General features: G+C 41.2%; 1 protein-coding gene across 1 annotated transcript; it reads right to left on the bottom strand.

Moving 5' to 3' along the window:
• Window positions 1–29,390: 29,390 nt before the first annotated feature.
• Window positions 29,391–136,916, bottom strand: PITPNA (phosphatidylinositol transfer protein alpha). The gene is made up of 12 exons (XM_089657899.1): window positions 136,757–136,916; window positions 121,254–121,284; window positions 90,226–90,371; window positions 82,350–82,441; window positions 81,797–81,804; window positions 79,349–79,423; window positions 68,559–68,642; window positions 66,764–66,841; window positions 63,330–63,440; window positions 43,090–43,212; window positions 40,069–40,135; window positions 29,391–38,425 (listed from the first exon to the last, which is right to left on the bottom strand). Exons 1-11 carry the CDS (start codon window positions 136,774–136,776, stop codon window positions 40,088–40,090), a joined length of 816 nt encoding a protein of 271 aa, XP_089514025.1. The 5' UTR covers window positions 136,777–136,916; the 3' UTR covers window positions 29,391–38,425; window positions 40,069–40,087.
• Window positions 136,917–144,179: the final 7,263 nt, after the last annotated feature.

Here is a 144,179-nt window from a genome sequence, read left to right as displayed (position 1 = left end):
TTACATTTCTAGCACATGAGATTTAACATACAGAGATTTAGCCAAAAGATTAGAAGGGGTAACACCAGATTAAAATTCTGCACCAAGATTTCTTTTTACATAAACAGTTCTATTCTCTGCACATAAACCACACTGGATCAACAGTAAGTGGCTTAGAGCTTAGCATGCTCGAGGCAACTGTCTTAAAGAGCTGCCCTATAACTACAGGAGAAAACAGTATAATATCCAACTATACGAAAGAAAGCCCAGTAAATTCTATCCCTTGTGAAAAGAAACTGCCATCAACTATTTCCCAGCAATAAAACGTGTCATGTACCAATCACCTTGTTTGATGGAACTGTGCATATATAACACAGATGAAAATAAATCAATGTTAAACTTGCCATTCCTTAGATAGTTCAAGACCCAAATCTGAAACTACAAATTTAATTTCTGTTTGTAGATAATAAACTGGTGACACTGAGAAACTTTTAAATGTCTTATTTAAGATAACGTCTGCCTTTGGTTGAATTATGAAATCTGCATTCAACAATTTAACACATTGAAAAATCAAAGGCTCCATGTTGTTATCCCCTGACAGATCTCTAGAACTTACCTTTTGAATACTTTGGATTTTCTCAAAATTACACTTTTGGAATCAAACCCCAATTTCTTGAACTATAGAACTACACCACCAGCACCTGATAGGGTGGAACACTCATTCACTATAATTAAAAAAAAAAAAAAGAAACATCTACACTTACTTACTAGGCTTATTACATGTACCCTTGTAAGTGTCATGGTCAGGCTCAGAGACCAGTAGCTATAGCAGTAGAAAGGTTTCCACCAACCAGCTGGTTACGTGCAGCAGGTGGTGGATGACTCCAGTCCACCCAAGGCGTGGAGTCTATGCACTAACCAGGGGCGGACTGACATCTCATGGGGCCCCCTGGCAATAGGGGATCATGGGGCCCGTGTCCTTGCCCAAATCCAAAAAAGCCTATGAAAAAGGTACCAGGGGCATCTCATGGGGCCCCCTACTGACCCTGGGCCCTCGGGCAGTGCCGAGTTTCCAAATGGTCAGTCCGCCCCTGGCACTAACCAGTGTTCAACAGAGCTCCTGATAGTGATGAAAATGGGTTTTACTGCATGTTAGAACCAGGTTGCGGGTCCTCAGGTTCGCCCCACCAGGAGGTGAGCAAGGAGAGGTCCAGCAGTAGATATAGCAGGTAGGGATCGAGCAGAAGCATAGTCAGTATACAAAGCAAAGGTCAATAACAAGTGGTTGCAGGTTGTGATCAAGCAGAAGCGTAGTCCAGAAACAAGTCAAAATTCGGTAATGAGTAGAAGTTGGTATACGGACAGCAGGAGTGACAGGAGCGAGATATTGGCTGGAGAGAGCATAATCTGGCAAATAGGCAGTGCAAAGGCATGGCTGAAATAGAAATGTCATGGGAGGACTAAAGGATTCAATGTTCAAGAGAAACAAGGTCCAAGGCAAGATCATTCAAGGAAATGTCCCGGGAACTGTCCAGCATCCCAGGTAGCTCAGCAAGAAGAGACCTCGTCTCAGAGGAAACAGGTTCAGACCTGGGTCCTGGTTATTTGCTTGCTACATGTACACTTGTCTTTTAAACTAAAAGTGGGACTATGCTCACCTACTCTCTAATGATGTGACTTTTCCGAGCTCCCTTGTTGACAGCTTCTTTCAGAATTGTGACCTTTGGCCATGTTGATTTGCCAAACTGTGATGTTCTAACTCTAGATTTCCCTAATCCCAGCACATGCACCACTACTGTGCAGTTCAAGAAGAACAGCAAGAATTCTTTATTGCTGAAGATACATACCATGTCTCTTCTGCAACAAAAAAAAGCATTCCTTCTCACAATTTGTACATTTAGTCCTCATGCACACTGGACGTTTTTACAGCTGCTGTTTTTGGCTTTTGATGATTTTTTTTTCTACAGCCAGTAAACCCCCCCAGCATGTTATCCTATGTGTTCATGCATACATAGACTAATCAACGTTTTTTGGCAAGGACGTTTTTTGGCTGGAAAAAACCCTAGGACTAGTGGGTTTCTAGAGGAGTTTTTTAGCTGTAAAAACACTCTAAACACGGTAAACCGCTGCAAACTGGCATTTTTGGAATTTTGTTTATCAAAAAATAATTTTTTTTGGTAAAAAAAAACGCTAAAACAAATGTGGGAAAACTCTGCTAAACGCTAATGCAAAAACACTAAAAAAATCTGAAAAACTCAAATTTTTTAATGTGACTTTACACAACTAATGTTACCAGCATCATCAAAACACCCAGTGTGCATGGTGCCTTACACTAAAGTTCCACTTAAACTAGTTGCCGACCGCAGATAGCCAAATGACGGCTTCACTGCGGCCGGCCAGTTCTGGGTGGACGTCATATGACGTCCCCCCAGAACGCGCTCTCCTGTCCAATGACACGCTGATCACAGGGAAATGCAAGTGCCGGTTCTCGGCTGCACTTTCCTCACGCTGTCAGATCGTGAGGAAAGTACTGCTGAGAACCGGCAGTTGTCAGAGCGAGGATCGGCACCGATCATCAGGGCACTGATGATCAGTGCCCTGATGATCGGTGCCCAGCAGTGCCACCCACAAGTTCCGCCCACCTGTGCCCAGCAGTGCACCCACTAGCTCCGCCCACCTGTGCCCAGCAGTGCACCCACCTGTGCCCAGCAGTGCACCCACCTGTGCCCAGCAGTGCACCCACCTGTGCCACTCTGCAGTGTCACACACCTGTGCCCAGAAGTGCCACCTACCTGTGCCCAGCAGTGCCACCCACCTGTGCCCACCCACCAGTGCCCGCCCACCAGTGCTGCCAGTCAGTGCCACCAGTCAGTGCCCAGCGGTTGTGCCAGTCAGTTCCCAGCAGTGATGCCAGTTAGTGCCATCTATCAGTACCCATCATCAGTGTCACCTATCAGTGCCGCCTATCAGTGCTGCCTATCCGTGCCACCTCATTAGTGCTGTCTATCAGTGCCGCCTATCCGTGCCACCTCATTAGTACTGCCTATCAGTGCCCTTTAGTGCTGCCTAGTGCACAGCGCTGAAAGCTGAAAATTGGCCTGGTAAGGAAGGGGGTATAAGTGCCCGGTAGGCAAGTGGTTAAGAGCTCTCCTCTCTTCACATAGCATTTTTGTTGTTCCTGAAGTTGGGGAAACTCGCCTATAAACCTAAAAAACAAATGTTCTACCATAAGTTGGGTGACTTCTCAAAATGTTTGAGGCCCAGGAGATGCAGCATATCCCAATAAATGTAGGCAAACTCACCACACTTGCTCCTTACCCTGCCATCCACTTTCTGAGCACTTGTGTAGACTATTGCCCAAATATCAATGAAAATCCAAAACAACTACTTTACCTATCAATACTTATGATACAAATATAAATTAGTATGAAGATGAGGTCTTTTGACACTTCTCTCGCTCTCTTTTTCTGCACACTGGTTCCAGATCACTGATTAAGAAGTATTGAAGCCCTGTAGGTCAGCATAATACAGCCAGGCATTTTCAAAAACATGTCAACTATGGGGACCTCCAGGTTTCTAGAATGATAGCTTTACTTGAAAAATTCAAATCCCCCCCAATTATAAATAACGTTTTGGAACCTAGATTTTCTTCTGGCTGTAGAGGCTAAACATTTCACCTGGTTGGCAAGAAAGGGTTCAGACTGAGCAAGATTTTAGAAAAAGAGAAAATGTGGTCTAGAAAAAACCTTTTGTAAACATTTTACAGGACCTTCATCAAAATATTCTATCTGTATCAGATCTTTCACCAAAAGTTTCACCTGGTTTGCTAGGAAGGGCCCAGACTCCGCAACATTTTAGAAAGAGAGTAATACTATGATCTAAAGAAAACATCTGTAAAAAATACTGCCAGTAAAAAAGGGACCAACTGAATCAGGTTTTTCACTTTCTAAAAGTCTTCTTAAGGCCTCTTGCACACAGTACTGATGTTTGAGCATCAGCATTTTTGGATTGTGTGGTGTTTGTTAGACGTTTTTGCGCATATTGGTGTAAAATACTGCCTGTGAACTCAGATTTTTGCATCATTTTTTTACTTGTAAGTACTCAGTGCTTGGTTACTCACCTGTGTGTACATTTTAGTTCAGTAGAGGACAAAAAAAAAAAAAGCTGTGTGCCTGAAAACTGACTGTTTTCAGGCTGCAGTGTGCAAAAGGCCTTATAGATCAAAAAAGCAAAACCAACGACCTCTGAAAAAAAAAAAAAATGTCCAATTCTTCCTGACTTGGAGACTTATTTTAAATCCCTGGTCATACCGATGTGATTTGAGAATTGAAATCACACCTGAAACCGCATCTAATGAATGTGAATGTCAGTGTCTTAACATATGCGATTTGCTGCAGCGTGATTTCTAAAGTATTTCTTGCATTACTATTTCTGCAGTTTTGTTTTTGCAATTTCACATACATAGAATACAATGGAAATCGCACTGCAAATTGCAAGAAATCGCATAAAATCTTCAAAAGTTGCAATAAAGTCTTCAGAAATCACACCTGAAATTGTGCTGAAATTGCACACAACTCACGCGATTTTAAATCGCAGCGGTGTGACTGAAGTGTAAGAATGTATTCTAAAATGAATCGTGACCTGCAAATTTTTTTTAAATGAAAGCAACATTAAACCCAAAAGCAAACATTTATTATATTGCAGCTTAACAATTCTTAGATGCAATGGCTGCATTAGTTTTCTTTTTTAGGCTCTTTGCTTTATTTTCACCTTGTGATCCAGCCAGTAAGTCTGCTCTCTTGCAGATGTATCAGTTACAGGAATGAGACAAACCATTTACCACTGACTGAGATGCTTACAATGATCAGCTTTTATCGACTTATTTATGTAAAATCTTTATTCCCCCCCCAAAAAAAGGGTAATTTATTGCTTTTTTGTGCCCTAAAATTAACTAACTTGTATTTTTACTGAAATTTTGCAGTAATATCATACAACAAAATTGGAACTACCACTATTTTATTCTCTACAGTCTTTGATTTCAGAAAATATATCATGTTTGGGGGTTTTGTGTAATCTTCAGGCCTAAATTTATTTTTTTTTAATCTTGTGCAAAAAATGCAAAAACAGCTCTGGCAGTGAAAGGGATAAAGGACAAGCCCTGACCCACCCTTTCCTGACGAGCAGCCAATCAGTGCTCATTACACTGCAAGGTCTCTCTTCTCCCTGCTAGTCCCCGGGTGCGGTGCTGGAGACAAGCAGGGAGGGGAGGAGGAGATAAACAGCGCAATGTTAAAAATATTAAACGTTTAAGTCGCCATAAAACCCATTTTGTTTTTAAAATTCCTATTATCACCTTCGATTTAAATACAGTTTTGGTTAATCTTGACAAGTAGATTGTCATGAGGGATAAGTAGATTGGGGCCCCAATTGAGTCCCTTGGACAAGAATTTTTTTTTTATAAAATATCCACACCCCTGTGGTGTCAGGAAAACTTGTCAAAAGTAACTCCTGCTGATAGCAGAGAAACAAAGCAGCTGATAGAAGTGCCACTTAGTGCTCTTGATTGAGACAAGTACACACTATAGAGGGATATGCTTTGTTCATATTTCATGTCTGAGGTTTACAAACAGTTAAAATTTGGATTGGCAGCTGCTAAGTATAATAAAATGTCAGCGTTCAATGGCTAGAAGTATTTTTTATGGATTATGTAAATACTTGGGTATTAGACAATACCAAGAAAACATTATACAAAGTAACTACAGGAAGTTGAAACATCGAGTTCTATAAACACGGGTATATACATTGCTGTCATACATATCAGTCCACATTTATTAATAAAAATTCTTATTACCTCACTAGAACACACAGCTCATCACCACCATGAACGTCATGACATGGCCTCTCTAGGGTGACTCACAGTGACTCAAATTTCTGCAGGCTTAGGAACTGCACATGAGAAGCTCTGCACTTGTAAAACAGCGCTGTATATGTTGAAATATATTGTAACTATTGAAAGGCATTAACCCTTTCACTGCCAAAGCCATTTCCTTTTTTTTTTTGCACATATGTTAAATGCACATTTTAGGCCTGAAGATTATGTAACACCTCCCCCCTCCCGATATACTGTATATTTTCTGAATACAGTTTTAGATTTTCTGCACAGAAATGCAATATATTACTCAATTTTGGGTAAAATATAAAGGATTGGATTTTGTTGAGTAAATGGATATCAAACATGTCAAGTCTTAACCACTTCAATACCGGGCACTTTTACCCCCTTCCTGCCCAGGCCAATTTTCAGGTTTCAGCACTCTCACACTTTGAATGACAATTGCGCGGTCATGCAACACTGTACCAAAACTAAAATTGTACCATTTTATTCACACAACTAGAGCTTTCTTTTGGTGGTATTTAATCGCCACAGGGGTTTTTATTTTTTGCTAAATTAACAAAAAAATACCGAAAAGTTAGAAAAAAAAAACCAGACACGTTTTTCTTTGTTTCTGTTATAAAAGTTGGCAAATAATTGTTCTTCATAAATGTAGGCCAATATTTATTCTGCTACATTTCTTTGGTGAAAATAACCCAAATCAGTATTTATTTATTATTTAGTCTGTTGGAAAGTTAGAGTTCACAAACTATGGTATATATCTGAAAATTGATCAATCCTGAAGTACTGACAGCCAATCTAATTTCTTGAGGTCCAAGAATGTCAGAACAGTACAGATATCCCCCAAATGACCCCTTTTTGCAAAGTAGATAGTTCAACCTATTTCATAAAAGGCATGGCGAGTTTTTTTAAGTTGTAATTTTTTTGTAAATTTTTTGGAAAATTAAGAAATTGAAAAAAATATTTTCACAATTTTTTTTTTTTTACATACTGTCAACAGTGCAGTACAGCGTCAGCATATAACTGGTGTGGTGGTGATCAGGGACACTGACTGGTGACCGTACAAAAAAAATAAATAGATTTTTTTTTTTTTCAATTTTTTTATAGCAAAGAATGTCTTTGCTATAAGCAAGCATTTAACTGAATTAAATCAATTAATTCAGGTTTTTTTGTTGCGATTAGCTGTGATTGGCCACGACCAATGAAATGTCACAGATGGGCTGTGATTGTCCCAGCCTGTGCATGTGATCGCTGTGACCATTCACAGCTAGACACACTTGTATACAATGGATGGCATGAAAGGAAGCCATACGTTGTATACAACTGTCATCTGACCTGCTGTGATTGGTCACAGCAGGTCACATGTTACTGGCAGCAGGGCCGGTACACAGATCTGTCATCGGCCGTGTCCGAGGTACATGGCCGGTGACAGATCTCACAATTACACGGCCCTGTGGGCACACGCAAAGCATGATCCGGAAAGGACGCCACTGGAGGGCCGAAGTGATTACCCGGCCGCCATTTGGCCATAGGCCGGGCGGCAATTAGTTAAAACTGTGTGTGCCTCTGAAACGGAGACAAACTTTGGTACCCAAAATTGCCAATAGGTGACAATACAAAAGCCCTACATAGGTCACTAGTTCAGAATTAAAGTAGATCTAAAGTCACTATACTCAGCTCCCCTCTATTGTCCCAAGTACAGTACATGGGCTTCCCTCTCCGGCATCTCCATTGGCTGGTGCAAGATGTTGTAACTCCTGCGCATGCGTCGGTCATCTTGGCACACCAGGACCATGCATGCGATGTAAGCTGCCCTACCCATGAGCAGCTCAGTTTACATGCTGCAGAAGTCTGCACTCAGGTAGGTTAGTGTATTTTATTGCACGTCTCTTCTGCAATAAACAGCCTGCCTGCAATTTTTAGGAACTGCCTTTTTAACTGTAAATAATGGCCTCAGAATTATCAGTCTTGCTTGGACGATCACTGCAATACCCAATACAGTGGGGCAAAAAAGTATTTAGTCAGCCACCAATTGTGCAAGTTCTCCCACTTAAAAAGATGAGAGAGGCCTGTAATTGGCATCATAGGTAGACCTCAACTATGAGAGACAAAATGAGAAAAAAAATCCAGACAATCACATTGGCTGATTTGGAAAGAATATATTTGCAAATTATGGTGGAAAATAACCTCCTCCCCCACCCACTTATAATAGGAGACCTACTGGTCATATAGTCTAAAGCAGAAAAATACTTACCTTACACTTAGAACTGTTTTGGTGACAACTGTTAAAAGGTGGGGCTCCTCGTCACTTTGAGAAGACACTTACTAATTTTCATCAAAGCAAACTGCTGCAGATCAATACCAGACCGGACCCGGCGTACAGGATGTGAGGTGTCTGCAAACAGCTCAAATGTCTCTCAGCATGTGCAGTGATTACGCCAGCATAGCCTCCATATTGACAGGGAAAGCCGCTTTTTAGATTCTGGCCTCAGCTAACTGCTCAATCTATTTTTAGATTCTGGCCTCAGCTATCTGCTCAATCTATTTTTACATTCTGGCCTCAGCTATCTGCTCAATCTATTTTTACATTCTGGCCTCAGCTAACTGCTCAATCTATTTTTACGTTCTGGCCTCAGCTAACTGCTCAATTTATTTTTAAATCCAAGCCTTAGCTAACTGTTTAATCTATTGTTAAATCCTGGCCTAAACTAACTATTCAATCTATTTTTAGATCCTGGCCTTTGCTACCTGATTATAGGCCTTCTACACGCTATACAAAAGCGGGACTTAAAGCAGAGTTCCACCCAAAAGTGGAAGCTCCGCTTATTTGCCTCCTCCCCCCCTCCACTGCCATATCTGGCATCTTTTGGATGGGGGAGCAGATACCTGGTTTTGACAGGTACCAGCTCCCACTTCCGGCTCAGTTCGTGGTGGAGAAGTGAGCTGGAAGTTCAGCCCCCTCCTTCCTCCCAGTTTCCTGAGAACCTTCTCAGGTCTCAGAAGACTGCAGGACCAATTAGGATGCGCAGCGCAACTTGCGCATGCGCAGTTGACACCTGGCTGTGAAGCCTGTAGCCCACAGCTGTGATGCTGTCACCGGGCAGAGAAGAGGCAGAGAAGGGACAGCGCAGGTGACCACATTGCTGGATCCTATAACAGGTGAGTGTGTGTCTATTAAAAGTCAGAAGCTACAGTTTTTTTTAGCTGCTGACTTTTAATAAACACAGAAACAGCTGGAACTCCGCTTTAACCACTTGCCCTCCAGAGGATTTACCCCCCTTCGTGACCAGGCCATTGTTTGCTGTTCGGCACTGCACTATTTCAACTGGTAATTGCGTGGTCATGCAATGCTGTACCCAAAATGAAATTTATGTCTTTTTTTCACACAAATAGAGCTTTCTTTTGGTGGTATTTGATCACACCTCTGCAGATTTTACTTTTTGCGCTATAAACAATAAATGACCAAAATTTTTTTCTTATTTTTAAAAACCCAGTATTTTTCACTTTTGGTTATAAAAAATATCAAACTTAATCATAAATTTAGGCCAAAAAATATATTCTGCTACATGTCTTTGGTAAAAAAAAACAAATTTCATTACATTATATTAATTGGTTTGTGTGAAAGTTATAGCGTCTACAAACTATGGTATATATATCGTAATTTACGTAGCTTTTACTTTCTGACTGCCTATCACCTTTCTTGAAAAAATTCAAAAGATATGCATATCTAACAAATTATGCACTGATTTGCATGTTCATGAGGGAAAGAAGTATTTGATCCCCTTCACAAAACATGACTTAGTACTTGGTGGCAATCACAGAGGTCAGACGTTTCCTGTAGTTGGCCCCCAGGTTTGCACACATCTCAGGAGAGATTTTGGCCCACTCCTCTTGGCAGTTCCTCTCCAAGTCATTAGGGTTTGGTGGCTGACGTTTGGCAATTCAAACTTTCAGCTCCCCCCCCCCCAGATTTTCAATCAGATTAAGGTCTGGAGACTGGCTAGGCCACTCCAGGACCTTAATGTGCTTCTTCTTGAGCCACTCCTTGGCTGTGTGTGTTTTGGGTCATTGTCATGCTGGAACACCCATCCACGACCAATTTTCAATGCCCTGGCTGAGGGAAGAAGGTTCTCACCCAAGATTTGACGGTAAACTGCCCTGTCCATCATCCCTTTGATGTGGTGCAGTTGTCCTGTCCCCTTAGCAGAAAAACACCCCCAAAGCAGAATGTTTCGGCCACCATGTTTGACCGTTGGGATGGTATTCTTGGGGTCATAGGCAGCATTCCTCCTCCTCCAAACTTGCGAGTTGAGTTGATGCCAAAGAGCTGGATTTTGGTCTCATCTAACCACAACACTTTCAACCAGTTCGCCTCTGCATCATTCAGATATTCAGTGGCAAACTTCAAACGGGCCTGGACATGTGCTTTCTTGAGCAGAGGGACCTTGCGGGCACTGCAGGATTTCAAACCTTGTCGGCGTAGTGTGTTTTCTTGGTAACTGTGGTCCCAGCTGCCTGGAGATCATTGACAAGATCCTCACGTGTAGTTCTGGGATGATTCCTCACTGTTCTCATGATCATTGACACTCAACGAAGTGAGATCTTGCATGGTGTACCAGACCTAGGGAGACTGACAGTTGTTTTGTGTTTCTTCCATTTGCGAATGATTGCAGCAACTGTTGTCACCTTCTCACCAAGCTGCTTGGCGATAGTTTTGTAGCCCAGTCCAGCCTTGTGTAGGTCTACAATCTTGTCCCGGACATCCTTGGGCAGCGCCATGGTGGAGAGTTTGGAATCTGATTGCTTGATTGCTCCTGTGGACAGGTGTCCTTTATACAGGTAACAAAATTAGATTAGCAGCACTCCCTTTAAGAGACTGCTTCTAGTCTCAGCTTATTACCTGGTAGCCAGAAATCCTGCTGAATGATAGGGGATCAAATACTTATTTCCCTCATGAACATGCAAATCAGTGCATAATTTATTAGACATGCATTTCTTTTGAATATTTTGTTGCTATTCTGTCTCTCCGTGTTACAATACACCTACCATTCGATTTTTAGACTGATCATTTCTTTGTGAGTGGGCAAACATTCAACATCAGCAAGGGATCAAATACTTATTTCCTTCACTGTATATGTAACAGCAGAGAACATGGGCATATGATGAATTGGCTCTGTGGATCAATATGACTGCAATTCATTCTTTTTTGTAATGTCCATGTTGAGGGTTAGGCCCAAAAAAGTTTCAAATTCAGAAACCGTGACAAGTTTCTATATGAATTGTCTGGAAAGAGCTGAATATGGGTGGGCAGCAATGTATTGTTGTGCATATAAATTGCTTTGAAATAGCGGAAGGGCTAAACACTAGTGCTGGATGCAAATGGGGCTGATCCTGCTAACACTGCATTTTTGGGGACACTATACTAAGCAGGCACTAGTATAGTTCTGTTCATGATCATTTTATTGATCTGTACAAACACTATACTAGTAATGGCGGTGATCAGCGTCCTATAGTGAGAGTGTGATAGTGTGCAGGCAATCTAATGCTAACTGACCCTGACGTTATCTGATGTTGCTAGTGACATGAATGCAGTGATGAGTGAAAAATGTTATATACGGACACTGTACTAATGGCATTGGCTAGGTGACCAAAGGGTTAATAGGGGTGATCAAAGGGTTAAATGTGCTCATCTAACGTGTGTGTGTGTGTGTGTGTAAAATGTAGTGCTTTTACTTGGTGCCGTGTTCTCTCTTCTCTCCCTGGACCGACTGGGGGAACAGTGGGGGGCACAAGCACGTTCACACACCAAAACAGGTAGCGACGCAAGATTACCTCGCTTGCCAAGAGTTGCCGCTCGCCCGGGTAAGCAATCGGCAAGTAGTTAAAAAAAAAAAAAAAGAACCTTAAATTTGCTTTTAAACAATTCTCAATATGGTATTTTTTATATTAACTTTTTTTTCTTTAAAACTTTTATCAGAATAGTACAATGTTACCATAGTAACATTGTACTATGGGGGTGATCAGGTTTTTTTTTTTTCACTTTGCTTTGCAGGAGAAATAAAGATTGCATAGCGATCACATGATCGCCGGGGGATTTTCATTCCGCTGTGTCCGCCAGACACAACAGTCGTGGGTATTAGTACAGCCAGAGCGACATACGGGTACGTTGCTTTGCCTGTAGCTGCCGCAGTACATTGCGTGTGGGCGAGAAGCGGTTAAAAATGGCATACAAAAACAAACAAAATTCAAGAACAAAAATACTATACAGTTCAATTGATTCTAGGCCTTCTACACTCTTCACAAAAAAGGACTTAATGGTAAAAAAACAAACAACATTCAAGAAAAAAAATCGTATACAGTTCAACTGCATACAGGGTTGTATGTCCAACTAATTGTCAAACTATCACAGCACTAAAAACTGACACGTCCTGGTAATGACGGCGTATGTATACAGGCTGGTACACAAGTGGTTAAACCCAAAGACCGCTCCTTTATATACCGACTGATGAATTCATGTTCATATCCTGGACATGTTGTATTCTACATGGAGTAACAAAGGTTCATTTACACCACAATCTCTGCATTCACTGTGTGTTTCTGCACGTACATTTACATGCATTTTGTGTTTTTTGTTTCTTTTTATTTTAATTTCTTCAGTTATTTCACTTTTTCTTTTTTTACCAAGTTGTGTTTATATGTGTGATGTAAACTAGCCTCATAGGAATGCATTCATTTTTCTTGCACATGCATTCACACTGTGCTTAGGCCCCGTTCACATCTGTGCGTGTTTACTGCACTAGAACGCACCTTCCCAGCGCATCAAAAACACATGAAAAATAATCCTCTGTAATCCTATCTAACCGTTCACTTTTTTTTTTTTGCAAGCGCACTGTGCTTTTGAAAAAATCCTTCTTGCTGAATGTACAGTTCCATATTTGAAAAACGCACCTTCCATTATAGGCAATGCAAGCACACCAACATTGCACCAAAAAGGAACCATGCGTTTGGTGCAATGAAACACAGAATGGGTTGCATTGTATTTTAATCACTTCCCATGTATATAAACGGCCAGATGGTGGCAGTGCAGGAGCAGGTTGCCGTTCATAAACGACGCCCGCCATTTTGGACTGTGTGCGCTCGGCACCACGATCCGGTGCCCACTGTGTCTTCCGGACACAGCCAAAAACACTGATCGCTGTATGGGACCTCTGTGTGAGGCCAATCAGTGATCACATTTATTTCAGGTACTTATATAGCGCCGTCAATTTACGCAGCACTTTACATATATATTATACATTCACATCAGTCCCTAACCCTCAACAGGCGTACAATCTAAGGTCCCTAACTCACATTCATACATACACATATTAGGGCCAATTTAGACAGGAGCCAATTAACCTACCAACATGTCTTTGGAGTGTGGGAGGAAACCGGAGTACCCGGAGGAAACCCATGCAGGCACAGGGAGAACATGCAAACTCCAGGCAGGTGGTGCCATGGTTGGGATTCGAACCAACGACCATAGCAAAGCCAGGCGGAAGTGCTAACCATTTAGCCACTGTGCCTGCCCTATCACATGAATAGTAGTAAGAAAGATGTCACTTCTGACATCATTGCTTACTACGTGTGAAATATCACAGAGATCACATGGTACAAGGCTATTCACAACAGCCTTGTACCATGTGACAAGCTGTGACCAATCACAGCTCACACAGTATTTCTCAATGGCTGCAAGAGTGCAGCCAGAGAGAAGTAGAAATGATTGCTTTTACAGCCTTTGTGGGTGTAAACGCAAGCAGTGTAAAAAAAATAAAATAATCTTCATAACCCTCCACAAGTAGTAAAGTGTCACTATGGTGACACTGTACTGCTAGGGTGACAGTATGTTAAAAAAAATTAAATAAATAAAAAAATAAAATAAAAATGTAAAAAAAGGTTTTGAAAAATTATACATTTTTGGTTATAAACTAATTTGGGTTTTTTTTTTTTTACTAAAAAGACAACTGAATACATTTCGGCAAAGATTTATGAAGAAAGATTATTTACAAAATTTTATAAGAAAAACACTTTCTTCACAATTTTTGGACTTTTTCATTTATATAGCAAAAATCCCTGTGGTGAATAAATACCACCAAAATAAAGTTTTATCTAAAAAAAATGCTAAAAATTTCATATGGGTACAGCGTTGCATGACCGCGCAATTGTCATTAAAGTGTGACAGCGCTGAAAGCTGAAAATTTGGCCTGGAGAGGAAGGGGGTGAAAGTGTCCGGACTTGAAGTGGTTGACGATTCACTGAAAACTAAGTTTAAAAACACACGTGACTGTCCGTGGTGGAAATGAGCCCACTACATGGAATCCACCGCTCACCAGCCATGTGGATGATGCTGCTGATCCGTGTGTGTGATCCAACAACCAGCAGCAGTGCCAGCTCCCCGCACATCACATGTTCTACAACAACACATCACACACTGACAGCTCGATGTGTCATCGCACAGCACCGTCTACACTGCTGGATCCAAACACACCGGTCACCACATCTACAACAGGGACTCGCACCGCACACCCGACCATCAGCAGCTCCCATACACCGCTGAAGGACTGATTACAGTTCTCCGCTCCGCCCCCGGCACCCCCACGTTCCGCACTACTTTATCCCTGCTTGTTTTGGTCTGCCTCCAAACTCTCTTCCGCGGGCGTGGCCACAGCTGTGTGCAAGAGTCATGTGACTGATGCTCAGAGAGACACAGCACACGGCTCCATCATGATTGGGTCAATTGTGCCGCGATCCAATGATTGGCTGTCATCCAATCCAGGATTCAGCGGCTCAGCGGCCATCTTTAGTGATGGTAAGATGATTTTTTTTCCCTTTTCTATGACTGTCAGTTGCTAAATCGATGATTATTTCTTTGTTGATTTGTGGTTTATTTTTCTTCTTGGTAGTTTTGAGGGATATTGAGTTGAGTTATATAGATGTGTCACTATTTTTTTTCAAGTCCGGACACTTTTACCCCCTTGTCTGTCCAGGCCAATTTTCAGCTTTCAGCACTATCACACTTTAATGGCAATTGCGCGGTCATGCAAAACTGTACCCATATTAATTTTTTAGCATTTTTATTTACTGTTTACAAACAGTTAAAATTTGGATTGGCAGCTGCTAAGTATAATAAAATGTCAGCGTTCAATGGCTAGAAGTATTTTTTTTATGGATTATGTAAATACTTGGGTATTAGACAATACCAAGAAAACATTATACAAAGTAACTACAGGAAGTTGAAACATCGAGTTCTATAAACACGGGTATATACATTGCTGTCATACGTATCAGTCCACATTTATTAATAAAAATTCTTATTACCTCACTAGAACACACAGCTCATCACCACCATGAACGTCATGACATGGCCTCTCTAGGGTAACTCACAGTGACTCAAATTTCTGCAGGCTTAAGAATTGCACATGAGAAGCTCTGCACTTGTAAAACAGCGCTAACTTTTTCACTGTCAAAGCCATTCCCCCCCGCTTTTTTTTTTTTTTGCACATATGTTAAATGCACATTTTAGGCCTGAAGATTATGTAACACCTCCCCCCTCCGGATGTACTGTATATTTTCTGAATACAGTTTTAGATTTTCTGCACAGAAATGCAATATATTACTTAATTTTGGGTAAAATATAAAGGATTGGATTTTGTTCAGTAAATGGATATCAAACATGTCAAGTCTTAACCACTTCAATACTGGGCACTTTTACCCCCTTCCTGCCCTGCCGAATTTTCAGCTTTCAGCGCTATCACACTTTAATGGCAATTGCACGGTCATGCAACACTGTACCTATATTCATTTTTTAGCATTTTTTTCTAGATAGATAAAGCTTTATTTTGGTTTCACCACTGGGTTTTTAATTTTTTTGCTATAGAAATGAAAAAGTCCAAAAATTTTGAAAAAAGTGTTTTTCTTATAAATGTTTGCACATAAATAATATTTCATCATAAATCTTGGCCAAAATTTATTAAGTTATCTTTTTCGTAAAAAAAACCCAAAAAAACCCAAATTATTGAGCGACCAGTCACCCAGTATCAAGCTGGAACTACAGTGCCCAAAATATAGGTGAGAGGTAGCTCTGCCTAACCTTTGGGTATATTACTTATCGGCCAAACTACAGCATATGTGTATCAGCTTGCAGGATCTTTCAGTGGCCCCTCACTCCTCTAAGGTCTCCCCGCTGTCCATGATTCTGCATTTTACCAACTCACATTACCTTCCTAGTGGGCTGAAATCCCTTCATTTTAGTAAATCCAATAAACTATACACAATGTATATCTTAATGCACAAGGTATGAAGTAAAGCCAAACAACTACAGCAGATGAAAAGTTTTACTCACTACGCCCCTATTTGGTGGAATGACGCCCAACATGAGTCGGTTAAATTGCAGTACGCCTCCAAATGGCAGATGTGGGTACTTACTTACCTGCAGCAGATTTTTAAGTATGGTTGATCTCTCTTTTAGAATTATAATCTAGGCTCCACCTCCTGCATTCCATGCTCTTTTATTAGCTACAACTTAAACACCCAGTGGCAGCACAGGGACCCTCCTGGGACTGGTGTCTATATCCCCGACCCCATCTTTAACTCTATACAAATTTCCACTGCAACCACGAGCTTTATCTAATGCTGCTATGCAATGCCCCTATCATCCTATTTATAAGATTACCCATGTGAGATATTGGAAATGTGGAAGAGGGATGTGGGTACCTTTTGAATAGGATCAATAGGAATGTGCATTGAAACCTGTCAAACTAAGTTCTTTGAACATAACGCAAAGACTTACCCAGCTATACATTTTTCTCTGGGTCCATTATTCTCCTACTAAACTACAAACGATGGGACTTCTGTAGACCCCTGTTTGTAGTGACACAGAAACCATGGGGACCTCATTCACATGGTCTAGCGCTGCCCAAAATTTCATAGGTACTAAGTCAGTGTCACAGAAATCATAAATTCAGTCTCCAAAAAGTTAAGTAGACCCTAAATCTTGTCGATTAGAAATCCTAGCTCAATACTTAAGTCATACAGCCTACGATACTGAATATATCACACAATTCTATCTAGCACAAGGTCAAGAGTTGACAAACATCTAACAGAGAACACTAGGGCAGCTCTCTCCAGAGCCTTGTTTCAGGCCAGGAAGCTTATTTTAGAAGTCTGAACAACCACCCACCCATCAGGAATGGGTTCAATATATGGGACACATACTGCCCCTTGAGCATATTATCTTTCAACATAGAGAGTGCCCAGCTAAATTTTAAAAGGTGTGGGATAACTGGCTGGCCACGCTTGGTTTGTCACCTCTTGACCTTGTGCTAGATAGAATTGTGTGATATATTCAGTATCGTAGGGTGTATGAGTTCAGTTGATATTTATTCATATTGAATTTTCCCAATGCCTTTGTGTTATTTGAACTACATACACAAAAGTTAAGTATTTAACCACATTTTTTTGGAAAGCTGAGTTAGCCCTCATGCACAATAGACGTTTTGATGACGCTGGTAACGTTAGCTGTGTAAAGTCACAACATGAGTTTTTCAGCTTTTTTTTAGCATTTTTGCATTAGCGTTTAGCGCGGTTTTAACACGATTAGCTGCGTTTTTGCAGCATTAGAGTGTTTTTACAGCTAGAAAATCTCCTCTAGAAACCCAGTAGTCCTGTGTTTTTATTTCCAGCCAAAAAACATTGATTACAGTCTGTGTGCATGGACACATAGGATAACATACTGGGGGGTTTACTGGCTGTAGAAAAAAATCGCCAAAAGCTGTAAAAACGTTAAGTGTGCATGAAGACTTAAATTTCACTTGCCACACCCAGGTCTGACTACTGCCACATCTGTGAAATCAACTAATCACTTATAGAAGCTGTCAAAGTGAAGAATGCTAAAAAAATATGAAAAAGCAACACATCATGCTACGATCTAAAGAAATTCAAGAACAGATGAGAAACAAAGTAATTGACATGTATCAGTCTGGAAAGGGTTACAAAGCCATTTCTACGGCTTTGGGACTCCAACAAACCACGGTGAGAAACGCTTATGTTTATGGTCATATGCACGTGAATGTGGGGAACGTGTGACTTTAATTTTTTTTTTTTTATTATTATTGTGTAATTTTTTACAGTTTTTTTCAATTAACTTTATTGCCATTACATAGGGGGCTAATAGCTTGCATGTGGTAGCATAATTGAAATAACAGGTCTTCTTGAGACAACAACAGGGACAGCCAGGGAATGACAGTGCCAAACCCAGTGATGCAGTCCTCGTTGCTTCCCTGTTCATTCACTGGAGGGGAGAAAAGCAAGCAAATGTTTTCTAATCTTCCTCAAATCCACCTACTATACTAGTCCTAAGTGCACAGGAGGGACTGCTCAGGATATATGGCGGGTTAGTACATTCAGAGGTGTGTGAAACTGGCACTGTACTGCTGCCCAAATTGCTTCAAGCAGAAAGCCAACAGTCAATGAGTGTAAAAGCCCAAACTGCTGCCAATGTATGACATGCGTCGGTGGGTATGAAGCGGTTAAAATTTCATATGACGCCCTTGCTATAGTGGTGCAAATGCTCCCAGTGCTTCCCTTGCTGCTTTCAGTTCTAGGTGATTTGAAAAATAGGGAATGGAATTACCCTGTCTGCCCTGAGTGTACTTGTCAATGTGCTCCCCATCCCATTTGGCTGGAATTGTTGGTGTAATCACCTCATTAATGTTAAAGGTCAAACCCATGATTCAGTATGACATGCCTTGTCGACCATGTTAAGGATTGTTTGATGAATAGGGGAAGGTAGATCATCTGGCTCAACGAATGACAATCCCACTGCTGAAGAACCGCAAACTGAGGGTGTCTCCCAATTACCAATGAGCCCATCTACAGTTGGAATCAAAGAAATCATCAGGCCTATAACCGTCTTACCTTTCCTCGCCGAGTTCTCAATATTAATGGGGAGATTGTCTTCTTGGAAAGAAATGCCCTCCCCTGTGTTATGTCCATTGAACAATCAAAGAGAATAAATGATTCTTCAAATCTGCTAGCAGAAGAACATCATCAAAGTAATGGATGATTCTAAAGCTGTCTAATTGAAGGAGGGGTCCCATGGCCAGAAGAATATTCATGATAGTTAATGGGGATGAGCTGAGATTGAACAGGGACATAAAAACTTGGTAGTGGGCATCCCAAACTGCGAGCCTGAGATATTGATGATATGCTAGATGCATTGGAACCTAGAGGTATGTCTTGGCAATATCTATCAATAGCAACCAATCTGAAGCCCATACTACTGAAATTATGGTTAACAGAGGTTCCATGCAAAAGGATGATTGCGCTACATATTTTACCTATATGGAATGTGAACAATAATTCTATGGACAATTTTAGGTTCCATATTATTGTGTTTGTGTGCACTAAAATTAACGCTGTGTTTGTATGCACTAAAATTAACATTAAGGTAACGTCATTGTTACTAAAAATATGGGTTACACCAACGTTCCAGTGAATGTGGTCTGTAAAGCTCCTAGTTGGAAGTTCCCTAACGCTTTCACCTGCCTAATGTATAATTGATAATAAACGGTTTTCTACAGTTCCACTGATTCCTTCTCACCCTTGTTGTCTTATGCTAGGTATCTCCCATAGTAGGCAGACATGAGTACCAGAAATATGGAAAATTGTTTTCCATACTTACCATTAATTTTCTATTCCTGGTGGCACAACCAGTCATTCTACATTTTTCTTCCCTGATTATCCATTGCGAGATTAAGGAACATTTTAGGGGGGAGGTATCTCAAATTTAATTTCAGAGACTTGTCCTAGGGGGTCATGGAAGTGGAACTGACCCATAGTAGGCTGACAAGATGAGCCTCCAGGAAAGGGAAATTATGGTGAGTAATCTCTTTGGCATCTTGAATGGGGTAAAGTAAAGCCTCCACTGTGTGAATAGAAATCTTCTGCAATGATGGAGGTGGATGGAACCCCTAGAGACCCCTTGGGGGAATCCCAGTTGAGAAACACTGGTGTATGCCATTAGCCTACCACCTCCAGCAAGGTATACTCATCAATCATTTGTGCTCTCTTGATGTCTCCCATTGCGGACATTTTCCTCCCAGGAAAGCTTCAAGTAGGTACATACTGAGGTTGATAATACAACTGCACTGCCCACTTCACAGTTTTCAGGCATGAACATTGGCCACTCAAACCAGGGCACTGTCACATGGGGGAGCTCAGATGCTCTGCCATAGCCTGAATCCCCACTTCATTAGTTCAGTGGAGTAAAGAGGTCGAATGTGAGCACAGAGAAAGTGAGCATACCTTAGTGGAAAGTGATATACAGTTAGGTCCATATATATATTTAAACACAGGCACAATATTAGATGTTTCACATATTTACCAAAACATATTCAAGCTATAGTTATATAATGGATGTGGGCTGAAAGTGCACACTTTCAGGTTTAATTTGAGAGTATGTATATCCAAATTGGAGGAAGGGTTTAGGAATTACAGCTCTTAAGAGTAGCCATCCCCCCTTTTTCAAGGGACCAAAAGTAATTGGACAATTAAATATAATCATAAATAAAATGTTAATTTTTAATATTTTGTTGAGAATCTTTTAGTGGCAATGGCTGCCTGAAGTCTGGAGCCCATGGACATTACCAAAGACTGGGTTTCCTCCTTTCTGATGCTTTGCCAGACTCTAACTGCAGCTGTCTTCAGTTGTTCTTTGTGGGACTTTCTGCCTTTAGTTTTGCCTTCAGAAAGCGAAATGCATGCTCAATTGGGTTGAGATCAGGTGATTGACTCGGCCATTGCAGAATATTCGACTTCTTTTCCTTCAAAAGCTCCTGGGTTACTTTTGCAGTGGGTTTTGGATCATTGTCCATCTGTAGTGTGAAGAGCTGTCCAATCAACTTTACTGCATTTGGCTGAATCTGGGCTGACAGTAAATCTCTAACCACTGCAGAATTCATCCAGCTGCTTCTTCCTTCTGTCACATCATCAATAAACACCAATGACCCAGTGCCACTGGAAGCCATGCATACCCATGCCATCACACTGCCTACAGATGACGTTGTGTGCTTTGTATCATGAGCTGTTCCAAGCCTTCTCCGCACTTTTTTCTTCCCATCAATCTAATACAGATTAATCTTAGTTTCATCTATCCAAAGAATGCTTTTCCAGAACTGGTCTGGCTTTTTTAGATATTTTTTTGGCAAAGTCTAATGTGGCTTTTATATTCTTCAGGCTGCTGAATGGTTTGTACCTTGTGGTGAACCCTCTGTATTTGCTCTTGTGAAGTCTTCTCTTGATTGTAGACTTTGACAATGATATGCCCACCTCCTGGAGAATGTCCTTCACTTGTCTGGATGTTGTGAATGGGTTTTTCTTTACCATAAAGAGGATCCTGCGGTCATCCACCGCTGTTGGCTTCCGTTGACGTCCATGCCTTTTTATGTTGCTGAGCTCACCAGTGCGTTCTTCTTTGCTCAGAATGTACCAACCTCTTGATTTGTCCACTCCTAATGTTGCTGCTCTCTGATGGATTTGTTTAGTTTTTGAAGCCTTAGAATGGCCTGTTTCACTTGCATGCACAGCTCCTTTGAGCGCATGATGTAGGTTCAGAGAAATAGATTCCAAATGCAAATACCACACTTAGAATCAACTCCAGACCTTTTACCTGCTTAATTGATGAAGAAATAACAAAAGGAGTAGCCCACACCTGGCCATGAAACAGCTTTTGATTCAATTGTCCAATTACTTTGGACCCTTGAAAAAGGGGAGATGGCTACTCTTAAGAGCTGTAATTCCTAAACCCTTCCTCCAATTTGGATGTACATACCCTCAAATTAAACCTCAGAGTGCGCACTTTCAGCCCATATCCATTATATAACTATAGCTTGAATATGTTTTGGTAAATACCTGAAAAAAACTAAAATTGTGCCTGTGTCCAAATATATATGGACCTTACTGTACGCAGATACTGTTGCTTTAGCCTGAGTTAGAGAAGAAAAACTGCATTGTTAAAGTGCTCCTAAACTCAAAAGTGAAGATTTACTATTCTACAACCCCTGGCAAAAAGTATGGAATCACCACTCTTGGAAAATATTCAATTGTTAATTGTGTAGAAAAAAATCTAATCAAAGAAATGCCCTAAAACTATTTTCATTTAACATTCCAACCTTCTGGCTTTAACCACTTCCATACAGGACACTTTTACCACCTTCCTGCCCAGGTCAATTTTCAGGTTTCAGCGCTCTCACACTTTGAATGACAATTGCGCTTTCATACAGCACTGTACCCAAGCTAAAATTTTATAATTTTCTTCACACAACTAGAGCTTTCTTTTGGTGGTGTTTAATCACCGCTGGGCTTTTTATTTTTTGCTAAATTAACAAAAAAAAACGAAAATTAAAAAAAAAAACCCAAATAATTGTTCTTCTTAAATTTAGGCTGAGATGTATTCTGCTACATTTCTTTGGTGAAAATAACCCAAATAAGTATTTATTTAGTCTGTAGGAAAGTTATAGAGTTCCCAAACTATGGGATATATCTGAAAATTGATCAATCCTGAAGTGCTGACAGCCAATCTAATTTCTTAATGTCAAAACAGTACAGATATCCCCCAAATTACCCCTTTTTGCAAAGTAGACAGTCCGACGTATTTCATAACAGGCATGGCGAGTTTTTTGAAGTTGTAATTTTTTTTTGTAAATTTTTCGGAAAATGAAGAAATTAAAAAAATTATGTTCACTATTTTTTTTTCTACATACTGTCACCAGTGCAGTACAGCATCATCATATAACTGGCATGGCGCTGATCAGGGACACTGACTGGTGACAGTACAAAAAAATGTTTTTATAATTTGTTTTATTATTTTTAATTTTTTCTTTTTAATTTTTTTTTTTTTCATATTTCACTATGACCAATGTAGTATAATGTTACCATAGTAACATTGCACTACGTTGGGGAAGTGATCAGTATTTTTTTTTTTTTTTTTATACACAATTTGCTTATAGCAAAGAATTACTTTGCAATAAGCAAGCATTTACCTGAATGAAATCGATTCATTCAGGGTTTTATTTTTTGTGATTAGCTGTGATTTGGTCATGGCTAATCACATGACACAGCTAGGGTGTGATTGGCCCAGCTTGTGCATGTGATCACTGTGACCAATCACAGCTAGACACACTTGTATGCAATGGATGGCATGAAAGAGCCATCCATTGTATACAACTGTCATGTGACCTGCTGTGATTGGTCACAGCAGGTTACATGGTATTGGCAAGGGGGCCAGTACACAGATCTGTCATCAGCCGTGTCCTAGGTACACAGCCGGTGACAGATCACACCGCAGAGCGGCCCTGCAGGCATGCGCAATGCGCGCTCCGGAATGGACGCCATATGGCATCCACCCGGAGGGACGAGCTGTTCGCCCGGCCGCCATCTGGCTATAGGCTGGGTGGCAACTGGTTACGAAACACTTTAAAAAAATAAAAAAGAAAGAAAACTGTAGTCAGTTGTAGCTGTTTTTGCAGAACAAGCAGAGGAAAAAAATATGGAATCACTCAATTCTGAGGAAAATATGGAATCATGAAAACAAAAACCACAGTACACCACTAGTATACTTTGTTGCACCACCTCTGGCTTCTATAACTGCTTGAATTCTTTGAGGCATGGATTTAACTATCGACAAACAGTATTCTTCAGCAATCCTGCTCAACTTCCTCTTATTGCAGTTGCCAGGTGTTGGAGCCTTGTCATGGACCATTTTTTCTTTCCACCATAGATTTTCAATTGGATTGAGGTCTGGTCTGAGGCCATGCCTTTGACATTCTGGGGGTTATTTACGAAAACTGCATGGTACAAAATCTGATACAACTCTGCATAGAAACCAATCAGCTTCCAGGTTATATTGTCAAAACTTAATTGAAGAAGCTGTAGTTAGAAGCTGATTGGCTCCCATGCACAGCTGCACCAGGTTCTGAGTGCTCCAGTTTTAGTAAATCTCTCCCTTTATGTCTTTCTTGAAGGAAAGTTTTCACGGCTTTTGCCCTATGGCAAGATGCATTATCATCCTTAAAAATGATGTCACCATCACCAAACTGACTAATTGATGGAATAAGAAAAGTGTCCAAAATCTCAGTATAAACTTGTGTGTTTATTGAAGATTTAATGCCTGTCATCTCCCCCCCAATACCTTTACCTGACATGCAAATCCATATCATCAATGATTGTGGAAATTTGCATGTTTTCGTCAGGCAGTCGTCTTCATACATTTCATTGGAAGGGCACCAAACATAACTTCCAGCATCATCACCCTTCCCAATGCAGATTCGTGATTCATCACTGAATATCACTTTCATCCAGTCGTCAACAGTCCATGATTGGTTTTCTTTAGCCCATTGCAACCTTGTTTTTTTCTATTTAGGTGTTAATGATGGTTTTCGTTTGTCTTTTCTGTATGTAAATCCCATTTCCTTTAGGCGATGTCTTACAGTTCGGTCACAGACATTGACTCCAGTTTCTGTACATTTGTTCCACTTTTACTTTGTTGTGCATTTTCTGTTTTCAAGGCATATTGCTTTAAGTTTTCTATCTTGACGCTGTGATGTCTTCCTTGGTCTACCAGTATGCTTCCCTTTTACAACCTCCCCATTTGATTTGTACTTGGTCCAGATTATAGACACAGCTGACTGCGAACAACCAACATCTTTTGCAACATTCCGTGATTTACCTTCTTGAAGTTTTATAATCCTCTCCTTTGTTTCAACTGACATCTCTGGTGTTGAGCCATGATTCATGTCAATCAGCTTGGTGCAACAGCTCACCAAGGTGTGTAAACACTTTTTTGTAACTGCAGACTAATTAGCAGATGTAGTCTGATGCAAATGTTTGTTTTAGAACTTCAAAGTACATGGTGATTCCATATTTTCCTCAGAATTGAGTGATTCCATATTGTTTTCCTTTGCTTGATCTGCAAAAACAGTTGTAATTAACTTCAGTTTTTCCTTTTTTATTTGTGTGTTTCTTAAAGCCAGAAGGCTGGAATGTCAAATGAAAATAGTTTTGAGGCATGTCTGTTTTTTTCTACACGATTAAGCAATTGAATGAACATTTTCAACGAGAGGTAATTCCATATTTTTTGCCAGGTGTTGTATAGGGAGCATGTAGAAATGCTAATACATTTTTCCTTTGCCTTGAATTCTACCTGAACAAATGGCAGTGTATTTTCTGACATGATTGTGCCCAGAGATGTCTGTTCTGTAGCCTAATATATCTGCAGTGTGAGATTATCTAGAGCACTGCTGCCTCCGACTCCTAGTTTCACGAGATCTGAATTGAGATTACTTTTATGCTGCTCACTGTTCTCCTTGCTGGACAGAAAGTTGTAACGGAGGACCTGCAGAGCAATGATCTCCCTGCATCTACCTTATTCATTTTTTGTAGGTCTGTGCTTTCTCCACCTATTCTGCTGTTTCTTGATCACCACCAATCAATGGGGGGGGGGGGCAGTTCTGAGATGAGGAGGCAAATTCCAGCTACTCCACACACACAAACACAGCATGGAGCAAAGAATGGCAAAGCAGCAATAGATTACATGTTTGACGATAACAACACAAAATCTAAAAACAATAAATGTAGACATATCAAGAATGCTTTAAAAGTATGTAGCTACCCAGACTAGGCTTTTGATAAAAATTCACAAGGTCAAACAGGATATGGGACCTTGAAAGGGAGAAGCAGAGAATATATGGAGGGTTGAATGTGAATGGTCAAGTTGGTGACAAGACATACAGTCGGTCAAACCAAAAAAAGCGCAGTGAGACTTATCTAGTAATAGAGGGTCCATCCATTGTGGCGAGTATAAATCCATATGGGGTCACCTGGAAGTGGTCACCTGTTTTTTCTGTTACTAATGGCAACAGCACCTGATCTTTTGGCTTTCAAGCAACTAATATTTGAATGGGACTTACTGATACATTGGACATTAATTTGTATTTTCTTGTGTTGTCCATTTCTATAATTTGTTTTTTTTTCATTTTCACATGTGGCAAATTAAGTAATTTTGGCTCACATTTTTGGCAGCACAGTCTATATACACATTTATAGGGCTCACCAATGTGGACGTTAGACACATTTTAAAGACTGCAGCAGCTATAATCACACTCATCTGTGTTTCTTTATTTTTGGTTTCTTTGGTTTTGCCTGTGGTGCAGAGTTTTCATTATTAGATCCATGTATGGCCAGCTTAAGAAAAAATGTTGGACTTTGGGATTATAGAGGAATCACACTGGTCAAGTCTTATTGTTCTTATCTCTAAGCTAGACAGTAGCATCTGTTTCTGTAATGACTTTAGAAAATTAAACAAAGTCTCCAAATTTGATGCCTACCCTATGCTCAGGTTAGATGACTTAACTAAGCAACTGGATACAGCCTGATATAGAACACTTGACCTCACTAAAGGTTACTAGCTATTACCGCTAACAGACTGGACTAAAGAGAAAACTGCCATTTCTATGCCAGAAGAGCACTTTCATTATACAAATTTTCCATTTGGACTTCAAAGGGCCCCAGCCTTCTTCTAGAGCAATGGATTTCAGGGGGGTCAGATAAAAATACCATTTACTATACGGCCATGTCAAAAATAAATTTTTTCCCATTGAAAGAGCCTAAAGAAAACACACCCTGCAACTGCTTTAGTGCTGACTGCTAAGTGTCTCTTTACATGTTGGTGGCACGTATTTACCATTTAAATTTGTATCATCGTTCTCGCCAACTTGTGCCACTTCATAATAGCAAATGCTAATTCATATTTTCAAGTAGTAGTAGATTTGAACAGAATTAAAACTTTGTGTAAGTCATATAGATATGAACCAACAAAATTTAGATAAAATAAAAGTACATATTTCTAGGGAGGGGGTCCACAGCTTTCAACAGAGTCTTAAAGTGGCTCATGATTCAAAAAAAAGGTTAAGAATCACTGTTCTGGGACAATCACTTACCCATGGTGCAGGCAGCTGTCATTGATGCTATCTGGAATACCAGTCTAACCGCAAATCCCAAAAAGTGTGCATTTGGCTTACAGAGAGAAAGGAGAGTTGAAATGGAAAGAGAGCAAGAAAAAGGGCCTTGGTGTAGCTCCATATGGTGCATATCCTGATCCCACGGCTCAACTCTCGGTGACTGCAGGTAACATAACCAAAGATTCCAGGTCTTTTCAAACGGGGTTTGTCTTTCGCTAAGAATACTGTATAGCCTTTCCTGAAGCATAATCCATGAAATTTTATTTTGTGCCTGTGGCTCTATTAACAGTAGGCGAGTTCCATGCTTTTGCTATAGAAATCTTTGCTGACAATATAAAAAAGATAAGGGATTCCGCATTCCTGAGGATGTTTGCAACTGGTTTATTCCAAAGTGACGTTTTAGGCTCCATTCACATGTGGCAAGTGCTGCACAACATGCCTGTGGGTGCCAGTATCTGTAAAGGCACCCCAACAGCGGTTCAATACAACAAGCCTTTAAAAACTGAGCAAAGCTAGTAGCCCAAAAGAGAGCAGGTGCTTCTTTTTGAGAGGCAAACATGCATATGGCAGCCCATTTAAGTGAATGGGCTAGCCCTATGCAACACACAGAATTATGCTTTGAAAACTGTGTTGTGGTAACAGTCATTACCTATTAATACCAGTTGTTTAGTGTATCAAAACATATATTCTAGTCCAGAATCTTTTGACTTTAGGACAGGTCCACCAGACGTGATTCATGGTGCTCTCCTGTCTGCAGTCTCTGAACCATATAGAGGATGCTGCAGAATACAGCTTTGAAATTCTATATAAAACTCTATACTATCTAGAAAGCACCTTGTAAGTTGTTCAACCAAGGTTGTATTCAGAATCACTTTATGGATCCTGTCCATCCCTTTACCCAAGTCCTCCGGGAATTCCATGCCCAAATATCTCTCCCAGGCATTTTTACCTGTCATTTACATGATGTGTACTGGGGCTGGTGTCACTGTGAATCCTCACAAGCAGGTTGGGGTGGATTCTGAATCTTATGGACCAGGTTTGTTTTTTTTTCCCCCCTGACAGGTCTACTGATTATGTTCAGATGAACCAAGCTGTTGAAATCAATTGACCCCAGACATTTATGTTTTCCCTTTAATAATAGAGCCATTAGAAGAGGAATCCACTAATCTGCGTTTGACATACAGTAATGAAAATAAAAAAAATCTGTGATTAGCAGAAGAGAAAATGTCCTCTGCTTCCACAATTTCCCAGAGATATGGCCTGAAGAAAAGAAACTGGGAAACCAGATAGGGATTGCTTATATTCAATACTAAATTAGCCCAAATAAAAAAAGGTATATTTTAAAGGGAAATACATTGTAAGGATTATTCTATACATTCATCAGATTCTCACAGATTAAATGCAAAACACTCAAATGTATAAATGCACACGTTATGGTGTATAGTCAGCATACATCCAGACATTCTGTCTGAATAATGCAACAGTTGGCTGTACCCCATGTAAAACATTTTTCTTTACAGAGACCTTTGTGTAGAACCAGCTTTATTTTACTTTTCAAAGTTTTACTATACAAATGTGCAGATGATATCACATGGGAACAATAAGTTAGTTTGCCCTTCATCATTTCAATCCTACCCTTATTACACACCTAGCCAAAACCTTTGGCAAACCATCACAGAGGAACCATAGAGCAGCAGGATGGTGTCATTTAAGAATTTCTATGTAAACGCAAGCTTTTTTTGTTGTACAAGGCAAGCTTCCATGAAGCAGCACATTGTCTAGGCAACTGTATCTTTTAGGTTGCATTAACACTTAAGTGTTTTGTAGCTTGAAGCTGCATAAATGTTCAAACTTAAAAACAAGAGTTAATTACCTGGTAACTCTATTTCCATGAATCCTCCAGGACAGCACATGAGAGGCTTTGTGAATAGACCCTGGTGCCAGCAAGCAGGAACATCAGAATGGTTTGCTATTACTTTGGTAAGTATTCCAGTTGTGGGACCTTCTCTCCCCATTACCTCTCATGCTGTCCTGAAAGATGAAATAGGAAAACAAGAGTTAATTGCTTGGTAACTATTTCCATGAATCTTCCAGGACAGCAATGAAGCCTAGAAAACCCCAGATATGTGACCCCCTCCAAGTCCACTGTCCCTGGAATCATGGGGAGGCATATACTAGGAGGCCCCTGCAACTAGCACAAAGGCCTGAGGGAAGAATAACAAACCATTCTGATGTTCCTGCTTGCTGGCACCAGGGTCTACACACAAACCCTCTCATGTGCTGTCCTGAAGGTGAAATATGGAAAATATTTTGTTCTCTATGGTGCCTGTCCACATTACACCCGCTTCAAGCTACAAAACGCTTGTGTGAATGCAGCCTCAATTGTAGCACTCTCTACCTACATACATGATGACCACATACACATAAAGCATGCAATAGGCTCTATAAATAATGCAGACACATAAAAATAAGAGTCTTCTAGAATATTTATTTCCAATATACCTGCATTGGAATATTAGACAAAAAAGGCACAAACTCACATAAAAGAAACAACATTAATAATAATCGAGGCAGATCTACAAACAGTACTCATTTCAAAAAGAATAATGTTATCAAACAATCAGAATTGGTCTGAAATTCAGTTGAGGTTTGACTTAAAGTACAACCCGACAAGAAAGCAGCACATTGTGTTATACATTTTGTTTGGGCTCTCCTCATTTTGCTGGTAAAGAACATGAAATAAAAAGAGAACCGTACCTTAAAGAATGTGAGTAGCAAGGACTGACAGAAGAACCAGGACAGAAATGATATAATTATCACATTACATGGCAATTTATTCCAAAACTGATATAAGTTGTAGGTATATGCTAGTGTAGGTTTTTCTCCCTCTTCTTGTATTTTACTTGGAAATCCTTATCTACATACCTGTCAGAGACTAAAACTGCCCATAGACCAGTAGAATATCATTCAAAAGTTCATACAGAAATTCTGAAAAATGGTTTGTCAAGAGTATTGATCTTGTCATAATTAAGTCAACTAATTTTGTTCAAAGGCCCTTAAAATTTTGCTTAGGCCAGCTACCTAATTTAACCACTTAAAGACTGAGAAATGTACATTATATACCTGGATGATGCCTGCAGCTACAGGCATCATCCCAGCATCTATTTTCAGAGTTGGCAATGCTCTTTAAAGTAAAAGCAATCCTAGCGGCTCATTAGGAAGCCCGGGTCTGAAGCCGGCCGTTCCATAGGCTTATATAGGTGATCAGGGACCGGACCTTCCCCAATCTCTCTATGAGAAACCAGAAGTGATGAGCATTTGGCCACTTACAGTTTCCCCATTTCTGTCTTGTAAAAAGCATCTGATCACATTGATCTTGGTATGATCAGATGCTTTTAAGGGCAGAGGCATAATCTGGGGTCTAAAAGAGGACCTATCACTGCTTTTTGCTGTCACAATGGAAGTTTACTTTCCTTGGGATAGCAATAAAAGTGATAAAAAAATTAAAGAGACAGTGTAAAAAAAATACAAATAAAATTAAAATTTTTAAAGCACCCCTATCCCACGAGGTTCATACGCAAAGGCGAACGCACGTGTTGGTCCAGCACACATACGTAAACAGTGATCACACCACACATGTGAGGTGTCACTGTGAATGTCAGAGTGAGAACGATAACACCAGACCTCCTGTGTAACTCTAAACTGGTAACTTGGTAAACTAAAGGCTTTTAAAGAGTCTATGGTGATTTTTAAGTACTCTAGTTTGGTGCCATTCCACGGACGTGCACAATTTTAAAGCATGACATGTTAGATATCTGTTTACTCAGTGTAACATCATCGTTTACATTGTACCAGAAAGTTTGTATATTTTTGTGCAGTAAAATTTATTAAAGTATATTTTCTCCCAAAAAATTGTGTGTGAAAAAACCACTGCACAAATACGTGACATAAAAAAATTGCAAAACCCTAAGTAACTTTTTAGCAAAAAAAATACAAATTTTTACAATAAGAAAAAAGTGTCAGAATAAGCCTGGTCTTCAAGTGATTAACTACCAGATGTATTAAACAGGTTTCAGTGAGAGTTTTCATAAACGAAGTGCCCGGTCACACTGGGTGCAACTTGCTATGCGAGTTGAAAAATCGCATGGCAAGTTGCATCCTATTATCTGCAATAAAAGTGGTCAGAGTCCGAACCGATTTCTAAAGTAGTGCATGCACTACTTCAGGTGTGACTTGCATAGACATCTGTGTCTTGCAAGCCGCAGATGTCTTGGAAGTCGCGTTTCTCAAGTCGGAATGACATCCAACTTTCCGATTTCAAAGTCGGATCGATGTGACCTGGACCTAAACACTACATTCACAGAATTTTGTTTGTGAAAAAATATCCATTCTGCTACTTTGAATTTGCCAGTTACTATGGTTGGAAACGATCATCGTTTTGACCCCACTAACCACTAAAAAATGTTCTGAAAATTAAAAATTTTTAAACAAAATTCTACTGGTGTGTGGCCAGAAGCACAAAGGCAGCCTCCATGTTTCCCTAAAGGCAGAAATTGTCATTGTCTCCCTGGTGATTTTGCTTTTATTTCTAATCTGTAGGTGACAACTTCCCTCAGCCTTAAGTCAAAGCTGGGTATATTCTGTGCAAGTTTCATCCAGTTTCTGATGAACTGGACAAAATGACTGATGTGGATGGCCTCTATCACTACCCTCCTCACTGACATCCTTTAACTGAAAAATCAAAGGAGCAGAATTGTTGGCACAACAGCAGCTGCTTCCAATCAGATCCAGCTGCTGTTATGATATTCTGACAGCCACTGGTGCCGACTGTCAGAATACAACAGGCATGGTGGGGGGACTCGTCCATGCACACTGTATACCCAAATACCCACAGGCTGATCAAAAAGAAACTATATATGTACAGCTTAACAATAGCAGCTGTGAAAAAGGGCATTGGACTTGGAAAAAATACAAAGCTGGCAGGCAATTCAGTCCTATAAAGTCTACTGAAAAACAAATACATGATTTGGGTGGACTACACTTGAATTGTACAGAGGTAATCAATGAAATCGTTAGGATCTAGTGGAATCACTGGGGACCAAATCCTAGCGACTTAACGGGGTTTAGTCTTATAAAGAACTAAGGTCACAAAATAGCTGCCTTCACTGTACACAGGAAATGCTGTACCCCCTGCAGACATAGAACACCTCGTCATGTTTTTCCTTTGGTTACCCTTCACTACATTAAAAAGAAGAAAAAAAAAAATCAGAAGACTGAAGAACAGTAGCTGCTTTCCGGTCAAACATGAATTATAAATAGATGTTACCTACTTTGCTGGGTAATTGGAAATGTAGGCTTTTGCAATACATTGTTTTCAGTGCATATACCCTTGCTCTCCAAGCTATATTTTTATAAACGGTTTTCCTGTTTTGTCAATCATAGCAAAAAAAAAAAAAAAAGAAATATCTTTTCAATATACCTTCTTGCATGCATGATGATTTCAACTAACTTCATTCAATAGTTAAATCCAGCCAAATGCAATCATCTAGCTTGGACTAGAGGGTAAACAGTGAACTAGTAGGTCTGCAGCACTGAAATTGGAATGTTAATCTCTCAGAGAATATCTGTAGTTTATGGATTACCATTCATTCTAGGTTCCCATCTGCATGGGTGCGGGAATGTGTGTAAATTGCACATGGTCCTGCACAAACATGCAGCCACACACAAGAAAACACACGGGGGTACCCTCATGTACTGAAAAATGTAGTGTGGTTTCCCACACACACACAAACACGTGGGTGCTTGGTTTGCATGCGTCCGCATTTTGGAAAAGGTGCAGGGACCCTTTTCTGCAAGAAGCGCAGGTACACCAGCCCATTCAAATGAATGGGCTGCTGCCCCCATGCAAACACGTTACGCAGAACCGCACAGAAGTGAACCTAGCCTGACAGGTCCTCTCAAATCATGCATCAGCCATTGGAAGAGATAACTAAAACCAAAGGGAAAGCTATCTGTTCTGGAATGTTTTGCACTCCCTGTATCACAAGGCAGCATAAAGATAATGTCTGCCCCAGTGGTAAGCTCTGTCCCTAATGCCAGGTGCTGCCCCTTCACAACTGTGGCTTTTTTTTTTACTGTAAACACCACTGAGGAATAGGTGCACTAATTTTTGTAGTAGTAAGCATGAGGCAAAGAAGTAAGAATCCTAATGCATGTGGTCTCTAAGGCTTCATTTACACTAGTCTTCTGCGTTTGGTTTATTTAGGACCCAATCACACAATGCTGCATTCTGCGGCCTTGCCGAATGCAGCCCCACTGAATAGATAGGACAATTTTCCTTTGCGTGCTTTATGCCAAGTTCACACCACTGTGTTGTGGTCACATATGCTCAAAGAAATAGGAGATGCACTACTTTTTTCACAGGAGCATATCGTGACACACTACACTGCATTACAATAAGCTGCATAAAGGTAAATGAAATATCATTTTGACATTTCAATAAAGGTATTTTTAAAAAATGGTTAATGGTGCAATGAGTTGTAATCAATGTATTTACACTGCTTACTTCACAGCACACAAGTGACTGCATTATAACACGGTTGTTAGTGCGAACAGGTTCTTAAATGCGGGAGAAATTATATGGGAAACATAAACAAATTTTTTACTTCCCAGATCAAGTTCTCCCCTTCATTTAAACCAGGGGCATCCAGCCTTTTGACTTTCCTAGGCCACATTGGAAGAATTGTCTTGGACCACACATAAAATACACTAACAGTGAAGATAGCGGACGAGCAGAAAAAGGTCGGTTAGATCGCAAGTTAATGATCACTGAGATAATGTACCTGTAATAAAGCTTCATTTTTTAAAAATATATTTTATTATAAAAGGAAAAGAGGGAACATAAAACTACTGCGATATTTAACATGGTTTTCCATAAATGCATCACTATCTAGTTTGATGGATGTAGTAGCAATTCCCAATGAATTCTCAAGGTGCTTATCAGATATTTTGGTTCTAATTTTGTCCTTCATGTGCTTCGTCCTTGAAAGTAATTGCTCAAAAATATAGGTGCTGCCAAAAACTAATGACATGAATAAGGCGTAATAGTGAAGAGTGGGAGATTTTTCTTTGGGAAAATATAACCTTTAAAAGTCCAGTGAAGAGACACTGTCAAATTTCTCTTTGTAAAGGCATCTTTATGGGGGAAAAAAAAAACCAAAACCGTTTTAAGCAAGTTTATGATTTTGTGTTGGGCCACATTCATAGCTGTATTGGGCCTCATGTGGTCTGTTGGCCTCAGGTTGGACACCCTTGCTTTAAACGTACTTATGTTACATGCGTCTAAAGTATCTATTTTGCCTCTCAAGTCACAGAATTCTATTTTCTTTAAAAGCAGCTAAACTGAATGCACCTTAACCCCTTGGCACCGGCACCTACCTGTCTTTTAAGGGTTTCAGGGTCATGTGACCACCGTGATTTGCTGTCACGATTGGGAAAGGTCCCGATCGAAAGAGGAGATCGGGACCTTTCCGTGAGTACCGGACATGTGCTGGGAGCGTGCAGGGTGAGCACTCTCAGCACATATGTTTTTTCTTAATTGCACGCAAATGTGCGGCCGCTCGGCATCAAGGTCCAGACACCGGGAGGTTAATGCAGGTAAGAACACAATATACAATGTATGCACTATACATACATTTATATGCCTTTGGAAACATCCTATAAACACATATAAATGCACGTATGACATTGCCAGTGTGAATGATACCTAAAGTATGCCCACTGCTTCACGACAACAAAATTCTGTTTGGGTTACCTAGAATGACAAACCTGATGTCTTCTTTTAAGAAAAATGGCAGCAGGAATTTGATTGGATGCTTTGGACAAAACACAGACTTCTGTTTTTTATAACTTAGCCTCATTGTATTGTCATCATTAAACAGCCCAGGGACATTTTACCAAGTATGCACACTCATTTTCCTGCATAAATGCAAGCATGTGCCAAGAAGAGACAATGCAATATTCCTTATTGTTTGTCTTTGGATGTAAAATTTTAAATGCTTACAATATAAACATATTCCATAGAAAAGTAGCAATGCCTTTTTGTCACTGCAACCCTAAAATGCCCAATTCCAGCCCAAACCTTTTAGGTTTTGATTAAGTGAGTAGGAAGTTAGGCCTTCTGTCCTGTTCCTGTTGGCTGTGCCCTAACTGGGGAGATTTTTCCTCACTTCTTACCCTGAAATACCAAAAAAAAAAAAAACTTTTTAAAATGTTCTTTGTCCACTTTGAAGAGATTTCTTAAAGTGTTTCTAAAGGCTCAAGGTTTTTTTTTACCTCCATGCATTCTATGTATGAAGGTAAAAAACTGTGTGTGCAGCATCCATCCCTAATACTCATCTAAACCCTCTCTCGATCCAGCGACATGCAATGAGGACTCAGCTATCCCAGGACTCCCTCTTCTCATTGGCTGAGACAGAAGCAGTAGCCATTGGCTCCCACTGGTCAATCACATCCAGTGAGCCAATGGGAAGAGAAAGGGGGTGGCTCCATGTGTGAATGGATACATGGAGCAGAGGGTGCCCCCATGGTAAGCTGCTTGCTGTGGGGCACCTGACAGGAGGGAGGGGCAAGGAGTGGGTGAGGGACCTAAGAAAAGGAGGATCCGGGCTGCTCTTCCTTAAAAAAAAAACAAAAAACCTTTAGAAATCACTTTAATAGTTCTTGTCCCTCAGACCCCATGATAAGAAATTATTTAAATCTCCTGAATGGGGACAAAGACCATAATAAAAAACCTTTCCCTTCTATCTAAATCAAAAAGTTTTTATGGGGTTGTAAGTAGTATCCACAAATGTTTTTCGATCCACAGGATCTATAGGGAATACATATATGTCTTAAAAGCCATATTCAAGCCCTGGCCAATAACATGACTCATGATTTGTTTCTAGCAGCTGGTTGGAAACTAAGAGCAGGGTGGTCATATTGGGGAGAAAGGTTGTCATTGGAAATCTTGCACTATCTACCATTTTTATAATTTTACAGTAAAGGAAGAAGTAAAATTTTTTTTAATAAACTGGAATTTAAATGTTATATTTTGCAGCAAATGAAAGATAACTGACATCTTACAAACCAGTTTATTAGACTGTATTGAGTCTAATAGGTGAGTAGCAGATATGTTCTGGACTAGCATGACTAGTTTTATTGCAAGCGCTCTCATTTTGGGAGGAATGGAACATCTAGCCTTTTTTTTTTTACCTTAACGCATTCTCTTCATTAATGTAAAAAAACCTTTCAATGTCATCTACCCCCTAGCCCCCCCCCCTTAAATACTTACCTGAGCATGGTTACAATCCAGCACTGTGCATGATCTTCTCTCCCCTTTCTCACAGGAGGCTTGACAGCAGCGGAAGCCATTGACTCCTGTTGCTGTCAATCAAATCCTGTGAGCAGAGAGTGAGGGGCAGGGTTGAGACGAATTGTGTGTGTCAATAGAGCCCACAGGAGTGCCCCAATAGCAAATGGCTTGCTATAGGGGAGAAAAGAAGAAGCCAAGACTGCCAGAGGGGGACCCCACAAAACCACTGCACAAAGCAGGTAAGCATTATTTTAGAAAAAAAAATAACCTTTACATCACTTTATTAATTCCAACAGCCAACACAATCTAGATTAAAAGTGCAACATTACTGCTCCAGCATGTTAAGCTGAAATATATAGAACAGGTATGTGACTGTACTACTTTGTCAAACAACTTTAATCACAATTCATAATTGACAAGTTTTCACAACTGTTAAAAAAAAAACAGACAAAAACTCACTAGTAGATTAAGTGGTTGTTAAATTTATCATTTACAAATAACTTTATAGATCTATTAAAATAGGCATATTTTGTCATCTTTTCTTCCATACATTTCTTATTTTTTAATAATTCTGCATTATACACAGTCTAAAACATTTACCTACATGTTAAGGGGTTGAGCCGTACGTAATATTGCAATTATGACATCAAAGCCTTCAATTGTGGTAGATTTAGTAAAAGGGAAAGATGGACAGATGCCAAAAAGTATGAAAGGAAGTGGAGCAGGGATGTGAATTATTGCACAACTTCTGGTTTAGAACCCATATCCGCTTTTTACATTTAATAACATACTTTAATGAACCACAACTGTCAACAACCTGTGACTCTGCAGTGCTGATCTAAATCCCCAGCATGTTTGAGAATTTTTAAGGTCTTAGTTTAATGGTATTATTCTGTCTTTTTTTTTTTTTTACATTTTCATCTTAAAAATCTGTAGTTCTTAAAAAAAAAAATAGCAATCTTTAAAAATGAATACGTTGTATGAAAGACAACGGAAAGGTGATACCAACACTAACTATGTGCTACCTTTCATTTTCTTAGCTACAAAAATGGACTGGCTGCACTGGGCAGAATGACACATCCTTTTTTTCTGCAGCTTTTTCCTTAACTCCAATTTGTTGTTGCCAATGCTGATACTAGCAGCCCGGGAGGCTAATGTGGGTCATTTTCCAAAGGAACTACAAAGAGCAGCAGTGCCAAGCAGTTTACAGTAACAAATGGCAATTAGGCTTCTGTATAGATCAGTCAGAATGAGAGATGAATGGTTACTATAGGTAACTGCTCTTTGCCAGGGCAAGCTGAATTCCAAGAGCTGAATAGCCAAGTGTGCCTAATATTACTGTTGCTGCCAAACATTTGAAACTTTTTGTGTTTAAGCCAGCTGAAGAGTATGTTGCTGTCTTTAACCCAAGTTGAATAGACAGCCTCCAAAATTCTATATTTCAATTCATCTGCCTCTGTGCTTCGCCTTAATAAATAAGCCCAGTGGAGTAACCATGGATCATGATGGGTAGTTTAGCTAACCAGTTGGAGAGCCTCAGATTGTCAATTACAATTAAAGAATCATATTTGCAATAGTCTTGGAAGTTTTAACGTAAAGACAATCATTTTCAAAGACGAAAAAAACAAAAACAAAACACAATTGTGCTATGGAGCCCTTTAACCTTATACAGAGCTATCCTGCTTAAATAAAGTGATGCATGTACAATAGGATTGATGTAGTTTTTGTTATTGTACCCCTTGACTGGAACAAAATAAGACCACTGAAAGCAAATTCATGTTTCAATAAAGTAAAACATAATTATGTATTTCACAATTACTCACAAGACACTTTCTTTCCTAAAAGTGACATAAATTAATTGGGAGCTCAATGGAAAACTCTGGAACAATGAAAATAGAAGGACAGGGGGCTTCTGTTAATACAATATATACACAATGCACCTGAGGAATGAGCTCCTTCATCACACAGGTGTGAGAATCTTAGCGTTTGCTTGTTATAGGACTACTAGCTCACAATATTAAGGGACGCCTAGAGTAAGCTACAAGGGGGTTCAAATTGTCTGCAAAAACAGGTAGTGGAGCTTGATCCAGAAGTGAGCTATCCATCAGGACCGAAGCACTGAGGCCTCCCGTTTATCGCTTAAGTCCAAAACTGAAAGAAAAACGTGCATTAGGTAACAAATGACAAAAATGTGTAAACATATCTATCTTTGAATATTGCAATGTAAGAATACAGTTGCTAACTTTCACTAAACAGCATCACATGAAGAGCACCTATACTATATGAATTCTGTAAGGGCAGAGGGTAGGAGAGGAGGGGAATATCACAGTAATTCCAATAGCTGTTTTAGTTTATAAGGGCTGTGTCAACAGGCTTTTGCTCACATCAGATCGAATTTGCTTTCCTATACAAGTCTAAGGAAATGCAAAACCCGTTTATAGCAGGTCCAGGTCATCAAATGCACTTGTTAATGAATTCTGAATGGTCTCAGCATCTCAAACTGATCTTGGGGATCAGAGGATCCTATTGCATCATCAATCACATGACTTCACCATGGGGTGACTGATGCAACGCGTTGCGCAGAACCAGGTGATGTCAGACCAGGAACTGGAAGTTTAGTGTTGGAGCACAGTCGTTGGGTATCGGTGTGTTTTAACTTGACTGATGCTTATTTTATTGCCTACATTTGTTTTTTCTACACATGAGCGCAATATTTTTGATCTGAATAAAGTGGATGGTTGGTTTTAATTAGTACATTATGGCAATCTTAAACTTTTAATTTTTTTTAGCATACTTCAGCTGCAAGTTGTATTGGGGAGCTGAAGAGTTTATCAGTTTATCTAGGCCCTTAGGGCAACACACATCCTTTACGGAAGTGGACATCAAGGTTCTGAGTGTGAAGAGGACCTCAGGCTCAATATTTCCCCATTATAAGGGCAGCAGATCTATGATCTCATATAGGTCCATCTGATAAGGTGAGGGCATATGTGTCACGAATGGTAAATCGCTTTGGGGTCATGGAGTGTTGTTAGAGCACTGGAGTGTGGGGATTAACTTCCACATGTATATTGAAAAGTACAGATTGGAAAATAAAAAGAACACTTATACATGGATTTATTGACTTTGTCTTACTTGAGCCACTTTTAATTCTTATATGGTTTCTTTATTTTCACAATAAAAGTTTTTTAGTTTTTGGGGCAGTGCAGCAGTACTATAAATGTAGATATATAATTTTATAATGTATGAACACACATCCGGTGCCAGCAGCAGCCACATTGATTGAACAAGGTGTTTTTCAGTATTTTTGATTTGGAATTTTTTTTATGTTAGGAGTTTGGAGAATAATTATATAGTTTGAGGCACACTTGCTGGCAATGCATGAGCACTCTATTGATTAGTTTGATTTAGATACCCACAGATGGCAGCCATAATGAAAAATGTATGAAGCTCAAAGACAGAATGTGTATAAGCTATGTATTCAAGGGAGTGACAACAGTCACAGGTGGGATTTTCTCACTTTCAGGGAAATTTACTATCACTTGCTGTCACATCTCCAGGACAGGAAGTGAGGGTAATCTTCCCAATAAGAAAAGAGCAGAGAGCAACGGAACCCTGACAGAAAAAAAAATGTTACTGGTCCCTGGCACATCAAACTGAACGTGCATTTTCTCAACTATTAAAATGACGACCAACTTTGTACAAGCCACAGATATATTTTAAGATCCAAATTATACACACATAAAATGCCTATTCAGTTAAGAAAAAACCTCCAAAAATATATTAGAATGACTCACTGAACTCAATGCATTGGTCCTAATCATCCGCTGCCACCATTCCTTTCACTGGGTCCTTCTCTCTCATCTAAGGATAAAACAGACACATATTAGTCCAGTTTCAAATGATCATAAACAGAATGATTATTAATCATAATTGATGTAAATTCATGTCCAAGTGCTCTCTCTATGGGTGATATCACTCACAACTGACTTGTCGATCACTGATGGAGGGAGAAGGTTGCCAGAGTCTAGGTGTAATTTAAGGGGTGTCATATGTATTTGCTAGTTTTTATCTGGAGTCTCTATTGGCAACCTTTGAATATTCAATGTACAGCACAGTGTACCACGTTGAAAAAATAACCTGACATGATGGCTGCCACATTCACGATGAGGTCACACACTGATGTCATTGTGCACGTGGCGGCCATCTTGTCGGTTGGAAACATTGGTTGGATACAGCATTGCGTTATGTTGTGCCTTTGTACTAGTTTTTAAATGTGAGTTTATCTTTTGGAATAAATTCTTTTGCTATCAATTCAATACACTATGAGATGACTTTTTTCCCTTCGATCTATGCATTCTGGAATATCGTTATCTATTCGGCTGAAGCTGATTTATCTACTAAGAGTGGTTCCACTGTGAACAAAGTTGGAAGTTCTGCTGTTATGACCTATGGTATTTTCACTGCCATGCTGACTGTTCCTGATGGGTGGTCAACCCATTTGGTAAGAGGCAGTAAATTTGGTGTGGCGGTGGAGGTTTTTCCCCGTTGACTATACTCTTGTGAATACCATTTTTCTAATTTCACCTATTGGGGACTCTCAAGGACCATTGGTTTTTCATTTCATCTGCACCATCTGACTGGGCTGATATTGATAACATGATGGACAAGTTCCACTGTTCATTTTTTATCCTACAGTTAGCGCTGCACTGTTATTTTATATTTTGATCATATTGTACCTGCGATATCGTGCTAGCTGCTTTCTTTTGTTATATTGGTGCCCTAGTGTGATTATTTATATATCTATATTGCATATGTTGTAAGGATTTTAACAAACTTTTACTGCAGATTCTTACTTTTGTTATTCTGAAGTAAAAGCGGTTTATCTGTGTCCATGTGCAGAGTGAATCTAATGGGAGTGATTTCATAATTATCAATTAGTTGCTGTACCTGCAAGTATATTTTTGTTGCAGGGGAAGCTCAAGTTTTGATTAGTATCTTAGTGCAGACTTCGGGAAAAATCAGCAAGCCTATCATACTACAAGGAAATTACACATCAACTGTGTACAGAATGTCTCCAGGTTGCCATATTGCACTGCATTTTACAAAAAATTACAGAGCTGAAGATTGAAAAAGAAAGGTAATATTTAATACCATTCAATTACAATATAATTTGTGTTGCAGTTGTATATGCTATATTATTTTTTTATTTCTGATTTTTTTCCCCAAAAAAGTGGAGTTACCCTTTAAGCATAATCAAAGTTTCTAGATGTTCCTTAGAAAGAAAGGAGGCTCTTTTCAAGTTTCTTAAAAAGTATGTAAACCTCAGCAATTAATGTATCTTATTTGATCTCTTTTACTCTGTTAAAATACCATTGAAAGCACTTTTTTATATTTGGTATCTACAAGGAAAGTCTAGGATGATGACACTGTTCCTTCATAGATATTTGGCTCTGTGGGTGAGTGTGGTCACTGCAGGACAGGATGCATGTTAATGGCTAGATCAACAGCTGAAAATAAACAGAAAAAGGGCCTCAAAAAAGAAAACTAATGCAGCTACCACATTTCATTATGGTAAGCTGCAATATATGACATCTTTGTTCTTTGATTTAGTGTCACTTTAAAATCCTACTATAAAGTGGTTTTTGAAGGGGAAGCATACAAAAAAAAGTGGAGCTTAATTTAATGTGTTACTAAACCCACAACAGAAAAATTAGTCTGTATACGCAATAAAGCATGCTTGTTATACTCACTGTAGAATCTAAGGGGTTAATCCTCTGCATGGTGTAAAAAGGCTGTTTGATCCTGACTTCTCCGCCCCTCCTCTTGTTCAAATGTGCATGCTGATAAGACAGACTGAACCTGTAGCCCTTCTGCACATGCTCAGTTTAGTTTGTATTGCTAGAGAGGTTTTATTTTTTTTTTTATCTTGGGAGAGTGCATGTGATCAGCACAGGGCCAACCAGCACTGTCCAGACAGAGGTCAGGGGTTTTGCATCCTCCTAGAGCAGAAAGAACACTCCCCCTACAAGCTCTAACCAGTGCTCAGCTGAAGTCACAAGACTGCTGTAACTGCTGATGAGAAAAGGTATTTCGCAGTTTATATTTACTAAAATAATTGCACTTCCATGTTCATTGTACTGTGAGAGACCAGATACAGTGAATGCAGGATCCTGGGTTTAGTAACATTTTAACCTCATCCCCGCCACCTTATAGCAGATACACTGCTACAGGGCGGCAGGGTTGCGCAAAATCATGTATATATACGTGATATTGCATTACCGGGTAGGGGTGAGCCGCGCTCACCCTACCCGCACCACCATTTGTGGCCACTGCTGTCAATCACCGGGTTCTGGTCGGTGATTACCCGCCGGCGCCCAGTGATTACCGAGTATCTCCGACAAGGAGGAGAGCTGCTTTATTTACAAGCAGTTCTGCTGCCTGACGGCTCAGGCAAACTGCTTTGGATGGCTGGCCATCCAGAGCAGTGTGATTACAGTAAACACCCCCCCCCCCCCCCCAGTAAAACACTCCCAGCACACAGTTAAACGTTTGATCGCCCCTCATGTTAACCCCTTCCTGTCCAGTGCCATTAGTACAGTGCCAGTGCTTTTTTTTTTAGCACTGATCACTGTATTGGTGTCACTGGGGATGTCAGTGACACCAAGTCAGTTCCCCCCAGGGTCATAATGCTCGCTGCAGTCCCACTATAAGTCGCTGATTATTAAAAAAAAAAAGTAAGGCAAGGGAACCAGAAGACAGACTCAGTATGCATTAAATAGTTAGAGATATAAGATCAATGATTAGCTGATACAAACCTCATCAAGTTCTTTCTTTGTTTCATCCTCCATCCTGCGAATATCCTCCATTGTTAGTTCCACCCACTTGTCCAGCCAGCAGAAAAGCTGTCGATGGAAGTTTGTAAACAGCCGCCTCTCTTGCTAGCAATGATAAGAAACATTAAAAAACATCAGCATAGAGAAACGAGAAATCACAAAAACTAAACATAGATTAAAATTACAAAAATAAACCCTTGCAGGAACAAGTTTTGGTTAACCACTTCCCGTCCTTTGGCCATTTATAAAGTGATTATACGAGGATCATGACTGCAGCTACATTAACAATTCTAGTATTGTATTTTTCAGCCAGCAATTCTCTTTTAGGTAAAAGTGATCCGAGTGGCTATACAGCCACTGGATCACTTTTACAGGCAACGGAAGGAGGTCGTCCCCTCTGCCCCCATCAGGAGCCCAGTAAGGAGACAACTGGCGGCATCAGTTTCCCCGAACACAGGGAGAGGAACTGTGTGACATCAGAAACCAGAAGCGATAAGGATTTTGTCACTTCCTGCTTTGGTCTGATGTAAACAAGCCATTACTGGCTTGTGAAAGCTTCTGATTAAACCGATCTAGGTTTGATCAGATGCTCTGGAGGGCAGAGGAGAGACCCCAAATCTCTTTATAAAGATGCTATCACACAGGATGTTGTTCATCCCTTGTGATAGAAATAAAGTTGATACAAAAAAAATTATGATATGGTGTAAAAAAAAGAAATACTACTAAACGCATGTAGGTCCTGCAGACACATAAACAGTGATTGCACTACACTGGAGGTATTGTGCAAACATCAGAACAAGAGCAATAATTATAGCTCCAGACCTCCTGTGTAATCTTAAACTGGTGACCTGCAAAGGCTTTTAGAGTGTAACCTATGGAGATTTTTAGGTACCACAGTTTTGCGCCGTTCCATGGGCATATTTATTTTTAAAGTGCGACATAGTAGGTATATATTTACTCAGCGTAACTTCCTCTTTTATGTTTTATGTTTTACCAAAAAATGTTGTATTTTATTTTGTTTGTTTCACTAAAACTCATTAAAATGTATTTTGTCCTATAAGTTTGCATTTGATAAACTGCTGCACAAATATTGAGCAACATATAAAATTGCAATAACCCCCTATTTATGGCACGGATAGGCGGCACTGATAGGCAGCACTAATGAGGTGTCACGGATAGGCGGCACTGATAGGTGACACTGACTGGCATCACTGCTGGGCACTGACTGGCGTCACTGCTGGGCATTGACTGGCACAAGCACTGGGCACTGACTGGTGGCACTGACTAGCAGCACTGCTGGGCTGAACTGATGGGCACAGGTGGGTGGCACTGCTGGGCACAGGTAGGTGGCATTTCTGAGCACAGGTGTGCGGCACTGCTGGGTGGCACAGGTGGGTGCACTGCTGGGCACAGGAGGGTACACTGCTGGGCACAGGTGGGCAGAACTGGTGGGTGGCACTGCTGGGCACCGATCATTGGGGCACTGATCATCAGTGCCCCGATGATCGGTGCCAATCCCTGCTCTGATAACTGCTGGTTCTCGGCAGTACTTTCCTCACGCTCTGACAGCGTGAGGAAAGTGCAGCCGAGAACCGGCAATTGCATTTCCCAGTGATCAGCGTGTCATTGGACACAGCAATCACGGAGATCGCCGGGGGCGCGCAGGAGAGCGCGTTCTGGGAGGACGTCATATGACGCCCTCGCAGAACTGGCCGGCCGCAGTGTAGCCATCATTCGGCTATCTGCGGTCGGCATATGGTTAATCCACCCCTATATCTTCTCTGAGGGGGCTAGTTAAAACCACCTTGGGAAAAAAGGAGGGTCTTGGGCTCAGGAAAAGTTTGTTCTTGTGAAGAATAAGGTTCCTTACAAGAGAACTGATAACTCAGAGATTCATCTAACAGAAGTGATAGCCACTAAGAAGAAGCCTATCTTTTTAGGAGAGATTATACAAAGAGTTCCCTGATGGGTTCAAAGGGTGGTTTCTGCAGGGCAGAGAACCTAATTGAGGCCCTGAGTAAGAACAGGGTGCTATAAGGGTGATGTGATCCAAGAAACACCCTGAATAAAAGTATTTACAAAGGAAGGCGATGTCAGTGCTTTTTTTTGGAAAAGAATAGAAAAGACAGAAACCTGTTGTGACGGAGGAAAGGCAGGACAGAACACACAGAGGATGGCAGATGCACAAAGCTTTATTGAGACAAACAGATGGCAGTCCTTCAATACGTTGGGTGGCAGAGAGGGTGGATTTGCCACTAAATGGTAACGAGGGTCCCCACCCACTTATAGTCCACTAGGAGAGCCAAGGGGGTGTCCCTGTAACAGGGGTAGTCCGACACAGGAGAGGGGTGCCTGGAGTCACCACCGTAACAGTTCAGGTAACAGTGGGGAAGCAGGTACTCACGGAGAACAAGGGGTTCAGTCCAGGCAGGTTCACGGAGAACAAGGGGTTCAGTCCAGGCAGATTCACGGAGAACAAGGGGTTCAGTCCAGGCAGGGGATAGATCCAGGCAGATTCACGGGGACAGCAGCAGATCCCTCCACAGTGCAGGGATTCCAGGCAACACAGACAGTCCAGGAGATGAGGAGGAGGACGGGGGATGAGAGGAGCTGGCGCTCAGCACAGCCTTACCTCACACACACAGCCAGGAGAACACCCACGGGGGTTTCTTGCTCTCTGTTAAGTATTGAGCTGGTAACTAGATACTTCCTGTCGGGTTACCATGGCAATGGGTCCTGTCCAGAGAGTTCAGGAATTTGGCATGAGGGGGAAGGGAGGAGGGGTCCAGAGAAATTTAATTAGGCCATTAGGCCAGTGACACAGGGGACAATTGGAACAATACAGAGCAGGACTCTGAGGGCATGTGATACAAGGCATTAATAAGGGGATTAATAATTGGCAGGCTCCCATACCGCGACACTCCTCCCCCCTCCTTTTCACAAGTGCCGATAAGGGGGACCCAACCGGGTTCCCTGGAAGGCACTTGTGGGGCCTAGCCTAGCTACTGTGGGTCTTGTTGGCGGGAAAGGCCATCAGCGTTTTGGTGCTGGCTTCCCCGCCTGTAACGAATGGTAAAGTTGTAGGGCTGGAGGGCCAGGCTCCACCTAAGGAGGCGCCCATTATCCCCGGACACCCGGTTCAGCCATGTGAGGGGGTTGTGGTCGGTGACGATGGTGAACTCCCGGCCGTACAGGTAGGGCTATAGTTTCTTTAGGGCCCAGACTATGGCCAGACACTCCTCCACTGTAGCATAGGCAACTTCCCGGTCTAGTAGTTTGCGGCTGAGGAAGGCAACGGGTTGTTCTTCCCCAGCCTCATTGACTTGGCTGAGGACAGCCCCTAGGCCGTAGGTGGAGGCATCTGTCTGTACGAGGAAGCGTCTGTTGTGGTCAGGGGCGGCCAGGACGGGGTTTCTTGCCAGGGCGGATTTGAGGTCACAGAAGGCGGAATCACAGGCCGAGGTCCAGGTCACCATCCGGGGACTGTTCTTCCGGGTCAGGTCGGTCAGGGGCTGGGCCATGGAGCTGAAATTAGGTACAAATTTACGGTAATAGCCGGCAGTGCCGAGGAATGCCATCACTTGCTTCTTGGTCTGGGGAGTGGGCCAGTCATAAATGGCCTGAACCTTGGCTGGCTCAGGTTTCAGTGTCCCCCCCCCCCCACTCGGTGCCCGAGGTACTGTACCTCCGCCATTCCCAACTGGCACTTGTCTGGTCTCAGTGTCAGCCCGGCCCTACAGATGCGGTCTAGGATGGCCCCCACGTGGGCCAGATGCTCCTCCCACGAGTCGCTAAAGATCGCTATGTCATCTAGGTAAGCGCACGCGAACTCTTGGCATCCCTCCAGTAGCTGGTCCACGACCCGCTGAAAGGTGGCGGGGGCGTTTTTCATGCCGAAGATCTATCCCACTGCTGCCACCAGTATGTGACGGAGGAAAGGCAGGACAGAAAACAGAGAGGATGGCAGATGCACAAAGCTTTATTGAGACAAACAGATGGCAGTCCTTCAATACGTTGGGTGGCAGAGAGGGTGGATTTGCCACTAAATGGTAACGAGGGTCCCCACCCACTTATAGTCCACTAGGAGAGCCAAGGGGGTGTCCCTGTAACAGGGGTAGTCCGACACAGGAGAGGGGTGCCTGGAGTCACCACCGTAACAGTTCAGGTAACAGTGGGGAAGCAGGTACTCACGGAGAACAAGGGGTTCAGTCCAGGCAGGTTCACGGAGAACAAGGGGTTCAGTCCAGGCAGGTTCACGGAGAACAAGGGGTTCAGTCCAGGCAGGTTCACGGAGAACAAGGGGTTCAGTCCAGGCAGGGGATAGATCCAGGCAGATTCACGGGGACAGCAGCAGATCCCTCCACAGTGCAGGGATTCCAGGCAACACAGACAGTCCAGGAGATGAGGAGGAGGACGGGGGATGAGAGGAGCTGGCGCTCAGCACAGCCTTACCTCACACACACAGCCAGGAGAACACCCACGGGGGTTTCTTGCTCTCTCTTAAGTATTGAGCTAGTAACTAGATACTTCCTGTCGGGTTACCATGGCAATGGGTCCTGTCCAGAGAGTTCAGGAATTTGGCATGAGGGGGAAGGGAGGAGGGGTCCAGAGTAATTTAATTAGGCCATTAGGCCAGTGACACAGGGGACAATTGGAACAATACAGAGCAGGACTCTGAGGGCATGTGATACAAGGCATTAATAAGGGGATTAATAATTGGCAGGCTCCCATACCGCGACACTTGTCCTTGAGAATACTTAAGGCAATTTTCTTAAAGGCCAGAATGGGAGGAGCAGAGTAATCTCTGGGATTTAAATGCCTGTGTTCACACCAGGCAAAAAAGGATTTAGGGGTACACTATTAGAGGTTTCTGGAAGTGGCTTTCCTTGCTTATAGCAATGAGACCAGAGACTAAAAGACCACTTTGTCCCTCAAGTTAAAGCCAGTGACTGATGAGCAGGATGGAACAAGGGGCCCTGGGACAGCAGGTCTGGCCTGTTTGGAAGGGGCCAAGGGTCGTCTCTTAGACGTCTGAGTATGTTTGTGCACCAGGTTCTTCTGGACCCGTTTTGTGCAGTGAGAATCGCCGGTTTCTTCACTTGCTCTATGTTGCAGAGTAGTCAAGGCAGAAATCACACTGGAGGAAAAAGCATATAGCAGCCTGAACGGAGTCCAGGGAATTATCAGAACATTCAAGGCCCGTTCTAGAGGATCCTTGGTCCTGGCCACAGAGGTAACCTCTTGTTGAACCAGGAGACCAGGATATCCATGCCCCGAGTACCACATTTCTGACATGGATGAGGGGGCCATTGGTCCAGGCTGGTACAACTGTGGTAATCCACCTTCCAAACTGCCTACTCCTGGGAAGAAGACAGCAGAAATCACTGGGCAGTGTTTTTCTATCCATCCATCCTTCATGGCTGCCTGACGTATGAAGCCCCCTTGGTGACTGATATAGGCCACAGCTGTGGAATTCTGACTGCACCCTGATTAGGTGACACTGAAGGGGGTCCAGTAATTTTTTTGATGTTGATGGCAAGCTTGGCTTCCTTGGGTGACTGTGTCCCATGAATAGGGAGAATGGAACAGCCTTGAAAAGGCCTCCATGAGGCCCAAAAACTCTCATGGAGAATCTTACAGAGGGACACTTTTTTTTATCTCAAGCCTCAAGCACAAGCTCTAAGGGAGACCAGTATGTTTTCTGGAAGAAAGACTTCTGACTGGGCTGTGTCTAAAATGAGGCTCAAGTACTTCAGGTGAGGGGAAGGTTGGAGAGTGCCTTTTTGGAAGTAGATTACACACCCAAAAGCCTGAAGTATCTAAATAGTTCTGCGGATGTTTGCAAATAGCTGGAAGGGAGAAAAGTCCTTCACAAAAAAATTTGTCTAGATACCCTATGACCTGAAGTTCTAAAGAGGGCAAAAAGAGGTGCATGTACATTTGTGAATTCCCTGGAAGCAGAGGATAAATCAAAAGTCAGTGCAACAAATTGTAAAGGTTTGTCTCATATTGTGAAGCATAGAAAGCGTTGATAAGGTGGGTAATTGGGAATATGCAGATCGACATGATGGATGTCTATGGATGCCAGGTACTCTCCTTGTCTCAGAGAAGTAACCACTGACCCTGCAGATTCCATAAAAAACTTTGGAAGAGGTACTTGTTTAGGGAGTTTAGGCCCAGGATAGATTACCCTAGTCCAGTTACCTGCAGTTTAATAAACAGAAATTACAGCAACAGCTAGTTGCAAACCTAGGCTTGCTGAGTGTAAGGCTGAGTGTAAGGAGAGCATTTACGAGTGCCTCAAACGTTCTTTCAGTAGAGTCTTTATGGGTACAGTTTGTTTTAGACTGAGATGGATGGGTCTATTACAGGAACAGTCCAATTTTTTGTGGGCTCTTTTTTCCACTGGATAGCATTTGGCAGTGATTTTAGGAAGGGTGAAAATCTTTTCTTGATTGACTGAATTGCCATAGATTGCCCATTCTAAATGTTTATGAATGGTGATTGTCTTTTTATCAGGTCTTAGTACAGCAATGGGCATGGAGAGATGGAGAAGAATCAAGTGTGACAATGTTGAGGCTGAGCAATCTTTTTCAGCCTCCTCTAACACCACTTCCAGGTCCTCTTTATTTGCCTTTTTGCCAACCTCCTCTAGAACACTGGGATTCAACTCAAGTAGAGACAGTCGAGGTAGAGAAAGAGCCTTTTGAACTTTGGACAATGATGGCTGTATTAAAGCCATTAATTGAGAAATAGTGACATGGTTTCAGAAAAATTGGCCTTGGTAAGGTAAGCTACTTGTTGCTTGCCTGAGATAGAGCTAGAATAAGATGCAGAGACTGGTGTTACAATAGGGTTCTGCTGGGGTGCAAGGAAAGCATAGTCTCTCAGAGCAGTTTGAGTATTTCTAGGGCCTTTGGCAAAGCAAATATTGCCTGAGCTTGTGCTGTGGTCCCCTTGCGCTTGGTGTAGGCCATTACTATCAGTGAGGGTATTTCCCTGTGCAGTACTCAGAGTAGGCTGTAGAAATGGGGTAAGAGTGTCTGAGGAGTAGTGCACAGCAACCCGGGCTGCGACTGTCTTGTAAGGCTACAGGCCTGTGGTAGTAAACTGTGAGGCTTGTGGCGTCAAGTAACCTTTAGTTATCCAAGTGAAACTTGATCCCCTGTCAAATAACTTGTCAGACATCTGTGCCAAGTGATTTCCTGTCAAAGAACTTGTCAGTCATCTTTTAAGATTGTCAAATATTCTTTTGGTAGAGTCTTTGAATGAAAGAACATCTTCTATATGTACAGTTTGTTTTAAACTGAGATGGATGAGATGGAATATTACAGGAACAGTACAATGTTTTGTGAACTTTTTTCCACTAGGTAGAGTTTTGCAATGATTTTCAGAGGGGTAAAAATCTTTTCTTGACTGATCCTCTTCTGGGGTCCCCCGCTGGTGCTCCTGGTCCCTCCCCCCTGCTGAGTGCCCCTATAGCAAGCCTCCTGTGATAGGGGCACCCGTCCATGCTTGCTCCTGAGCCAGCTCTGTGTGTCCATAAGACACACAGAGTGTGGCTCTGCCTCACCCCCTTTTCACTGGCTGTGACTGATAGCAGCAGGAGCCAGTGGCTCCTTCTGCTGTGTCTGAGCCAATGAGGAGAGAGAGAACCAAGAGAGTACCTGCTCTCATGCACATCGCTGGATCCAGATCGGGTCCACGTAAGTATAAGGGGAGGAAGCTGATTTCAGAACCACTTTAATGTCTCCTTGATCACTATCATCTACGCTGATGACTAGCATTGTTTTTGTTTTTTTGTGAATAGAGGTTATACTGAGGCCTACTTTATGTTTGTACTTTGATATTTTGCTTTGACTTATTTCATTACTGAAAGATAACATATGGTTGTGTATGTTTCCTTTGTTTAACCACTTACCTTCCGCCCTATAGCAGATTTACTGCTACAGGGTGGACATTCTGTGCAAAATCATGTATATAAACGGGATTTTGCATTTCTGCCCCTGGGGGGGCATGCCTGCTGCCAGAGAGCCACTTATGCTGTGATTGGACACAGCAGAAGCCGACCAACAGGTGCCGGCCAATGGGTCAGCGTCGGCACCTGTTGATCACAGAGGATATACTAACGGAATGAAGCTCTGCCTAGGAAAACAAGGCAGAGCCGTGTTATGTCAACGATGATCTGCTAGATTTTATTCAGGGAATAAAATCTAGCAGATAGCCTAGTAAAAACAGAACACTGTACACACAAACACACTAGCTAGGCACACAGTTAACCCTTTGATCACCCTAGATGTTTAACCTTTTCCCATCCAGTGTCATTAACTACTTGCTTACTGGGCACTTTCACCCCCTTCCTGCACAGGCCAATTTTCAGCTTTTAGCACTGTCGCACTTTGAATGACAATTGTGTGGTCATGCAACGCTGTACCCAAATCAAATTTTTTAAAAATTTTTTTAGACAGAGCTTTCTTTTGGTGGTATTTAATCACCACTGGATTTTTCATTTTTTCCTAAACAAACTAAAAAAGACAACATTTTGAGCAAAAATAAGTTTCTTATTTACAAAATTTTATAACAAAAACTATAGTATTTTTTCTCCTATACTGATAGGTACTGACAGCAGCACTGATGAGCACTATATGGCACTAATAGATGCCACTGATGGGCACTGAGACTGCACTGATGAGGAGGCACTGACAGGCAGCACTGATGGGCATTGACAGGCAGCACTAATGGGTACTGAAAGGCAGCTCTGATGGACACTGATGTGTGGCATTGAAGGGCACTGAAAGGCAGCACTGATGGGGCTGCACTGATGATCAGTGCCCTGATTATCAGTGTAGATGTCCCGTCTGAGAAATGACGCTTACCGGCTCACCTCAGCGCGAGGAGAGGACTGCCAATAACCGGCATTTCCTGTTTACATTGATTGTACTGATTGTATTGATTGGACACAGCTGATCACATGGTAGAGCCTACGTCAAGGCTTGACAAATTTGCTTTGAATCTAGGAGCTAGCTAAAAAAGTTAGGAGCCAGTTTTTTTTAAACACTTGCCTACTGGTTACTTTCGCCCCTGTGACGGGAGCGACTTTTGGGGGTGGGGGGACCTCTGTATCATCTCCCCAAATCATTATGTTTAACCCACCCTGTGCCTGTTAAGGGTTACAGGGTGTGTATGTGAATGTCTGAGTCTTGTGTATAGTGTGTGTTCCTTTGTCTAGGCCACATGGCTGTCCATTGTCTACTACCATGTGCTAGCCCCATTGTGCTGTGTCTTCCTGTCCAGCGAACTATTATGGGATGTACGGTTTGTGTATTGGTGTGGGGGTTGGTCAATGTCCTTTGCCACATGGTTGCATCCCATTGTTCTGTGTCTGGTTGGATGGGGAGGGGTGATGAGGTGTTTCCTGCCTATACTGTAGCCCTTCCCACTGAGAGGGAGGGCTGATGATGTATGTCCTGTTCCTGGATGTGTTTCCCCGCCCTCTGTATAAAAGATGTTGTTTGTGAAAAATAAAGAGTTGTTGGCTTCCTGTTTTAGTAAGAGCTGGGTATTGTCTATTTTCCTGAGGGATTTCAAGGGTGTGGTCCGGGGATGGTGTTCGGACAGGGGAAGTTGTGCTATAATGGAAAAACTCAGTGCGGTCTGGGTTCCGGATCCGTTACAGCCCCCTTCCTGCCCAGGCCAGTTTTCAACTTTCAGCCCTGTCACACTTTAAAGGACAATTGCGAAGTCATGCAACACTGTACCCAAATTAAATTGTTAGCGTTTGAGGCAGATAGAGCTTTCATTTAGATGTATTTAATCACCACTGGGTTTTTTATCTGTTACTAAACACACGAAGAAAAGAAAAAGAAAACCCTTTTACTTCAAATAAGTAATTTTTCTTCACTGATGTGCGGTGATGAGGCTGCACTGATGGGGCATTGATGAGGCTACACTGATGAGACTGCACTTATGGGGCCACTGATGACGCTGCACTGATGGGGAAATGATGAGACTACACTGATGAGGCTGCGTTGATGGGGCACTGATGAAGCTGCACTGATGGGGCCACTGATCAGGCTGCACTGATGTGGAGACTGATGGGGCACTGACAGGTGGCCACACTGGCTGTCACAAGCGTAGTGGGCTCCTGGACTGCCCAGACTCGACTCTGAGCTGTAGTCTGAGCCCTTCCAGGTGGGAACTGGAGCGCCTGGGGCGTCCCCTGCAAGGGGGTGTCCAGCTCGAAGCCATTGCTGAGCCCATTCAGAGCAGTCAGTTCCTGCTCCGAGGAGAGGCTGAGAGTCTCCCTGAAGCAGCAGGTGTCCCTGAGAGCCCCACAGGGGACACTTCCTGCTAACTCCGCTTATCCTCTGACCTGCCCCTCCTACTGCTGTACAGCCCAGCATCTCCCCTAACCCGCCATTCTCCTCTTTTAACCCGCCCTCACAGCAGGGCTCCTCCCTACCCCCCGGCCTCACAAACGTGGCAGTGCAGGCTGCCCGGCAATGTTGCACCTGGATGCACTCCCCTATGCTACACCACTGGGGCTGACAACAGCCCAAGCGCCAGGCTGCATTTTCTAGTTGCAATGGTGACCGGGATTTTTCGCGCTTTGGCCTATGTCATCGGCTCTTTACAGACATTGGTGATCCGCTGTGTCTAAGGGACACAGCACACCACCGATCGATGCACGCTCCCCGGGGCGCATGCGCAGCTAGGAGTGGGAGGATGTCAAGTGACATCCTCCCAGAACAAGAGAGCTCCCACCTGTCCATCATTTCCCTATACGGTGGGCAGGAGGCAATTAATACAGTGACAGTGTATATTTTTAGCTCTGGTCACTGTATTAGTGTCACTGGTTCCCACAAAATGTAAGTTAGTGTCAGATCATCCATCACAATATCGCAGTCCTGCTATAAGTCGCTGATCGCCGCCATTGCTGGCATTAAAATAAAATTCTAGTATATATACCGCCATTTGTAGACGCTATGACTTTTGCACAAACCAATAAATATACTTACTGTGTTTTTTTTTTTTTTTTTTTTACCAAAAACGTGGCAGAATACATTTTGGCCTAAATTTATGAAGAAAATTTGATTTTTTAAATTTTTTTATTGGATAGGATTTATAGCAGAAAGTAAAAAAATATATATATTTTTTTAATGTTGGCGCAAAAATAAAAAACCCAGAGGTGCTCATTTACCACTAAAAGCTCCCTTTGTGGTGAAAAAAATTACATAAATTTAATACATGCACAGCATTGCATGACCGCGCAATTGTCAGTTAAAGTAATGCAGTACTGTATTGCAAAAAATGGCCTTGTCATGAAGGGGGGTAAATCTTCTGGAGGTCTGGTTAAAAAATGAAAAATAAAGATATGGGAAAAAAAAGCAACCCGTCAAGGTGAGCATTCAAGCAGAATCCAGTGCCCAAAGCAACATTACAAACCTTACCCATGGCATAGGGGATGAGTAAGGCTACCATAGTTTTACCGAATTTGCACCAGTCTGGACGCACTGCTTCTATAATTGCGTAAGAAGACAGTAAAGAGTTGATTAAAGAATCCAAAGTAAATGAATAAACTAGTTAAGCCAAGAGTGACTTCTCTGTAAAGGAGAGGAAGTCCCTCACCTTAGGACACTAACAAAAAACTGAGGACTCACAGAGTGGGGTAAATAGGGGTTCATAGGGGAACACCCAGGGGGCATGTCCTGAGAAGCTTTGCCAAAGTCCAATCACATGAAAAAAGGTACCAATCTATAACCCAAAATCTATGAATATTAAAGCCTGTGTCCTGTTCTGTGCGTTTATGATAACAGCTCTCAGGGTATGAGAAAACAAAAGACAGCTGCAGCAGTCAGTTAACAAACCCAAATAAATGTCAAATTCATGTTTAGATTACATTGAAAGTGATTGTAAAGTATAATTTTTTACCAAGAAGGCAAAATCTTTTCTTAAATAAAGACAGGAGTTTACAGTATAAAGTATTGAGTTGTACAGAGTTGAGCATTAATGGTTACATACAACCAAACAAGAAAAAATATAAAAAAAGGAACAACCTCATGGTGATAAAGAAATACAATATTGACCATAGCATAGTAGTGGAACCTGCAAAAAAGATTGAGTCGCTGGCAGCAGGAAACAATCAGCACATTACCATGTAAGAAAGATATGCCCTCCCTGTCTCATTGAAGGTACATTATGTGAGATAATACATATGTCTGTGTGGATGACAATGGATATCAAATATACAGCCAGTGTGCAAAGCTAGTCAAAACCTTTACAATCTAAGTACATGTGTCAACAGATTGTAGCCAACAGTCTCAAATTGTATTATATTTGTCAGGGCAACCTCTATGAATATATATCATTGTTTTTTTTTTTAGGGGGAGAGTGTTATTAACATCAGCTTTCCACTCCTTCACCGTAGGAGGAAGTGTCTGCATCCAATGATGGGCTACCAATTTCCTAGCACTAAACAGTTTCGTGTAAGAACATAGTTAGATATTTATCAGCATCTGGATCAGAGAAAATTCCCAATAAGTAGGGTTTAGGGTCCAGAGAAACAGGGGATCCCATACGGTCATGTAGATACTGGATTACCTGGGCCCAAAATCCACTCACCCACAGCCAGTGCCAGAGCAAATGTACGAACGTGCCCGGGGTTATATGACATTTAGGGAAATGAGAATTTCTATCAATTCTGAATCATGCTAGGCTTGTTGATGTAAGATATGCCTGGTGTACAATACAGAGCTGGGTAAGGTGGTCAGATATTTTAGATGAGACTTTCTTGCAGGAGTCTAGTCCCTCCTCCCATTCCTCATTCTCAATGGCCCCTATATCGTACTCCCAAGTGAGATTTAATAGAGTAGACCAAATTAGGGGTGAGAAAGAATTCATATAGTGCAGATATCAATTTTTGGGGTTCCTCCCCATACACCACAACAAAAAAAAGCCAGTGAGAAGAGAGCTTGGAAGTGATCAGTAAATTGAGTTGTTAAACCATGCCGTACCTGGAGGTAGCAGAATAACATATCATTTGGAAGGGAAAACTCTTGTTTCAAGACCTCAAAGGTTTTTAGTACCCCATTTGATAGTACATGAGAGAGGAGGTATGCTCCTTTAGTGATCCAAAGTCTCTGGTAAGGAATGGATAGGAATTCAGGCAAGAGCTTGTTTGACCAAAGAGGAGTGTCTGCATGAAGGTGCGGAGCGTTTATCTTAGATACAGATAGGTCCTACATCCGTTTATAATGAAAGGCCATCCCTTTACTAGAGACTGCATAACAGATCCCCGGACACCTCTGATAATATCACAAAATGGATGTAAACTTGTTGGAGTTTCAGGGTCAGAGACTAAAGCAGTAAATCTTTTGTAAAGTATAATTAAAAAAACAAACAAACAATATATTTACCAGCTCTATGCAATAGAATTGCACAGATCAGCCCCAATCCTCCTCTGCTGGAGTTCCCCGCTGGCGCTCCAGAATCTTCTTCCTTTCGGTGTGCATATCCACTTCTTATAGTGGCACACCTGTGGTCTCAATCCCTAGCTGTGTTGCCTGACACAAACAGGGTGGCTTGGCATCCCCCCTCCCCCAACTTCCTTGGCACAGCACTGACAGCAGAGCTGCGGCAGATGGGCACAGCACTGGATCAAGTTTGGTCTCAGGTAAGTTAAAGAGGGGGGGTTAAAAAAGTTTATGCTTTAAAACCACCCTTACAAGAACAGGGTGCCTGTCTTCTTAGAGATAAAACAGATTGCACATTACAGGCTCTAAGCTAGTTTAATTTAAAAACTTGCACTGCAGCAATGATTCATAAATCAGCTCTGCAATATCAGTTCAAGGTCAGTTAGTGATTTAGAGATTTTAACAATGAGTTCTCTGTTATTTCAGTAACTGGTTAATTTAATAGTAATTCAGTTATTCTGTAACAGGAGATCTAAACACATGGGATGAAAATCGACCATACAATCTGATCATGTGTCACAGAATATACACTCACCGGCCACTTTATTAGGTACACCCATTCAACTGCTTGGTAACACAAATTACTAATCAGCCAATCACATGGCAGCAACTCAATGCATTTAGACATCTAGACATGGTAAAGACGACTTGAAGTTCAAACCGAGCATCAGAATGGGGAAGAATTGGAGTTTAAGTGACTTTGAACGTGGCATGGTTGTTGGTGCCAGATAAACTGGTCTGAGTATTTTTAAAAACTGCTGATCTACTGGGGTTTTCACACACAACCATCTCTAGGGTTTACAGAGAATGGTCTGAAAAAGAGAAAATATCCAGTGAGTGGCAGTTGTGTGGCCTTAATGATGTCAGAGGAGAATGGGGTTTGAGATGACAAAAAAGCAACAGTAACTCATGTCAGTATGGACCAAAACCTCTGAGGAATGTTTCCAACATCCTGTTGAATCTATGCAACGAAGAATAAAGGCAGTTCTGAAGGCAAAAGGGGGTCCAACCCAGTACTAGCAAGGTGTACCTAATAAAGTGACTGGTGAGTGTATATGCACTAATCAAACTGCATCCTTCTCACATCCATGTGTACACTTTCAGCTGCAATGCGTGGCACCCTCTAGAAGCAAGGTGGGTGAGCTCTTAATTTCTGCCACAAAGATGTTTAGAGACAAAATAGGTCTGTAAAAAACGCGACTGTTGCTCAGGAAAATAATTTCAAGAGGTAACAGAGTCTCCTTTCAGCTGAATACTAAAATAAAAAAATAACATTTTGCATAAAAAGTAACTATTTTAGTCTGCAAAAAGCTTTACCGGGGCCCCACTGCAGTCAATAGGTTTTTTATCATATTCAAAATATTTTTCATTATGATCAATCATTTTGCATATGAATATATTCCTATATACCCCTACCAATGTCGTTTTTTTAAAACCGGTATAAGGCAACAGTTTGATAATGGTGAAAATTTTAATAAATTCGAACAAAATGCACATTGTGAGCTCTTCTGAAGATAGAGATTGCAACAAAATATACTTGTGATCTTTTAATTTCTGGTATTCTTGGAAACAACAAACATTTAAAGTGGCTGTAAAGGCTCAAGGTTTTTTACCTTCATGCATTCTATACATGAAGGTAAAAAAACCTTCTGTGTACAGCACTGCCCCCAGCCCCCTCAATACTTACTTGAAACCCATCAAGATCCAGCGATGTGCATGACAGCCTCGGCTGTCCGGAGTCTCTGCCTCCTCATTGGCTGAAACAGCTGCTGTCAATCACAGCTAGTCATCCAATAAGCAGAGAGAAGGGGGTGGGACCAAGCCATGGCTCCACATGTGAATGGACACACGGAGCAGCTAGTGTCCCCATAGCAAGCTGCTTGCTATGGGGGCACCCGACAGAAAGGAGGTGCCAGGAGAGCCTGTGGAGGACCCGAGAAGAGGAGGATCCAGGCTGCTCTGTGCAAAACCACTCTACAAAGCAGGCAAGTATAGACATGTTTATTATTTAACAGAAAAAAAAAAAAAGAACCCTTAGATCGTTTTAACACACCAAAGGGGACAGCTCTTAAAAATGGATGTGATGGTAATTCTTCCCATCAGGGTTGAACGTGCACACACACACAGTTATTTAAAGATAATTTAAAATCAGATGTTTACCAGATCCTCTGGTGTTATTTTCATTCCTTTTAAAAAAAAAAAATAGAAGGAATTTTAAGCTGTGTATGTAAATTAGTAAATTTTCCAACATAAAAGACACACAGCTTATTTCTTGAACCGTATAAAATTCTGATTCATTGACAGATGCCTGAGCATTACTTGCCCTAGGTATCTCCTATATACACTGTGTGTACAATTATAAGGGAAGTTGTATTTTTTGAGGATTCATTTCATTATTGAACAACTACAGTGTTCTCGATCAATCCCAAATGTTAATAAACCTCAAACCTGAATATTTAAGAGTAAAAAAGTGAGGTTTTGGCTTTCTTAGGAGAATATCTATGCGTGCACAATTATTGGGCAACTATTAGTGTGCAGAATTATGCAACTAAATGAAAAAAACACAAATTTTCCCATCTCACTTATTTTCATATGTTAAAGCGAGAGTAATAAACAACTCAAAATACCAATAAACATTTCTGACATTTCAAAAAAATAAATCAGTGACTAATATAGCCACCCTTTTTTTCAATAACAGTCATAAGCCTGTCAGTTTCTTGATCTGTTGGCGATCAACTTTTTGTGCAGCAGCAACCACGTTTTTTTTGTTTTTTTTTTTGAGGTTAGCCTTTTAGGTATGTAGCCTATTTTCTTTTTTTCTTGGCTATTTCTTCATATGCCTTAGGTAGCACCCTTCCAGACTCCTTTGGAGGCACCTAATTTTTTCTTTTATTTCTGGTGGACTTCTCTGCTTTCCTCTGCTCCCGGATTTCCTCTGCTCCCCCCGCCCTATTTTATATATGCAACCACAGAATCCCAGACACTGTTCAGAAAGACGTATAGTTTTATTCACCGTAAATCTCCCATTTAAGAAGGGCCCACAAGTCCTCAATAGGGTTTAGGTTAGGTGAGGAAGGGGGCCATGTCATTCTTTCATCTTTAAGGGCTTTACTGGCTAGCCACGCAGTGGGGTACGTTGATGAATGCAATGGAGCATTGTCCTGCATAAACATCATGGTCTTGAGAGATGCAAACTTTTTCCTGTACCACTGCATGAAGAAAGTGTCTTCTAAAAACTGGCAGTAGGTTTGGGAGTTGATTTTGAGTCCATCTTCAACCCAAAAAGGTCCACTTAGCTCATCTTTAATATTACCAGAACATACCAGTATCCCACCTCCACCTTGCTGGCATCTTTGTCGAAGTGGAGCTCTTTGCCCTTTACTGATCCAGCCATGGGCCCATCCATCTGGTTCATCAAGAGTCACTCATCTTATCAGTCAATAAAACCTTTGAAAAATCAGTTTTCAGATATTTCTTGAGGTTTCATAACTGAACACCCTGTACTTCTAGGCACTCCAGGTAGGTTGCAGTTCTGGAATATGACAGCAATTTTTGACTTTTCAGAGTCAGTTAAATCTAACCCATTTTGCCTGAGGAAAAGAAGCTGCCTAATAATTATGCACACCTTGATATAGGGGGTGTTGATCTCCGTAGGTCACACCCTCCCTCATTACACAAATATACATCACCTAATATGTTTAAATCCAATAAGCATTCAAGTTTATACAGCTTGGAGTTGGACAATATGCATTAAAAAGGATGATTTGGTCAAAATACTCACTTACCTAATAATTGTGCACACAGTGTAAAAGTAAATAGCAATAGTGTACAAGGTGTACAATTGACACATACAAAAATGGAGGTAGGAAACTGAATGCTGGACTCAGGTGGCCACAGTTGCTCACAAAGGTTGGGGTAATAGCATGGCTGCTATGAGCACAGTATACGTTGGTATAAAGTCTAGCAACAGAAATAAGCCATCCAGTAGAAGGCAGGAAAAGCAGAGCTTGCGCCTTGATTAGTCAAGCTGTGTTTACTGCACTTGTAGAACATATTTCTGGCGAGTTTGCAATTCACTGGGTTTTCGGTGAAAGCCCACACACTGGCAGATATGATGCAGATTGGATTGGATGGTGGAAGACATTTCATGTTTCTTTATCCAAAACACTTTTTCACCATAAACTTGTTTTATATATGTGTTTTGTGATCCTATTAGAGTATAGTGGCACTCATATATTGCAATTATCTTTTTTTCAAGCTGGATTTAGTTGGCTTAATTTCACATATTGCTTCATTTAGTTACTTATTCATTCATACACATTTATTTTGGTGGTGCTGCAATTATTTATTTATACATTGTGTATGCTTTGTGTGATACATAGGACCGGGGGTAGAAACTAAACCTGCTTGAAATGAATATAAACATTTATTGCAGAATATTTGGTCTCTTCTTGGCCTTTATTACTGTATATAAATTCTGCCAGTATATACAACCCCAATTCGAAAAAAGGTGGGACGCTGTGTAAAATCAACATCAAAACAGAATGCAATGATTTGCAAATCTCATACACCTATACTTTATTCACAATAGAAAACATATCAAATGTTTAAACTGAGAAAATGTACCATTTTAAGAAAAAAAAAAAAGGGTAATTTTGAAATTGATGACAGCAACACGTCTCAAAAAAGTTGGGCCAGGGCAGTGTTTGCCACAGCATAGCCTCCCCTCTTCTTTAAACAACACTCTGTAAACATCTGGGAAGAAGAGGCGACCAGTTGCTGGAGTTTTGGAACAGGAATGTTGTGTCATTCTTTCCTGATATTTTCAATTGATGGCGCCCAATTTATATTTCAATGTTTTTAATAAAGGTTTTCAACAGTGCATATAATTTGTTCCATATATGTTGCAGGTACAAATGGAATGAAGAACAAATACAGAAACAGAAATAAACATCTTCCACATATAGGGAGAGGAATGCATTATACAATTATTGACAATAGTTTTGTTCTTAGAGCATGCACTTTGTGAACAGGTCACATTAACAAAGCTTCCCAATTTATACGCACCAATGCAACCCCATTAGAGATGCAGGCTTTTTAACTGAACACTGATAAGCCAGAAGGTCCCTCTTCACTTTAGTCCAGAGGATGCAGTGCACATGGTTGCCAAAAAGAAAGTAAACTTTCAATTTGTCTGAACAAAGAACAGTTTTCCACTTTGCTACAGACCATTTAAATGATCTCTGACCCAGAGAAGATGGCAGAGTTTCTGGATAAATGTTCAGATATGGCTTATTCTTTGCATGGTGGCGCTTTAACTTGCATTTTTGGATGGCAAGGCAAACTGTGTTCACAGACAGTAATTTTTTGGAAGTATTCCTGAGCCTATGCAGTGATGGCCAGTGACTTATATCTAGAGACTTTCTCTATGACTGGTGCTGTGTTACTCCCTCCACCCTGACCACCCCTGTGTCAATGTAATCAATGAGTGGTGTGGCTTGACCTACTACTATCTAGTCGGGTGAGGTAGCCATGCGACACCAGCATTAGATCTGAGGAAGGGGGCTAGTTTCCGCAGAAACGCGTCAGCTGGCTTTGTCATCCATTCACCTGCTGGGATGGAATAGCAGACGAATGTACTTTGTGCTTGTGTACACATGCTTTCAGCCTACTGGGCTTGTGAGTATAATTTTAATTGTTTTTAGAATAATGTTCCTCAAGATAATGCACTAGGCATTTGCGCCCTTCTTTGTTTTACATTGATAACAATATTCTGAAATTGTTCAACAATTTTTAGATGCAGCTTTGCACAGATTGGTGAACCTCTGCCCACCTTTATTTCTGAGACATTGGCTCTCTAAGATGCTCTTTTTATACCCAATCATGTTACTGACCAGTTCCCAATTAACCTAACTAGTTGCAAAATGTTCCTCAGGCTTTTCCTTGTTGTTACCACTTACTTTGCCAGCTTTTGTTGCCCTGTCCCAACTTTGAAATTTGTTGCTGGTATCAATTTCAAAATTGACCTGCCTGGAATTTAAATTTTCTCCCTGTGCTTGTGTGGGTTTCCTCCAGGTACTCCGGTTTCCTCCTACACTCCAGACATGCTGGTAGGTTAATTGGCTCCTGTCTAAATTGGCCCTAGTATGTGTATGTATGAATGTGAGTTAGGGAGCTTAGATTGTATGCTTCTTGAGGATTAGGGATTGATGTGAATGCACAATATATATGTAAAGCACCGCATAAATTGACAGCACTATACAAGTACCTGTAATAAATTTGCAAATCATTGCATTCTGTTGTTACATAGATTTTACACAGCATCCTAACTTTTTTGGAAGTGGAATTGTAAACATTAGCTCTTAGGGTTATGATTAAGTGCTGAGGTTAGTGTAATACGCATGAACCTTTTTTTCCCCCCATTGGCATACAGTATTAAGGTGCGTTTCTATACAATAAAGTGGATAAGTGTTTTGGTGCGGCCTCCTGGACTTTCCTTTGATCTAAAACGTTAGCTCTTTTTTTAACTTAAAAGTTTGGTCTTGTACTTATATGTGAGCTGGTGAACTGGAAATGCCAGTATTGTCCCAATGAAGTTGAAAGAAAGACAAGGTGATTGTAACACAAGGTGGTCAGAGTATCTGATAAAGAAGCCATTCCTTTATCTAATTAGTGGTTGGTGTTGTAAAATGTGATACTTCAAAGAAAGGATGAACAATTTCCAGCTGCTACCTGCTAATGTGCACTCACCTTCTGTATGAAGCTCTCCACTTTGTTCTGTAGACCCCACCATTTAAATTTGACAGTCACCAACTTGTAACAACACATATGAGGAATGTCCTTCCGTTGTCCCAATATTTTCTACAACAATCAGTAAAACAAAAAAGTAAAGGATCAGTTGTGACTAAAACTGATTGCAAGTCAGTAGCAAGAATGATGAATACTGGTGCCAGAGATGCCAATCATACTCTCTTCTCGCATGTAGTGGTTACACCTTTTTACTGCCACGGACGTAAAGGTTGTGTTGGGACCTAACTGCGTGCAACAGGCTTGAACCCATTCACAAGGCAAGTAAACATGGCAGCTCCTGTCTTCTTGCTTTCAGGCTTTGTGGACGTGATTTCTGATCATTTTTACAAGTATGAGGCCAGTGTCCCTGTGTAGCCCATTCCTGTATCCTATGCAGTTAGTGGTATGGTGATTTTCTGCTTTAGGTCCCTGGCAGTACAGACCCCCCCCCCCACTCTGCAAGCTCACTGATTCAGCAATCAGTGTGCTTAATGACAGCAACCACAAGTCATGTGGCCAGTGTGTCCCCTACTGTGTAGCCCCAGTTTGTCCCTACCCTGTCACCAGTAGTTTCAGGTTTCCTGTCAATCTTGTCACCGTTTTTGTTGCGTTTGTATGTACTATTATGTACTATTAATGATTTTAGTGTATTCTTAATAAAAATATAGTTTGATAAACATTTGTGCAAATATTATGAAGTGTACAAAATTATAATTATAAATAATAGCTGACAAACCATTGTTGGCGTTAAAAGGTTTATTTCAACCCTCTATTGCACTGCTGAACAGCTTGGGCTGTTTAAGGGATTTGAAAAACAGACTTACAGAGTAAAAAAAAAAAACAGACTGCTGTGTTAATGCTACTGACAGACTGTATCATACACGTAATTTTTTATTTTGACCATAATTAAACTGTAAACCGACACTGAACTGGTTTCTTGGCTTAGTGCATTTTTTTTACATTTCTAGTTTTCTGAAAGAACCTGCACTATTCATAGTGTAAACCACTCTGTTGGCAAGAAAACAAAAAAAAAAAAAAAAAAAAAGTTAAATATATACATGAATAAAAAATAATAAATAATTAAAAAAAACAAACAGGAAAACTACAATTAAAGTGATTGTAAATCCTCGCCTTGTAAAACAACTCATTCAATTTAAAAAATAAATGAAAAGCAAAACATTTGTATATAGATATAAAAAAACCATCATGTACACCTTTTTTCTCCTTTTTGATCATATTCCCTCCTCTGTTCTAAGCTGCATAGAGAGGTGAGGGTGGAGAAATAGCAGAACACTGACCTTCCCAGTGAAAGACTGCAGGGGAAGAGGGGGTGTCAGGACAAGACTGATCATTGGAGGAGAGCACACTGAGTTCCCTGCATAGCTAGAGAACTGACCGTGCTTTGCTCCCATGCCTAGTGTGGTCAGTTTTTAATAGGAAAGCAGAAGGACTGACAGGAACACCAGGGATTTCACAGAAAGGAAGCAATACGAAGAAAACAGGATACTTTTTCATACAAGTTCATGGTATAGCAGGCACATTTCAGGAATAGGAAATGTTGGGTTTACATACTCTTCAAGTATTTGTAGTATACAGTAGCATACAGGTGTGGAAATGTTTTAAAAAACTACTTGTCTGGGGACTAAATCAGTGTCCCAGTCTACTTGTCCCTCATGACAATCTACTTGTCCAGATAAAAAAAAAAAAAATTTAACCAAAATCGGAGGTGATTTTAGGACTATTTAAAAAAAAAAGGTTTTATGGCGACTTAAATGTGTAACATTTTTAACATTGCGCTGTTTATCTCCTCCTCACCTACCCCATCTCCAGTATTGCACCCAGGGACTAGCTGGAAAGGGAGAGACCTTGCAGTGTAATGAGCACTTATTGGCTGCTTGTCAGGAAAGGGGAGTGTCCTTAAAGGGCTTATCCTTTATCCCTTTCGTTGCCAGAGCTGTTTTTGCATTTTTTGCACAAGATTAAAAAACATCATTTTAGGCCTGAAGATTACATAAAACCCCCAAACATGATATATTTTCTGAAATCCCTGTTTGACCCTAGAGTACGGGTGTCAAACAGGTGGCCCTACAGCTGCTGTCAAACTACAAGCCCCATGAGGCATTGCAAGATTGACAGTTACAAGCATGACTCCAAAAGGTGGAGGCATGATGGGACTTGTAGTTTTGCAACAGCTGGAGGGCCGCCAGTTTGACACTCCTGCTCTAGAGAATAAAATAGTGGTAATTCCATGTCACATTCACATGATATTACCGCAAAATTTCAGTAAGAATACAAGTTAGTTCATTTTAGGGCGCAAAAAAGCAATACATTAACCTATTTTTTTGTAAAATATAAAAGATGAGGTTGCAGCGAGTAAATCAATATCCAAAATGTCAAACCTTAAATTTGCGTGCGCTTATAAAATGGCGACAAACATCAGTACCCTATATTTTCTATAGGTGACACTTTTAAAGCCCCTTACAGGTCATCAGTATAGTGTTGAGGAGGAGCTCTGATGCTAGAATTATTGCTCTCATCCTAGCATGCACGGTGATATGTAACATGTGTATCGCAATCAATGTTTTCATGCGTAGGTGCCCCAGCGTGTGCTTTTACATGCGTGTATACGGGGGTGGGGAATGTTATGTGCTTGGGTGTAACTTTCATTTTTTACAATTAAAAAAAAAAAACAAAACAAAAAACACAAAAAAAAGGTGTTTTTTTTCTTTAATTTTTTTTTCATCACATAAGGGACAATGTCCCCTATGTGATCATTTTTGGTGACAGGTTCTCTTTGAGACATACAAGGTCTAAAAGACCCTGGATGTTTCCCCTGTACTACACTGAATGTAATGCAGTGCACATTGCACTGCATTACATTATCTCAACTGGGACTCGGAAGTAACATCATAATGTCACTTCCGGGTCAGGACAAGAAGGGGAGGGTAGTTGAGGTGTCTGCTCTCCTCCCTCCACTCTAGCCGACGGTGGTGAGCTGGTCCCGGGCCCGCAGATGGGCAAACGGAGCCTGGGAGATAGTGGGGGGGGGGGGGGGGGGAGGTTCACACGTGGGGTGGAGAAGCTGGCCCTGTGTGGAAGCAAATCGGCAGCAGCGCTGTCACCCAAATGCTTCCCTTCCACCTGAGAGTTGAGTCCTGCTGCATGCCTACAGCAGGGCTGAAGGTTTAAGAAAAATACCTGCACGGCACTACATGTCCTGGGCATTGGGCGATATGAATTCAACATCCCTGAGCATATCTCAAACAAACATCCATGGCAAAATAGCATTCTAATGAACAGCTTGCACTGGTCTCCAAAGCTCCATCTGCACCATGGATCTTTGTTACTGTATGATGTGTTATGATCTTACTATAAGAAAATAGACATATAATTACCTTCCAATCTGGAGATAGTGGTCCTCGACCAGTCTTGATAGACTTAAATTTTGCTGGATCCTCTTCTGGTTTATAATCCTGAAATGAATTTGATCAATAAATGCATTAATGAGAACAGGCATGTAAATTCAGTTTCCAACAATATTTTCAAAGCAAATGTCACTTGCGGAAAAATATGTTCTCCTTGAAGATTTACAAAAACATAAACGTGCTTTTTTAACATTCTGAAATGTGTAACTAGAACAATAAAATGCAAAGTAAAAAAGAACAAGTTTTAATTTTTAAAGAGCAGTCCTCATTTCAAGCAGTTATGTACAGGAAACAAGTTGTTGCAGTGTACACCGTCATGGTAGACTATATGTGCCTATATACCATGGGTGCCAAACCTGTGGCCCTCCATGTTTTTCAGAACTACAAGTCCCATCATGCCTCTGCCTTTGGGAGTCATGCTTGTAACGGTCAGCCTTGCATTGCCTCATGGAACTTGTAGATCCGCAACAGCTGGAGCGCCATAGGTTGAGCACCCATGCCATAGACAGTGGATGACATTCTTCAATCTAGTTGAAATTACATCTATTGGCTCCCTTCAAATGAAACTGACTGAGGTTCATCTATGGCTGGATGGGTGAAAAACATTTAAGATTTGTCCAATCACTATTGTTTTTTCTAATAGGTGGGCACCGGAGGTGACTACAGCACCTCCCTAGTCTTGCTTCATAAACCTAAACACAAACAGTCACCATACATGCCCCTTCACTTCAGAGAAATGCTGGCCAGCACAGTTGTTAGAAGGGCAGCCTTAGTCAGTAAATGAAGTTATAGTGCCACTACATTTGGACACCCAATCATTTTGGGTTCAAATGCAGATTGAACACAGCAAGTGATATCAAGCAGGGTTCACTTTTAACTGAGTAAATGAGAACCTGCCTTTGAAGTAGAACTGCAGGGCTCTTGTGTATGCTTTAACATCTGACCACAATTGAGCTCCTGCTACAGACACCTCCATACAATACATTAAAGTCCTATTGTTTAGCTAAGATCAGAACTTCGTTTGGGTAGCATGAAATATAACTGCAGAAAAAAAGGTCCTGCTTTTGGTTAGGGGCACCATGTGCAACTGCATTCCTCTATGTGGCATCACAGAAGAATATAAAGCAATTTCAAAAGTAATTTTTTACACCTATGCAAAAAGGCCAAAGGAAGATGCCATTTCCTGAAGCCTGGCATGCAATGTAAATCCAGGACATTTAAGATGAACCTACTAACTGCACAAAAAAAACTATGAAAATGGTGCATATGGTTTTTTTTTTTATAGTTTTTTTAGTTTTTTTAGTTTATGGTATATTGGTACATAGTAGGTGTTAGCAGCTCTATTACTATTTAGGGTCATCTTAGCACAGGGGTTCTTTCATTCATTTTTTTTATCTACTAACTGCACAACAACTGACACAAAAATAGTATGCAGTCTGTAAACAAGAAATGACTGCTTCCATCTGAGCATTCCCACACAGACAACCCTTTCAATACACTATTTTTATTTCTATATAATTTGCTCCAATTATTCCCATATCCTATAACCAATATCATGGTGGGTGTGAAAGTGTATCATTCAAGTTCACTGCAAGTTTAGATAAGAAAAGCACAGGCAGAAAAAAAGTAAAAGACTGCACAACATTCAGTAAGAGATTAAGCTAGCCAAGTTAGAAAATTAGATTTCTGTTTCAATCCCAGCCATTTTGAAACCATTTTTGTAACCATTTTGAAAATATACAGTGAAACCACATAATATACCAACCTTAGAGAGAACCTGACTTCGATCTGCAATATCAATTTGTACTACTTCCACATTTTTCCATGCATCTTGCTCTAACTTATGAACCTGCAGAGAGAAAGGGAGCATTTAAACATGTAACATGCAGAACAATTGTAGTGAAAGTATGAAGGAAATGCTAAAAAAAAAAAAAAAAAAAAAAAAAAAACCCCTTTAAAATGTTGCCTCCTCATTACCTGGATACATTTTCACATAAATCGCAAGGTAAATACCTTTATCAATGTTTTTCTGAGTAGTTACACGACTAAAGCTCCTCTTTGCAGCATATTTATAGACCCTGAATCATAGGCTGCTGCCTTCAGGTGATTGGACACTGGCAAAACCGTTGGACAGACATTAGGTCTTGAAATGAGTTGTCTTATCCATCTGGCAATAGTGGACTTGGAAGCAGGATGTCCTTTCAAAGACCCTGGTGGCATAACAAGACTCCATTTTTTTGGTTTAGAAGCCATGGCTTTTAGATAGGTTCTGATAGTTCTAAATACGTTCAAACAATGGAGAGCCATTTCTTCAAGGTGCTTCAGAGTGCAGGACACAAGAAAGGAAGGACAATTTCTTAATTAAGTTAGAAGGCCAACAACATCTTAGGTAGATAGGAGGGTCATGGATGTAAGACTACTATATCCTTTTGAAGAATTAGGAAGGGCTCCTTACAAGAGATACGTTAACTCAAACACAGACATGACAGTCATGATAGTCTGTAATGTGGATTTGATTTGTGGATTTGATCAGTGAGACACCTTAAATGAAGATTTTAGCAAGTGAAAGTGAAGCAAAAGGTCTTTGTAACAGAATGGACAAGGCCGAAACATTTCCCTTAAGAGTACTTAGAGCCAAGCTTTGGTCAAGTCCCAACTTTTGGGTAATGTGGAAATGACAGTCACCTATACCCCTCTTCTTTAAGACCTGGATTTCAAAAGCTATGTAATTAAAACGAATGACTGAAAATCAGGATCGAGCAGGGGACTTAAGTCAGCAGGTCTGGCCTGTTTGGAAGAGGCTAGGGGAAGTCTCCCAGAAGTTTGCAATATGTCTGTGCACCAGGTACTTCTGGGCAAATTTTGTTCGGGTCACCAATTTTTTCCTCTGTCTCTATATTGCAAAGAAAAAATCCACATTGGAGGGAAGGCAGATGTAAACCTGAGTCCATGTCATAAGTTCATGGAATTACCAAAGACTCTGATGCCAGCACTAAAGGACCTTTGGTCCTGGGCACAAAAAGGGTAACTTGTTGAATCTGGAGGCCAGGATGTTCACATTTGGAATCTGTCATTTCTGACACAGGAGGTTAAAGATGTCAGGATGAAGGGCCATTGCCCTTGATCTAAGCGGTGGTGGATCGCAGGTGAAATGTCAGGCTCCTGCCCACTCGCCCTCCAGCTTTCTGCCCATACCTCCGTACGGGATTTCAATTAAAGAGCTGGAGGAAGAGTGAATGGACTACGAGCGCACTGATCAGTGTACTCGTAGTTTATTGAGAACTACAAGTCCATCTGCCGTGGTGGCAGATGGGATTTGTAGATTTTTCACAGATCCCTGCAATACTGCAGGAGGGGGTGGTTATCTCTAGGCTGTGTATGACCTTCTATTAACTTAGAGCAGGGGTCTCCAACACTCTAAACAAAGGGCCAGTTTACTGGCTTTTAGACTTTAGGGGGGCCGGACTGTGGCCATTGAGAGAAGAAATTGTCCTGCATCATTTGGAGTGAACAATGCATCTTCTATTAGGGGAGGAATAGCGCCCTATTCTTGGTTTAAGTTGGAGAAATAGTGCCCCATTGTTGGTGTCAGTGGGAAGAATAGTGCCCCATCGTTGGTGTCAGTGGGAAGAATAGTGCCCCATCATGGGTGTCAGTGGGAGGAATAGTGCCCCATTGTTGGTGTCAGTGGGAAGAATAGTGCCCCATCGTTGGTGTCAATGGGAAGAATAGTGCCCCATAGTTTGTTTCAATGACTGTTGTTGATGTCAGTAGCAGGAATTATGCCCCTTTGTTGGTGTCAGGGGGAGAAATAGTGTTTGTATCAGGGCAAGCAAAGGGCCACATCTGGCCCCCGGGCTGTAGTTTGGAGACCACTGACTTAGAGGTTCATCTCTGGAGGTGAAAGCACATCCACTATTATTGGCTTTGATTGTGGGATTGAGCACAAGAAGGAGTGGAATTTGGATTGGAGTGTCAAACAGTTGACTGCAAATTGGAGACTGGACTGGCACAGTTTGTGAACATTTTTCAGTTTTTAGACTTTTTACACATTGTCATTAGATTGGTTGCTATGGAAGCACTTTATTGGGTATTTGTACGACACATTCTATTCATAAGTGTTTTATTGTTTTATTTATTTATATATTATTCATTCTCTTTTTTTTTTTGTTACTGATGTATGAATTGTATGTTCACTAGTAGTAGTTGGCAAGGTGTGTGACTATGTGTGTGTGTTATATATATATATATATATATATATATATATATATATATATATATATATACACACACACATACATACACATATACACACACACACACACACACACACACAAAATATTGCCAAAAGTATTGGGACGCCTGCTTTTACACGCACATGAACTTTAATGGCATCCCAGTCTTAGTCTGTAGGGTTCAATACTGAGTTGGCCCACCCATTGCAGCTATAACAGCTTCAACTCTTTCAGAAGGCTGTCCAAAAGGTTTAGGAGTGTGTCTATGGGAATGTTTGACCATTCTTCCAGAATGTGAGGTCAGGCACTGATGTCGGACGAGAAGGCATGGCCCACAGTCTTCGCTCTAATTCATTCTATCAGATTGAGGTCAGGATTCTGTGCAGGCCAGTCAAGTTCCTCCACCCCAAACTCACTCATCCATGTCTTTATGGACCTTGCTTTGTGCACTGGTGTCAGTCATGTTGAAACAGGAAAGGGCCATTCCCAAACTGTTCCCACAAAGTTGGGAGCATGACATTTTCCAAAATGTCTTGGTATGCGGACTTCTTAAGAGTTCCCTTCACTGGAACTAAGGGACCAAAACACAACCCCCGGAAAAACAACCCCACACCATAATCCCCCATCCACCAAACTTTACACTTGACACAGTGCAGTCAGGCAGGTACCGTTCTCCTGGCAATCGCCAAACTCGGACAAGTCCATCGGATTGCCAGACAGAGAAGCGTGATTGGTCACTCCAGAGAATAAATTTCTACTACTCTAGAGTCTAGTGGCTGCGTGCTTTACACCACTGCATCTGACGCTTTGCATTGTACTTGGTGATGTAAGGCTTGGATGCAGCTGCTCGGCCATGGAGACCCATTCCATAAAGCTCTCTACGGACTGTTGTTGTGCTAATCTGAAGGCCTCACTAAGTTTAGAGATCTTTAGCTATTGACTCTGCAGACAGTTTTCGACTTCTCCACACTGTGCACTTCAGCATGCGCTGACCCCGCTCTGTCATTTTACGTGGCCTACCACTTCGTGGCTGAGTTGCTGTTGTTCCTAGTTGCTTCCACTTTTTTATAATACCACTAACAGTTGCCCGTGGAATATTTAGTAGCAAGGATATTTCACAAATGGACTTATTGCACAGGTGGCAACCTATCACGGTACCACGCTTGAATTCACTGATCTCCTGAGAGCGACCCATTCTTTCACAAAATGTTTGTAGAAGCAGTCTGCAGGCCTAGGTGCTTGAGTTTATACACCTGTGGCCATAGAGGTGATTGGAACACCTGAATCCAATGATTTGGAGGGGTGTTCCAATACTATTGGCAATACAGTGTGTGTGTGTGTGTGTGTATATATATATATATATAATTTTTTTTGTTTGTTTTGAGATAGTAATAGGTGGTGCAGAGAAATTAGGTTTTACTATGATCCCTGTGAATTAATAATGTGGATGTGCGGGTGGAGCGTGATGTCACTGCCCTGCCTTGACCAAGCTAGGTACAGTAACCTGAAGTCATAAGATAGCTAGCAAGTAAACATACATTAAAAGTTTTATTAAAAAAAAAAAAATAAGGATAGCCAGAAAAAAATTGCAGGTAGTAAGGTTACCAGAATGAAAATGACACAGTGCTATAGAGAAAAACCACATGACTGGGAAGCGCAAGTAAGACTCTCTGTGAACTATTTTTTATAGGTGTCCATCTTCCTGCCAGGAGTTATACAATGAAACATTTGTACAAATAAGGTCCAGTCCACTTCAATTCTCAAACTGTAATCATAATGGGATGAACTAATAGCTGGAGAATAGTTAAGGCTTGGCTCAGAGTTATGATTAGGTTTATGGCTGCGTCATCTATTTACAGAGTTCTGTTAATGAATCAACTATGAATACCGATATCCTTTGTGGATGTCGGCCTGTAGTTCTCAGTGAACTACTATGGCTCTGTTGAGCACTCTGGTGGTTCATTGATTTTTTGTGTCAGTGTGAAACTACCTTCCTGTACAATGTACAAGCAGACAACTTACACTGACAATTTGCAGGAGTCCTGCATGGCACGAGCGATTTTCTGACGTCTGGTGCAATGCTTTCCAGGCTCCTGCAAAAAAATGTGCATTTATTTATTTACTTAAAAAGGTGAACTTATCCTTTAATGGAGTGGACACCAGAGCTTGATTTAGCTGTTCAACAGGCACTTGTACTGAGCACTCACTTGCTTCTGTGTGTGAGCGTAAACTGAAGGAATATGTTTTTTTTTTTCTCATTTGGGCCGGCGCCTCATTCACTCGCTCAGCAGATGCGCTTCTGCTGAGCTATAAGAGAGCCTGACACTCCCCCTTTCCTGATGAGCACCCAATCAGTGCTCATCACACTACAAGGTCTCTCCCCTCCGTGCTAGTTCCCGAGTGCAGTGCTGAAGACAGGCAGGGAGGTGAGGAGGATATAAACAGCGTAATGTTAAAAATATTAAACATTTACTTTGCCATAAAGCCCCTTTCACTTTTAAAATCCCCAGACATCCCTAAAATTTAAATATGATTTTGGTTAAAATGTATTTTCTTTTTTATCTGGACAAGTAGATTGTCATGAGGGACAAGTAGATTAGGACCCTGATTTAGTCCGTGGACAAGTAGTTATTTAAAAAATTTCCACAGTCCTTATCCCAAACCTTGCTTCACTACTTAGTAAGTCAATCACCCAGGACAAATGTTCTTTACTGGCAGCATATTGTTCCAATGACTAAGGTAGCGAAGCCAGAATCAGGTTGATAGCAGATATACTGCTACAGGGCAGCACCTGTGCGCAGGATCACTTATATACGTGTCATTCTGCATTTCCGGGTAGGGGGAGCGCGCGCACCATGTCAATCACCGGGTCCTGGTTGGTAACTACCCACCGGCGCCTGGTGATTACCGAGCATCTCCGACGGGGAGGAAGATTGTTTTCTTTACAATCTTCCTCCGTCAGCTGGAGCACACTGCTCGGGATGGCTGTGCACAGTACAGCCATCCCAATCAGTGTGCTTACAGTGAAGACCACCCCACCCACTAGTAAACCACTCCCAGCACACAGTTAACCCTTTGATTGTCCTTCACATTAACCCCTTCATTAGTACAGTGTAAGTGCTTTTTTTTAGCACTGATCACTGTATTGGTGTTACTGGGGTGTCAGTGACACCAAGTTAGTTCCCCCCCAGTGTCAGAATATCCTCCGCCGTCCCGCAATCCCGCTAAAAGTCGCTCATTGCCGCCATTACTAGTAGAAGAAAAAAAAACTCTTTATTATAAATTTAGACCAAAATGTATTCTGCGATTATGATTTAAAAAAGATTCAAACAACTATGTGATAATAAATGGCTTCATATAAGCAAATATATGCATATAAATTAAAGACAGGTTTTTATGGCATGATCAACCATATTTTCAATATCAATGCCAAAAATTGCTGCCAGGGTTTACAAACAATTGAGCACAACTGTATACACAGTGGGGAAAATAATTATTCAATCCCTGCAGATTTTGTAAGTTTGCCCACTTCCAAAGATATGAAGGGTCTATCATTTTTATCATAGGTGTATTTTAAATGATAGAGACAGAATATCAACCAAAAATCCAGAAAAAAACACGATACAAATGTTATAAATTAAGTTGCAGTTCAGTGAGTAAAATAAGTATTTGATCCCCAAGCAAAACAGGTCTTAGAATTTGGAAGAAAAACCCTTGTTGGCAAGCACAGAGGTAAGACGTTTCTTGTAGTTGTTTACCAGGTTTGCACACATCTCAGGAGGGATTTTGGTCCTCTCTTCTTTACAGTTCTTCTCTAAATCCTTAAGGTTTCTTGGCTGTTGCTTGGCAACTTGAAGTTTCAGCTCCCTCTATAAATTTTCTGTAGGATTAAGGTCTGGAGACTGGTAGGCCACTCCATGACCTTAATGTGATTCTTCTTGAGCCACTCCTTGTTGCCTTGGTGGTATGTTTTGGGTCATTGTCATGTTGGGAGACCCATCCCCGACCCATCTTCAGTGTTCTTGCTGAGGGAAGAAGGTACTCATCTAAGATTTTACAGTACATGGCGCCATCCATTGGCCCCTTAATGTTGCAAAGTAGGCCGGTACCTGTAGCAGAGAAACAGCTCCAAAGCATAATGTTTCACCTCTGTGCTTGACAGTAGGGATGGTGTTCTTAGGGTCATTGTCAGCATTATTTTTCCTCCAAACACAGCGAGTCAATTTAATGCCAAAGAACTAAATTTTGGTCTCATCTGACTACAGCACTTTCTCCCAATCCTTCTCTGAATCATTTAGATGTTCATTGGCAAACTTCAGATGGGCCTGAACATGTGCCTTCTTGAGGAGTGGGACCTTGCGGGCGTTGCAGGTATCAATCCATGGTGGTGTATTGTGTTACCAATTGTTTGGGGACTGTGCTCCCAACCGCCTTGCGATCATTCACAAGCTCCTCCCATTTAGTTCTGCGCTGATGCCTCACTTTTCCCATGATCATCTTTACCCCATGAGGCAAAATCTTGCATGGACCTCCAGACGGAGGGTGATTAATGGTTATTTTGCATTTCGTCCATTGGTGGATAATCACCCCAACAGTTGTCTCCTTCTCACTAAACTTCTTGTTGATGGTCTTGTAGCCCATTCCAGCCTTGTGCAGGTCTACAATCTTGTCCCTTACATCCTTTGACAGTTCTTTGGTCTTGTCCATGGTGGTGCCCAAGACAGAAATTCTGAGGACAGGTGTCCATTATACACATAACGAGTTGTCGTTAGGAGCACCTTCTTAAATTGATAGGGCTAATCCGTGTACCACATGAGCGCATAGCCAGTCTGTGGGAGCTAAATTACTGTTGGTTAGTAGGGGATCAAATAATTATTTTACTCACTGAACTGCAACTCATTTTATAACATTTGTATCATGTTGTTTTTCTGGATTTTTAGCTGATATTCTGTCTCTATCATTTAGAATACACCTATGACAAAAATTATATACCCTTTGTTTCTTTGTAAGTGGGCAAACTTACAAAATCTGCAGGGGATCAAATAAATATTTTTCCCACTGTAGAGGTGTCATAATAATGTGTAAATGCTGGAGGGGGGATGGCTCAAACATCAGTTGTGTCTGCTCTCTTCCCCTCAGCAGCAAGCTCTGGACAGGCTCATTTTGTGTAGGTAGAGAGGGTGTACCAGTGCACCAGCTTTCCCACTTCCGCCCTTCTTTCCTCTTTCTGCAGCTGCCCAAGAGATGTGGCTGAGCAAAATGTTTCCTTCTTCTTACACAGACAAGCTGTTGTGAGAAGAAGAAGGACTGGCTGCTGAACATAGCCAGTGTTTATTACTTGGGATTGCTGTGATTGGTGCACAGGGATCACAAGGAACAAAGCCACTCTGATTAGCTCTTTGTTTTTTGCCTTTGATCCGTGCCATCTAATGACCATTTGATCACAGGAATTGTTAGTGCATCTGGCACTCATGCACATTACAAAGATGGATGTTTATATATGTCCTCTCAAAACAAAAAGGTGCCCCGACTGACAGTTTAATTACATGGGTGGTTGTGAGGTGGTTAAAGAAAATCTGTCACAAACCTGGGCAATTCAAATCAAGCATACAACAAAAGAAATATGCAAAACCAGAGATCACCTTGAGTGAAAACAATGACAAATCAGTAGATCTAGAGATTTTTTTTTTAATAGTTTATAAATATTTATATTCAAATCTTGTCTTTTCCTTTCATAGTTAAGTGTGCTCCTGCTAAAGTCTACTGTTAGTGACACCTTGAACAAAAGAGGACTAGGCCAAAGTGGACTTTTCCTTTAAATGTCGTTATATGCACAGCTGCCCAAATTCCTGGATCTGCTGAAGAAACTTTATGCATTTTTAGGGCCGATTTACACTATGCCCACATCTGAATCGCACAAGAATGCGCAATGTGTTCTTGTGCGATTCAAACCGCATGTAAAACGCACTACATTTGCAGAGTGTCAGGAAAATTTAACGACACCCAAAACGCAGATCGCAAATGCAGTGGGCTTGCCCTGCCCGGATCGCATAGTACTTTTGTACCATGCGATCTGGCTGCAATGCATTAAAAAAATTAGTGCATGTACTACTTTTGGTGTGGTGCGATTTTGGCCCATTAAAAATGAATGGGTTGTAATCGCACCGCACAGAACTGCACAGCATGTTCCTCTGCGATTCAGATGCAGGCATGGTGTGATCCGTCCCTTAAATCATATTCTTGCCACTGTGTTGTAACAAGTCTACTTTAAAGTGTACCTAAACCCTTGAATAAACAAAAATATATTGTTGCTTACAGGTTCACAAATGTGGTGGTTGTATTAGTTTTCTTTTCTAAGTTTTTTTTTCTTATTTTTACCGAAGTTATCCAGACAGTACGTACTTCCTGTTCTAGGGTGACCACTCACAGTATTGTATCTATGGAAAAACGTTGTTACTCTAGGAAGGAAATATGTTAGGACATCACAGGGGTGTGGAAATTTTTGAAAAAACTACTTGTCCAGGGACTAAATCAGTGCCCTCAATCTACTTGTCCTTCATAACAATCTACTTATCCAGATAAAAAATAAATACATTTGAACCAAAACCGTATTTAAATCAGAGGTGATTTTAGGACTATTTTAAAAACAAAAGGCAACTTAAATGTGTAACATTTTTAACATTGCGCTGTTCATCTCTTCCTCACCTCCCCAGTCTTCAGCAACGCACCCGGGGACTAGCAGAGGGGAGAGACCTTGCAGTGTAATGAGCACTGATTGGGTGCTTGTCAGGAAAGGGGAGTATCAAGCTTATCCTTTATCCCTTTCGCTGCCAGGGCCTTTGTGTTTTTTTGCACAAGATTAAAATAATCATTTTAGGCCTGAAGATTACATAAAACCCCCAAACATGATATATTTTCTGAAATCAGAGACCCTAGAGAATAAAATAGTGATAGTTCCAATTTTTTATGTCGCATGATATTACTGCAAAATTTCAGTAAAATTACAAGTTAGTTAATTTTAGGGCACAAAAAAAAAGAATAGATTACCAACAAGTGAAAGCTTAAATTTGCGTGTGCTTGTGAAATGGCGACGACCTTCAGTACCCTCTATATTCTATAGGTGATGCTTTAAAGCACCTTATAGGTCACCAGCATAGTTTTACAGAGGAGATCTGGTGCTAGACTTATACCTCTCATCCTAGCGCATGTGATATGCAACATGTGTATTGCAATCAATGTTTTCATGAGTAGGCGCCCCAGCGTGTGCTTTTACATTTGTACATGCGTATATAAGTGGGTGGGGGGCATCTTATGTGCTTGAGTGTAACTATCATTAGTTACAATTAAAAGAAAAAATTTTTTTTTTTACTTCATGTCCCCTATGTGATCATTTTTGGTGACAGGTTCTCTTTATTGAGACATGCAAGGTTTAAAAGACCCTGGATGTCTTCTCTGTACTACACTGAATGTAATGCATTGCACAGTGCACTGCATTACATTCTTTCTCTCAACGGGGACCGGGAAGTGACATTATAACGTCACTTCTGGATCAGGACAAGAAGGAGAGTGGACGTGTTCGCTCTCCTCCCTCCACTCTAGCTGACGGCAGTGAGCCGGTCCCAGGCCCGCAGATGGGCAAGCGGAGCCTGGGGGATAGTGGGCGGGGGAAGGTTCACACAGGGGGGTGGAGAGGCTGGCACTGTGTGGAAGCAATCGGCGGCAGCACTGCCGCCCGAATGCTTCCACCTGACAGGTGAGCCCTGCTGCTTACCCGCAGCAGGGATGAAGGTTTAAGAAAAATACCTGCCCGGCGCCCGGAACTACATGTCCCAGGCATCGGGCGATATGAATTCAACATCCCTGCATCAGAATACCTTCTCTCTTCACCTCCATAACATAAAAGGAGAGGTATTTTGTAGTTCCCAGAGGAGAAGCGGTCAGGGCTAAAATAACCCTGCTTGGGATTTTAATGCAGCAAAGACAGACAGCAAAAGAAGTATCAAGCTCACAAATCTGGCAACAGGTATTATTCTGTAATTACAGGATTTTTAAGACGACAACATATATCTAAGTGAGCAAAATTTAGAAAGGTGTACCAAATACTTTTATTTTGCCCCATAACCATATGGCAATTATATTAACATACAGTATATACCTAAAAATCCTCTAAAATAAATAAACTTTCCCTTCAAAAAGTACAGACTAGCAGACTATGTTCAAGATCTTACAACATTCTGAAAATACATCTAACACATAGTGATTAGAAAAATTCCCATGGCATTAGCGATAATAATGAAGAGGCTTTGTGCGTGCCACTTACATTGTCTTGCATGCCAAGATCTGGCTTGTGCCACGTCTCAATCTTAATCAAAAAATCGTCCTTCATGTATTCATTCTGAAATGTAAGCATATGTCATAATGTAGTTACCTCTTACTGAGCCATCTTCACTAATTTTACAGTGCACTTTAATTAGCAATTAAATGTGTTAGTTGTATTAACCACATCGTAATAATATTAAAATATGCAGCATCAAGTGAATACACTAAGCAATGGAGAGAGAAGATGATGTGATAAAATTATACCTAGTTTCATGAGAATCAGTAAATTATTTTCACAACCATGCACAATTAAGTGAATATTAATTATCCATTTTTTAAAGAATTGTGCACAAGCCTGAGGTCCGAACCCAATGTAAAATACATTTAGCAGTGCAGGCACTGATTCATGAGATAATTGCAACTGAGGGAGGTACAAAGCTATTAATACATTCCCCAGTGAGCCATCAACAAATGTTCCCAAGGGAAAGTATTCTGTCTGCAATAAAACCAGCACTAAAATGTAACAGAGAAACAGCTCTGGATCCACTGCATGAATAGCCGACTACACAGTGTGGTGGAACACAAATTAAAAGGTCACACAGTTGGCTGTGACAGCAGTTGCAACCGTGGAACTTCAAATGCCATCATAAGAATTTCCAACTCTTTTGTTGAGTACTACTTGGCAGTTAAAGTGGAACTTTATCCTTAACATGATAAAAAAATAATGTTCATAGCAGAAAACACACAGTAAACGTTAATAATTATGCTTCCAAAATTAGTGAGTGCTGTAAATTACCCCCAGCATTGTTCTGGTTTCTTTTTGCTGGGAGCTGCCATTTTGCTGAAGCCCATAGCCCCTGACCAGCATTAAATCTTTGAGCTGTCAACAGATCAGCTTCTACAATTTTGGCACAGTGCCTAAAAATAGTGAGCAACTGAGCATGTGCATCGCAGGGAGACAGTGTATTTTTGGATTTTAAACAGTATAGGCACTTATTTTTAATCTTTTGCAAACACTTACTTGTCTGACTAAAGTTCCATTTTGAAAAATAAAGTATCTTATGTAAGATTTTCTCTCCCCCACTTCCAGAGGCAGGTTTGTGAACACAGGAACTTTGAATACACCTTAACTTTTGAGTCGTTTTCAGATTACTGCAAACTAAAAAACTTGGCTAACATCATATAGGAGGTTCCCCTATCTCTATCTGGCAAGTGCTCATGTATATACCAGACACGAAAAATACTTCCCAAGTCACTAAAAACCTACCTCTAAATTTGCAGTGAATACAGGAGTTAAAAAAAAAAAGAATTTTTAGAAGCTTTTTTTGCCCCGATGGCCTAAAATACAATGCTTGGAAAAAGAACGTCCTCTCCATTTCCACTGATATCTAAGGTATCAATATCCACAAGTACCTGAACTGTGAAGTTTTATGAGAATTACTGTAATGCACTTTCTGCTGCTACCATCAGAAAAACAGGTATTGATGTAAAATTCTTATAACTCGAAAAGTAAAGAATACCATAATCTGTTGATTTCACCTGACTTTGTAATTGATGTTTAACCAGTTTTAGTAATTCTATCTATCCATCTCCTAGGAAGCCAAATACATCTTTACTTCAGCCAGTTTACCCTTTCAAACAAGCCAAACCAGTCCAGTCCATTGTTCACAGAGTTCAGTGTGGTCCATTCACTTTCAGGCTTCTTGCAGGATTGTCTGAAGTGACCTTAGTTCATCAATTCAACATTCAAAACTCCTCAGTGTGGTACCTCAGAGAGAAGAATGCTAATCTAATAGAGAACTAGCATCTAAACTACCAAGCAGAACATAGCAGAGCTTCCCCCCCCCCCCCCCCCCAAGGGAAGCAGCCAAATACAAAGGATCCAACTGAACTTTAGTTTAAAAACTAAGACTTAAGACTAAAGTTACACTTAAAGAGGTGTTAAACTTACATTTTTCAAAAATAGCTGACAGGCGGGGTATTTATGACAGAAGAGACCCTATTGGTCTCTATTTTCATAAATGCTTCCTCTTGCCTCTCAGCCATCATGTACCTGATCTGCACATACACAGCTCAGCGGTCCCAACCCGTGCAATACAACTCCTGTGCGCAAGTGTGAAAGTTATGTCAGCGTGGCCTGGCCATTCAAACAGACGAAGGCATGCAACCCAGAAGAAAGAATGGGCGAAGACAGAATTGCCAGGGGCTACCCGGATCGATCACACCGTAGCGCTGGAGGGCTCAGTTTGACAAGCAAGTCAGTCAAAATGTGCTAATATGCTGTGCATACTAGCGCATTATAGCATAACCCATTTGGGGGCCCCTAAAAAGAAAAAAAATACCATAATATATCTCAGTACTCTAAAACTGGCTACTTGGTCTCTGTTTTTATTTAAACTTTAGATCTGCCTTGATCACAATTTATTAAGAAATAAAAACCAATACTTACTGTAATTACTGATCGGTGCAACATGGAAAAAAAAAGAAAAAAAATTACTAATATTAATATCACACTGAATATATTCAATACTTATTTACTGTTTTATATACTTTGCGTTTTATTGCTGATCCACAGCAGGACACCAATTATATCTAATGTGATTTTAAGCATGTACAATAAAGCCAAGTACTAATTGCTTTTTCTCTAGAAGGTCAGAACCCCGCGTTTAAATCCAGATAAAACTGAAAACTGTTTCATTTTAAACAGAGTAGGTCAGGGGACGCCACCATGCAAGGAGATATCCTCAGGGAGACAAATACAGCATGTTGGTGCCAAGTTAGCATCTTTTTAGCCCTCTCCCAACTTTTGGTAACAAGATGCCTGTCAAAATGGTCTGAATTATTCATGAAAAAAGAGCAGTGCAAGTGAGAAGCACATGCAGATTAGGTAACAAAGTCACAACTAGAGCAGAGAAGCTGCACAGTCAGATTGTGCTGCCACAGACCATATTGTTCGTAAGAGACAGGAAAGGCATTCATATGACTATCGCCTTTCTACTCACTGGTTCGGCAGTAAGGGTAAGCATTCCAGGCCTTTTCGTGCATATTTAGTGCTCCTTCAGGCGCCAGCATCCGTACAAATGTTGGGACTTTGCTGTACACAAAACAAAGAATGAAAAGGTTTCATTAACACAGACTGAAAAATTAGGTCTGAAGCTGTACTCTTAAGTACATTTAAGAAAACAGAACATTTATGTGGTGTAAACTTTCCTAAGCAAGCAACGTTGGAATAAACACACAGTTTGCTAGGAGCATGTTAAGCTGTCCTAACATTTGAACTACAAAGGATACACAATATCTACAATAAATTCTCTAAAAAGCAGTGAAATCATGTAAATGGTAAATGTATGATCATACAGTACATTGGCTATACTAACAATTCCAATAACACTGAAAAAAAAACGCAACTAGGTTTAAGGTCATTGAGACCTGGCACGTTCTCAATATGTCAAGAGATTTTTACACATATTGTACTTTTATGCTAAGAAAATACTTGTATTGTTCTGGAAAGGGTCAATTTTACCTACATTAGCCTACTGGCCTAAACTTGTTAATGACTCCCTCCCCTTTTATAAACTCACTTTTCAGCTTAGGAAAAAACCCAAAGTATTTCATAAAATATGGAGAAGATGGCTTTCTAATCCTATTACTTTGTCCTCTTTAGATCCAACATATTGATGTAATCTTTCCATGTTCATGGTCGTTGTATAATTTATGGTGGAGTGCACATCATCTGTTATGTGCTTTCCTAGTGATTTCTACATTGGCAATCTAATAAGGGATGTGAGACACTGAGATGGCTTGCTTATTGTTTTGCTTTAAATTTTATGTATTGGGTTATATTTTCTTTAAATGTTTTGCTAAAACACAATAAACATATCTTGAAAAAAAAAAATCATCATTTTCAAATTGCTTAAAACTGTAGCGGTTTAGGTGACCAGCACAGGCTTTGCTTCATCAAGTCAAGGACTCCAGTTCATCTAGAAAGAATTTAAGGCTCTGGCAATCAACCTGGGAAATAAAAGCTCAGGGTGTGCTCCATTACTGCTTCTATTTAAAAAAGCATATTGATTGTTACAGTAGGTAATAGGGGGTAATTGACTCTTGATAATATGAACCTTATCACACATGAAGTCTTTGTAATCTGGAGATTAGCCACTTCCACCCAGAATGGCAAGGTGGTATGCCCAAGGCCAGAATAAGACTGGAGTCTTTTAGCTAATGTGCTAACAAGAAGGAACACTTTCTCTTCTAAACTCCAAAACTAATTTAAGGTCATGTCATTCACATGAGTGTTTTCATAAATATGTTACTGAGTGATTTAAAGAGTGCAATTTTTTTGACCAAACACTGCAGTTCAGTCCTAAAATTAAAATTTCTATAGCACAGATCAGAACTATGCAGATCCGCAAATGCAGTGAAAGGCAACCGAAAATACTGCATGAATAGCAACTAAAAACCTAAGCGAAGGGAAAGAGACTGCTAGATCACCTGCAGGTCTGGTGTTGGCAGGGAAATATCCTTAGCATTTCTCTGCTTGATCTTTGTTTATCTATGCTGGAGACTGGAAAGCTCAGTGCTTGCACATCTAGAAGGATGCCCAAGATACTTTCACAAATCATAGGACATTTAAACTGGCAGAACAATTGTGCAACCTATTAGAGCTTGTAAGCAAAAACAGAAAAAGAAGAAACATTATGTATTATATTTATTAACTTATTTATATTTATCTGTTTAGATGCACTTGAGGCAGCAAATGCATATCTAATTGAGAAATGTTAGATTAATGAATATACAGTACTAAATTCATATAAAGGCTTAGTGGAGCATGTCTGAATAACCTCCTGAAATCAGTCCAGGTGCATTTCATAAAACCATTGACAAACTGCAAACTCAACAACTAATACAATGTGAGGAAATTAACATTAACCCTATTAAGCGGTGAGGTACTGCTCAGTGTCTGTAGGCATTACATTGCACTGCTAAACGATGAGGCATATAAAAAAAAAAAAAAAAGGAGTTGAGGGCCAAGCTACATTACGGTTTTGTGGCATGGGGAAAACTACAGCCTAGTGAAATAATTTTCAATGTGATCTTCAAAGGAGATAACAGTTCTTAACTCCAAAGACATACTGGTAGGTTAATTGGCTCCGGTCTAAATTGGCCCTATTATGTGTATGTATGATTGTAAGTTAGGGACCTTAGATTCTACGCCCCTTGAGGGTTAGGGACTGATGTGAATGTACAATATACATGTAAAGTGCTGCATAAATTGATGGCGCTATACAAGTACCTGTAATAAATAAAAGAAATAAGTAAATCACCTCACAAATGCCAATACAACCCCGAAATATTAGATTATCAGTAGAGCAGTCCTTTTGTCTTCTTCTCAGTATGTAATTAATATATATACAGTGCATCCTGAAAGTATTCACAGCACTTAACTTTTGCCACATTTTGTTATGTTACAGCCTTATTCCAAAATGGATTAAATACATTTTTTTCCTCAACATTCTACAAACACTATTCCATAATGACAACGTGAAAGAAAATTAGTTTTGAAATCTTTGCAATTTATTAAAAACACTTTGTTGAAGCACCTTTAGCAGCAATAACAGCCTCAAGTCGTTTTGAGTATGATGCTACAAGCTTGGCACCTATTTTTGGGCAATTTCTCCCATTCTTCTTTGCAGTACCTCTCAAGCTCCATCAGGTTGGATGGAGAGCATCGGTGCATAGTCATTTTCAGATCTCTCCAAAGTAGAAGGAAAAATGGATTCAATAAAATTTCAGCAAATTTTGGATGGTAACTTGATGCCATCTTAGAAAAAGCTGAAGTTAAAGAGAGGATGGCTTCTACAAATGGATAATGATCCTAAACACACCTCGAAATCCACAGGGGATTACATCAAGAGGCGTAAACTGAAGGTTTTGTCATGGCCTTCACAATCTCCTGACCTCAACATAATTGAAAATCTATGGATAGACCTTAAAAGAGCAGTGCGTGACAGACAGCCCAGAAATCTCAAAGAACTGGAAGACTTTTGTAAGGAAGAATGGGCAAAGATACCTCAAACAAGAATTGAAAGACTCTTGGCTGGCTACAAAAAGTGTTTACAAGCTGTGATACTTGCCAAAGGGAGCAGTACAAGATATTAACTCTGCAGGGTGCCCAAACTTTTGCAGACGCCATTTTTTTGTTTTCTGTTATTTTGAAAGTGTAAATGATGGAAATAAAATCTAACTTTTGTTGACATATTATAAGAATGTCTAATCTGTAATTTGATGCCTTTTGGAGATTTTTCCATCTTTCCTTGGCTTCTTTATGCACATTAATACAAATTTTTAGCTGGGGTGCCCAAGCTTTCAATCCCCACTGTACATCCACTTATGTTATTGTGGATCTAATTATATATATATATATATATATATATATTTATTTTCACACATACAGTATATTTTTATTTTAAACCAGTAGACATGGCTTTGACTACAAATATGGAGCGGTGTGCAGATCTATGTACTAACCCTTTTGCTGCCAGGCCCCGCGCTCCACTTTTAAACTCAGGTAGCCAGACCATTTTTGCAATTTTTCCATTGCTTTTTTTTTATTTTCAGTTACAGCTTTCAGAGTTTGTAAAAGACCCCCCAAACCATATATATTTTCTGAAAGCACATGACTGGTAGAATAAAAAGAAAGTGCTACTGATTTTTAGAGCACCACCCCATGATATTTGCACAAATGTTTCTCAAAACAATATACTTGCTAAAAATGTACTAAAATCATTATTAGCAGACACAAATTTTACAATTCCCTGCTAAATTCCTACTAAATATAAAAGTTTAACCTGTATTGGGTTAATAAATAACAAATATTTGTAAATTTTAAATTGCACCTTTTTGCAAAATGGAGAAAATCGAACGGACGCAAAACTGTAAATAACCAAATTTCTCTAGAAATCTGGAGGCTTCCATTTTTCACTTACAGCTTTCAGAGTTTGTAAAAGACCCCCCAAGCCATGTATTTTCTGAAAGCACATGACCAGTATTATTATACAGGATTTATATAGTGCCAACAGTTTGCTCAGCGCTTTACAAAATAAAGGGAGACAATACAGCAACAATACAGTTCAATACAAGAGGGATAGGAGGGCTCTGCTCCTTGGAGCTTACAATCTAGGAGACCAGTAGAATACAAAGATGGTGCTACTAATATTTTAGGCCTCACAGTAGCTGTGCATTGCAAATGTTTACTAAATTGCTATTTTACTGAAAAGAAAAAAAAAATTCTTATTACCACACATAAACACAACATAACTTACAAAACTGCTAAATTCCTACTAAGGCCTCGTTCACATGGGGTGTACTACAGGGTATGCCAATGGAGGGCAGTGTTCACCCAGGTGTTCTGTGCATCCCTGTGCAGGCAGTCCCATTGATGCCAATTGGGATGCAAGGACAGATCTGACATCCATGTGGGTGTAGGTGCATGGCCCAAAACTTGGACAGTGTGAGTTCAGGGACATGCACCCACACTGATGTTAAGTTGGGAGCAGTGGCTGTATTCATGCTGCTGCTACGTCCCAACTGTCATGAATGGAAAACCAGTGCATCCCTGTGTAGCTAAACACAGACTCACTGTAGTATTCCCTTTGTGAATGAGGCCTGAGGCCTTAGGCTTTAGGCCTTGTTAAACTTGGGCAGCAAAAATGTGCTGTTGAGCTGCGTTTCTGCTCTCCACCAACCATCCCCCCTTAAAGCGGTAGTAAACCGCAGGTAAAATAAATAATTAATTTAAAAAATCCCCTGCCAGGTAATGTCATAATGTGCTAATATGCATCCCATACTAGCACATTATGAAGGACTTGCCTTAAAACAAAGCCCTGCAGTGGTGCACTGTCACCGCTGACAGGGCTTCAATCTTCATCCGGTCTTCCTTCCAGGTCTGACTGGCTGAGCTGCGATGACTGCACTCCCTTGCATGTGTGTGGGAGTCCCACACATCTGAATGAATGGCACGGGTATGCAGTTCCTTCAGAGAGCATGCGCTGGCTAACAAAAAGAGTTAATATCTCCTAAACGGTGCAAGTTTAGGAGATATTCATTTTACCTACGGGTAAGCTTTATTATAAGCTTAACTGTAGGTAAAAGTATTAACTTCTTCAGCTCCGTCCAGTAGCAGAAATACTGCTACAGGGCGGTAGCTGTGTGCAAAATCACGTATATATACACGATTTTGCATTCCCGGGTAAGGGGCGCGCACAAGGAACTGTTAGCAAACAAATCAGTTCTCCTCCCTGTCAGCTCCTGCAGAGACATGCAAAGCAGTGTGTTTACAGTGAAGCACAAGCACAGAACATCATGTAAAACAGCACACAGTTAACCCTTTGATCGCCCCAGATGTTAACTGCTTCATGACCAGTGCCATTAGTACAGTGTCAGTGCTTTTTATTAGCACTGATCACTGTATTGGTGTCACTGGGGATGTCAGTGACACCAAGTCAGTTCCCCCCCAGTGTCAGAATGTCCATCGCAGTCCCGCTATAAGTTGCTGATCGCCACCATTACTAGTAAAAATGAAAAAAAAAAACAAAAAAAAAAACCCAGTATATATACACCGCCATTTGTAAACGCTATAACTTTCAAGTAAACCAATTAATTTACATGTATTGAGATTTTTTTTTTGTGGCAAAGATGTAGCAGAATACATTTTGGCATAAATGTATGACGAAATTAGATTTTTAAATTTTGTTACTGGACATGTTTAATTAGCAAAAAAAATCAAAAATATTTTTTTTTTTTTCTCAAAATTGTCGGTCTTTTTTTTTTAATAGCGCAAAAAAAAAAACAAAACAAAAAAACGCACAGGCGATCAAATACCACCGAAAGAAAGCTCAATTCTTGGGGGAAAAAAAAGGACGTAAATGTCATTTGGGTGCAGCGTTGCGTGACTGCGCAATTGTCAGAAGAAGTAATGCAGCGCAATAAGCAGTGGACGGGGGTGTTTGCAAGCTGCGGCTGCAATGCTTCGCTTAGCACCCGCTATAAAGTTGACCCAACATGTAGCGCTGCCGCCCGCCAATTGCTACACATTCAAGTCCATAGGGAATCGCAAATGTCTGCAACCATGTGTAATACGTTGTTGCGGTGCATTGGTCGGCAAAAATGGGGTTAAAACAGGTGGTGAGGAAGCAGCACATTGCTTCCTCGCTGCCTGTCAGTAGCCTCCGGAGTGTCATCTGAATGTGCAGCAGGCTCTAAATTTACCATTAGGCCCCTGCCACACAGGGTGGACTCCGCCAGGAGTTCATTTGCTCGGCGGGTAATCGGGTCTGCTGATTTCTACTGAGCAAGCGGATGGCTGGTCCGTGTCCACTCTACTTATGCAGAGCAAACAAAGACACAACCTGGTCTCTTCTATGGCTGGTTGGATGTAAACGGAACACCTGACTGCCATTCTATCTGGGGAATGGGGAACAGACTGGTTATAGTGATCGGAGGAAGATAGGTTTAAACAGACAGATCCATTTACATCTGCCGTAAAATGGAGGGATTGAATGTGAATGAGACCTTACTATGTTTTTATTTTTAAAGGAAATTTTATTTTAAAATATTTTTACATATTTTGAGGGGGGCTTCTGAGAGACATCAGGGGTCTAAACAGACCCCTAGGGGTTTATTTACTAAAGCTGGAGAGTCCAAAATCAGACTCCCTTCTGCAGAGAAACCAATCAGCTTCTAACCTCAGCTTGTTCAATGAAGCTTTGGCAATGAAACCTGGAAGCCGATTGGTTTCTATGCAGAAGTGAGTCTGATTTTGCACTTTCCAGCTTTAGTAAATAAACCCCCTAATGTCTCTTTTTTGAGACAAAAAAAAGGGACTGAAGACAGTCCCTTTCTCTGCAGCTTCATCTGCATAGGAGGTGAATGAGATAGGAGTCTGTAGAGCCACCTATCCAGTCACGAACTGAAGTGTAGTAAACACTCTGTTTACTATACTTCTCATAATGAATGAACAGAAGCGATCGGTACCGATTGCTGTTTTCATTCAGGAAAGAAAGAGGGCTCCCCCGCTCTCCATGCTGACAATGACCGATCTCCCAGGCAGCAGTTGCAGCCATCAAGAGGGGGTGGAGGAAGAGCCGGCTAGCAGAGCTGCATGGATGGGGCTGTCAGGGACCGGTGGGGAGGGGGGGAAAGTAAGGTGTACAGTAAGGGGGTTGGGGGCAATTTAGTGGCCAGTGCAGCAGGGGATGTGGAGGGACAGCAAGCAGTAGGTGACAGGCAGAAAGCAGCTGTTGGGGAAGGTGGGGTGGGATGTCACATCCTTGCTTAACCCCCTGCCCCTCTCTGTCAGCACTGAGGTCACATTAGCTGTTTGGGGGAGGGAGAACACGAGGGAGAAGAAATTATAGTAAGTACTAGTGTGCAAAAGTGTATTTGCTTTGTAATAACAAATCTCTTCTAACGTTGGGTGTCCTAAGTGTGTGGATGATATGGCGATAAGTTAATTATTAGTTTCATTTTTATATTTTTTTTTTTACATTTAGGAACAAGGTGCCTCAAGATTGTGCAGAATTTTAAAGGGTCATTTGACTAGAAAACGGTTGAGGAACACTGATTTAAACAATGATTCAGAGCCTTCCACATGCTATTGTTGTAGTTAAGGGTTTATTAAAATATGCCAAAAGTGCAGAGGTCAGAACGCCTCTCCCCCTTCCCCCCCTTCCCCAGAGGTGACACTAAACATTACAACTAATCCTACAACCAAGATATCCACCAAAGAGAAATAAAAACTACAAAACACAGTATGTAAATGCATTTGTAACTACATTGTACTGTGCTGTCTAGAAGAAATCAAATGAAGACTTAAATTACCTCTGTAGATGGTAGATCTTGTGTGTATACTGCCCTTTCTCCCCTTCCTTCTCGTAAGGCTCATTTACAAGTACTTCAACACCTTCACCTCCTCCTGTTTCATTTTTGCTGGCTTCTGCTACGGAGTACAGCTGGCCCACCTGATACTGGAAGAAAAGACCAAAAAATTCTCAGATCACACTATAGTACAAAAAGAACTGAACATGAATTGTTTGGAACATACACAAGCAAATAGTCCCAGTTAGTAAGTTAGTATTGCGATGTTGTTTCTAGGTACAGTAAATGTGCATATACATATATACATACATATATATATATATATATATATATATATATATATAGTGACAGTGTGGCGATCTGTCACCCTGGATTCTCAACAAGGCAGGTTGAGGGGCTCCAGGGTAAAGGTTTGATATGGAGGAAAGTGGCGTTTCACTTTCCTCCTTTGTTTGTAAGGTCTGTTTTGGGATCTGGAGCCTGGAGATTTCAAAGAGATCTGGGAGGGATGAAATCTCCAATCCTGGGACCAGGTTTTGGGAATGGCCAGGAGACTGATTGCACAGGTGTGTGCAGGCCTCTTCATAGAGTCAGGATCAGAGTTCTGGGCTCCACCCCGGCAGCTAGGAGTCAGCTGGGCTCCACCCCGGCAGCTAGGAGTCAGCTGGGCTCCACCCCGGCAGCTAGGAGTCAGCTGGGCTCCACCCCGGCAGCTAGGAGTCAGCTGGGCTCCACCCCGGCAGCTAGGAGTCAGCTGGGCTCCACCCCGGCAGCTAGGAGTCAGCTGGGCTCCACCCCGGCAGCTAGGAGTCAGCTGGTCTCCACCCCGGCAGCTAGGAGTCAGCTGGGCTCCACCCCGGCAGCTAGGAGTCAGCAGGGCTCCACCCCGGCAGCTAGGAGTCAGCAGGGCTCCACCCCGGCAGCTAGGAGTCAGCAGGGCTCCACCCCGGCAGCTAGGAGTCAGCAGGGCTCCACCCCGGCAGCTAGGAGTCAGCAGGGCTCCACCCCGGCAGCTAGGAGTCAGCAGGGCTCCACCCCGGCAGCTAGGAGTCAGCAGGGCTCCACCCCGGCAGCTAGGAGTCAGCAGGGCTCCACCCCGGCAGCTAGGAGTCAGCAGGGCTCCACCCCGGCAGCTAGGAGTCAGCAGGGCTCCACCCCGGCAGCTAGGAGTCAGCAGGGCTCCACCCCGGCAGCTAGGAGTCAGCAGGGCTCCACCCCGGCAGACGGGAGGTCTCTGCCTTGGAGTCAGGTGGAAGCCAGACTAGCTGTGTGCTAGTGGCTATAATTTGGGAAGAGTCTGCAGGAGACTGACATTGAACTGTGTGTAAGCCAGGAGGCTGAATCTTTGTTTTGTTGGTGGATACCCCTGCGTGGGAAGCATTATGTTTGAACTTTCATTTAAATAAAAGTGGGCTAAAAAGGCCCTGAAAAAGAAAGAGAGTAGCTGTTTGCATTTAAAAGCTCTACCACGTTGAAGCGAGTTCCCACAATATATATATATATATACATACATACATACATACATACATACATACACATATACACACACACACACACATACAGTTCCAAGAAAAAGTATGTGAACCCCTTGGGATTACGTGGAGTTTTGCATGAATTGGGCATAAAATGTGCTCTGAACGTCATGTAAGTCACAACAATAGAAGAACACAGTCTGCTGAACATAATACTACACAAACATTAGATGTTGCCATGGTTTAATTGCACATAACATGTAAACATTCACAGTGCAGGGAGGAAAAAGTATGTGAGGCCCTAGCTTAATGACTTCTCCCAGAGCTAATTGGAGCCAGGAGTGAGCCAACTTTGACTCCAATCAGTGTGATGATATTGGATGTGTTGCTGACAGCTGTCTTGCCCTTAAAAAACACACACCTGTTTTGGGTTTACTGGTTTCAAGAAGCACAGTCTGATGTGAACCATGCTTCGCAGAAAAGAGCTCTCAGAAGACCTACGATCAAGAATTGTTGACTTGCATGAAGCTGGAAAGGGTTACAAAAGTATCTCCAAAAGCCTTGATGTTCATGTGTCCACGGTAAGACAGACTGTCTACAAATGGAGAAAGTTTAGCACTGTTGCTACTCTCCCTAGGCGTGGTCATCCTGTAAAAATGACTGCAAGAGCACAGCGCAGAATGCTGCATGAGCTAAAGAAGAATCCCAGAGTGTCAGCTAAAGACCTACAGAAATCTCTGGCACATGCTAACATTTTTGTTGACACATCTACAATAAGGAAAACATTAAACAAGAATGGAGTACATGGGAGGACACCACGGAGGAAGCCATTGCTGTCCAAAAAGAATATTGCAGCACATTTGAAGTTTGCAAAAGAGCACCTGGATGTTCCACAGCACTAGTGGCAAAATATACTGTGGACAGATGAAACCAAGATTGAGTTGTTCCGGAAGAACACACAACACTATGTGTGGAGAAAAAAAGGCACAGCACACCAACATCAAAACCCCATCCCCACTGTAAAACATGGCGGAGGGAGCATCATGGTTTGGGGCTGCTTTGCTGCCTCAGAGCCTGGATGGATTGTTGTCATTGATGGGAAAATGAATTCCAGAGTTTATCAAGACATTTTGCAGGAAAACGTACGACCATCTGTCTGCCAACTGAAGCTCCGCAGAGGATGGGTGATGCAACAGGACAATGACCCAAAGCATACAAGTAATTCAACAAAACAATGGCTGCAACAGCACAGAGTATGCGTTCTGGAGTGGCCCAGTCAGAGTCCTGACCTCAACCCGATTGAAATGCTGTGGCATGACCTTAAGAGAGCGATTCACACCAGACATCCCAAGAATATTGCTACACTGAAACAGTTTTGTGAAGAGGAGTGGTCCAAAATTACTCCAGATCGTTGTGCAGGTCTGATCTGCAACTACAGGAAACGTTTGGTTGAGGTTATTGCTGCCAAAGGAGGGTCAACCAGTTATTAAGTCCAAAGGTTCACATACTTTTTCCTCCCTGTACTGTGAATGTTTACATCTTATGTGCAATTAAACCATGGCAACATCTAATGTTTGTGTAGTATTTTGTTCAGCAGACTGTGTTCTTCTATTGTTGTGACTTACATGACGTTCAGAGCACATTTTATGCCCAATTAATGCAAAACTCCACATAATCTCAAGGGGTTCACATACTTTTTCTTGCAACTGTGTGTGTATATATATATATATATATATATATATATATATATATATATATATACATACACACACACACACACACACACACACACACACACACACACACATATATATATATATATATATATTCATTTAATTATGCTATGATGGAAAACTGAAGAACAAAAAAAAGAACAGTTTGTCCAGCGGAATGCTGCTAAAATATTCCAGTTCTGCAGATTTTCTGTTTTGAAAACGTTGGTTTTTCGTACAAGGGATCTTTCTTAGCTAAACAAGCAAACATTCACTTGAGATTTCTCTTTCTTCTGACTATCATATAAGGTTCAAAAGTGAACTCATTTACAAAAGGTAAAATGACACAAGCGTGCATTCAGTTGATGTCAGAATGGAGAAAAACATACACTGTATCTTATCCTTGCTAAAGGAGAAAAATGCATATAAAGTGTGTGTAGAAATTTAAAAAACAAAAAAAAAACTATATCAGGATTTGATCTAGGTCAGGCCCAAAGTTAGGGTCAAAGGTCATGGTCTGAGTCAAAGATCAGGAAATTTTAGGTAGAATTAAATAAACTATTTTTAAAATTAGCATCAGTGGGGTTGATTTACAAATGCTAACCATTCACTAGTCGAAAAATCATTAAACCGCGTTTTAGAAAAACAAACACATGGTTGTAAGAGTAAATGATATTGCCACCATATTAATGACCGAATTTTGAACAATAAATCATTCAATGGACATAAATGAATCAATTTTTAATTTGCTATTTGCTTCTAGGTCACATATGCGCAGTACAAACATATTAACCCTTCAGTTTTTTGTCCTTGCGGTAGAAGTTTTCTAAACTTTTCCTTCAATATTTTGGCTCAAAAAAATGTCACTACCAATTTTTGATCTGTGCCCATTAACTGGACAAAAAAGGAACTGTCCAAAAGCCAGACTTTCAAATTATTTTTTGTCTGGTGCATGGGCACTTTAAAACTAGAAATATGGTGTAGCTGTGCATGTTAGCCAACCAGCTTCTATAATTTCTATGTAGGGTTGCATTAAATGTTTCCCATTCCAGTTTTAGTAAATCAACCCCAGTGTGTTGTTTGTACCCATAGCAGGGACCAGAAACAATAGTGCAAATTTTGCTTTTCTTTTTATCCTGCCTAAGACAAAAAACATACACATATATGGTATTGCTGCAATCGTCAGGACCAAGAGAATTTATTTTGAGTTGTTCTTTGTTGGGAGGTTATGGTAATAGCAAGAAATATACAGCTACATTTAAAAAAAAAATTTTAATTCTAATTTCCCTTACATAATAAAAATAAACAGGAGATATCCATTCCCATTAACCACCAAATGAAAGCCCAATCTGTCCTGAAAAACAGAAGGTATAATTCATTTGGCTACACTACGTAGTTGTAATGATATGTACAGTTTTACGAACATGTCAAAGTTGCAAGTATGTTCAGGCATTAGGATTAGTTTTACACTTGTCATGAAGGGGTTAAAGTGATATTAAAGCTAAAACCGCATCTCACCTTAATGCATTCTGTGTGCTGGGTACGGCTGCATCTCTTCTCCCCTCGCTTCCTCTTCACACAGGTACTCGCACAGCAGCAGGAGACATTGGCTCTTGCTGCTGTTAATCAAATGTAGTGAGGAGGACTTGGGGAAGGCGGGGCTCAGTCCTGTTGTGAGCAGACACTCAGGAGTGAGCAGACACCATCTGCCTCCATAGCAAGTGGCTTGCTATGGGAACACACAAAGAAGAGATGCCAATATCGCAAAGGGGGACCCTAGAAGAGGAGGATCAGTGCTGCTCTGTGCAATACCACAGGTGTATATAACATGTTTGTTATTTTAATAATAAAAAAAAAAAAAACATATTTGTATCCTCAACTGCAGCCCAAGCCAAGACCTGCCATTACAACTGTGCTTTACATGGAACATAATTTTCCTTATCTTGCACTCCTATTTTTATTAGAAATACCTGGTGCCCCAGCTAGTCCTTTTCTCAGGGCAACAACACTAAAGGGCCTGCAGCAAATTCACTACAGCAATGTCATCATGAGCAACGTCTATCAATTTAGACTCCACAGCAGGGCTGAGGAGGAATACTAAGGATGACGGTTATTAGCACCATCACCACAGATAATTCCCCCTCACTAAAAATTTGCGCCAAAATTGTAGACCAACATGGAACCCTCCCTGTGTCTGGAGGAAGTGACGCAGGGCCCTCCTGAATCCTGACTCTAGTGTAGTGAAGATCTCTGCAGCACCTCTGATAGCAGGCCAACAAAAGCACCGAACAAAAAAAATAAAAAGAGAATGCAACTGCAGGGAAAGGGGGAATAGTTAAGAAAGAAAATAATGTTGACCAAAGTGGGAACAGTCAGGTAAATAGAATTTTCAAAATAGCAGCCCTGTACTTCCCTCAAGAAAAGTTTATTGTAAACTTTATTTATTTATTTAGGTTTTTGACAATGTGGTGAACAATTATAAATCTAATCAAAAATAAGAAAACATGTTGCTTGGATCCAGGCTTTATGCAAACCACAATATTAAATATTAACATAATTGAATATTGCTTAAAGCAGACCACAGAATATTTAGCTAAATTCATATTTTTTTCTTTTATGAATTTACATAGAGATTTCACAGGAAAATGAAGTGATTTTAATCAGAATAATAACAAACTTATAAAAACATCTGATCAGATTTAGCATATTCTGAAATGCTGATGGTACATTCTGGTTTCATTTGCCATCACTCAATTGTTTTGGTTTTCTGCAATGACTGATCCCTGCTGTACAGGTCACAGAACACGTTTTAAGAGGATCAGCTGACCAAGTAACATTAACATTGCCTATTTAATCCTTCCTGTTATTTCTGATCCTTTAATATCATTTGGATTTTTCAAAGAACTGAATCAGATGAGAAATAACTAAGATGATCCCATAGGATCCCCCCTACTGCAATAGACCTTGAGAAACACTCTCCCCCCAAGATGATCCTTCAGTGTTGTCAGAGCGAATGGCCTTCTAGAAGCACACGGAGTTAAAGGATTACCTAATTTAAAGCATATGTGCAACACTGAAACATGCTATGGGACTTCTAATCGACTGATAAAGCCATCCAACTCAATGCAGGCAAAACGGTTAGAAATGTGCTTTCATCCAATTAAAACCTGGGGCTATAGTAACACAAAGAATTTACTGAGAGCATTATATAACCAGCTCTCTGTAGGAATTCAATATGACAAAAAGGGTAAGCTCATTTGAAACCAACACGTGAAATGGTAGTCGATTATGTATTCTCCCTGTTTACATAAATAGCGACTTCCTTCAATAACTACCACAGCAATCCAAGATCACTGCAATGGAGAGTTCACCATGGGGGAGATATACTAAATCCAGCGCAGCTGTGCAAGGTAACCAATCAGCTTCTAGATTTTATTGTCACAGCCTAATTCAACAAGCTAAAGTTAGAAGCGGATTGGCTACCATGCACAACTGACTCTGCAACAGTTTTAGTAAATCTCACCCCATGTGTTTAATAAAGTGATTACCATAACGAGCGATGTCCAAATGTATTTACTTCAAATAAATGGTATAGTGGGAACGGATTAGTCTTGTTGTCTCCAGGGCGATGAATAATCACTGCAGTGACCTATGATGATCACACATACAGTATATATCACGCAAATGTAACTACAAAACTGGCTCATCAAGAAAAGCTTGCTTGCTCCCATTCTACTCTGCTCAGTGTATTCTTTCAGTGCAAGACAGGATTTAAAGCTAGGTGATTACTTAAAACAGAGCTCAAACAGTAGTACACAAACCGTGTTACACTTCTGAGTTCCCAGGCTTTGGACGTTTGAATGGCAATGATATCACACCCACACACGTGCACAGGAGTCACGATTGTGGCACAGCTCTCTCAATGGGTGGCATTAAGAGAGTAGTACACATGCGCAGGTGATGTAATTGGCTGCTACACATGTAAATATCTCCTAAACTGTGCATATTTAGGAGATATTCACTGTACCTACAGGTAAGCCTTCTTATTACAGGCTCCCTGTAGGTACAAGATAAAAAGCGTAGTATACTACTGCTTTAAAGCGGAAATCTATTCCTATTCCTTACAGCTTAGGAAGTTGCCATCCAGTTGAAAGCCTAAGCAGCTGTAAGAGTTGCGGCATTCCCTGAATATAACAGTTTTGGGAAACTATTAAATTAATGGGTTTGGTTCAGCGTTAAATGATGGCTATAGTCATTCAACCCCCTCCCTGTGTGACCCAACTCTCATGGACCCCTTGTGATGCATCAATAGGTAAGCCTGAGTTCACAGTGCAATAGTGGATTGGGAGTTATGATGCCAGGGCAGCTTTGTGCATTACTGAAGGTTTCCTAGCACTACTGCAGGAAAAACACCCGAGGAATTCAAATGATTGGCAAGAAGACTGCAGGAAATGAGGTGTGTATTAACAGAAACTTTAACCGCTTTATGACCGCCCTATAGCAGAAGTACTGCTACAGGGTGGCAGGGCTGTGCAAAATCATATATATATATATATATATATATATATATATATATATATATATATATATACACACACACACACACACATATATATACACATACATATATATATATATATATATATATATATATATATACGCATACATACACACACACACATATATATACACATACATATATATATATATATATACATATATATATATATACACATATATATATATATACACATATATATATATATATATATATATATATATATATATATATACACACATGTCATTTTGTATTTTCGGGACATTGGCGGTTACAGCCGTCGGTCACCGGGTCCCGGCTGGAGATTCCCGGCCGGCACCAGGCGATCGCCGAGGAACACTGATAGAGGAGAGGTCAGTATGTAAAAAATTTAAAAGATACAGATCTCTCCAGTCAGCACCAGCACACTGCTTTGTATTGCTCTTCATAGCAGAATACAAAGCAGCGTGCTTACACAGTAAAGCACACACAGACAACACAGTAAAAACAGCACACAGTTAACCCTTTGATCGCCCCTCATGTTAACCCCTTCCTGCCCAGTGTCATTAGTATGGTGTCAGTGCTTTTTATTAGCACTGATCACTGTATTAGTGTCCCTAGGGATGTCAGTGGCAGTCAGTTCCCCCCAGTGTAAGAATGCCCGCCACAGTCCCGGTACAAGTCGCTGATCGCTGCCATTACTAGTAGAAGAAAAAAAAATTCCAGTATATATACCGCCATTTGTAGACGCTATAAATTTCACGTAAACCAATTAATTTACACATATTGGGATTTTTTTTTTTAGAAAAGACATGCAACAGAATAAATTTTGGCAAAAATGTATGACGAAATTAGATTTTTTTATTGGATATGTTTTATAGCAAAAAGTAAAAAAAAAAAGTTTTTTTTTGTTTATAACGCAAAAAATAAAAAATGCACAGGCAATAAAATCCCACCAAAAGAAAGCTCCATTTGTGGGAAAAAAAAGGGCTTAAATTTAATTTGGGTGCAGTGTTGCATGACCATGTAATTGTCAAAGTAACGCAGCACCGTATTGCAAAAAATGGCCTGGTCAGGAAGGGGGGTAAACCCTCAAAAACTGGTTTGATAGGGGACTGTAGAGAAGGGGACTTTTCAAAACACAGTAGTTCTGTTTTAATATTTATTTATATAACAAAACCCTTTTTTACGTTTTGGATTGAGTAGGGAACAGTTGGAACCCCTGTCAGTTTTTTTTTGCTTTGGGTATCCAGTTGGGAAGATTTCCCTTGTTGTCACAGTGGCAATCATATATGAATATCACAGGAACAATCTGGCAGGTGCTTAAACCATTCACCATCTAAAGGTATTTTAAAAAGGTTGTCAAGCAATGCACAAATATATGGCTATAGGAAAGATCACGGTGACATTTAAGCCAGTCATACATGGATTGAAATTCATCTGGTTCAGCAGAGACCGGCTGAATTTCAATCCATGTATGGCCAGGGAGGTTGTAGTCAATCTACTGATCGACTTCTGTACAACCACCCTGTTGAATTTTTGTTATAGCCGGCAACGCTGATCAGTGCATTCTGATGGCAGGAAAGTCTCCCTGCTGTCAGAATAAAATAGCTCAGCAGGGAGGATTCCCCTATCCACATCAAGTTGAACGAAAAACACTGACTCATGTATGGGCTGCCTTAGGGTTAGCAAAATAATGATTAGGGTATAGGTGTTACACTGGTCAAGGAGGATTTTTTTTTGTACAATGTATCCAGTTTATTTTATCTGCAGTTTTCCGTTTCTTTCAGAGGAAACAGACTTTCTAGTCCCGTTGTAATAAAAGTAAAGGAAGAGGAAGGACAGATGCTTATTTGGAAGGAAGTAAAAAGGATATCTGCCAGGTGACACACAAAACATTGCGTGCTACACATTTGAAATGATAAAGGTAGAGCTCCTGTGCTGACTATAGCACATTCATATCTGACATATACTCAAATTAGATACACTGCGAAAACAAAACACCATAAAACACTAAATAAAACAATGTGTTCAAAATGTGCAAACAGAACACTACCAAAAATCAAACAAAGGCAATGTGTATAACCAATGCATTACCAAAAATGTAGCCAATAAATATAGAAGTGTAAAAAATTAAAATGTGAGAAAAGTCAATACAAATGCATAAATATTTGAACAGTCCCATGTGATGATTTAATTCAAACTCAAAATAATTGCTTTCTCATGAATTTTTATTTTCTTCCACTATCACTAATATGCAATCCAGCACCAAAAAATGCTAGATAAACTCACCAGAGGTAAATGTTGGTGGTTAACAGCCAACCTGCAGCACATTCCCCTCTGGAAGGAATAATCTGCAGACCCAGTAATATCCGCAGTATACTCTCATGATCACCAATAACTATGCAGTATCACGATCACCAATAATATATGAGGGAGGAGGAGAGCCTGCTTGCACCCAAGAAGGCTCACCCCCAAGCCACTGCTCTGCGTGTCCATTCACAAACAAAGCCGCGGTTCGGCCTCGCTCCCTCTCTCTCCTCATTGGCTCACTGGTTGTGTTTGACAGCAATGAATGGATGAACGCTGTCTCAGCCATTAAGGAGATCAGAGGCTCTTGTGCACATCTCTGGATCGTGATTGAGCTCAGGTGAGTTTTAAGGTCTGGGGGGCTGCTGCTGCACACGTTTTTTTAGGTAAAAAAAAAAAAAAAAATTTGAACCATTACAACCACTTTAAACTACATGTTAAAAGGATTAGATAGATGAAGAGTTATAGTCAGGTGCAGTTATATGCAATGTTTTCTGTCATGTCAAGCTTGACCCTGCCACTCCTGAGTCTCCCCAATGGTAGCTGCGAGTGTCCATTACATAAATGAGGATGCTTACTTGTTGGGAGGAGGTGAGGCTAAAGCTGACCCAGATGGTTCCTTTCTTTTCACTAAGCCAGCAGGTTGAATGATAAAAAAAAAAAAAAAAACAACAAACATTTCTCAGTCCACACAAGAGAGGTGGATGGCAGAACCCCCCTGCCAGGACATTGTATTCTGATAACAGGACTCTCCGCCAACATTTTTCCAGCTTGCCTGTTTGACAGAAATCCATCTAATGATCGACTTTTGACAAACATAGATTGAAGTTTGTTCAGTGCCTGCTGACCTGGCTGAATTTCAGTCTATGGCCAGCTTCAGCCTGACTTTTCAGGAAGAGTGGATATTTGCATATAACATTTTGCCTACATCTCTGGATTGATTGATCCTTCTGACATAGCGTTACTGAAGGTAGTTTTTGCCTAGATATTTTTTAATGCGTTCCATTTGAGCAGCCCAAGTTTCCGAAGATTTGCTTTAATCAAGCAATCTTGCAAATATACTGCAATCTTCTATATTTCCCCTATTTCTGTCTTCTGAGTGCTGTAATTGAAACTTCAAGACTTCAGTCATGCTAATGACCATTTCCTGATAGAGACACACATGGATAAAATAGTTATGTCAAAGATGGCACCTCCAGGATTCCTTCCGATGCTAGGTAGCAAGGGATCATGTACAGTACAACTATAGGTATTATTTTATGTACAAATACCGCATAGGTATTATTAAGATATGAGTGGCAACAGTCACAAGCTGGTACAAATACCTGGATGAGCCTTCATACATTAACATACCTTTGGCGGGTCCTATAAAGATGTTGTCCATATAGCAGTGTCAGCATGAGCAAACTACAGAGGTTCAAGATGTAAGACCTTTACAAGCTGGTGATTAATAGTGTAAGTAATTAGGGCAAAATTTGTGGAAAAGTCTCCAAGATGGGTTTAGTGTCAGTGGCAACAACAAGCCAGAGACAGCTCAATGTGCATAATTTTTAGCCTGAGGTCGAGTAAAGGACTGCTAAAGGGAGTCACAAGCATCTCTGAGGTAACAAGTAAGGTCCCCTTTGCTCCATCAGAGCAAACCTGAGTGTTGGCTCTGCCTGCATGGAAATACCGGAAATGTATACTTCAGTTGGTGACTGTACTATTATTATTATTCAGGATTTATATAACGCCAACAGTTTGCTCAGCGCTTTACAATATAACGGGAGACAATACAGCAACAATACAGTTCAATACAAGAGGGATAGGAGGGCCCTGCTCCTTGGAGGGAGGGGCTAGTGGTACAAAAGGTAGTAACTGTGGGGGATGGACTTGTAGGAGGAGTAGAAGATTCCATTATTAGCTGAGGGCAGGATAGGCTTCCCTGAAGAGATAAGTTTTCAGAGATCACCTAAAAGTGAGCAGAGTAGGTGATAGTCTGATAAATTGGGGTAGAGAGTTCCAGAGGATGGGGGAAGCTCTGGAGAAGTCCTGGAGACAAGCATGGGAGGAGGAGACAAGGGAGATAGAGAGCAGGAGGTCGTGGGTTGAGCGGGGAGTACGGTGTGGGTGATATTTGGAGACAAGATTGGTAATGTAATTTGGGGCAGAGTTATAAATGGCTTTATATGTTATTGTTAATGTTTTGAATTTTATCCATTGGGCAATGGGAAGCCAGTGGAGGGATTGGCAGGGAGGGGTGGCAGATACGGAACGGTTAGTAAGGTGGATGAGTCTGGCAGCAGCATTCATGATAGACTAAAGAGGGGATAGCCTGCGATTCGGTAGGCCAATGAGGGAGTTACAATAGTCAAGGCGAGAGATAACAAGGGAGTGAATAAGTTGCTTAGTAGTTTCCGAGGTTAAAAATGGCTGTACTACAGCTAGACATAGATTTGAGTCAGAGTCCTTTATTCAAGGACCCACTAAGGCAGACCTTACATTATGCAATTTTCTTTCCTTCCACCCAAATTGCTCTATCCCCCCATCAACACAGTCAGTAGATCAAAAGACTGACTGGTGTACAACCAGGGTGCCCATACATGGATCGAAATTCATGCGGTCCCTGCTGAAGCGGCTGGATTTCGATCCATGTATGGCCAGCTTTAAAGTGCCCCCCAGTATATCTCATGGATGTGTCATCACAAAGCACAGTACATCTACCAGTTACCAAAGCTACTCTTGACCTTGGGGAATCTATACAGATCTTTAGTATTTATTAAGGAGGAGGAGATCCAATTTAACATGTTTTCCTCTTTTTCCTCTTATCCCTTTCAAAGTAGGCAGGTCTTCTTCATAGGTGTGTAGTTAGAGAATATGTGGAAATCGGTAAAAGTAATTTTAGTTTTCCTTGCTAATAATCAGGTTTTGTTGGTGACAAAAAAGGTGGACCAGTAAGAAATAGCATCCTCATTATCATATGCTTAGGGCAGCCTGATATTTCAACACATTCAATCAGACTACATTGTGAATTTTCACTTGCAGCACCAGAACTGTTGATAACTTGCACACTGCCAAGAAATGAATCCAGCTCTAATTCCCCAGACATTTCACCTCGGCTCTCTTTGCTTTGTGCAAGCAAGAAAAACAAAAAAACAAAACAGCTTCAAACTAGTACAGCAGCCACTTCACACCAGCTGAAATGTGAGATTAGGGATGTTCATTAGCAAATGATCAGAAAAAAAAATTCCTACTATGCCCAATTTGCACATGCCAGTTTATAATCAAAACCACAATGTTGTTCAGTAACCATAGCAACATGTTAAGGGTTTAGAACAGATAGAGCGATAAATGCTGTAAACTGACTGAATAGTTTTGTTTACTGCATATACTATTCTTTGTAGTATGTTTTGTTTTTTTTTAAAGCCTGACAAGTTAATTAGCACATAACATATGTTCCTCATTGGCTTTAGAGATAGGGGTCTCTTATTGTGGGATCAGTGTTAATCACACATAATGCAATTTCTGAGTTGAACCGAAAGAAGCCCGTGTGCATTAAGGTGTCTGAAAAAGAACAGTTTTTATTTCCCACAGCAAATGGACTCTTCCTTAGCATGCACCTGTGCAGTATGGGAGAATTAAGTGCAATGCCGATAAGGTACTATATGGGCAGCAGCAACTACTAGCTTGTAGTACTTAGTCACATGTGTAAAGATACTTATTTATCCAGATCATGATATAGCTAGTAGTTTATCACATTTAACTGGGTTTGTTCCATAATACTGAAGATGTTTTGCAGCTTTTTTTAAGCCAATTCTTCATGCTAACGAGTGTCTGGAACATGTCCCAGAATTTAACATCTCCTCCCCAGAAATCTGACAATTCACACCTTAAGCCATGTAAATTGAGAAATTAAGACCTATGCAGATTTGTCATCATCATCTGCTTTAAAGTGGTTGTAAAGGCTCAACTGTCTGCACCACTGTGCGCAGCAACCCCCAGCTCCCCTAAAACTTACCTGAGCCCTATCTCGATCCAGCAATGTGCACGAGAGCTTCAGCTCTCTCGGGTCTCTTCCTCCTCATTGGCTGATACAGCAGTGGTAGCCATTTGATCCATGCGTGAATGGACACACAGTGCAGCAGCTCAGGAGCAAGCCTGCTCGGGTGCCTCATAGCAAGTGTGGGGGCACTAGGCAGGTTGGAGGGGCCAGGAGCGCCACCGGTGGACCCGAGGAGAGGAGGATCAGGGCTGCTCTGTGCACGGTAAGTAAAACATGTTTATTTTAAAACAAAACGAAAAAAAAAACAGCCGTTAATACCACTTTAAGTACAGTCAAAAGTTTTTGTAGGTTACCTATTTTAGCATTATCAAAAGTCTGCATTTCTTCACTACTTCATTACAACATCTGTGCAAAGAGCACTTGCTAATTTTGTGCTATGGCAGAGCAGAAAAGACATGTTCAATGGCTAAACATAGCAAAGATGCTACAAAAAAAACCAAAAAAAAACCACACAAAACAAAAAAGGACATATAACTTATGTTATTAAATGAAATGGACACATGCCACAAGCTTACATGAAAGAAGTAAATGTGGTTGTACAATAGTTCTTCATTTGTTGCCAGTGCATCAAGGAGGATTTCCATAATTAATTGTCACTAAAATTAGTGAGACTCTTCCATCTAGTCAGGCTATTCATGCTAGAAAGGGAATGGGGAGAGGTGCCAGAAAAATACGACACATAGTTTTGGATGAAGGTCTCTTTTCAGCACTGTACACAGAGAGGTCAAAATCATTTTTACCAGGTTGTTAAATGGTTAAAGAGAAACATTCTGGCTTATTTATTCAGCTTCTTATGTTTCTCCACCTCCTCATTGGGCATGGGATCAGCATTGTCTCTATTGCCCAGAGAGCAGGGAAATGACCCAGAAAGCAGTAATGATAAACTAGGATTGTAGCAGAGTAATCTTAATAACTAGCAGAGGTGCAAAAAAAATAATGGCTGTCCAAAATTTCAGATCCCATGGTAAGTAAAGCAGTAAACATATAAATTGAAAAATTGAAACCATATTTAAAAAGAACATGGTTTGCCTGGAGCTCCACTTTAAGGCCACACTGTAGTATGAACATATTTAAAGAGTATGTAAACCCAACATTTCATATTCCTGATATGTGCCTTCTGTACCATGTACTTGTATGAAAGAGTATCCTGTTCTCCTTGTATTGCTTCCTTTGTGTGAAAACCCTGGTATTCCTGTCAGTTCCTCTGCTTTCCTATTGCAAACTAACCACACTAGGCAAGAAAGCACACTGTGGTCAGTTTTCTAGCTGTGCTGGGAACTCAGGCTGCTCTCCTCCACTTATCAGACTTTTGCTGACAACCCCCCCCCCCTCCCCCCCACCTGCACAGCCATGATCACTTATATATTTTAAAAAGAAACAAAAAAAGGGGGGAAAAAAAGTATTTTTAGAATTTTTTTTATATTTATACACAAATGTTTTGCCTTCCTATTTTAACCACTTCAGCTCCGGAAGGTTTTAGCTATGCTAGAAAACTGACCCCCCAAGCCTTTCACTAGAAATATCTGTGTACTGCTGTTTCTCCTCCCCCAGTAATCAATATTGGTTCATCCTGTAAGCTGGCCATACACTGGTAGGTTTTCAGAAGAATATTTTTATGAAGAATCTTGTAAATAAATTCAATAATGCCATCAGAGATTTAAAATGATTATAAATGCTTACATTTTGTAAACAATTTATATAACAAACATGGTTTTGCACAGCACAGCTCTGATCCTCCACTTCCCTAATTCCCCACTGAGCGCCCCCATAGCAATCTGCTTGCTCTAGGAGCACTTGTGTGAGTTCAGTCCCAAGCCCTGCTGTGTGTCCACTGACACACAGAGCAAGATTTAGCCCTGCCCCCAGCTCCCTCCTCACTGGCTGTGATTGGCAGCAGCAGGAACCAAATGCTCCCACTGCGGTTTCTAAGCCAATGAGGAGGGAGAAAGCAGAGACTCACTGCTCTTGTGCACATCACTGGATCGAGATTGGGCTCAGGTAAGTATAAGGGAGCTGGGGGAGGGGGGGGGGGATGACTGCCCTAAAATGCATCAAGGACAAAAAAAAAAAAAACCTTCTACCTTAGAACCACTTTAAGCTGATCCACGTATAAGTAGGGAGGTTGTACAGAAGTCGATCTATCAATTGACTTATGTACAACCACCCTGTGGGATTCTCCCTGCTTGATCAGAACAGCAAGCTATAGCCTGCAACACTGATCAGTGTATTCTGATGATGAGGAAGCCTCGACGTCATTAGAATACAATAACTCAGCGGAGAGGATTTCCCCATCCACACAGAAATCCAGCCAAATGAAAAAAAAAAAAACTGACTTATCTATTGGCTGCCTTACCAAACGTCATTTGAAAGTACTTCAAAATTTTGTAACCTTTTAACATTTACATTTTGGAATGATTGGAATCAAAAACAACATTCATTGATAGAACTTAATTTGTTTGAGAAACAATTTCTATCCTGCTCCTTTGATTTTTGTCACTACAGTCAAAAACAATTGATTTGGCCCTACTAACTAATTTAAAAATCAAACACATGCAGCAAAATCAAATGAAATTCTACTGGAATATGACCAGCTTTGGCAAACAATCCTTAGGCAACCTTATACAAAGTAAACCTTTATTTGGATTAAAAAAATAATCAAACATGAACACAATGCTGGGTGAGAGGAACAATAAGGTGCCTCAATGGACCCACTTTATTGCCCAGCTACTGGAGTCTCTGAAAATACCCCAAAATTTGGGTATATTGTGAGATGCAGACTGTCACATGGCCTAAGAGCTATCAAATGCATTGCATGGGGATGAGATGTTTTTTCCCTAATAAGCAATGACTGCGTATTAGAAAGTTGGTTCAAGCATAAGAAAACCTGTATGGTCTAACAGTGAAGGCCCGGGGTCATTAGGGGGCCCCATAAAATGCCCCTGGTACCTTTTATAGGCTTTTTTCGGTGTGTTTTGAGTGTGGGCAAGGACATAGGGGCCCCATGATCCCCAATTGCCAGGGGGCCCCATGAGTTGTCAGTCCGCCCCTGCCCAGAGTTGTAATCATTTTAAATTCCTTACTACCAATACAACTTTATGTTGTATTAGCACAAATAAGATTTACATTATTTTTTTCTAAACCCAAACATATGCAGACAAGCAACAATCTCTACTATATTCGGTCTGGTGTTTTTTCCCTATATGTTAAAACATGCAATATTTACCAGCTCTATCCTTCCTTTGCAGTGAACTAGCCTGGATAATCTCACATTGTTTCCCAGAGCCAAGTGGAAGCACATGCTGTAAAATATTTAGCTTTCTTTGCTATTACTGCCTGTCAGGAGTAACTGCTATTTCTAACAAAGCAAAAAGCATTACACGCATGCAATATATGTTTCTTCTAGTCAGAGTGAAGTCAGAGTGCAAAAGAAGTACATATAGGACAGAAGCAGCCCCAACCCCACGTAAAAAGGTGTGTGTACAATTTTTTGGATTTGCCATAACAATCTTTCGTTTTCAGCCTTGTGTCTGTTATAATTCGCTGTCACTGCTGAAATTAATGAACATCTGTCAAACAATGATCATTATAGCTTTGTGAACGGAGGCTATTGTCAGCATATTTGCGGACAATATATACTCCACCTACGAACTGTACTTTAGTCACCTTCAACAGATTATCTCCTAGATTGCAAGCTCCAAAGAGCTTACATCCCTCTTGTATTGAACTGTATTGTTGCTGTATTGTCTCCCGTTATACTGTAAAGCGCTGAGCAAACTGTTGGCGCTATATAAATCCTGTATAATAATAAGATCACCTGCAGCTATTACCTTTCGTACCACCTCCCCCTCCCTTTAGATTGGAAGCTCCATGAGCAGGGCCCTCCAATTCCTTCTGTATCAAACTGTATTGTAATTGTACTGTCTTCCTTATATTGGAAAGCGCTGTTTAAACTGTTGGCGCTATATAAATTCTGTATAATAATAATAATATTTCAATCCATACTAAACCTATAAATGCAAGTAGCATTTTTTCTATAACATGTGTAAAAAAGTTCTCCATGCACCATGTAAATTTTTATAAGGCTCAATAAGTATATGAGATGAACAGCTGTCCAGGCAAAGTGTATATTATACTGTGCTTGTGTGCTAAATTTTTTTATTCAATCTATTATAATCTAGAAGAAAAAAAGGTCATATTAAAAGAGGATCTTCACCCTGTAAACAAAAAAATTTAAAAAAAAAAGGTCAGCAGCTACATAGTTACTGACTTTTAAAAACACACACACTTACCTGTCCCAGGATCCAACAATCTCCTCACTTAAACCCGGCTTTTTGCTGGTCTTTGGGTCCAGCCACCGGCATCTTAACTGCAACCATCTTAACTTCTTACGGCTTCACAGTCAGATGCCCTCTGCCCATGTGTGAGCTGCGCTGCACCCCGTGAATGGTCCCGCAGTCTCCTGAGACCCGTGACATGTCCCAAGAGGTTGCAGGAGAAGAAGGGGGGGAAACTTCCACTCAGAGGTGGGAGTGGATACCTGTCAAAATAAAGTAGGCGCTCCCCCCTCCCCCCCAAAAAATCAAAATATAGTAGGAGAGAGGAGGAAAGGGAGAACTTGCCCTTTTGGGTGAAGTTTTGCTTTAAGGCAGAAAAAAATCATTAGGGCTGAATTCGCACATACTGCGGTGACAGATGTTTTACCGCATTGTAAAACATCTGTCACTGCAAGAACACACAGGAAAACAACTGTTTCCTATGTGTCCCATTCACAATGCAAGGCAACCTAGAGCTGTGCTGCAGAATGCTATGATAAAATGCAGACATGCTGCATTTTATCACAGTGCAGCATGCCAAATCGCATGGCAATGTACGACCCCGCAGCACATGCACTACTGTACACTGATATAAATTAATATACATTTTGAACAAAACAAAAAAGAAATGAGGAAGAAGTGAGATGAATGACTTGCACACCACACTGCCCCCTACCGCATCCAGGAACAGAGAGCTGCCAGAGCGGTAACGTACTCCGCAGCTCTAGGTTCCCGCATGAATTCACCATAAAGAGGATTATACTCCCCCAAAAATTCTAGCAGAAGTAAATTCAAAGGAGTTTATATAAAACCCAGTTCACATTGAGAGCAGCTCAGGCTGCAGTTATCGTGCTGCTCCAATCATACAAAATATGGTATAGTGACCCTTGCACTGCATGAAAATCACATTTAAAAAAAGTATAAAGCTTCAGCATTAGTCACATGAACTTCACCAGATGAACTGCTTCACTGGAGAAGTATCACAAGGGCTGCTGTAGTGTTAAAGGTTTCCTATATTGTATCAATTGCTATGGTTAGCCAATCAAATCCACGTATCAGAAAATCTCTTTGAAAGTTAAAGTGGTATTAAATGTAACAAAAAAATGCTGACAGGCAGGGTTTTTATGGCAGAAGAAATCCTTATGGTCTCTTCTGCCATAAATGCGTCCGCCTCCCTGTCATGGTGGTGTGACTCCCATGTTCATGCGTGGAAGTGACATCACTGTGGCCTAGCCGAATGGAGTGAATTAGGAAGGAAGACTGAGTGAAGATAGAAGTGCAGCGCTGGAGGTTTTCCTTTGGTAGGTAAGCCTGTCATAATGTGCTAGTATATGATGCAGAAAAAACAAAGTCGCATACTGGGGGTAAAGCCCCCTATATGAAACAAGTGGTTAATCAGGTTAACAGAAAACAAGACTTGTATCAGTAATTGCTGTAGAAAAAGGTCATTATTTATTTGTGTCAAAAAAAATAGCAGTACATAAAAAGATAGTAGTAAGACACAGTGCTCAATACCCGTGTGTATACATAAACAGACAAACAATACTATAAAAACAAAGTCAATCTAAAGACATCCTGATGTCAAATACAATGTATGTATATAATCCCCACAGGACACGCATCACGTGAATTCACACTTGTGCCTGGCAATAGTTCAATTAAAGTGGTTCTGCAGTATTTACATACACACATGCCCCAGGGGCCATAAACAGTGGAAGTAATACTAGCTTGGGAAAGAACTCCCCCTGCGAGTTTGATACCACAGTGGACAGCAACCGCCAGTCCCGAAATCACCAGCAGTGTTTCAAGGAAAGAAACTGGACAGAATAAAAGTGGCTAGAGGAATGGCAATAATGGTAATTGCTTAATAACAGAAAAGAAAGTCCTGACAAAGCTACGCTTGTACATAAGCAAAACGCGTTGACGTCACAGAGTGTCCAGTGATGTCACACCACCATACCCCCAAGCCCGGCAATTATGGCGATGAACCATGTGGAGGGAGAGATGACCGGCAAGTTACTGCTCTTGAATCTCCACTACATCATGTATGTAAATCCTGCAGTACCGCTTTAATTGAACTATTGCCAGGCAAAAGCGTGAATTCACATGATGCATATCTTGTGGGGAATATATGCATACATTGTTTTTGACATCAGGATGTCTTTAGATTGACATTGTTTTTATAGTATTGCTTGTGTGTTTATGTATACACTGTGGGTATTGAGCACTGTGTCTTACTACTGTCTTTTTATGTACTGCCATTTTTTTTTGCCACAAATAAATAATTACCTTTTTTACAACGATTCCTAATACAAGCCTTGTTTACTCTTGGATTAATCACTTGTCTCATATAGGGGGCTTTACCCCCAGTATGCGACTGTTTTTTCTGTCTTGATTATGGTTTAGACGGCAACACCAATATAGTGATAAGGCAGTCAGGGTTTTGACTATCCCCTCCTTTTTTGTATAGTTCCTATGTTATGCATGCAAGCATATTATGGCATAAAGCTACAAGGGGCCTACATATATATATATTTTTTATGAGTTTACTATCATTTTATATAACTGTATTTTTTGTTAACCAGTTTAGTCCTGGAGCCATTATTTCATTTTTCGAACATGCTTAAAAAATAATTTAGGGCCTGAAGATTACTTAAAACCCCCAAAACATTATATAATTTCTAAAAGCAGACACCCCGAAGAATAAAATGTGTTAGTTCCAATATCCTATGACAGGAAGTTGGGGACAAGGTCTGAATTAAGCTGGCAATTACTATTGCCTATTGCTGACCTGCATTTTGTTAGTTACTGAAAGCACTGCTTTCTTGTAACTATGGGCAAATGCTTCAAAGGAGTTCATTGAGAAAGACTAAATGTAGGGCTATGACAAAGGGTATATCCAGGAATTACTCAAATTTAAACTTTTTCCTGTTGTGAGGAACCACTTATTACTTCTTGTGATATCACATACTTGTAAGACTAATTGCAGGGGCAAAGTTCTCTCTCTCCCACTTGCAAAGATGGATTTCTCCTAAGAGCCCCTCCATACATTGGGCTCTTTGGAGATGTGGTTCTGGGGTGTGCTTATGTCAGTTGGAAGTGTGGGAAAAGGCAGAGTATTGTAGTCTGGCAGTCAGGGCTGAAAGTGCTAGTTAGGGTTTCAGTGCAGCAGATGGACTGCATTATCAACCAAAAAGGGGTTTCTGGCAGATCGAATGTGCTTGTAGTGAAGAAATGTACTGTATAGGATGCTAGGGGTGAGTCCTGGATGGCAGGTACTGTACATTTCCACACTATTTGGGTTGTGGCCCCTTTAAGGGGGCTAGTTTAAAGGCAATGTTGAGTATTTAAGGTTTTTTACCTATGCAGGGTGAGGGGAGATGGTTAGTCCAGCTGTAGAAAAAAAAAAAGAGGACTGATTTTCAAGTACTCTCTGAATTGGTAAGTCTTCATTAGGGACCCAGAATTTTGGAGATTTGAAGAGTTTGGGGATGAAAAAAACCTCCAAACCATGACTACAGGGACTATGGTCTTGAAGAAGTTAACCCAGGTGTGTAATAGGAAAAGAAACAGTAGGCACCTGTCTGTGAGACATAGAGCAGGACACACTAGCTTGGGACTGAGCCAAGCTTGCCGAACTTTGAAAGCCTCCTCTTTGGAACCCTTGAAGCAGACAGGAAACCCCAGTGTGGGACTGGTATAGTGGTGGTGAGCCATCCTCTTGGTTCCATTGCACCAGCGTTATAGACTATTTTTTGTACATTTGCTGAAGAAAGCCGTTTTGTTTTCTGGATTGTTTGCAAATTTCAATAAAGACTGTCACTTTTACAAGAGGCTGGCAGTGATCCTGAGCTCAGATACCACAGTTCATTTTTGTTTTTAATTTGCTAAGACATACACTTTATGTGTGCTTTACAACACCAGTCTACTGAAGACCAAGTACCAAGTATTCTACTCTACTCAATGAAAGAGGTTGTCAAACGTTCTAGGTAGCTACATTGCAGGGCCTTTTCAGAACCTAGTACTGACAGAAAATCATTGATTTTCTTTCCAAACTGCATATTCAACAGCACTGTACACAATACATATAAAATATATGTTGCCCTATTTTAACCCTAACATATGTACATGTCTATGTATTTTAAACTCCTATGAACCTTCATCTGTGACTTCTAACAGTGTAGTTTCACTTCTTTAAAAACTTTAGACGATATAAATAACATAATGCTCTACAGGTTCTGAAAAAATCCCAGAAACACAAACAGCTTGCACTTGGAGAAAGGATTATTAATGCACTTTTATTTGAATACAATTGTTGTAATATTATTTATGCGATGTCTGAGCAGATATTAAAAAAAAAAAAAATACTCCAATTGAATCAAGCTTTTTAAATTAGTATTGTTCAACTTTGTCTAAGTGTAAGCACTTTTATGACGACAAATCACAAAAGGACTTCCGCAAATATTGCCAACAATCCTCCCAAGATCCACTACTGCATTTTCAGCAATCAGCAGCATTCAATTGTATAGCATGCCTAGAACTGCTGCAGTATCAGTTCTATTTTAGGCAAAAACCAAAGTCAAAAGACCAGTCCATAGACACGGGTGAGGACATGAACTGCCATGAAAAAGAACAACAAGCCTGTCCACAACTTTCCACTTTGCCAACTTCCAACGTTTTGTGCACCTGCTGGCATTACTCTGCAAGAGATTTTCCATAGAATAGAGCAGAGGTTGCAGTGACAGCTTAATCCTTTTTGCCAGACCATTCAATTTAACTAACATCTTTTGAAAAGATTATACATGCATTTAACATACAGGGGTTAGACAAAAAAAATATAAACACTACATGATTTGCAGGTGTGAAAGTGAAGACATGTTTTGCTTTGAAAGCGGAAGTGATGTAACATTCTTTTGCTTCCACTGTGTGATGAGACACCTAACAGGTGGGAAGTCTCATTTGCGTCATTCTCTGTTTGCGCCGCAAGTAATATGGAGTCATGTCAGAGCTTACTGAGCTTCAAAGAAGGCAAATTGTTGGTGCCTCTGTGAAGTTGGCAATTTATTTGCCGCATCGCGAGGTACAGTATCAAATGTTACGATGGCATATACAGTTTACAGGAAAACATCGTTTGAAAGCATAGGAGCGGTTGACATAGTCAACTGACCAAAAGAGACAAAACGGACATTGCGCAGGATTAAGAAAGCAACTACTGCAAAAGTGACTGCAGAGCTCAGTCTCAGTCCCGTGAATACTGGAGACAGCAGATTAAGAGACACATCAGATTAATAGGATTAATAGTAGGTAATGTCCCTTGCCCTATTTTTTTTTTTTTAACTCAGGCTTTAAAGTAGAACTATAGACAAAACTTAGTTTTTCATTTTGGATAGAGCAAGGGAGAACTTTAGATTCCAATCGCCTAGGCCAGTGGTCGGCAAGCCGCAGCTCGCGAGCCACATGCGGCTCTTTACACTCTTTAATGCGGCTCTTCTGTGTGCCGGGCGCCCGCTCCCCTCCCTCCTCTCGGGCGGCCGCCCCAAAAGTCAGGACTCTGCAGCTAGCCCAGCAATGGGCAAACTACGGCCCGGCGGACCTTTTAATCCGGCCCGCGGAGCGTGGCAAACATTGGCTGTCAGGATGTAGGCGGGGCAGCCAGGATGTAGGCGGGGCAGCGTGACGAACTCCTCTCCTCTCACAGTCCGCCCTGAAGACCGGAACGGCGCAGGAACACGGCGAGAGGAACGCGCGGAGCAAAGGTAAGTGAATTGACACAATATGGGGGATGAATTACTATATGGGGGATGAATTACTATATGGGGGATGAATTACTATATGGGGGATGAATTACTATATGGGGGATGAATTACTATGGGGGATGTATTTTCAGTTTTAAAAATGTGGCTCTCAAAATAAATTTCAATCGTGGTTTTGGCGGGATTTGGCTCCGTTGAAAAAAAAGGTTGATCACCACTGGCCTAGGCGATCACAGCAGAAGTGGGAGCGGATACCTGTCAAAATCGGATACCCGCTCCCCAAAAGTGCTAATCCTTAACAGGGAGCAGGAGACGAAGCCTTAAAGCGGAACTTCCCCCCTTTGGGTGGAGCTCCACTTTAAAGGGGGCACAGAGAGCAATAAAGACTGATAAGCATTCTAATCTATCTGCATTCTATCCAAAACTGAAAAAAAGTTCTGCCTTTAGTTATAATTTAAGTTTTTTGCTTAAAAAAAAAAAAGAAGAAAAGGAAAACAAACAATGTAACCCTCCCTGTAAAAAAAATGCCAGACTACCTTATGAACTAGCATTCCTATAGCTGGAGAGCCATAAGCATGTGGATAAGCAGGTTATAGATCAAGAAAACAGCTGAGATTATTCTACACCGCATGAATCATGCATTTTAAAATTCTAATTATTTTTAAATGCAAGATTCTGCACAAAACTTAACTCAAAATGTACAACTTTCTCTATTAAACCCACTAAAAAAACCCAGAAAATTACAAAGGATCCATACACTTGTGGCTTTCCAGTTTTGAGATTACCTTATGCCAGGCTGGTATCACTTGGGGGACAGAAAATAAAATTATCTTTTATTTAACAGTTACAAGAAGAGAAAAAGGAACTTGCTATATTCTTATATTATCCATAGACCTAAAACAAACAAAATCAAATTTAAGGCCTTGTGCACACTGGACATTTTTACAGGTGCTCCTAAGGATGTCTGGCATTTTTTTTTCCTGCCTCTAAACTTCCCTACACGTTAGCCTATGTATGTGTCTATGCATAAACTTTTATGTGTGGGTCACACTGTGGAGCCGCATGCGATTCACGCGGGAATTGCACCGCATTCCTGTGCAAATCACATGCGATTCTGTGCGGTGTGAATTGAGCCCATTCAATTTGTATGGCTCAAATTGTACCGCATACGCACAAAAATGGTGCAGGCACCTTTTTTTTACTGCACTGGAATTGGATCGCATGGGTGTTCATACCCATGCAATCAGTTTTTGGAGTGTCGTTAACTTATTGACACCCACAGCAGATCACAAGAACACAGTGCAATAGCTATGCTGTGTGGGAAACGCACAGGAAGTACTGCGTTTCCCACATTGCATCAGTGTGAACTTGGGCTTGGAGGCATTTACCGGCAGGAAAAAAAAACCCATTGCCAGTGCATCCAGGAACAGCAGAGTTTTGGAAGTAAAAAACGCTTGATGCTTCTAAACGTGTGGAATGCATGTTAATGCGAGCCGCGTTTACCGCTGGAACGTTAATTCATTGCAATGGCCAGAATAAATTTATTGTGGCCAATGAAGTGAATTAACACAAACGATTCATGCGGCTAAACATGTTAAACACTTATACAATCATCAGGCATTTTTCTTGCCAAACCGCTGCTGCCAAGAGGAAAGGCTTTTAGGAGGGTTAAAGTGATAATAAAGGATTTTTTTTTAACTAACAAACATGTCATACTTACCTGCTCTGTGCAGTAGTTTTGCACAGAGCAGCCCCAATCCTCTTCTTCTTGGTTCCCCCTCCGGCGCTCTTGGCCCCTCCCTCCTGCTGAGTGCCCCCAGAGCAAGCAGCTTGCTATGGGGGCACCCAAACAGGCTCCTTCCTGAGCCGCTGCTCTGCATGTCCATTCATACACAGAACCATGGCTCAGCCCTGCCTCTCTCTCCTCATTGGCTCACTGGCTGCAAATGACATTCACTGCATCAAAGTGAAAAACCTTGAGCCTTTAAAACCACTTTATGCATGAGTAGTTAGTGTGCTATTCTCTAGTAACTGCTATGGTAATTGTGCACTACATTGTGCAGATCGCATCACCGACATTCATGACAGATGTAAAACGTATATAGAAAACATTTTTAAAAACCAAGAATTATTCTTTAATTCATCTACATTACTGTACTGGCATAACAGATCTAGTGACTGTTAACCACTAGGAAACTATTTTTTTGTTTGGATATTCCTGACATTCTCCAGATTAGCACATATGACATGTTTAGAAATGCAGAAAACTGTAGTTCATTATACAGTACATAAACCTCTCCTTCCAGTGGTAACTTCCAGCCTAATTCCTAAGTATTAATCAGCTTCAGCAGCAAGGCGGAGTGAAGGAATTACAGAATATTCATCATGAATAGCCATTTTGTACATTTGGACTTTGAAGCTTGGTATTAGTCATTGGGTAAATGCTTTGAGGAGTTCCAGAGTCTATTTCTGGCTAGCTAGTTAATGATGGTTCAGAAAAAAATCCTATACAGGCTGCACCTAACAATATTACAAGACTGTTGGAAGAAACAAACTGTATGTATTATACAAACCACTCTAAAGAAAAGAAGAAAACAAAAAAAAAGAAAAGCACGTTTCAATGCTCTTCATTAGTCTATGAACATCAGCAGGCAGGAGAAAGTTGTGGACGGAATGAGGCAATTGAGCTGCATAGTTTTAGTAGAGCAGGACATCTTAGAGCTTATTTAAAGTGCCAGTCTAGAACCCCAACAAAAATGGAAGAGGTGGTAGAGACAGGTTGCAAAATCATCAGCAAACATATGATGTAGTTTTGAATAAGTTAATTAAGCAGGGTGGAGATTTCTGTGGTACCTTAGGCCCCATTCACACCTGAACATTGTGTAGGTTGAAGTTCCAAAATGCCCAATATCCTAAATCTAATGTATTTCAATGATGACTATTCACATATGAGCAGTTAGACTCCTGCAGCTTCAAAAACTACATGAGCTACTTTTGAGACAGATTTGGGGCATTTTTGGCCCCACTAACTTTATGGGAATGCCTGAAAATGCTTGAATCGAGTGGTTTTTTTTTCAGATGTATAACTTACATTTGAGCCTATGAGAATTGGTCTTCCCCTAGTGTTTTCCATTCGTTTACACAAAAACACCTGTAAAACACTCACAATATGCTTCCAAAACATTCATATATGCTGGTAAAAGACTGATAAAAAGAGTGCTCTTTGCGCTGGGAAGCTAGCAGTATGTCTTCAGGGAGAGGCTTTCAGCACTTAGCCCCACCAACTTTTTTCATTTTGTATGAAGGGTTTTTTGCCACTGGGGCGAATGTGAGGGGAACTTCTTTTTAGACAGCTGTCACATGAAAAAGCAACAACATAATTCAAAATAAGTGATTTTCCCTCACTTTCAGTCCTGGTGACTGTGGTTACAAGAACAAAAAGACAGGGCGAATCTTCCAGGTGGGGACATACAACTTCAAAAACCTGAAAGGGACTCATGCCCGCAACCTCCTGGGACACGTCACCCAGGACCATTCAGAAAGTGAAGTACATCACATGCATGCACAGTGAAGAGCCAGCCGTGAAGCATCAGGAAGCCAGGGACCCAAAGAACAGGCCTGGGTGAAGACAGTGCTGCATCCCTGGCCTGGTAGGTGTCTGTATATAAAAAGTCAACAGTTACAGTATTTTTAGCTGCTAACTTTTAAATTTCTTTTTTTTTTTTTTAAAACTGAAGTTTTTTTAGAATGTAACCCCGAAACCAAAACTTTTTTTTTTGTTTTAGATTTTTTAAAGTGGGATATTTTAGTACCCCAGGCAAATTATTTTATTGCTGCCAGTGTCCGTGCTGGGGGGATTCACCCTCTATTTGTCCTGGTGACCACTACCACCAAGACAGAAAGTAAGGGGGACATCTTCCAATGGGGACAAATGTTCTTGTGACAACCAAGATTCAGATGCAGAATGCTTTATTAAACCTGAAGGGAATTTATACGATAGGCGTTCCCCTCACTTCCTGTTGCATCTCCAAGACAGGAAGTGAATAGAGATCTCCTCAGCAGTACACAGACAGCAAAAAATAACCTGACAGGGATTTTAATCCTTCCCAATACTATGTAAAACTCTAAAAAATTTTGGCTTTAGATACACTTTAAAGCAAAACTCTGGCCAAAGACCAGACATTTTAAAAGGAATAGCCCATAAAAAAGATAAAATAACAAAACTAGCTTTTGTTTCAGTATTTAAATGTAGTCCAGAAATATATTGCACAGTCCATGGTTTCTGCAGCTAGATGTTTTTAATCTGATGGCTACCATCACTCAAGGCACTACCTTTGAGCCCAGGGTGTCCTGGACCCGCCCCAGCCTGTGATTAGACAGGGAAAAGCAGCAGAGTGCTCATCTCTTGGTCACTCTGCTTTCTCCTCCTATCGTCATGCTTCTTGTCAGCACATGAACTGATTGTCTTCTTGTATTGCTTTTTTTCTCTCTCACTCCAGCCCTGCAGTAGAAAGCAAGAAGCAGATACCAGATCAAATTCAGGTACTTACGCTGCTTGTAATAAATAAGGATGTAATAATTATTACAGAGCTGTATTTATGTGTTTCTTTTTATATCTGCCTAGAATTCAGCTTTAAACTAACCCCCAAAATCATGACCCCCCCAAGGCTCGTTCACAGTAGTGCCGTGACTGATATTTTTCCACACTGGAAGAATTATTATTATTATACAGGATTTATATAGCGCCAATAGTTTACTCAGCGCTTTACATTATAATGGGAGACAATACACGAGACAGTACAGTAACAATATGATTCAATACAGGAGGGATTCGAGGGCCCTGCTCCTTGGAGCTTACAATCTAGGAGGGAGGGGATAATGGTACAGGAGGAAACAACTGTGGGAGATGAAGTGGTAGGAAGAGTGGAGGAGTTCAGTAATTAGCTGAAGGTGGGGTAGGCTTCCCTGAAGAGATAGGTTTTCAGGGTGTGCCTAAAGGTGAGGGGAGTAGGTGATAGTCTGATGGATTGGGGTAGGGAGTTCCAGAGGATGGGGGAAGCCCTGGAGAAGTCCTGGAGGCGGGCATGGGAGGAGGAGACCAGGGAACTAGAGAGTAGGAAGTCTTGTGAGGAGCGGAGAGCACGTTTTGGGTGGTATTTGGATACCAGATCGGTGATGTAGTTCGGGGCAGTATTATGAACAGCTTTGTACGTCAATGTTAGCATTTTGAATTTTATCCGTTGGGCAATCGGAAGCCAGTGGAGGGATTGGCAGAGGGGGGTGGCGGATTCAGAGTGGTTTGTGAGGTGGATGAGTCTGGCAGCAGCATTCATGATGGACTGAAGTGGGGATAGCCTGCGGTGAGGTAAGCCGATGAGGAGGGAGTTGCAGTAGTCAAGTCGTGAAATAATAAGGGAGTGAATGAGTTGCTTAGTGGTTTCCGGGGTTAGGAACGGATGTATTTTGGAGATGTTGCGGAGGTGAAGTCTACATGAGTTAGTCAGCGATTAGACTTGGGGCTAGAAGGACAGATTGGAGTCTAGGATGACACCAAGTACTCTGGCTTGAGGGGAGGGACTGATTGTGGAGTTGTTGGTCTTGATGGAGAAGTCGGGGGGGCAGGCTGGGGGGAAAACTAGGAGCTCAGTTTTGGAATGCAGGTTAACTGGTAGGACATGTGGAAAGTTGTTTTTTATGTTCCCCGTTTGCACTGCAACACAGCCCCAAGGTTTGAGGGATCAGCAGCAATAAAATGCAGACATGTTGGAATTTTAGAGCAGCGGACTGTAAGGCGCAGCATCACCACACACTAGTGCAATGCACCCCTGTGCGGTTGTATGAAGTGTCACTTTAAATAAAATTGACAAAAAAAAGGAAACTTTGTGATGTGGTAAAAAGCATCACACCTCCCTCTGCTGAACCTCACTACAGCCCCAAACTGATAGCTAAGACCTAATGATCCAGGATTGCCAAAGGCTGCATGTCCTGTATTAACGCTTTAAAACAGTGGTCTCCTAACTTCGGCCCTTTGCTTGCCTGTAACTGGCCCTTGGGGCACTGTTCCTCCCACTGACACCAATGATGAGGTACCAATCCTTCTATTGACACCAGTAATGGGGCACGATTCTTCCCACTAATACCAATGATTGAACACTGTTCCTCCTACTGACCATAGGTTCTATGGTATTGTTTAGGCATTGTTTACTTACTTTAAAATATTAGATGGCATTATTGTCTTTTAGTCTACAGAGATGACAGTGTCTTTGACCGTGAATTTATGAGAAAAATACATTATGTATACGAGTTGTTTCTTTTTTAGACAGCAAGGTTATGTTACTTTTATCTGAAATACCAACATGTCACACTGTATGGAGTTGAAAAAAAAAATGCTACAAAGTAACATTGGATTCTCATTACCAGCAGGAGCATCAAATGCAAAGAAAAAAAAAATGTAGAGATTGTACATATATGAAAACAGTCATAACAAGCATGTCAAAGGCCTTGCAGGTACTTAAAGGGTTTTCCTGATGAGCTGGTTGAACAATTGACTGGTGTGACTGGTTTAACAAACAGTATCCATGGCGATCTGCAGCTAATCAATGATTTACATTATGCTCTAACAATTACACTGTACACTTCATGCTTCACTTAGTTGGACCTTTGTTATGGAACCTAAAGCATTTCTCTAAATGAAGTGTTCTCTAATGACAGCTAGTATTCTTTTATTTACTGTAAAACAGTAAAAGGATAAAAAAGTAATTGTCGGGTATGATCGCAGGTTAGGAACTGACTAGGACTGCAAGCAATTCTGACATCGCAACTTTCACTATGAGATAAAGTACAGCACCTAACGCAAAGTAACTAAAACTATTAAAATAAATTATTTTCTTACCTCCTCCACCGATACTGGCAGCACAACTCGACTGCAAGAGAATGAAAATGTATATAAGAACCTTTGAAATATTTAAACATATATCAAAACACAAATCGCTGGAATGTTGATCTTCAAGGTTCCCTTGGCATTTGGAAAAGAAAAACCAAAAACCACAGCCAGGGCCTTGATCTCTAACATCTATCTTTTCAGCATTCAGTATACATTCAGTATACAGACAGCAAGCAAAATGATTTAGTGTTATTTATAAAACTGTCTAACACAATACCCTATGCTACCTACAGCATCTGGAATACATTGCCATTAGGGTAAATTTAAAAATAAAAATCTTAGATTGTAAGCTCCAAGGATCAGGCCCTCCTAACCCTCTTGTATTGAACTGTATTGTCTCCCTTTATATTGTAAAGCGCTTAGCAAACTGTTGGTGCTATATAAATCCTGCATATTAATAAAAGAATGACTGGTTATTGTGGGTCATACAATACCTCAATGAATAACGTCAATTAAGACTCCTAGGCAGGAAGTATTTTCTGATGAGTAAGAAGCATTAAGCAGGGCATACATGATTTCAATTGTGTCACAGAGGCCCATATATGAGCCATGGGTGTCCCTATTAGCACCTCCTGGCTCAACAGACGAAAGCCTGTTTCATACAGGACAGACTCCATTCAGACCCACCAATTGATTCCCTGCTGATCAGAGCAGAGAGGGTGGATGACAAGTCTGTGTTCGCTCAGTTTCTGCAGAGTGGACACAGCCTGCTCTGCTCTATGGGTGGTTGAGTGTAAACGACTCCGCTGTCCATTTACACCCAACTGCCCTCTGATCAGACCTGCCTAAACAGAAGGATGGATCCCCTTCCTTTCTTTAGCGGACCGGATCAGATTGGAAGTAGGTGGGTGTAAACAGACACAAGCTGATTTACGCCTGCCAGTCTATAGGGATACATGGACAATCGATCAGGTCCGCCTAAATAACAATAGGCAGACCTGATTGGATCACCCGTGTGAAAGGAACCTAAGACTGAAGGAGGCAGTTTCAACTGCTCGAATTTTCAAGCAGTCGTGGCTGATTGAATACAATAGCCAGCAGGGTATATTCATCCATCTCCTGCTGATTAGCTTGGATGGAGGAATCTTTTTAGATATTCATTTGTGCAAAGTATGCATGTATGGCTAGCTTTAAAGAGTATGTATAACCCAAAACTTTTCTTTTAGTCTTGGATGGAGTAGGGAATGGATAAGTATCTACTGGAAAAACCTTTTTATTTTAGATTTGGATAGAATGGGGTAGGGTTGTACCCTCTGTCATAATTCTATTGCTTCTGTGTCCCCATTGAGGATATTAACCCCCTATTTCTACTAGTGACTATTCTCAATGAGAAGGAAAGTGAGGGGAAATCCAAAAATGTAGTACTATTTTTTATTACCAGGACAAGTGTTAAGGGAAAAATCTGCTAATGGGGACACTTTTTCTGGGGACAAACGTCTAAGGGTTCGTGTACATGGGGTGCTTGCCTGCATGCCCTGTGCACATCCATGTTTTCCCAGCACAGGGATGCACAGGTGTTGCGTGCATCGTCTTCCTGACAGTCAACAGAAGTCTATTGGGACATATGACTGCACGGACAGAGCCGGTGTCCCAAAATGGCATGTGGGTGCAGGTCCACGAACAAATATATCATATTGGGACACAGCGTCTCTGTCTACTGTGTCCCCTACACTACTCTATCCAAGTACATTTTAAACATGTTTGGCTATAAATACTCTTTACCACAATTTGTGAGGCAATTCTAAACAGGCCATACACTCATGCATCAACTAGTAATGACACTTAACTCACTGACTAGCTCATTATTTATAATCTTGTCTGAGACATCGACCAACTCATTTGCTGCTCAGTCAAGGAATTTTGACCTATTTATCCCACTTTTTCCTCACTTTGGAAGGATTTCTCAGTTTCTGCTGCGACTATGGTATAGAAGTGTAGAGCAATCTCACCAACAGGACACAGGTGCCAAAAAAACTGACAGAGGATATAACCTTCCTTTATTCTATTCAAAACAAAAAAAAAAGGTTTTGGCTTTAGCTCTACTTCAAGATAGAGAGGAACCCATTGAGTGGAATATGATACCAAGAATGATAATAAAATTCTCTCTGAATATATAGCAAACATTTTCTTTAAAACAGCTTAGAAAGTTAAACATATGTTTAGACCACATTACTTCCACCGTATTCTCAAACACTCACAAAGGCCCCCTGTTTTGGATGGAGAAGAAATGACCGTATAGAAACCTGGAAAAGGCTGTATGGGTGTTTTAGCGCTGACAGTTTTCAATGGTAACTGTTGTGATTTGCCAGTGTAAAAACTGTATCCCAAATGGTTAAATTACAGAACAATGAAATATAACACTGATCAATAAAGAATTATAAGGAAGCACAAGGTAACCTTGACCTATTTTCAATACAATGAGAATTCTGGGAAACCACTGAATAGCCCTGGGTGTTTTTTAATGCTCTGAAATATCTATTAGTTTCCATGAGACTAGGCCTTGGAGAAACACAGGACTGTATGGGACACAAGTAGAAAACCAAACATATTGACAGGGTTTCTAACATATACTTTGTTCAAACACATCAAACATATCCACACAAAAACACAACTAGCATGATCAGGGGCAGACTGACAACTCATGGGGCCCCCGGGCAATAGGGGATCATGGGGCCCCTGTGTCCTTGCCCAAACTCAAAAAAGCCTATGAAAAAGGTACCAGGGGCATCTCATGGGGCCCCCTACTGACCCCGGGCCCTCGGGCACTGCCCGAGTTTCCAAATGGTCAGTCCGCCCCTGGGTGTGATAGAAGGCAGCCCAAAGCATCTTTACTTGCCTTTGCATCTTGACATAGTAACTCTGATGCTTTCTAAGCACCTCAAAAACCAAAAGCACATGCTGAAAGCCAACCCAAACAATGGCATTTTTTCTGGAGTTTTGTTGGGCATTTGTATGCGCATTTTGGCAGTGTTCCAAGTGTTTTGGAGCTCTGGCATTTTTGTATTAGCCAAAAGAGAAAACAATTATCTGTTACATCATTGGTTGCTATATGTTTCTGCTTTCATTTGCTTCAAAAATACACCAATCTGCCTGAATCGAGTTACAAAAATAGCTCCAAAACTTTTTTGAGCTTCGGGCATTTTGGAGTGGAGATGTGAACCACAACCATAGAGAATAATTATTTTTTTCTCCCTGAACGTTTTGGAGCTTTGAGCTAAAAAGCACTCAGGTGTGAATTGGGCCTCAGTGTGAAGGGCACTATATATGGGTCATGCTCATTGTTAGGAATGAGCATTCCTTATATCATAGGATGCAGAAGCTTTACAAGACTCCTTGAGAAAGTCTCTAATAGGATTTCTAGTTACTGTGCTCAGGTATAGAATGCCCCAAAAGGAAGCCAATTTCACAATAAGCAAAAGTAATGGTAAATGTAAGCATTTATCGACCGAGGGATTATGCCACTTATTTTTTCCCATTAACAAGCTCATTTCATATCTATAATCAGAATTATTTATCTAAATTTGGAGAGTGCAGGGAAAGTTTAAAACCTGCATTTTTTCCCATGTGTTATTGGAGAGACACATCTGTCCTGCAAGCACAATAGGAAGTAAGGAGAAATATCTCCAAAATAAGGTGAACCCTTTTCAGACAACTGTCAACGGAACAGGTGTCCCTGTTGGAAGATTTCTCGTTTATTGTTGTTTCACTGGAATTCCCATCATTTTCTGTTCTGAAGATAATGGCCATCGGGACCAACACAGAGGGTGACTCCCCAGTAGGAACACAGACAATAAAACTTGACAGAGGTTCTAAATATTTTCTTCTCTATCCAGTAGAAAAAAAGAATACACTTTAAACAGTTTTATACAAGTTCAGGGTCCACATGTTTTACATATTAACTATGCTACTCACAGTGGAACCTTAAGAAAACTTGGGTGTTCCCTAGTTATCTACAGTCAGGTCCATAAATATTGGGACATCGACATAATTCTAACATTTTTGGCTCTATACACCACCACAATGGATTTGAAATGAAACGAATAAGATGTGCTTTAAGTGCAGACTGTCAGCTTTAATTTGAGGGTATTTACATCCAAATCAGGTGAACGGTGTAGGAATTACAACAGTTTGCATATGTGCCTCCCACTTGTTAAGGGACCAAAAGTAATGGGACAGAATAATAATCATACATCAAACTTTCACTTTTTAATACTTGGTTGCAAATCCTTTGCAGTCAATGATACCCTGAAGTCTGGAACGCATAGACATCACCAGACGCTGGGTTTCATCCCTGGTGATGCTCTGCCAGGCCTCTACTGCAACTGTCTTCAGTTCCTGCTAGTTCTTGGGGGCATTTTCCCTTCAGTTTTGTCTTCAGCAAGTGAAATGCATGCTCAATCGGATTCAGGTCAGGTGATTGACTTGGCCATTGCAGAACATTCCACTTCTTTCCCTTCAAAAACTCTTTGGTTGCTTTTGCAGTATGCTTTGGGTCATTGTCCATCTGCACTGTGAAGCGGCGTCCAATGAGTTGTGAAGCATTTGGCTGAATATGAGCAGATAATATTCCCGAAACACTTCAGAATTCATCCTGCTGCTTTTGTCAGCAGTCACATCATCAATAAATACAAGAGAACCAGTTCCATTGGCAGCCATACATGCCCACGCCATGACACTACCACCACCATGCTTCACTGATGAGGTGGTATGCTTAGGATCATGAGCAGTTCCTTTCCTTCTCCATACTCTTCTCTTCCCATCACTCTGGTACAAGTTGATCTCGGTCTCATCTGTCCATAGGATGTTGTTCCAGAACTGTGAAGGCTTTTTTACATGTCGTTTGGCAAACTCTAATCTGGCCTTCCTGTTTTTGAGGCTCACCAATGGTTTACATCTTGTGGTGAACCCTCTGTATTCACTCTGGTGAAGTCTTCTCTTGATTGTTGACTTTGACACACATACACCTACCTCCTGGAGAGTGTTCTTGATCTGGCCAACTGTTGTGAAGGGTGTTTTCTTCACCAGGGAAAGAATTCTTCGGTCATCCACCACAGTTGTTTTCCATGGTCTTCAAGGTCTTTTGGTGTTGCTGAGCTCACCGGTGCGTTCCTTCTTTTTAAGAATGTTCCAAACAGTTGTTTTGGCCACGCCTAATGTTTTTGCTATCTCTTTGATGGGTTTGTTTTGTTTTTCAGCCTAATGATGGCTTGCTTCACTGATAGTGACAGCTCTTTGGATCTCATCTTGAGAGTTGACAGCAACAGATTCCAAATGCAAATAGCACATTTGAAATGAACTCTGGACCTTTTATCTGCTCATTGTAATTGGGATAATGAGGGAATAACACACACCTGGCCATGGAACAGCTGAGAAGCCAATTGTCCCATTACTGTTGCTCCCTTAACAAGTGGGAGGCACATATGCAAACTGTTGTAATTCCTACACCGTTCACCTGATTTGGATGTATATACCCTCAAATTAAAGCTGACAGTCTGCCGTTAAAGCACATCTTGTTTGTTTCATTTCAAATCCATTGAGGTGGTGTATAGAGCCAAGAATGTTAGAATTGTGTCGATGTCCCAATATTTATGGACCTGACTGTATGTACATCAGCTCTTGTGGCCTCCTCACATTTTTAGTAATTGTCTATGGTAGTCATGTGGTATAGCAGGAGCCTTGCAAACGTTACCACTAGCCAAAACATAGGGATTTTCAACAAGTTTTAAAAACCCTGTGATTGATAACTGATTCGTTTCCTTTTCTACAAAGAAAAGAAAACATTATTTTCTGAAAAAATAAGATTTTTCGCCTGGGACAAACATTTTACTGAAGTTAACTGCTTTACCACCGCCCTATAGCAGAAATACTGCTACAAGGCGGCAGGAGTGCGCAAAATTACGTATATGCACACACGTGATTTTGCATTTCCGGCATTCACAGCCTCGGCTGTCAATCACCGGGTGCCGGCGAGTAAGTGATCACTGAGTAAAACCGATGGGGGGAGAGAACTGTATGTAAACAATACAGTTCTCTCCCCTGTCAGCTCCAGCACACTGCTATGTATGGCTCTGCATAGCAGAGCCAAACAAGGCAGTGTGCTTACAGTGGAAAGCAGAGACACAACCCCATAGTAAAACACACATCACACAGTTAACCCTTTTATCGCCCCAGATGTTAACCCCTTCCTGCCCAGTGCCATTAGTCCTGCAGTCCCGCTATAAGTCGCTGATCGCCACCATTACTAGTAAAAAACAAAAAAATCCAGTATATATACCGCCATTTGTAAACGCTATAATGTTCACGTAAACCAATTAATTTACATGTACTGGGATTTTTTTTTAGCAAAGACATGTAGCAGAATACATTTTGCCCTAAATTTATGCCAAAATTAGATTTTTTACATTTTTTTATTGGACATATTTAATAGCAAAAAGTCAAAAATATTGTTTTCTTTTCTCAAAATTGTCAATCTTTTTTTTATAGCTCAAAAAATAAAAACCGCACAGGTGATCAAATACCACTGAAAGGAATTTCTATTTGTGGGGAAAAAAAACCCATAAATTTCATTTGGGTGCAGCTTTGCATGACGGAGCAATTGTCAGTTAAAGTAACGCAGCGCCATAATGCAAAAAATGTCCTGGTCAGGAAGGGGGGGTGGGGTAAATCCTCTGGAGGGCAAGTGGTTAATGACCCACCATCTCTCATCTTTATCAATCTGCGCAGTGTATCCCCAGCCAGTTACATGTGGATAACAAAGATCCACATTTAGGCCTGGTTCTCACTAGTGCGGGCACGGCAGCCCACTCATTTGAACGGGCTGCTATGTCCGAGTTTCTTGCAGTGAAAAGGTGCATACACCTTTTCCAAAACGCATCTGCACGGAAACCACATGGTCTTTTTGACCATGCGGTTTCTGTGTGGTTGTCACAATCGTGCTGTGGGATGAGATGCGTGGGGGTGAGAAACGTGATGCAGCTGTGGGAGGCTGCGGGTATCACATCGATTTCCACACCCACAACCAGCCTACAGCGTGCGGGGTAGTAAGACCCTAGCCTTAGGGTATGTTCACACCAGTTGCTGCATTACAATGCAGTGGCTAGTGTGTGGTGTGGCCTGGCTGAATCAGTGCAGTGTTGATAAGTCAATTATGATGCATCGCACTGTCCATTTTCTTTTTTTTTTAACAAAGTTTGTTGAGATATCACACAGACATCTTATAAAGTTCAATTGCCTGCTGCACTGTGTGAGGCAGTGGATTGCCTTAGGCAGGCCATAGACGGGCTGTTTATCAGCTGAATTTTCGGCCGATAAACGAAAAATCGGTCGTTGCTGGCAGCGATGCCACCAATGTCCACAAAAAACGTCAGTTTTTCATGGATTTTCCAGCATGACCAATAAAAGTAAACGAGAAGATCCGCGAAAAATGGCCAATGTTATTGCCCCACTAACGGCGTGAATATCGGCCGATTTTTCGGGCGGACGAAAATTCGGTCAATAAACGACCCGTCTATGGCCTGCATTACTTCAACGCACACCACCGCAACAGGCAGATAGGGAGACAAGGCATTTGGCCTTGTCATGCAGTGGGAAAGCGCTTGAATAGCCGACCAACACGAATGAACCCTTAGATGTTCGATTGGAAAAAACATCAACTGGCATGTCTTCCAGTAAGGACTACGAATTATTTTCATTTTGTTGGTGTTTTGATTATAGTAGAAAAAAAAATACCTTCACCGCTTTTCCCTTTACTTTTAGCATGCACACATACACAAGAGAAGGACTGTAATTGGAGATTATGAAGTAAAGGCTATGTAGGGCTCAGCAGGCCACACAGCAATTATCTAGGTGGAGTGAAGACAGATATGTGGCTGGTCAGGTATTCTGGGGAAGGGCACAGCCATCCACTAACAGCACGTGCATTAACAGAAGGTGTACGTATCTATTAAAGTGTGCTGCACGCCAAGAAAATTAATGTGATAAGATGTTTGTACTTCCGAAGTACACACCCTATTCAGTACCTGGAGCCAGGGAAAACCTCCTGCAATTTACAAGAACCTCAAGCAAGCAAAAACGTAGTGTGTCCACACACAGGACTTTGTCCATATTACAAAGCTCTTTCACTTTATTACAAAAGCGTGGCAGTACAAACCAGCCAAGCTTCCATTTTATTATTATTATTATACAGGATTTATATAGCGCAAACAGTTTGTTCAGCGCTTTACAATATAACGGGAGACAATACAGCAACAGTGCAATTCAATACAAGAGGGATAGGAGGGCCCTGCTCCTTGGAGCTTACAATCTAGGAGGAAGGGGCTAGTAGTACAAAAGGTAGTAACTGTTGGGGATGGACTGGTTTTAAGAGTAGAAGATTCCATTATTAGCTGAGGGCAGGATAGTCTTCCCTGAAGAGATAGGTTTTCAGAGATCGCCTAAAAGTGAGCAGAGTAGGTGATAGTCTGATAAATTGGGGTAGAGAGTTCCAGAGGATGGGATAAGCTCTGGAGAAGTCCTGTAGATGAGCATGGGAGGAGAAGACAAGGGAGCTAGAGAGCAGGAGGTCCTGCGAGAAGCGGAGAGTTCGGTTTGGGTGATATTTAGAGACAAGATCGGTGATGTAATTTGGGGCAGAGTTATAAATGGCTTTATATGTTATTGTTAATTTTTTGAATTTTATCCGTTGGGCAATGGGAAGCCAGTGGAGGGATTGGCAGAGAGGGGTGACAGATACAGAACGGTTAGTAAGCTGGATGAGTCTGGCAGCAGCATTTATGATAGACTGAAGAGGGATAGCCTGCGATGAGGTAGGCCAATGAGGAGGGAGTTACAATTAACACAACACAAAGTTTCAGACCACATCTAGCCCTTTACCAATCTATGAGCGAATCTAAAGTGAAAGAGCTTTCATTACGGACAAAGACCTAGAGCAGGGGTAGGCAACCTGAGAGCCGCAGGACTACAAGTTCCATCATGACTCTGCAAGTCATAGCTGTAACTGTCAGTTTTGTAATCTTTGCAATGCCTCATGGGAAATGTAGTTCCACAACAGCTAGAGAGCCGCAGGTTGCCTACCCCTGACCTAGAGTATGTACAGATGCACTGTTTTTGCAAGGTTATGATTAGATGTTTGACACTGATAACATGGTACATTAGAACTGGATGCTGCCTCTGTAGTGATTAATGGCAAACTAAAAGTGTAACTGTACTCAGGTTTGCGGGTGACATCTGAGATCATATGAGGCAACAACACAAGTGTAATATACAGAGGAGAAAGCCATCCTAAGGTTTATGTACTTGTTGGCCCAGGCAACCCTGTCAGCTACTTGTGTTCGGTCATTTAATCCCCATAGTGATGCAGCTCTGCTAACACAGACTGTAGGGACCAAGTATGAAGGTACATGTGTTACATGGTGTCATAACAAAAGCAGAAATAACGGGAATTAAACAAAACCTCAGAATAGCACAAATCTATATGCTGGCAAAGCATTTGCAAATAATTATATTATTAAATGAACAATAATAATAATAATAATAATTAAAAAAAACAGATTTGATGGACCACTTGTCATCAGTCCTCTATCATTATTATATAACATCAACCAGGGGCGGACTGACCATTTGGAAACTCGGGCACTGCCCGAGGGCCCGGGGTCAGTAGGGGGCCCCATGAGATGCCCCTGGTACCTTTTTCATAGGCTTTTTTGAGTTTGGGCAATGACACAGGGGCCCCATGATCCCCTATTGCCCGGGGGCCCCATGAGTTGTCAGTCTGCCCCTGACATCGACCAATGTCCCAACTACAGGGACATGTAGGGGAGAATAGATACTAGTACTCATATATGTGTATGTATGAATGTGAGTTAGGAACCTTAGATTGTACGCCCCTTGAGGGTTAGGAACTGATGTGAATGTACAATATATATGTAAAGAGCTGTTTAAATTGACAGCGCTATATAAGTACCTGAAATAAACAAATACTCATAGCTTAGTTCAGTCTCTCTCAACCTTTTTGAGACAGTGGAAATCCTAAGATAACTTTCAAGTGTCATGGAACCCCTGCTAAAGATGACTATATCGATAACTAATGATACAACAGTGTGATGATCAATGGGAAGAATGCTCCTTTATATTTGTGGTCACTGGGAAGAATTATCCCCTTAAAATATAGCTAAAAAAAATCAATGGTGTCAGTGGGAACTTAACTGAGTGGCAGAAACTGCTCAAGGAACCCCTAGCAGCCTCTGGAGGAACCCTGGCTGAGAACCCCGGCTTAGTTTAAGGTAGAAATAAGAAGAGTAAGGATTCCAGTAGCAGCTATGGAACCCCCCTTACCAGAACCCAGCATATTATTTCCTATCTATTCACACATCCTATGTGAATTTACAGATTCTAGTAAGAATTGTTAAAATGAATAAAAAAATCGGTCTAACTTCTGCTTAGCCCACACGTAGCATATGACAGGATGGCAGATCATGAGAGGCCAGGCAGCACAAAGCTTCAGAGATCTGTGACCCCATTGCACATCTAGTCAGCATTAAATTCATGTAAACACTCTGCAAATCATCCTGAAAGGCTGCACATTGACTCTGCTCAGGAATGCCCTTGCCAGAACACAAAGCAAGTACCGGAGGAAATAATATGAGGGCCTCTGCAACCAGATTCCACCTCATCTACAGCAGGCTATCTGTTCACTATGACAACACACATACAGTCTCTGCTTTCCAACAGTATCAAGACATCAATGTGGCCTCATGTTGTTTCAACAGTAGACTTTGTCTAAACTATTACTGTAATGAATACACATCAACATAATTTGTTATTTCCTCCCTAAATCTGACAAATTAATTCTGAAATTCTTCCAAAAGGTGTCATGCACTCCTTAGAGAGGTGTGCCGGAGAGTAACCCAAACTGAGTGTCTTTGCCATGTTATGATGCTTAATGAAGCAACGTCTCCATATGAAACATCAAAGGCATTTTCTCAGATTGTCCAGGTTTACATTAGTTTTAAGAAAGTGGGACCTTGCCAATTTTTAGAAGCCCACACAATCACAAATTGCAAAATGCTAAGGTTTTCCATGATTCTCACAAACACATGGCATTGAGAGTAAGCAATTAGAAAGAGAGAGAGAAAAAAAAAGTATATAGTATAGAGCAAGAGAGAGAGAGAGATTTAAACGGTCACTCCTTACTGTTTTCAAAATTGTTCTTCCACCAAGGGTAAAGAAAGTTCATGAACATCATCTACTATCACCCTTCCCCTCAATTCAAGAAGCATTGCAAAGCAACACACTCACTTCCAGTATACCATATTTAAGATGCTACTCAAACAAACAATAATTTGCAACATTTAAAGCAGCCATCATCATCAGGGTTCCATGGAACCATAGGGTTCCTTGGTTTGTAGGGGTTCCTTCTTCTGAGTTGTGACTGATTGACCCCATCTGATGGTGCCTCTATAATTCCGGGACCAACACAAACAACTTTAGTGAGGGGGGGCACGCTTCCGACTCTCCACCAAGGCAAGGGGGCACGCTTCCGACTCTCCACCAAGGCAAGGGGGCACGCTTCCGACTCTCCACCAACGCAAGGGGGCACGCTTCCGACTCTCCACCAACGCAAGGGGGCACGCTTCCGACTCTCCACCAACGCAAGGGGGCACGCTTCCGACTCTCCAGAATTCTGCTTAGTAACCACCAATATAGAGGGCATGCTGTTTGATGAACGATGTACACTTAAGCACCGATAACAAAGCAAACCATGTTACACTACTGGTGGAGTCTTATTTCTCCCATTTTAAAGTAATACCATCTGTATCCCATTGGAGGGATTTTCCTCACTTCCTTTCAATGGACACAAAACAGGAAGGAAGAGGAAACCTCTTTAATATAAGGGAAATCCTCTCCTTTGGCAGCCATACATATATTGGTAAATCATCTTTTTTTCCTAATACTAACGTATAATCAACAACCCATTCAATCAATATGACACACAGGGAAGTGGATTCCTGTTGATGTTTAAAGATACAATGGCAAGTTATCAATCGCATCTCTGTTTACACCATGTCCTCTCATAATCTGATCCTATTCATGAACTAAGTGTCTTGGTGACGCCAATGCAAAATGATCTTTATTTTTCTGCCCTGGCCAATTGAATCGGATCAAACTAAGTCAATCTAGAAAAAGTCTAAATCGATCGGAAGGGAATCTATGGCCATGCCATTGTTTGCGAATTCATTCATTTTCAATTGGATAATAAAATCAAAGCATGTGTGGCTCATTCACACTATCTCTATTGATCTGCATAGACCAACGCAGAGACATTGCAAGGACACATAAAAAAAATTTGATTGAATGCTCCCTGTTTACACCACAACCCTGAACTGAGGTGTTCTGTATCGCATAAAAATCCAGACATATGGAAAACAACGAATCTAGTCTCACTGAAATTATGAACTCGATTACCTGTGTCGCCAAAATTGAAGCTACGCTACAGGACAGCGTCCCCAAAAATACTAAAATATGGCAATCCTGGGCGGGCAACTTTTTATTGTTCCACTGTACCATCTATTGTTACCCCACTGGGTCTTGAGCCGCTATCATTTTACTTCCAGAACCCCAGGAATCCCCTTACCTCTCCCCATTCCATTCCACTTTTGTCCCCCAACTTCCAATTTTTACAAAGCTTTTTGAACTGAGGGCAAAGGCATGAAGAGATTGTTATGTAGATGCTATCAAAGATCTAATGAGTGTACTTGTAAAGCATCCTGATACCTTTGTTCAGCTTGTTCCTGCTATTTGAACGCCAGCTCCTCTGTTCAATATTGTGCGCCCTATGTTATACTGTAATTGTGCTGGAAATGTATAAATATAAATTGTAAAGAAAAATGCACACATCTACATTTTTAGGCCCCATTCACACCTAGTGTATGTCAAATGTGCATTTTTTTTTTGCACCTGTTTTTCATGTAACACACATAGAGCAGCCCACTGGTTTCCATTGGCTGCTGCACACGCAACAAAGTAGCTCAGAAGGCACAGGTTTGTATGCTTTTTACTTTCCATATTTTCTGTTTGTTGCACGTTTTTGCCCTTAACAATTAATGGCACTGCAAGCACGATGCGCATTTTTGTGTGCGCTCCTGGAATGTGCAGAGGTGAACGGAGCCTTAAGCAGCGCTGAAGTGTACAAACTTGAATGACGTGTCATTTTGTGTCAAATCAATAAAATTTAAAAAGAAAAGAAAAAAAGGTAAACTGCGTCCTGTATCGTAACAACACACTTCATCTACGCATCAAAGACCAGCCTGTGTGTGTTTTAGTGTCATTAGTGTCATCCCTCCCTCCTAGATTGTAAGCTCGTAAGAGTAGGGCCCTCTTACCCCTCGTACGTTGTTTGTTGTTGTTGTACTGTGCCATGTATTGTCCACCCTATTGTACAGCGCTGAGCAAACCCTTTGGCGCTATATAAACTCGTAGTAATAATAATAATAATCTAGGCAGCTGTCACCAGAACAGGTTTCCTTTTTTCTGTGTGACATGCATAGGGAGCCTCTGTGATTTCAATGGCACGGCAATGTAGCTCATGGAGCTTTCCAGTCTGTGTGCTTATTTCTATGCATTTTGCCGGCAAAACATGTTTGCAGTGCCATTAACAATCAATGGCATGAAAACTCGATACACATTTCTGCAGTGTACAAACATGACATTTTCTGTCAAAATAAAAAGTAAACTACACCAAGTTGTAGCCTCACACTGTCCCTAGACAACAAAGCCCAGCCTGCGTGTGTTTTAGCGTCACCTAGGCAATTGTCACCAGAACAGGTGTCCTTGGGAGGTTTCCTGTTCCAGCCATTTCAGATGACTGTTGTCACTAGGACTGACAGGATAGAGCGGTGAGGACCCAGGCAGCAATAAGGCCCCATTTGCCCCTGTAATGCATGCAGAAATGTGCGTTTCTGGACTGTGCAAAAAAATATGCATCGTGCTTACAGTTCCGTTGTTAAGGCACCTCAAAAGGCACTAGAAAACACATAGTATACATAGTTAGCCTGGCCAAAAAAAGACAAAAGTCCATCCAGTTCAATCATAGAAAAAAGTTAAAATCCTATACCCACAGTTGATCCAGAGGAAGGCAAAAAAAACAGCAAAGCATGATCCAATTTGCTCCTGCTGGGAAAAAAATTCCTTCCTGATCCCCTGAGAGGCAATCGGATATTCCCTGGATCAACTTTACCTATAAATGTTAGTATCCAGTTATATTCTGTGTATCTAAGAAAGAATCCAGGCCTTTTTTGAAGTAATCCACTGAGCTGTCCAGAACCAAATCTTGAGGGAGTCTATTCCACATTCTCCCAGCTCTCACTGTGAAGAAACCTTTCCGTGTTTGGAGATTACATTTATTTTCCTCCAGAAGTAAAGAGTGCCCCCTTGTCCTCTGTGATGACCTCAGGGTGAATAACTCTACACCGAGTTCACTATATGAACCACTGATGTATTTATACATGTTGATCATATCCCCCCTTATGTATTATACATGGGGATCATATCCCCCCTTAATCTCCTCTTCTCAAGAGAGAATAAATTCAGTTCCTCTAATCTTTCCTCATAGATGAGCTCCTCCATGCCTCTTATCAGTTTGGTTGCCCTTCTCTGTACTTTCTCCAGTTCCCCAATGTTCTTTTTGAGAAAAACTGAACTGCATATTCCAGATGAGGTGTTACTAATGATTTTACATGCATTAAAAACATTCCATGAGCTACTTTGCTGCATAGGGAAGCCCATTAAAGTGCATGCACTGTCCTATGTTGCTGCATGAAAAACGTGCAAAGAAAAGCGCATTAGCATGACGCACAGGTGTGAAAGCGGCCATTAAAAACCTGGCCGGGTCTCTATGGCTACTTTCACACTGATACGCAATATATGCATTTTTATCGCATTTGCAGTGTGTTTTTTACAGGACATGTGACTAAAATAAACTGCACCAAAAACGTAACAATGGGAAGCTGCGTTTTTTTTTTCCGCACCAAGAATGCAGGATTTTAAAGGCTGCAACGGATCATTGTTCCATAGGAATACATGGGGACTCGCGTTTCTTCCGCTTTAATGCAAAAGCAGAAGAAATCCGGATGGGTGTGAAGGCAGCCTGACACTTCCACTTCTGCTCCATCCAGAACAGAAAATAAACAATTTCCAAAGACCATTAGAATGGAACGAACCACGAATGAATGGAGAGTGTGAGCTGCTCAGAATGGGGGGCAGGTCAGGTGTCATCCTGCAGGGGGCTCTCCTGCCTAGCTGGGAATGTCATCACACCCTGTCCATCCTCAGCCTTCCGCACACAACACCTGACCCCACAGCCATAGCAGCAGCCGCCTCTGCCATCCTCATTCATTCCCTCCTCCCCCCTCACATCGTACACCTGCCGCCTCCCGCTCCGCCATCCCGCTGCTTACAACTCTTTGATCAGCACCATGGCCTCCTCCCTGCACCTCCCGATCTTCTCCTCCGTTACTCCTGGCCCCGAGTGAAGGTTACCGGCCACTTCCTACTCCGCACCGCGCTGGGGGCGGAGCGTTGCTGCAGCAACGAGGGACGTCACGGACGGTGCGCGATGAGATCAGGGCGTGTGATCCATGAAGCCCCGCCTCCATGGTAAAACATCTGGACGCGGTACCCCATCCACAGTGCGCTGCTTGTACGGAGTGTGGAGGAACGGTGCTGGCTGCTGACACTAGAGGACGGACGGCCAGCACGGGCTGTCTCCGCTATGGGGAGTCATTTTACTGTGGTGGGCCATCGGATTCAGCGGCGCGGAGTCTCCGGAAAAATGGGGATTGCAATAGACCTCTGTGAATGAAATCATGGACAGGATTTATAATGCACCTGTAGCAGAATGGTACTATACTAGGGAAGGTGTGCAACTCATAGTTGGAACTATGTGCCAGTCTATCACTGCCTTTAACCACATGCTGTCCAGGGCAATGTTGACCTTTCTCACATACATTTATGATTTATTTTATTTATGTATTACATGTACTTATATAGCACAGCACTTTACATATATATTGTACATTCACATACATGACAACATCTGCTTACTTACTTAGGACCCCAAACATATATTTTCTGGAGTCTGAGGCCCTAGAGGATAAAACGGTGGATGTTGTAATTTTTTTATGTCACGTGATATTTGTGCAGTATTTTATCAAATTCATATTTTCAGGAAAAAATACACTTAAAGGAATTTTAGGGCACACAAACGCAATATAATATCCATTTTTTTTTTGTAAAGTATAAAAGATGATGTTGCATCAAGTAAATAGATACTAAACATGTCAAGATGTAAAATTGCGCACATCTGTGATAATTGTCCACAGATGACACTTTAAAAAAAACTTTACAGGTTATCAGTTTAGAGTTAAAGTGTTACTAAACCTACAACAGTAAAATTAAAGTGGAGTTCCACTCTCGCTGTCAAAAAATAAAAGTCAGCAGCTACAAAAACTGTAGCTGCTGACTTTTAAAAAACACACACTTACCTGTCCCTCGGTCCCGCGGTGTGTCCCCTGCAGCCCGTTTTATCGGTCATCTTCTCTTCTTGGGCGCCACCATCTTCAGAGTGGGCACCCGGCTGTGACAGCTTGCAGCTTCACAGGGCGCTGCCATCTTCAGTGTGGGCACCTGGCTGTGACAGCTTGCGGCTTCACAGGGCACCGCCATCTTCAGTGTGGGCACCCGGCTGTGACAGCTTGCGACTTCACAGGGTGCCACCATCTTCAGTGTGGGCACCCAGCTGTGACAGCTTGCAGCTTCACAGCTGGGTACCCACTGCGCATGCGCAAGTAGCGCTGCGCTTCATGAGTGGTCCTGTAGTATTCTTGGACCTGTCAAGTGTCCCAAAAGACTACAGGGAGGGAGGGAGGACACCTTCCGCTTCCGATCACCTAGGTGATCAGAGCGGAAGTGGGAGCAGGTACCTGTGAAATTCGGGTACCCGCTCCCCCTTCCACCCCCCAAAGGTGCCAATCCTTAATGGGGAGCACAGGACCAGTCTTTAAAGCAGAACTTCCCCTTTTGGGTGGTGCTCTGCTTTAATCTGTATACATAGTAAAGCATGCTTGTCATACAGTGGAACCTAAGGAGTTAATCCTCTGCATTGTGTGAAAAGGATGTTTGAGCTTGTCTTCTTCCACTATCCCCAATCCATATGCTGGTAGCACAGATCCTTGGGGGCAAGCTGCACATGCTCAGTTTGGTGTGTATTGCTATAGAGTTGTTTTTCTTCTTAGGAGGGTGCAAGCTTTAACCAGTGCTCGGTCGGACACTGATAGAAATCATAAGACTGTTATATACTGATAATGAGAAAATATATTTTGCAGTTTATATTTACTAAAATAATTGCATTTCCATGTTCTGTGTACTGTGGGAGACCAGATATAGTGAATGCAGTGTCCTGGGTTTAGTAACAGTTAAAACGTGAGCTCTGGTGCTAGAATTATTGCCTCACTCCCTCAGTCATGGCGATATCTCATGTAGGGTGCAGGCACCGTTTACATATGCATGCAGGACCTAGGTGCACGTTTGCATCTGCATGTAAGTACGGGGGAAAGGGGGGGTGCTTTTATATGTAGCGCACACCCCCTGCAAGGTATTCGCCCACAGTTCTTTCCCCAGTAGTTGCGCTGAAGCCAAACACAGAGTTCCAGGTACTCTTCAGGCTCATTAACTAGTCTAGAGGTAGGCTATATGATGCTTTATGAAATCTTGAACTTGGATAGGTAGAGGGTAACTCTTTTTAACTGATACTCCAGTAACTCCTATCAATGTGAGCACGAGTCCTTGCTTGTAGCAAATATTGGACTGAGCTTTTCAGGAACACTGTAACGGTGCATTCCCTTCAGGTAGAGCTAAAATAGGCAGACTCTATTTCAAGAAGTATAGCAGCAGCACACTCAGGGATCTCTCACACAGGTCTGTACTCACTAATGTCCTTGGATAAATGGCCGCCTCCTTCCAATATCTTCCGGATTCCTTTTACAGTGGTACCAGACTAGATCCCCAAGGAGAAAAATCCTCTTGGTCAGCTTCGGCAAAGTAACTGCAGAATGGGTCACCAGACCGGCAAGGCTGGTACCTTGATGAGAAGCAGAAAGCAGAATCATATGCTGGCTGCCCAGGAGGGCGGTATGCCCCCTGGGCTGGATTTCCCCTCTCCAGGATAAGCCAAGATTATTCCAGGTCTCAAACTATTTATACCCATTTCCCAGCAGCCACCGGTACGGGGCTCAAATTTGGCTGGGACAGTATATAAATATTCATTCTGCCCATTTACATTATTCCACACCTATGTTCCATTACTAGCCAGAGAGTTCTGAAAATACAGGGATTAAGCTATAAAACCTGCAGCCTGTGAGGCACAAAACACACCTAAGCAATTTGTAAGCAGGTTGAAATGCTGTCTAGTGAGACAGATGGTGCCCCAGCTGGGAGTGTAAGAGTTAACCTGTTTCCCACACTTTTTGCAGAGCTCTGCGTCTCTCCAAGTGTTAATAAAAGGGGGGAAGGCTCTGCCCAGCCACACAGTCTGTTGCATGGGAAAGAGGACACAGACAAGCCAACCATGTTATCTCCAGCTGTTTACAGACAAGAGAGAAGGAGGAGCAGATCCACCTCAGAGAGCAAGCCTGCCTGCTCTCACAGCCACCATGTAGGGGGATTGGTGGGACCTACAGTCTGCCCCGGCAAGCTGCCTGTCGTAAAGCGTGTACCTTTGATAGGTGGAATGTCCTCTAGCAATGATAGAGTAATCAGATCTCTCAGAGCTGTCCATTTCCCATGACAACGGGAGCAGGTCAGCACGGCAAAGGTTCCCACCCTGTGCACAGGTACAATAGAGAAAGTGCATGGAGCATGGAGTCAGCGGGACTCTATTGCATTACTAGGTGTGAGATAGCAGAGATACACTGAACAGGTGGAGTGGGCATAGGCTTAGCCTTCTAAATGCAGATGTGACAGTGAAGGTATACATTGACACAAGGACAAAAGAGTTAACTAGAAAACAGTTTATTATTCAAGTGTTTACTGTGTAAAACACAAATAAAGTTACCCCATGTGTAAGGTGAGTGACCCTGTTCAACATGCCTAGCATAGCCCAGAAGAACCCACCCCGGGGTAGACCTCTCATGTGACCCACATGCCCAACGAGGAGGGGAACATAGAGTGTCACCTGCCTGCCCCTTACAAATTACATGCAGGTGCACTGATCACAGTGAGCTAGAACTAAATTTGCCTAACCCAGATATTACAGCCATACTGGTTACAGTGAGACAAACTAAATTTTCCTAACCAGAAAAATACAGCTCCACTGAACACAGTGAGCCAAACCAAATCTACCTAATCCTATCACCTATCTAGGAGGGTGCTACATAAATACTTTTTATTTATTTTATTTACATGTTTTCACACTTTATTATTATTATTTTTTATTTAAGTTTATTGTTCACCCCTTGTGATAGCTTTGGACAATGACAAGTACCCTTTATGGGAGGATCAGGGGTCTATTAGACCCCTGATCCCTCCTCTCCCCTTAAAAGCATTTGATGAAACACAGATCAGTTTGATCAGATGCTTCCCTGGCTGTACAGGCTAGGGAAACACAGCTCTGAACCTGGAAGTGACAAAATCTTTGTCACTGCTGTGTTCATTAGTCACAGAATAGAAGGGGGAATGGATATTCCTCCATCTCCTTTGTGCACAGCCAACCCAACCACTTTCCATGGTCCCAGGCTTCCTGGTAAAACAGGAAAGCCTGGAAACAGCTGGGAAGGATGGCTTCCAAGTGCTGGAAAAGTGATCGGGGGGCTGAAAAGCTGCTTGATCACGTTCATTGGAAAGCTGATCACCTCCTAACAAAAATGATACCAAGATTATGGCCTCAGCCATCAGCTTTCTGCTGAGGTCATATATGTATGACCTCTGGGCTGAAAGTAGTTAAACCCGAAACTAAGTGTTTAAATAATGCAGAGCAAGCTCACTCATCCGTCCATGTCTCTATGCTTTTTGTTTTTGTTGTTGTTGAGAAATTACTTTGAAAAACACTCCCTAGTGTTTCTGGCTGTGGACATCCTGAGTAAGGGGAGATGATTCATGTAGCATTTACTTTCTGGAATCCATCTGTCCTTCAGGCACGCAAGCAGGAGTGTGTGCTTAGCTGAGAAAACCCCTCCTGAAGACTCCCGAGACTTATGGCATCATTTGCTGAGGCCTGGAAACCAGGAAGTAACTGAAGAAATGTTAAAGAACGTTTAAAACAAGTAAATATATAAAGATAGACTTTCCTATCTACTCACTAATGCTAGCACCATAAGGATTAAAAATGGTCACTGTTTACTGAGAGAGTGAACTTCAACTTTAGTGAGGAGGATGAGAGTTGATTGGTGGGAATGGTCACTCCCCTCTTCACATAGTACACAGGAGAGCTGAGGCTGTCAATCACAGGCTGTGTACTGGAGCTCCCTCCCATGTCACCTTTTTACCTTTTGATGTCAGGAAAACCTGTCAGAAGTGAGAATGTGAAAATATGTAATAGACTCCCTCAAGAGTTGGTTCTGGCCAGCTCAGTGGATTGCATTAAAAAAGACTTGAATTCTTTCCTAGATACACAGAATATAACTGGATACTAACATTTATAGGTAAAGTTGATCCAGGGAATATCCGATTACATCTCGGGGGATCAGGAAGGAATATTTTTCCCTGCAGGAGCAAATTGGATCATGCTTTACTGAGGTTTTTTTTGTCTTCCTCTGGATCAACTGTGGGTATAGGATTATAACTTTTTTTTTTCTTTTCAATGGTTAAACTGGATGGACTTTTTGTCTTTTTTCAACCAGACTAACAATGTAACTATGTAAGTGATTCATGCAGATAGCAAGAGGAACAGGACAGCAGCGAGAAATGACACTTAGTGCTCTGGATAGAGACAAGTATACACCGTATGAGGATATGCTTTGTTCATATTTCATGTCTGAGATTTATGACCACTTTAAAGCCTCCTCTTCTTCGCAGCCAAGAAAGTTGTCATCTTAGCCTCTGTTTGATGTGCAGTTGCCATGGTTACTGCACATGTGATCAGTTATAACACCAGCCATTTGATAGCTTGATAGTTCCGTTGAGGGCAAGAGCAAATGAGACAGTTATCCTTCATGGCATGCCTTGAGTTTAAAAATGTTACTAAATCCACTGATTCAACTGTTTCCCAAAACAATTACATTCAAGGCATTCCATGAATGATAACTGTCACAATTGTTTCTGCTCTCAACCAAACTGTCAAATCATCAAATGGCTTGTTTCAAAATTGATCACATGTGCAGCACCATGGCAACTGCAGATCAAACAGAAGCTAAGTTGTCAGCTTCCCTGATTGTAAAGGAGAGAAGGGTTTAGTTCTACTCTAACTGTGGAGCAGAAGTTATGAAAAACGGGCATTTGCAAGAAAAACTTAGATCAATAAATGTAGGGTGGCAGGGATATTAAAGGGCAAAAACTCACATATAATTATATAAAAGAACTACTGTATTTATTTATTTATTTCAGGTACTTATATAGTGCTGTCAATTTATGCAGCACTTTACATATATATTGTACATTCACATCAGTCCTCAAGGGGTGTACAATCTAAGGGTCCTAACTCACATTCATACATACACATACTAGGGCCAATTTAGACAGGAGCCAATTAACCTACCAGCATGTCTTTGGAGTGTGGGAGGAAGCTGGAGTACCCAGAGGAAACCTGCACAGGGAGAACATGCAAACTCCAGACAGGAGGTGCTGTGGCTGGGATTTGAACCAATGACGCTGGTACTGCCAGGCGGAAGTGCTAACCATTTAGCCACTGTGCTGCCCACTTTATGAAACGTGTTGAACAAAAAACACATAGAAAACATAGGCTCATAATTAGGATGTGAACAATAACCAAAAACTCAAAAAAGAACTATGTAATACAGAACCCTTACATTTTTTATCTATATTTCTTCTGGGATGGGCACTGAATGATCTTCAGTCACACCTTTTCACATTTGCAAAGCTCGTGGAGGTACTGTATGTGGATTAAAGACAGACTCCTTGATGTTGCAGGCCTCATGGGTAAAGTAGATCATTTTGTCTCTGGAGGCTTAGCAGCCCATTTGTGGATAGATGGAGGAGAGATGTCTGCTGCCCTTGAAGCTGATAAGGAATAGGATAATGAAAGTTCATGCCAGAGAGGGTTCATATCAATGCATACAGTTTCAAAAAGGGTGTTTTGTGTTGTGATGGTAAACTGGGAGTGTAGTGAGGCTAGAATGTGCTGTTTGTTGTAGGGCCTTCCAGCAGTTAACCACTTGCTCTCATGAGGGTTTACCCCCCTTCCTGACCAGGCCATTTTATGCATTACGGTGCTGCGTTACTTTAACTGACATTTGCACGGTCATGCAATGCTGCACCCAACTGAAATCTACGTCCTTTTTTCCCACGAATTGAGCTTTCTTTCAGTGGTATTTGATCGCCTATGTGGTTTTTATCTTTTGCGCTATAAAAAAAAAAAAATGAAAATTTTGAGGGAAAAAAACAATATTTTTGACTTTTTCCTACTAAACATGTCCAGTAAAAAAATCAAATTTCGTCATAAATTTATGCCAAAATGTATTCTGCTACATGGCTGTACTAGAAAAAATCCCAATACGTGTAAATTAACTGGTTTATGTGAAACTTATAGTGTTAACAAATGTCAGTATATATACTGGAATTTTTATTTTCTTTTATTTTTACTAGTAATGGTGGCAATCAACGACTTATAGTGGGACTGCAGCAGACATTCAGACACTGGGGGGAACTGAG

This window comes from Staurois parvus, unplaced genomic scaffold (genome assembly GCF_062004578.1).
Source record: "Staurois parvus isolate SC_StPar_1 unplaced genomic scaffold, SC_StPar_1.0 ptg000029l, whole genome shotgun sequence".
NCBI classification, from domain to species: domain Eukaryota; kingdom Metazoa; phylum Chordata; class Amphibia; order Anura; family Ranidae; genus Staurois; species Staurois parvus.
This window is presented reverse-complemented; position numbering and strand designations above follow the sequence as displayed.

Bases quoted from the DNA above. Each gene is read 5' to 3' on its own strand.
- PITPNA (XM_089657899.1), bottom strand. From the start codon at position 136,776: ATGGTGCTGATCAAAGAGTT. The intron at 121,285-136,756 runs GTAAGCAGCGGG...ATTCTCTTGCAG, and splicing joins ATGGTGCTGATCAAAGAGTT to TCGAGTTGTGCTGCCAGTAT. The intron at 68,643-79,348 runs GTAAGTGGCACG...TTCTCTCTGCAG, and splicing joins ATCTTGGCATGCAAGACAAT to GTTCATAAGTTAGAGCAAGA.